This window comes from Helianthus annuus, chromosome 7, assembly GCF_002127325.2.
Source record: "Helianthus annuus cultivar XRQ/B chromosome 7, HanXRQr2.0-SUNRISE, whole genome shotgun sequence".
NCBI lineage: Eukaryota > Viridiplantae > Streptophyta > Magnoliopsida > Asterales > Asteraceae > Helianthus > Helianthus annuus.
In genome coordinates, this window is record NC_035439.2 from 125,030,955 (window position 1) to 125,166,902 (window position 135,948).

The 135,948-nt window shown below is 38.8% G+C and overlaps 2 protein-coding genes and 2 long non-coding RNA genes across 5 annotated transcripts; 2 read left to right on the forward strand and 2 right to left on the reverse strand.

The window, feature by feature from the left end:
* Window positions 1-9,745: 9,745 nt before the first annotated feature.
* LOC110868456 lies at window positions 9,746-11,446 on the forward strand. Its single transcript, XM_022117617.2, has one exon. The coding sequence runs from the start codon at window positions 10,672-10,674 to the stop codon at window positions 11,134-11,136; it is 465 nt and encodes a 154-aa protein (XP_021973309.1). The 5' UTR covers window positions 9,746-10,671; the 3' UTR covers window positions 11,137-11,446.
* A 31,567-nt stretch (window positions 11,447-43,013) lies between these two features.
* Window positions 43,014-44,462, reverse strand: LOC110867300. The gene is made up of 3 exons (XR_002551500.2): window positions 44,333-44,462; window positions 43,735-43,788; window positions 43,014-43,213 (listed from the first exon to the last, which is right to left on the reverse strand). It is a non-coding gene; the product is annotated as an uncharacterized LOC110867300 (long non-coding RNA).
* Window positions 44,463-52,059: 7,597 nt separating this feature from the next.
* On the forward strand, window positions 52,060-54,652 carry LOC118480412. 2 transcript variants are annotated; one of them, XR_004862608.1, is made up of 6 exons: window positions 52,060-52,231; window positions 52,335-52,419; window positions 52,527-52,563; window positions 53,363-53,455; window positions 54,131-54,251; window positions 54,445-54,652. It is a non-coding gene; the product is annotated as an uncharacterized LOC118480412 (long non-coding RNA). The 2 variants fall into 2 exon arrangements; XR_004862609.1 differs by lacking the exon at window positions 52,335-52,419.
* Window positions 54,653-75,325: 20,673 nt separating this feature from the next.
* On the reverse strand, window positions 75,326-77,772 carry LOC110866860. The gene is made up of 4 exons (XM_022116007.1): window positions 77,647-77,772; window positions 77,388-77,502; window positions 76,933-77,030; window positions 75,326-75,814 (listed from the first exon to the last, which is right to left on the reverse strand). Exons 1-4 carry the CDS (start codon window positions 77,770-77,772, stop codon window positions 75,326-75,328), a joined length of 828 nt encoding a protein of 275 aa, XP_021971699.1.
* Between the last annotated feature and the right edge of the window lie 58,176 nt (window positions 77,773-135,948).

The following is a 135,948-nucleotide window of genomic DNA, read 5'->3' on the forward strand; positions in this document are numbered from 1 at the left end:
TTGTCTCTCACCTTAGACGCTGTCCGCCTGAGGACACTAAGGAACAAGGAGGCTGAGAAGAGAAAACGTGAGGATGATACCTCACGAAGATCAGGGAAGAAGCACCGTGGAAACGGTGAAGGCAAAAGAGGGTCGGAGGCAAAGAAGGATGGGCAAACTGGTGAAAGGCCCAACTGCAAGATCTGCAAGAAACCCCACTCTGGGAAGTGCAGATTTGCATCAAACTCACAGTCGCAATCAAAGACTCCTTCCTGTGGACTATGCAAGTCCAAGGATCATAAAACTGTGGAGTGCAAGAAAATCAAGGATGCAACCTGCTATGGTTGTAATGAAAAGGGGCATATCAAGAGTAACTGCCCAAAGTATGCCAAGAAGGCGGAAGAGACAAAGAAGTCAAATGCGAGAGTTTTTCGCATGGATGCAAAGGAAGCGGTCCAGAACGACAATGTGCTTACAGGTACTTTTCTCGTAAATAATATATTTGCAAGAGTACTATTCGATTCTGGCGCCGATAAATCATTTGTGGACCAGAAATTTTGCCAACTACTAAATATGCCTATCAAAACCCTCGATGCGAAATACGAAGTAGAGTTAGCAGACGGCACGATAGAAACCGTCTCAACTGTTCTAGAAGGATGTGAAATGTCCATTAGGAACCATTCTTTTCCTTTATCTCTACTTCCCTTCAAATTAGCGGGTTTTGACATTGTGCTAGGCATGGACTGGTTATCCCATAACCAGGCCCAAATCATTTGCGGCAAGAGGCAGATAGTTTTAAAGACTCCGAGTGGTGAATCGCTTACCATTCGGGGAGATACGCAGTATGGGTTACCCGAGGACGTATCTATGCTGAAAGCTTCTAGGTGTTTGAACAGGGGCTGTGTAATTTACATGGCTCAGGTGATAATTGAAGAACCGAAGCCGAAGATCGAGGATCTTCCTGTCATTTCTGAATATCCCGAGGTTTTTCCTGAAGAACTACCTGGTTTGCCACCAGATAGACAAGTGGAGTTCAGAATAGACATCATTCCTGGAGCAGCTCCGATAGCAAGAGCACCTTATAGGCTAGCTCCAACGGAAATGAAAGAACTGAGGACCCAGTTGGATGAACTGCTGGCGAAAGGTTTTATCAGACCTAGTTCATCTCCCTGGGGAGCTCCTGTCCTATTTGTAAAGAAGAAGGACGGATCGATGCGGTTGTGCATCGACTACCGAGAGCTGAACAAAGTTACCATAAAGAACAGATATCCTTTGCCAAGGATCGATGATCTGTTCGACCAACTGCAAGGAGGAAGCTACTTCTCAAAGATCGACTTAAGGTCGGGCTATCATCAACTAAGGGTCAGAGATGAAGATGTACACAAGACTGCATTTAGGACTCGCTATGGTCATTACGAGTTCCTAGTGATGCCTTTTGGGCTCACAAATGCACCGGCTGCGTTCATGGATCTCATGAATCGCGTCTGCAAGCCGTATTTGGACAAATTTGTCATAGTCTTCATCGACGATATCCTTATATATTCCAAGAACCAAGCAAACCACGAGAAACATCTTCGTTGCATTCTCGAATTACTACAGCGTGAGAAACTCTACGCCAAATTCTCGAAATGTGAATTCTGGCTACGAGAGGTTCAGTTTTTAGGGCACGTTGTGAGTGAGCGTGGCATCCAAGTGGATCCCGCTAAGGTAGAGGCGGTCATGAACTGGCAAGAGCCAAAGACGCCTACCGAAATCCGTAGTTTCCTGGGGTTAGCAGGATACTACCGGAGGTTTATTGAGAATTTTTCGAGGATTGCTGCGCCCTTGACTTCCTTGACCAAGAAGAAAGAAAAGTACATTTGGGGCCCAAAGCAGCAAGAGTCCTTCGAAATACTGAAGCAAAAGCTAAGCAACGCACCTGTGTTGACATTACCGGAAGGTACAGATGAATTCGTAGTTTACTGCGATGCATCACACACAGGCATGGGGTGTGTGCTTATGCAGAAGGGCAAGGTGATTGCCTATGCTTCAAGGCAATTAAAGGTGCACGAAAAGAATTACACCACCCATGATTTGGAGTTGGGTGCCGTTGTATTTGCACTGAAGTTGTGGAGGCACTACCTTTATGGTATTAAATTTGTGATTTATTCTGATCACAAAAGCCTCCAGCACCTGTTCAACCAGAAGGAGTTGAACATGAGGCAGCCCCGTTGGATGGAGACCCTGAACGACTATGATTGCGAGATCAGGTACCATCCCGGCAAGGCTAATGTAGTCGCTGATGCCTTAAGTAGGAAAGAAAGGGTAAAACCTATACGAATCAATGCCAAGAGCATTGAAGTCAAGAACAATTTGATTGAAAAGATATTAGCTGCACAGCGAGAGGCTGTGTTGGAAGCTAATTATCCTAATGAAAAGCTGGGAGTAACTGAGGAGCAGTTGACTCTTAGCAAGGATGGAATCCTTAGATTGAACGGACGTATATGGGTTCCAATATATGGAGGACTACGAGATGTTATCCTCCAGGAAGCCCATAGCTCCAAATACTTAGTCCATCCTGGTGCTGACAAGATGTATCAAGACTTGAAGGCAAATTATTGGTGGATAGGCTTGAAAAAGTCTGTAGCCGCCCATGTAGCAAAGTGCTTGACTTGTGCTCAAGTCAAAGCCGAGCACCAAAAGCCGTCTGGCTTGCTACAACAGCCTGAACTTCCCGAGTGGAAGTGGGAATGCGTAACTATGGACTTCATAACCAAGTTACCCAAAACCAGGAAAGGAAACGATACAATATGGGTCATAGTCGATAGGCTGACTAAATCAGCTCATTTTCTACCCATCAAGGAGACGTATAGCTCCGATATGCTAGCCCAACTTTATGTTGATAAGATTGTCGCCTTACACGGCATACCTGTGACTATTTTTTTTTCAATTTTTTGTGCTAGATTTTTTTGTACTACATTTTTTTTGCTGAATTTTTTCGTGCTATATTTTTTGTACTACATTTTTTGTGCTATATTTTTTTGTACTAGATTTTTTGTACTAGATTTTTTGTGCTATATTTTTTTGTACTACATTTTTTGTGCTATATTTTTTGTTGTATTTTTAAAAACAAAAGGGGTGTCACATGTTATATTCACTCCTATTTATAAGGACCTGTAACACCTCGAATTTTTGTGTCCAATAATGTGTTAACACGTGTCATTGGTTTACACGTGGCATTGATATTAAATAAAGGACCAGTTTTGACTAACCTTGAAAGTATATCAATTCGAGGGTTATAAATGTCAACAGGGGTAAATATACTGTATAGTAACCCTAAATAACGCTTGAACCTTCACACGAATAAATCATAAATCATACGGAAGCGAAACGCGGAAGAAAGTGAGAGATTACGAACTATAGGGGTTAACTGTGTCAACATGTTTAATATTACCTCTGAGTGACCCTTTAACGTTCCCAAGGCTTCGTAACAGTATTATACGCTCACTAGAATATACTGTATAAATTCCGCAAAGTTCCGTCTTAAAACGAAAGAGTTATACTCAAATTCGTATAAGAAGGGTTAAAAGCGTCAACAGTGAAAGTTAAGGCTTTCCAAATAATTAATAAACTAACCGGGGACTTAATAATGCGGGTAAATAACACGAGGCCCCTATCGGTAAATAACCGAGGGCCAAACCGCAAAGTTACCCCTTCAAACCCGAAAGGTCAGGTAAATCATTACGAAAGATTTCGTTATTAATTACCAGGATTTCGTAATCATTTCAAAAGATTTTAAAAATCTGAAAAACAGGCCCCACGCGACCCGCATTGCATTTGTGGTTAAGTTGAGGCGGGCCGCGAGCCTCCCTTTTTACTCGCCTGATATTTAAATCCCAGGCGGCCCGCATTAGAAACGCATGGAACTCCCATGCGGGCCGCATTAGACGCCCAGATGCAGAATACTTGTAACTACTTGCCTTTTGGAGCATTTGAACGACCAAACATCAATCAATGAGGCATGGGTGCCCCCTACTCGACCCATACACCTTAGGGACACCTACCCATCATCTCTGGACTGTTGTGAGTGTTTGTAATGATCATAGATGCTTGGCATTGGCTATAAATAGCCACATTATACACATAACCTTCACAACACCAAAAACACACATCTCTGGTCATTACAAGAGCTCTCAAGTCCTCTTCTCTGCTCTATAAGCAAGAACACACTTCTGTAAGTCGTTCATAACCATTTTGGTCATACATTTCCATAGTTTTAGCTTAGAAACTCAACCGACGTAACTAACGGTTGTCATTACAATAACTTGCAAATGGTTCAGTCTTATGACGAATCAAAAATGGTTATGAGATGGTATTTATGTGGGTAATAAACCTCTAAAAAGGTTCCCCCGATCACCACTCTAACTATGTCAAATATCGAGTCAAACGTGCGGTTAAAAAGTCAACAGAAAGCTATTTTAGCGATTATTGCATAATCTGTAATGTATATGTTATGGAACCTGTTTTGACAATCATAAAACATGATAATAAGTATATAAACTTATTTGCGCTCGTTTGAATCAACCGTTTGCTATATTGAACCGGTTCGGAGCCGAAAGTCGCAAAAGTTTGACTTTTGCTTTGACTTCAGTTCTGACCCGTTTTAGTGAGGTATAGATATACCTTAGGACTCTCTTAGGACCAGGTTACATGATGGTATAAACCTCTGTGATCGGTTCACGAGTTACCCGAGTCTTTTGCGCAATTCCGTCATTCGCCTAAAAGTTGACCATAACGGCCTTTTGAAATTAAAACGAGTATTTCGGACACGTGAATGGACCAAAACCTTGCTTATTAAATTATAAGCATGTCCTTAAAGTTTCACGTCAATCCGAGGTCTAGAATGAGAGTTATGCTAAATGGCGCATTTAAAGTAAACTTTTGTAATAAACGGCGCAATTAGCATAACACCTATCTAAACCAAGATTTCGTCACCAAAACTTTTACCCACTGTATTAAAATAATATTTTGGGAATTTTAAAGATTTTTAATAATTTTTACCTCGCTCATAACCTGCGGTTATGGCTACGGTTCGGTAAATACCGAATATGCCCTTTTCGGCCAAAACATGAGTTCTACAAGGTCTTTTGACCCGATTCCAGTTGCTACTGATTTTAAATAATAAATAAAGTATTTTAAGCTTTATAAGCTGTTCGGGAAACTCAGATTTCCTGTAGAACTCGAAAAGCCCTTTTAAAGCCTTTAAAATGACCGAAAAGCCCCTACGGGGCATAATATTAACTTAAACTCGTTACGGGCGTCACGGAAGGTATCCTACTGATACCGCAACCCATTTAAGGCATATTGACTTAGGAAATAAGCGTACGACTCTCATGGTTAACCGTTTCGCCTATTGCGCGCACGGTTCGGCTTATGAAACTAGTTTTCATAAATTAGCCGATACGGGTCAAATTATATCATTTGAACCCCAAAATCCAGAGTGTGAACCATTAACCCATATAAAACAAGTCTCTGAACTTGTTGGGTCAGGATCACACTCCATTCTCGGTTTTCGCCTCTTCGCGCGATTAAACCATATCTATATATATCGGAACCAACCGGTCTAGGCTACGGCTAATATAAGGACCCGTTAGGATTCTAAGAGGTTAATTAAAACCTTCGTTCCAGATTAGGAGCCCCAGTAAAAGCTATCGGTGATTTAATCCAATTAAGGAAATATACTTGCAAAGGTAAATACTTTAACTTATTTCCCCTATATGGGCTTGGGTTACGGTATATTAATACCGCTTGATTGAGCATTATATTCTTCCATCGCTTAGGTGGTTAATTAAATAATATGATCGGCTCATTTAAACAGTTTTGTTGCTTATAAGCCTTTGGGGGGTTTAATGACCGTTGTCCCGGATATCCTTGGCATCATTTTACGAAATGGCCACGACCATCGACATCCCGGTGTAGGCGTACACCCGGTATAAAGTGTCGACATTAAATTAAAAGACGTAGCCGTTGGTTTTTATACTACGGTTTTACGCAAACGTGGTGTGTCTATAAATCTTTAACCCGGCACGACCCGGGCTACTGAACGCATAAAAGAACATGTAAAACGTTCACAAGATTTTATTATAATTTTCCCAAGTTATAAAAGAGTTTGTGCCTTGTGCATTCAAATCAATTTTAATAAACATTTTCAAATGTGTCAGTTGAATGTATTTACCAGTGTAAACTGACGTATTTTCCCCAAAAAGATTAAGTGCAGGTGCTAGACGAAATTGGCTGGTATTAGCTGCCTAAGCATCACGAATAGTCTCGCAAACTCGATGCCGTATCTGAATGAACAATATTTATTTATTTTGATCCGCTGTGGATACATTCGACTTCTGTAATACATTTGATATTACAATCAGAGGTTGAAATATATTTATTTATCTTTAAGCTTCCGCTGTGCATTATATAATTGTGTGGTTTGACTATATTGTTGCCAACATCGTCACGGTAATCCCCCACCGGGCCCACCGGTGAGACACGTGGAAATCGGGGTGTGACAGGACCAAAATGTCCTTCATTTCTATTATTAAGAGTGTCACATGTTATCATCACAATCTTTCTTAGACTACTTAGGCAAAATCCACTTTTTAGTGGATCCTTCCTCGTTAGGCCATGTGTAGTCATAACCCCCCTTTGTGGACGTTATGCGACACGTGGCGCGCCACGTGTGCGGGTGGGCGTTATGGGGCGTTATGCATTTAAACCCGTAGTCATAAAGCCCCTACCCATCAATACCTAATTATTAATTTTCATTTTTTTTAATTGATTAAAAAACACAGACTAATTTTTGAGTGGTCAAACAAAAAAAGAGCTCCTCCATCACGCCGCGATATGTATGGCGCTGCCATCTCTTTTTCGTCCCATACCGCCCCCCATCCCGGTGTTCATGACGTCATGCGGCGCTATGTTTGACTTTTGGCTGGATATGGCGCCCCACTACGTTCAGACTTATATTATATTTCTACGTGTCATTGTCTTTGTTTTAAATTCATAATATGTAATCAACTTTATGCTTAACAATTATTGAGGGGTCCTAGTCCCAATTCCTTATCAGCTTCTTTAATAAATGGTTTATTTTTTATTTAGAAAAAGTCAATAATATTTTATTTTCATTATTATATCCGATTTCTTCACTTACCAATTTATTTAGCCATTCTTATATATAATATAATATTAATAATGGATTAAGTCAATAAATGAAAAATGATAAAAATAAAATAACATATTTGTGCTGGTGCCAGATAATATTAAAAATTTTCTTCGCGCGTGGAATTCCAAATTTACAATGCTTATAATTTTTTTTTTTTTTTTTTGAATCAAAAAGAGAACCTTTTATATCATTTCACATGAAAAAGTGCAATTACAAAGCAATGGCAGGTAGTCGGGCAACAAGTTGCGCCGCCACCCCCTTTTGAATAGAAAAACCAATTCTACTAAATACAAAGTTTGAAACCTTTAGCGATATTTTATATTTGTCTCTTTGTTCATAAAACAATTTAATTTTATTTTGATGTACGTTAACTTATACATTTTCTTAATAGATATTTATTTGTAACTGTAACTTTTTTACTTATTAAAACGTTAAATTTTGTTTTGTATTGCAACAACAGAGAGAAAGATGAGAGGAGAAGCATAGGTTGATGTGTAAGAAAGAAAACCACGAAAGTTAATTAAGTGAAACACGACTACTTAAAGAGTTATTTACATAAGTCCTTCACTTGCACAAGTAAAAGAGAGACTTAAGACTAAAGACCTATACGTGCGAAACGTGTTTTTGAGAAGAAAGATCCAACTGCAAAGTACATGTCTAGCAATATCGAAACATAGACGTGTAATCTCATATCGATTATAGCTATGTGAGATTCTTGGTTTATAAAACACCTCTCGCCTTAGATATCACCAACGAGTTTTAGACGCATTGATTGTGGAGGGGATGAAAACTCATTAATTAGTTAAGCATCCTTAAGTGGACATAGTTACATGATAGGTGACCTCCTTAGAAGTCCCCATCGAGGTAACAAAAAATAAATCCATAACTTCCCGAATAAGCAACTCATCAGAGGCAAAGCTGACAATATTAGTGATACATGAGACCCTATGTTGCACTATGTGTTGTGAAAAGTGTGAAACGTTCATTATAGACATTATTGTAAAATACGTAAATCATGGGGTATAAATGGACGAGTGCCTTACGAACCATTTCCGCCACGAACCGAGTCGATACCCGCTAAAACAAATTCCAGATGCATCATGCGGGAATCTCACAAGTATATATTTAAAATATAAATAATAAATAAATAAGAAGAAGAAAAAAAAACTCGTTTTAGCTAAATAAAAAAGGAAGAAAAGAAACACGTTCTAGCATTTGCAAATTGCAATATATAATTGGAAGGTTGTATTGAACTTTGATTATTCATGTCTAGAAGCTGCTAGAAAACGTGTACGTTTGTGATGAATTACATGTCACATCATATCACTCACTAATATTATTGTGAAACATAAGTAACCCACCTTGCCTTCTGAGCTGCAACCAAACATACATCCAATATTATGAGAAAAGAAAGATCATGTAAAGTAAAACAAATTATCGTCAAGTTTTGATCAAATAGTGTTGGTAAATTTCTCTTTAAATCTTCGTTTTACATTAAAGAAGCCTTTAATATGACGGTATTTGGTAAATTTATTTCAAAAATCTTCGTTTTATAGTGAATGTACATAAAGAACAATCAATTGGCGTCATGTGTATCACGGTTAGCAATAAACACGGCCAACCAACTCGTAAAACTTTGAATAGTGAAGTCACATAGGCTAACACGCTATTTAAGGGGAAAATGCGTTGTGTATCAGGTTAAAGTTGTAGTTAAACACATAAATGCATTGTCGACCAGGTTAGAGTTGTAGTTAAACATACACTTAAAAAATTGTAACAATACTACACTCAAAATAAAGTAAAATTAAAAACTAACTTTACGGTATATTTTTTTAAATGTTGACTTTTATCAAAGCCATTTACGTTAAATAACAAATGTAAAGATCAAATACAAGTAGGTATTAACATACAAAATGTCCTTAACGTAAAAGGTGAATGGAACTTTTATTTTTTGAATTTTTTCCCTACTCGCTAATTAAGAATGATATTTAATTGCAAAATATAAAAAAAATCGTGATTTTACAATAGTAATTATAATTACCCTACAGACTTACTTAATTACTCTACTACCGTAAAATCACGATTTTTTTTATATTTTTCAATTAAACATCATTCTTAACAAATAGGGAAAAATTCAAAAAAAAAATTCTCCTTTTCGATTCTTACGGGAATTTTATATCTTAAGACACATGTGTACAATAAGTTAAAAGAACCATAACTTAGATTTGTTTTCATTAATAATAATAATAATGATAATGATGATGATAATGATAATAATAATAATAATAATAATAATAATAATAATAATAATAATAATAATAATAATAATAATAATATTATAAGGAAGAAGATAGGAAATAGGGACAATACAATATCGCTCATGTTTGAATTCTTATTTTTTTAAACTTCAAAATAGAAATAAATCAACATTCATCTCCCTTTCAAATATCGTAACATCACTTTAGATATTTAATCCTTTAATTATTTTCCACCAATAGAATATAATAATCTAAACTTTAATAAATCCCGATTCCGCATCAGTTACGTAACACCAACCATATTTCCTAAAACCCCTCGTTTCACAATTCCACACACACACAAACACCAATCACACACACTATTGTGGGCCCGTCCTACTCACCTCTGACGTCACCCTTCGTCTCTATTATAATACATACTCACACACAATATATTATACAGAACCAGTCTATATACATTTATAAACTCCCAGTGGATCCGAAAATTTTGCAGAAAAATATCATCATATTCCGACTATTTAGGATACCAGATTTGAATCAGATACATCAATCGATCGTTATTTGAATCCAATTCATCGATTCGATCGTCGTAGAAGCAGTTATCCGAACAGGTTGTTGAAATTTGAAGCGTTAGGGTTGTGATTGAAGTGATGAAGAAGTAAGAGATTGTTATTTGAAGCTAATTCATCGATACCGTCGTCGGAGAAGCTGTTAATCGAACAGATTGTTGAAGTTTGAAGCATATTCATCGAATATTCATTGATTCGATCGTTGTTGAAGCTGTTATTCGAACAGGTTGTTGAAATTTGAAGTGTTAGGGTTTTGGTTGAAGCTAATTCATCGATTCTATTGTTCGTAGAAGCTGTTCTTCGAAAATTTTGTTGAAATTTGAAGCAACAGTTCGTTATTTGAGTCAATTCATCGATTCGGTCGTTCGTAGAAGCCGTAAATCGAACAGGTTGTTGAAATCTGAAGCAACAAGTCGTTATTCACTTATTTGAGTCTAATTCATCGATTCATTAGTTATTTGAGAAGCTGTTATTCGAATAATTTGTTGAAATTTGAATCGTTAGGGTTTTGATAGAAGCGAGTAAGCAAGGTCGTTATTTGAATCTAATTCATCGATACGACGTCGTATATAAGCCGTTAAGTCGAATACTCTGTTTGAAATTCGAATCTCTAGGGTTTCGATTAACGGTTATTTGAATCTAATCGTTTGGGTTTTAAACTTTTTAATCAATGACGAGACAACAAATCGTGATCCACCGGTCACCAATGGAGCGGCGGCAGCTTCTACTAAATCCAGAACCTTCATCATCATCATCATCTCGATCTCACCGGTTAGCAGAACTCGCCGGAGGAACAACGGCGGAATGCGCAGCAGTAGTATGTTGCTTCCCGTGCACAGTAGTCAACATTCTAGTACTAGCAGTGTACAAAGTTCCGGCAGGTTTATGCCGGAAAGCGTTGAAGCGGAAGCGCCGGAGGAGACTGTTGAAGAACGGATTGTTGGTTCAGAACAGTGGTGACGTCAGCGATGGGAACAAGTCCGGTCACCGGATTAGTATAGATGCTGCGGAGTTTGTTGAGTTGTTTAAGGTGAAACCGGTCGTTGATGATGAGTTTGTTGAGTTGGAGAATGAGATGTGGGAGAAGTTTTACGGAACGGGGTTTTGGAGGAGCTTGTCTCAGAGGGTTAATTGAGTTGCTGAACGATGGCAAATTTGGATATTTGATGGACCACTGGAGCGTTATCGTACCACCAGATAAATGACGACCACTGGAGTGTTATCGTATCACCAGATGAATGACAACGGTGTTGGATGGGGGTGACGATTTCTGATATGACCTGAAATGTAACATTGTTGAGTGTAAATGTACATATTCACTCCTGTTACACATGTAGTATTATTCTTCTAGTTTGTAGGAGTGAGGGGTGAAATTGTAAAAATGGAAAATCCAGAATTTGGGTTTTTCCGTTCTAATCAGAAAATGAGTTTTTTTTTTGGGATTATTGCTCTTGTTTTTTGGTTAAATGCTGAAATTTACTAATATGTTGATAGAACTAGAATTACGACCCGCCGCAATGCGGCGGGAATTCTTTAGTTATAACTAAGTCGATTTAGGATGCGCACGTTATATTAAACCTGTCAAACGGGAAAAAATAGACGATGTAAAAACGTTCACCCACACACGCACGTTGCGTCGTGTTAACTCGCGTTAGAACGAAATGTAAAAACGTTAAACCAAAGACGCACGTTGCGATGTGTTAAGTCACAAAATTTCGAATGAGCTATAAAGCGAAAAAAATTGAAAAATCCCCAAAGCCAAGGTTATAACAACGGAACAACCATATGAATAACCATTTTTTCTTTGAAAACCCCCCCAAAGCCAAGATTACAACACATAAGTAAAAAAAATCAAAGTGGTTAAATCGCAAAAGATTGAAATTTTTGAATTAGAAGTGAAAAATCAAATTAATTAAAGGGGTTAAATTACCAAAGATTAAACTTTAAACTTAAATTGTCAAAGATTAAAACTCTAGGGTTAAAAAAGAAACAAAGATTAAAACTTTAAGCTTAAATTGTCAATGATTAAAACTTGAAGGTTAAAATGGAAAATTCCATTTTTTTTGAAACTCTCCCAAAGCCAAAGTTACAACCACCTTATGCTTAAAGTAGTTGATTATTTATAGGTTACTAATACTCATGGTTTGGGTGGTTTTTCTAGTTCAATACGAAAATAAAAAACCACTTTTAAGTAAAAAATTGTGAAATTTGTTAGAAAAAGACAGTGAAGTAGATGGTTACGGTTCTTGAAGTTCTATGCTTGAAGTCGAGTATATCGTATGTGTTCTTCGTTAAGATTCAGAAAATAGAGTTGAATTAACTAGTGAAGAATGAATATACGTATGTATCCATCAAAAGTTTAAGCATGCCACCAGGGCATTTCGCGGCCATTTTGAGGGATTTATGTGACATTATATACCGTTTTTAGCTATTAGGGCGTTTTTAGAAGTGGTGTTTTTGGTGGACAGGGTTGGATGACTCTGGTAGGGCTAAGGGGGCAATTTAATATATTTTTGTTTTTTTTTTTAATTATTTATAGTATGGGAAAGAGAGAAAATTTGGTGGGTTGGGTTTTCTTTCTTGTTTTATATCATATTTTTTATTGTAAGATAAGTTATTTTTTGTTTTTTTATTTGTAAACTTTTTTATACTATTTTAAATTTATAGATTATATTAAACAATACAAAATCAAAAAATAGTTTATACTATAACAATTAGTTACTTTTGTTGTTAAAAATATATATTTAAATTGGTGATGATGTGACAAACTTAATGAATGTTTTAAGATTTTACTATTGGAGAAGAAATTGATATATTGTATGAAGAGCGTTTTTATGAAGTCACAAACTGACACATTTTTAGGAGTTTTTAACTCTTTTGTTGTGGATTTTCCTAGAATCATCTTTGTGCATTTTCTAAAATTAACGCTGAGAACATTTCTTAACACGTTTTTTGAAAGAAAATATCATGATAAAAAAGATTTTCTTTTAGTAGACAATTTTGATAGTAGTAAAAGACAGAATAAACTCATAAAGATTGATTCCCTAGATCATATTGTGACGTAAATGTGGTCAAACTACCTTTTCACACTTAAAAGTTCTTTTGTACTTTGCTCGGGGACCCTGTTCTATTCCATTTTTTTTAAGTTTTAATTTTAATACATGATGAAAATCATCGACATGTTTTTATGATTATTTAAGTTAATAAGTTTCTGTGTTTTAATGAATATTATGTTGTTCTAGTATAATTCTATAATATGCACCAACTTTCTGCTAATATTGATATTCTTTTAAGGTATAGCTGGTACCAGGTTTTTCGCGGGATTGGTGGTGGACGACTTGGGTTACTCTCGGAGTACTCCGTTTTTCCATTGGGTACCTCGAGAGTGCTCGGGATTGATTTGTTGACCGTTAAAAAAAAAGTTTTAGGCAACAAGAATCACAACATTTAATACCATATCACCTTTGATTAAGAATTCTGATTCTTTTAGACACGGCACTTTCATGTTGCAATACGTCTCTTGTTATTTATGACCCATATTTTTCATGTTTTAGCATCTCATTATCATTCCATATATTTTTTCTAACAGAATAATGTGACATTAATATGTGTAATGACATTAATATGAAGTTTGTTTGTTTTTTTTCTAATAAATAACGTGACATTTTACTTCTCATGTAGTTAATAAGAGTGTTTGATCATGTGTCACGATAATCATCATTATCATAGTACAAAGAATAAATTCATGACCCATGCTCAAATAAGATGATATCATGATTGTGGTGGGATTAGGTAGCGGTGCACACGAGCCTAGCCGAGCCCGAGCTCGGCTAGGTCTAGCTAGTTTAACTTAAGAAAGTTTGAGTTTGGTTTGGTTTGGTTCGAGCTTTGTTCTTAAAACTTGAGTTCGGCTAGCATGTAGTTTTTCAAGCTTGAGCTTGGCTTGGGATGGTTTATTATTAGAGTAAACTGCCATTTTGGTCCCTGAGGTTTGATTACTTTTGCCACTTTAGTCCAAAACTCAAACCTTTTACATCTGGGTCCCTGTGGTTTCAGTTTTATTGTCATTTTGGTCCAAAAATGAAATCAGGTCATACTTGTCTTATAAAATCCTGCAATTTTGTCATTTTCCTTAGGGGCAAATCAGGTCATATTTGTCTTATAAAATATGGTATTTATTTATAAAAAAGAAATAATCATTTTGCCCCTGCGGAAAATGATAAAATAACAGGATTTTATAAGACAAATATGACCTGATTTCAATTTGGACCAAAATGGCAATAAAACTGAAACCACAGGGACCCAGATGCAAAAAGTTTGAGTTTTGGACTAAAGTGGCAAAATTGACCAAACCACCGGGGCCAAAATGGCAGTTTACTCTTATTATTATTTATTAGTTTATATTAAGAGTCCAATATTAAGAGTTAATAGCCAACATGGTCCCTGAGGTTTGCTCACTTTTGCCACTTTAGTCCAAAATCCAAATTTTTTAAATTTGGGTCCCTGAGGTTTGCATTTTGTTGCCATTTTAGTCCAAATTTCAAAAAAGTCTAATTTTGTCAGGATTTCTTACTGAATTTTGTCTTCTTCCTCATTTCTCCTAAGGGCAAAATTGTCATTATAGATTATTATAAACTAACTAGTTGTTTATCATGCGCGCGCGTTGCGGCGCGCTAAACCAAATCGTTCTATAAGAATGACAAAACATGTCAAATAACAAAAAGTAGCTCGAACTAAAACGTAACGTGTTTTCGGTACCGGTTCGGCACCGGTGTTCACCGATTTTTACCCTCAAATACCGGTGTTGTACCAGTACCAACCGGTACCGAACCGTACCGTACCAGGTATATTCGGTACCGGTACATACTTTTGGGGATTTCGGTAACGGTATTTTCGGTACCGATTGGTACCGTCCTGTAACAACGTAGCAATACAAGTAATTGCACAGTTTAGATTACCTTTTATACACACAGTAAGTAAACTGACTGACATCATTCTTCAAACGATTCGAGATAAACGATGCGTAACCAGTCATATCCGGCATCGTGGAGTGCATTAAAAAGGGAGCAATTGGACGATTGGATGCTGGGCTAGGTGTTTCTTGGAATGCCCACGGATTGTTCGGGTCAAAACCTCGATTATGAGGATTCATTTTTTCGTATTGTGGTTGGATGAGAATTTTTTTTAAAAATAAGATAGAGATCATTATAGAAGAGGTGGAGTAGTTGTGGTAAAAAAATGAATAGAAGTGTGAGTATTTATAGTGAATAGATATTTTTTTTAAACACATAGCCGTTGGCCAACGGCTAGCCCAAACGGCTACTTGTCTTGGCCAATGAGATCCCACCATGTCATCTTGATAGCCCCGCCCAACCCGGGCTGAAACCCCCGCCCAAGAGGCCACGCCGAAACCCAAGCCCACCCGGGGTGGTGATTTGGGCGTTTGTACCCAACCCACGCCACAACCCCCGCCCCATACCCCATATTCTAATATTTCCTAGATCTTTTTTTTAACACATAGCCGTTGGCCAACGGCTAGCCCAAACGGCTACTTGTCTTGGCCAATGAGATCCCGCCATGTCATCTTGATAGCCCCGCCCAACGCCCGGGCTGAAACCCCCGCCCAAGAGGCCACACCGAAACCCAAGCCCACCCGGGGTGGTGATTTGGGTGTTTGTACCCAACCCACGCCACAACCCCCGCCCCATACCCCATATTCTAATATTTCTTAGATCTTTTTTTTAACACATAGCCGTTGGCCAACGGCTAGCCCAAACGGCTACTTGTCTTGGCCAATGAGATCCCGCCATGTCATCTTGATAGCCCCGCCCAACGCCCGAGCTGAAACCCCCGCCCAAGGGGCCACGCCGAAACCCAAGCCCACCCGGGGTGGTGACTTGGGCATTTGTACCCAACCCACGCCACAACCCCCGCCCCATACCCCATATTATAATATTTCCTAGATCTTTTTTTAACACATAGCCGTTGGCCAACGGCTAGCCCAAACGGCTACTTGTCTTGGCCAATGAGATCCCGCCATGTCATCTTGATAGCCCGCCCCATCGCCCTGGCTGAAACCCCTGCCCAAGGGGCCACGCCGAAACCCAAGCCCACCCGGGATGGTGACTTAGGCGTTTGTATTCAACCCACGTCACAACCCCGCCCCATACCCTATATTCTTATATTTTCTAGATCACTATTGATTTAGTTTGTTTTAATTAATTGAAATCACAATTTATTTAATTAATATATATTAAATTTACTGTTCATTCAGTTTCTGTTTTATTAGTATATAATTTACATTAAAAAAATAAAAAAAAAGCCTCAAAGAACTTTAAATAATCCTAATTGATCAAAACCTCTCACATTCCCCCATCATCTTCTTCCTCAGATTAAACGTTGTGCCTTCTCTTCGGATGCACCAGTTCCAGTCTTCGTTGGCATCCATTGTTAGGGTTCGATGTTCAATTAGGGGAAGGGAAGCAGGTCTGAGGAAGAAGATGATGGGGGAAGGTGAGAGCTTTTGATCGATTAGGGTTATTTAAAGTTCTTTGAGGCTTTTTTTATTTTTTTTTAATATAAATTAGTTTATAATAATCTATAATGACAATTTTGCCCTTATGAGAAATAAGGAAGAAGACAAAATTCAGTAAGAAATCTTGACAAAATTAGACTTTTTTGAAATTTGGACTAAAATGACAACAAAATGCAAACCTCAGGGACCCAGATTTAAAAAATTTGGATTTTGGACTAAAGTGGCAAAAGTGAGCAAACCTCAGGGACCATTTTGGCTATTAACTCTAATATTAATTATAAGAGTTAACTTTCGTTTTGCTCCCCGTGGTTTGGTCATTTTAACGGTTTTGCCCCAATTGTTTAAAAAGTGTCATTTTGCTCTAATAATTTAGTATGCTTTTTCCAATCAGCTCCCCGACTCTTAACTCAGTTAAATCACTCAATTAAAAGTAGGGGTACTTCGGTACTTTTATATATAAGGTTTACCGAATAAATCTTGAATTTAGTGAATTAATACCAAATCAATAAACCTTATATATAAAATTAGTGAAATAATCCTACCTTTAATTGATTGATTTAACTGAGTTAAGAGTCGGGGAGCTGATTGGAAAAAATATACTAAACTATTGGAGCAAAATGACATTTTTTAAACCATCGGGGCAAAACCGTTAAAACGACTAAATCACAGGGAGCAAAATGGAAGTTAACTCTAATTATAATTACTCTTTTATATATCATTTAGTAACTTTTTCATAATCTTATATATAGTAATTCTTATTATTTAAATATACATTTAATATATTTATTAAAAATTATATAACTAACAGGCTCGATAAGTGAAGTTTGGTTGTGGCTCATTTACTAAACAAGCTTAACTTTAGGTACGAGCTCGAGCTCATTTAATCTCGGCTCGTTCGAGCTTTTTTAGCTGGGCTCAAGCTCGGTTACTAAACAAGGCTCGGATTTGGGCTTAGTGAATAAAGTGCAAGACAGACGCTGCAAAGCCTTAAGTGTGAGCCAAGCGGAGCCGCTTTCGGTACATATCTTGTTTGCAATAGTTGCGAAAAACACCTGAAAAGTGAATAATTTTATGGCATTATTGGGCAAGGCGTGCTAAGTGGTATCTTATCAAGTCATCAACTCTTGAAGATTGTTAGGTGTGAAGTGACATTCAACGAAGACTTTTGAGTACTGTTAAGGGGATGATAACTATGGTGTATCAAAGATATAACTCGTTCATCGTTTGAAAACAAAGATATTTAGTTTATAATTTCGTATGTGACAAGCAACAGTTTAAGTTAATAAAAATGGCAACAGTATACAAATCAAGACATAATGTTACCAAAATGTATGGATAAAAATCATTTGTGAAACAAACTACATAGGAGTGTTTTTTTTTTTTTTTTTTTTTTTTTTTTCACAATATGGTATTGGTAGAAAAAGTATTTACCAATATATGTTGTTGAAAATATCTACCAAAAAAATGTTTTTGAAAATTTACTTGTTTCTCATTTTTAATCTCATAACTCCAATTTATGAAATAGTCTTTAATTTAATCATCCTATTGGGTCTCTAACTTTAACTTATTATAATTTTTTATATATTGACATTAATTTAATCATGGTATTAGGTCTCTATACATTTTTTAGTGAGCATACTTCCTCACCTTTCTAAGCGAATATCTTAGTCTTCATCTCTAGCCATAAACACCAAAACGTGGTGTTGGTCAAAATCTGAATTGACCATATCCGCAATGATCATTACAAACCGAACTGGTATTATAGTATTCAAGAAAGTAGGGGTGGAAGTATGATGCAGTTTCGCGTGCGATCAAATGGCTCAAACACAATGATTCATTCAAAGACTTGGAACTGAATTGCTCAAAAAAACCTAAAGGTTTTCTTTACAATAATCAACTCAAAAACTAACTAAAACATAAACCCTAGAACCTGATTTATAATGAATAAAAAAGAGATAAACTAGGAAATATAAATCCCTACAAAATAGGCAACTAAATAAAAAGATTAAAATTCAAATTATGAGATAATCTTGCATCATACTCCCCGTCTTCGAAAAAAACTCGTCCTCGAGTTTTGTCTTCGAACCAAAGCCACCTAGATCAAAAGGAAAATCAACCCGATTCTGATTTATTATTATCACAACCCATCCAAATAATTTTTTTCCACGAGTCGTCTCGCCTCACCTAGCACCACCTGGGTCGAATGGAATGGACTGCGTCTCATTCACTATTGACTTCACATGCTCAAATAATTCAGCTCCAACTAGATAGCCATCCAAATGTAAACCATGAACCCTATTGCCTTTTTTCATAGAGTAAATGTTTAGCCTAACCAAATTTTCACCAATGTTTTCCACTTCGTTAGTAAAATTCGATAGACATGAAATAGGCCCACAAACTACTATCAATACGGTTACTAGTTGTGAGCCCATGGGAGAATTGTTTTGTAGCTCCAAATCATAAATAATTCCATTCAAAAGCCCACTAAATATATGAGGATGTTGAAATAATTTCATTGCAGGCTCAACCACCAGATCTACCAACCCACTGTTTAACTTAATTTCTTGGCTCACCATCTTATAGCATTCTTTATTTAAATCTCGTGAATTAGTTGGGTCACTATGTGTGCCATCTTTTCCTTTCGTATCTTTTGCAACCTTAATATTTGCATTAATTAGATTATCTGTTTCCATTTGAAAACCCGATTTTTCTCGGTCAAAGTTCAATCCCATTGAAACTTCCTGGAAGATAGTAGGGGTTTCCAAAGAGTTTGTTTGAGTACCGCAAGCTGCCGCTAGACCATTGTTAGCCTCCGTAGTATCACTACCACCAACATGACAACTTTCGAAACCGATTTGTTGGACAAAACAGGCTTCAGTGTAACTGAAACCTCATGATCAGGCGACTTTAACACCGATTCCATAGCAGATTTGTCACACCCCAATTATTCCACGTATTACCGGTGGGGAGTATCGTGACGTAGTTGATATCATCATTGCCAACACACAGAATAATATAGCACAGCGAAAGGCTGGTAAATAAACTATTACAAACCATACTGTCTGTCGATGTTTGAGTACAAGAATAATACAGACTGGAGTGTAATAAGATCCACAGGGGGATCGTAAAGTACAAAGAAACAAAAACTACAGACTCCGGGTATCTATGGGATTTGCAAGATCCTCTACAACACCCTATAGCTCCAGCCTATTTCGATAAGTACCTGTCAAATTCAATCTTTAGGAAAATACGTCAGTATACACTGGTAAATACAATTTAACTGACTCGTTTTGAAAACATTTAAGGAAATTGATTTGGATGCACATGGCACAAATGTTTTATCACTTGGGACAATCTTTATTAGGATCTTGTATACAGCTTTATATATTTGTCATACAAGTGGGGCCGGTTTAGAAGCCGGATATGATTAACTGACTCACCACTTATAGAACCCACAGAGAAGTTATCCCCAACTTGTGGGTAATTTAATATTTAGCATTTGCATCTGTCAGGTGCATGCCTGCACCCCGTGCATGGGTCGTGGCCATTAATAACTTAATGAGCCGAGGATATCCAGGACACGGTAGTTAACCCCCAATTGTTTATGTTAACAAATAATACAGATTAAAACGGGTTATGCGGATTTATTAAATCACAATCCGACAAAATAATCCCATACCCGACCAAGCGGTATTAATATACCGTATCCCAAGCCCGTATAGGGAAAATAAGTTAAAAGTATTTACCTGATGTAGCAGTAAATCCCTAAAGTTCCTGAAAGGTACTTTTTACCGAAAGCTATAAATCTGTATAGAAGGTTTAATTATCTATTAGAATGCTAACGGGTCTTTACTTAAGTCAAAGACTTAGACCGACTAGCTAGAAAGAAACCTTACGGACCTAACCGGTAGATTAAACGGAGACCGGGATAGAATGTGATTTAGACCCGAAAAGCTTGGATACTTGTATAATATGGGTAAACTAAACACATTCTGGAAAATGAGGTTTTAATGACAAAGTTAAGCCCGTTTCGGCTATTTTACGTAAACTAGTCACGTAAGCCGTTTCGAACGCGTAATTGCGTAACGGGTAACCGGACAAGTTATAAACAGGTCTTAATCATTATTATGCTCAAAATATGTTAATATAGCAGTAGCATATCAACATTTATGCCCAAAAGCAATTTAAACCAAAATAAGTCCCATAAGGGCATTTTGGTAATTTTGATGCTTATAAAAGAGTTTATTCATAAAACTGAGTTCCAGGTCTGATTAGATTAGTAAAAACATGCATTTTATTAAGTTATTCCAGTAAGATACTTAATATATGAAAATACACCTTTTATGACCAATTATGCACCGTAAGGGCATTTTGGTAATTTTACATAGACTTTTAAAAGTTAAAAAATAGGTTTCTGAGTTTAAAACTTTAACTTATTGTAATATTATGTAAATTAACTTAAAATATCAGTAGGTTATGGGTTTTAAATGATAAATATAGTTTTGACCCATACTAGGTGCTAAAAATGCCTAATATGCGATTTAAAGGGCTAATATGGTAAAAATAGGAAATCTGATATTTTGGTCAGTTTATAAGGTTCAAAATAATACATTTATCATTTAGGATCAGTAGCAAAAAGTTTGGTTTCAAAATATTATGTAAAACTCAATTTATGTATGAAAAGGGTAAAACCGGTAATTACCGAAATTAGGCTATAATCTTATGTTAAGCTCAGCTTAAAAATAAATAAAAATCTTCAAAAATCCCAAAATATTATTTAACATCAGTAGGTAAAAAGATTAGTGTCGAAAGCGGGTTTAGATGGGCCTTATGCTAATTACGCTTTTTAATTACTAAGAAGTCCCTTAATTACGCTATTAAGCATAACTCCCATCCTAGACCTCAAACTGATGTCAAACTTTCGGGACATGTCTAAATATCAGTAGCAAGGGTTTTAGTCCATTCAATTTGCTAAAAATCTTGGTTTTATGCAAAAAGGGCGTTTTAGGCATTAATGAGCATAATTACGATCAAGAGCATAAATTACAAACGATTAGGCACCATGCAATATAACTTCAGAGAGTTATACTACAATGTATTATGGTCCTAATGGAAGCTTAAAACATGAAAGAAATAAGCTTGAATGGGTCAGAATTGAAAGTCATAGTAAAAGTCAAGCTTTTACGACTTTCGGTTATAATCTGCCCTTAGACGGTTAATTGTCGGATTAGGACAGATAAAACATGTTTATATAGTCATTACCGAGTCATTAGAATGTTATAATATAATTTAGAACCTCTGATTTATTAATTAGAATCATTTTTGTCATTTCTGTCCAGTTTGAATTTTTGTCAAACTACTTTGACCCGACATTTAATCAGTCAAACGATATAATTAGGAGACACCCTTTCAGGGGTTAATCACCTATGCTAATGTGGTTTCATAACCACTTTCAATTTGATCAGTGGTTAAGCCACATGTAATGAATACGAAAGTCAAACTAATTAAGCACTAAGTTTGACTTTTAAGTAATTAAACTAATTAAACAACTTAAAGGAGTAATTAGAAGCTTACTAATGGTCCAAGCAACCTTTTCTACACTTCAAGTCCACTTGTTACTGCTGAGAGCTCCAGATCAAGTCCTTAGTGAAGCTTGTTGCAAATGATGTGCCAAGAACACAAGACCATGCTCTTATTTATACTAATTTGGATGCTTTAGGATTACTTCCAGGTGTAATTGAGGGCCATAGGATCACCCCAGGTATCCTACCTATTAATTTGAACCGACTTACAGCCCCTAGGTCGTTAAAAACTAGGCTAAGGCGGTGGAACTGACCAAACCCGCACCTGCAGGTTATTTTCTGCATCTGGCATGCTGAGGCGGGCCGCGTAAGACTTAAGGGGGGTCTTACGCGGGCCGCGTGGACCGGGAAAACTGGTAAAACAAGTTTAAAGCTTGGCAGATTCAGTCCCTGAACGTTTTAAACCCTTTTTAACTTCATTTTTGGCAATCAAGGCCCTTGTAGTTAATTTCTTGGAGCCCAAGGAGGTATAAACAAACTTCGTTATGCTCGGGTTCGTTAGATTCCTTCATAAACGCAAGTTTCATCAAGTTGACGCTTTTAGCCCAAAGTTTAGAAAACATTCTTAACGATCTCGGAATCACGTGAAATTTTTATCACACATTATCGGGAGTATATTTGAATATTACGAAGCCTCGGTTTCATTAAAAGGCCACTCAGAGGTCAGAATTGACATATTGACACTTTTAACCCTTGTAATTTATAATCTTCCGATTATTTTCACAAACGGCTTCGCATATCCAATCAATCACCCAATTAAGAATATTTTCTTCACGTGTGGTCATTCAGAGGCTCAAGTTTGGCATATTGACACTTTTAGTTCTTTCGTTTGCATATTTTCACTAGTTGTCAACTTTAGTTCCTTAAACTCAATCTTTCACATCACCGGAGTTTAGGACACGTGTCTATGTATAATTGGACTCGTTTTTACGTGGTGTTACATCCTCACCCCCTTAAGAGAAATCTCGACCCCGAGATTTACTGGAACAAGTGAGGGTACTTCTGTTTCATAGTGGACTCAACTTCCCACGTATATTCGGGACCTCTACGAGCGTCCCATTTAACCTTTACTATCGGTACATACTTTCTTCGGAGCTTCTTGACTTGCCGATCCTCAATTGCTATAGGCTTCTCAATGAATCTCAAGCTTTTATCAACTTGCACGTCTTTATGAGATATTGCTAGAGATTCATCAGCTAAACATTTCTTGAGATTACAAACGTGGAACACATCATGGATTCCAGTCAGCTCCTCTGGCAATCTTAGCCTATATGCTACACTGCCAACACATTCGAGGATCTCAAATGGTCCGATATATCTAGGGCTTAACTTGCCCTTTTTACCAAAACGCTTCACACCTTTCCAGGGTGATACTTTTAATAACACTTTATCGCCTAGTTCAAACTTTAGAGGTTTTCGCCTCATGTCTGCATAGCTTTTCTGCCTATCCCTGGCAGCTTTTAGGCGATCTCGAATTTGGAAAATTTTATCCGTCGTCTCAAGGACTATATCTGGTCCTGATATCTGAGCTTCTCCTACTTCTGCCCAACAGACAGGCGTTCTGCATTTCCTACCATATAATGCCTCAAAAGGCGCAGCCTGAATGCTAGTATGATAACTATTGTTATAGGAGAACTCAATCAATGGCAAGTGGTCATCCCAACTACCACCCAAATCAATAACACATGCACGAAGCATGACTTCTAAGGTTTGAATAGTACGCTCACTCTGGCCATCAGTCTGAGGATGGTAAGCAGTACTAAAATTCAAACGAGTGCCCAAAGATTGTTGGAAACTTTTCCAAAAGTGAGAGGTGTATCTAGTATCTCTATCAGAGATAATAGCCACCGGTACTCCATGAAGAGCTACAATCTTATCGACATATAACTGGGCTAACTTATCAGAGCTATAAGTCTCCTTGATGGGTAAGAAATGTGCTGACTTCGTCAGTCTATCAACTATAACCCATATAGTGTCATTTTCGTGCCTTGTTTTAGGTAACTTGGTGATGAAATCCATGGTTACCATTTCCCATTTCCAAGTGGGAAGTTCCGGCTGTTGTAGAAGACCTGATGGTTTTTGATGTTCAGCTTTAATCTGAGCGCATGTTAGGCACTTAGCTACATGAGTGGCAATAGATTTCTTTAAACCTATCCACCAATAATTTGCCTTTAGGTCTTGATACATCTTGTCACCTCCCGGGTGAACTGAATACTTGGAATTATGGGCTTCCTGAAGGATCACATCCCGAAGTCCTCCTTGAATAGGAACCCAAATTCTGCCGTTCATTCTAAGAATTCCATCTCTTCCAGGTGTTAACTGTTCAGCAGATACACCTAACTTTTCATTTGGAAGATTATCTTCCAATATGGCATCTTTTTGTGCAGCCAACAGTCTTTCATTCAAATTATTCTTCAACTCAATGCTCTTTGCATTGATCCTAATCGGCTTAACTCTTTCCTTCCGGCTTAGAGCATTTGCGACCACATTCGCCTTACCGGGATGGTAGCGAATCTCGCAATCATAATCATTTAGCGTTTCCATCCAACGACGTTGTCTCATATTGAGTTCTTTTTGATTGAACAAATGTTGAAGACTTTTGTGATCCGAGTAGATTACACATTTTGTTCCATACAAATAGTGTCTCCACAACTTTAGTGCGAATACAACGGCACCCAATTCCAAATCATGGGTGGTGTAATTCTTTTCGTGCACCTTTAGCTGTCGCGATGCGTAAGCAATTACATTGCCTCTCTGCATAAGTACACACCCCATGCCAGTGTGTGAAGCATCGCAGTAAACAACAAAGTCTTCAACTCCTTTTGGTAGTGACAAAACCGGAGCGTTGCTCAATCTTTGCTTTAAAGTCTCGAAGGATTCCTGCTGCTTGGGACCCCAGACAAATTTCACATTCTTACGGGTCAAGGAAGTCAATGGCGCAGCTATTCTTGAGAAGTTCTCAATGAATCTCCTATAATATCCTGCTAAACCCAGAAAGCTGCGAATTTCTGTAGGTGTTTTAGGCGCTTCCCAATTCATTACAGCCTCTACTTTGGCAGGATCTACTTGAATACCGTGTTCACTGACCACATGTCCAAGGAACTGGACTTTGCGAAGCCAAAATTCACACTTAGAGAATTTGGCATATAACTTCTCCTGTCGAAGCAGTTCTAAAATACATCGTAGGTGCTTTTCATGCTCCACTTGGCTACGCGAGTAGATAAGTATGTCGTCTATAAAAACAATGACAAACTTATCTAAATAGGGTTTGCAGACTCTATTCATGAGGTCCATGAATGCTGCAGGCGCATTTATGAGCCCAAAAGGCATCACTAAGAACTCAAAGTGTCCATATCTTGTTCTGAATTCCGTCTTTGGAACATCTTCGGTTCGAACTTTAAGTTGATGATACCCAGATCTCAAATCTATCTTTGAGAAGTAACTCGCTCCTTGGAGTTGATCGAACAAGTCATCGATCCTGGGTAAAGGATAACGATTCTTGATCGTTACCTTATTCAGTTCCCGGTAATCGATGCATAAACGCATTGATCCGTCCTTCTTCTTCACAAACAGAATTGGAGCTCCCCAAGGCGAAGAGCTGGGTTGAATGAAATCCTTTTCCAACAAATCATCCAGTTGAGTTATGAGCTCCTTCATTTCGGTAGGCGCTAGATGATACGGAGCCCGTGCAATAGGTGCAGACCCTGGAAGGATGTCTATCCTGAATTCTACTTGCCTCTCAGGAGGTAATCCAGGTAATTCGTTAGGAAAGACATCTGGATACTCTGAAATGATTGGAATATCTTCAATCTTCGGATTCGGGTCATTAACAGTCACTTGTGCCATGTAAATGACACATCCACCCTTCAAACACTAAGATACTTTAAGAATGGACACATTGCTGGGCAACCCGTACTGTGTGTCTCCTTGGATAGTGACTGATTCACCAGAGGGGGTTTTGATAGTGATAAACTTTTTATCACAGGCAATTTGGGCTTGGTTATACGACAACCAATCCATGCCTAACACTACATCAAAACCAGCCAATTTCATTGGCAGAAGGGATAACGGGATAGAATGGTTCTTAATGGATATGGAACATCCATCAAGAAGAGTGGAAGCTGATTCTAGGGTACCATCAGCGAGTTCTACCTCATACTTTTTGTCTAGAGTCTTAATAGGCAAATTCAACAACTTACAGAACTTATGATCTACAAAGGACTTATCAGCACCGGAATCAAATAAGACTCTAGCATAAGTATTATTGATGAGGAAGGTACCTGTTATGACGTTGTCATCGGTCACCGCTTCCCGTGCCTGCATCTGAAACACTCGGGCATTACCCTTCTTAACCTCTTCCGGCTTCTTCGCATTCTTGGGGCAATTGGTCTTGATATGCCCCTTTTCATTGCAACCATAACAGGTTGCATCTTTGATGTTTCGACACTCAACAGACTTGTGCCCTTTCTTCTTGCAAATCCCGCACGGTTTGGCCTGCGGGTCCCGGTTGCACTTGCCGAAATGCCTCTTATGACAAGTCTTGCACTTGGGCTTGTCACCAGTCTGCCCTTTCTTGGAACCAGAGTTCCCCTTTCCTTTCTTGTTCGACTGAGAGGACTGATCATCCTCTCTCTTCCTCTTCCCCTCTTCAGAATTTTTCTTCGCCCTGCTTCTCACAATATCCAAAGTGAGGGATAGTGACAGATCCACAGCAGATCTATAGGTGGTGGGCTTTGAAGCCTTAACATTCCCCTTAACTTCAGGGGCTAAACCACCAATAAAACGCGCAATGCGCTTGGGCTCAGGTGTGACCAAATATGGTACTAGTCTCGACATGGAATTGAAATTAGTCACATAGGATCTACAATCTAGATCCTTCATCACGAGGGTGAGAAAATCAGTCTCTACAAGCTCTACTTCGTGCTGAGGACAATAAGTGTCCTTCACCAGATCGACAAACTTCTCCCAGGAAAGGTTATACAAACGAACCTTCCCGGTGGACTGTACAAGCGCTTTCCACCATGTAAGGGCATCGCCCTTAAAAGATTGGGAGACAAACATGACTACATCTTCCTTTGCGCAACCGCTAATCTATTACCGTCTCCATCTCATCTAACCACTTCATACAGTCTATCGCCCCTTTTTCTCCTGTAAAATCCCTCGGCTTACAGGAAACAAAATACTTGTAGGTACAACCCTTGATGTACCTAGGGGTCGGCTCAAGATCTACCTGCCTCTTGGGTATACTACCCTGGTTAGATGAATGTACTGACTCACTCTTCTTGTGAGTATGTGACTGAGAATGGGTTTTTGAGTGAGTTTGAGACCGAACAATACTCGGCTCCTTAAACTTAGCATCTACCGCTTGAGAGACTGCCGCGGTGATTAAAGCTTGCAATTCGGCACCAGTAATATTGATTCTGGTGTTGTCCTGTGCTGGATGACTGTTTACTTCGTCTGAGCCAGCCATTTCTGAATGCTATAATATAAACAATAATAATATTTAAATTACATATAGATTCATCGCATTGATGATCCAATGGTCATGGTATTATTAAACCATTTAGACCATTCAAGACATAACTACAAGTTTACATAATGCATTATTCCACACATTATTAGACATGGGAAAGATAGAAATTTCACAACTGCCATTGTCGTGAAAGACATTTTATTTATCATGAAACTCGTCTCGAAGGACATTTGAATAGCTTAGGAAGCTTGTCATAAGGACGTGTTAAGATCTATCTAACCATCTCTAAGATCGGTGATCTTTTAAGGGTTGAACAAGGTTCATCGCCTTTTTGACAAGAAGTTTATAAATTGCTTTTATTGTCATTTTTACACCTTTGCTTAAAAGCATGCATCTCAAATGGATGTCTTGGTGTATACATCATATTGATGTTTACTAGCCATGATTCGCATCGATCATTTTGGCTTTATATGATTTGAAAGGATCCAAGTATCCTTTTGGAAGCTTGTGTGGTTTCTCGTACCACATCGCTAGGAATGTTAACATATATTTAGATGTTAACAGAGATGTACTATCTTAAAAAGGTTGTACCATCATAGCCAATTAGTACTTTGGCTAGGTTATACCTCTAAGAGTTTCTTTGGCAGATCAATTATAAATTGAAAAAGAGATAACATGGTGTAATAAAATACACAATTAAAACCAAAGTTAAAACTTCATTACGAAGGAAACGAATACAACCGCCCTAAACGGGACTTAAGAAAAGACAAACTACCCGCGCAGGGGCATACAGAAAATGAAAATAAGTCCACGCAGGGACTTGATACAGAAATCAAACAAATGTCCACGCAGGGACATTATTACAATAAACAAGAAACAAAACAACCCTCTATTTCTTCTTCCCCTTGATAAGGCTGGCGAGGCTTTTCATGAAGCTAGTATGCCTCTCCTTGTTCTTCTTGGTCTTATGCTCAACCTTATCCAACCTCTCTAAGATTTCCTGAGTTTGTTGCTGCTGCTGTAGTTGCTGGGAAGGAGGTGGCTGATACGGAGGATACTGATAACCCTGAATTGGGTAGTCAGTTGGAGGCATAGGAGGGTAAGTAGAAGGATAAAGGTGGTGATACTGCGCAGCCATAAGATATGGGTCATGAGTTCCATAGCCCAATGGATATCCCGACGGGTCTCCATAAGGATTGTACCCGGAAGAACCTGGGTACGTCGGAATTGGGTTATCAAATCCCACAGGCGGCATAGGTGGTGCATATGAAGCTTGCAGAGGATCAGCCTTCGGTGCCGCATTTGAGGGTCCACCCAACTGGGGGTCCTCTGGAATAGGGGGATAGGAACTCGAACCTCGAGGAGAACTGAAACGGGGTCCTCCTCTTACGGACATGCGTGCATTCCTCCTTCGCCTCGGAGGCTCGGGAGGTGGCTGCGGTGGCTGCTGCGGTGGCTCCTCTACCGGGAGTGGTGGTGGTGAGACAGCTTGAAGTTAAGGATCTTCCAAAGGTGGTTGAGCCGGAGAGCTATGATAAGATGGAGTAAAGAACCAGTCATAGGTAGCCATCTTTTCTTGGAAGGTGTCGGGTCCACGGTAAGGGGATCCTTGAAATGGAGACCCACTAGATATGCTGATAGGGTGGCCCGGGGTTCCTGTTTGCATTTCCGGGTCGGGGTCATCATCCATCTCCATTTCCTGAGAAAAATGGTCCTCAGGACCCAATGGGTTATAGCCAAGGAAGTCATTAACATAGTCAGCTGGGTTAAACTGTCCCGGAGAATAGGGGGAGTCAGAGTGGTGAAATGAATGGGATTGCAACGAGTGGTGTGAATGATAAGATTCATGTGAATGGTGAGATTGATCAAAATGGTGAGAGTGTTCGGGCCCGATTGGAGCAAATGGTCCGAAAGACGGATGAAAAGATGGCGAAGAGCTTAGCGAGACTGAGTGTCTTGCCGGCTCATACGGTTGACCCCACATATCGTGCGAGTTGGAGGAAGATAGAGACGTCGATGGAGTGCGTCTGTGTGATGGTCCAGCTGATGATGGTCCCCCACGCATGGGACCCCTGCCTCGTCCTCGTAGTCTTGGAGGCATAAGGGTTAATTCCTGTTGAAACAAGAAAACAAAATAAAACAAAACATAATAATAACAAAGGAAATATAAAGATGTATCCTAGGTCATTTGCCTAGACTCGAGAGTCTAAGGAATGTGCTTATTGTGTCATTGAGATTAAACACAAAAGGGTTAGTGTTTAATTCACTCAATGTTGGCTCTGATACCAACCTGTCACACCCCAATTATTCCACGTATTACCGGTGGGCCCGGTGGGGAGTATCGTGACGTAGTTGATATCATCATTGTCAACACACACAATAATATAGCACAGCGGAAGGCTGGTAAATAAACTATTACAAACCATACTGTCTGTCGATGTTTGAGTACAAGAATAATACAGACTGGAGTGTAATAAGATCCACAGGCGGATCGTAAAGTACAAAGAAACAAAAACTATAGACTCCGGGTATCTATGGGATTTGCAAGATCCTCTACAACACCCTATAGCTCCAGCCTATTTCGATAAGTACCTGTCAATTCAATCTTTAGGAAAATACGTCAGTATACACTGGTAAATACAATTTAACTGACTCGTTTTGAAAACATTTAAGGAAATTGATTTGGATGCACATGGCACAAATGTTTTATAACTTGGGACAATCTTTATTAGTATCTTGTATACAGCTTTATATATTTGTCATACAAGTGGGGCCGGTTTAGAAGCCGGACATGATTAACTGACTCACCACTTATAGAACCCACAGAGGAGTTATCCCCAACTTGTGGGTAATTTAATATTTAGCATTTGCATCTGTCAGGTGCATGTCTGCACCCCGTGCATGGGTCGTGGCCATTAATAACTTAATGAGCCGAGGATATCCAGGACACGGTAGTTAACCCCCAATTGTTTATGTTATCAAATAATACAGATTAAAATGGGTTATGCGGATTTATTAAATCACAATCCGACAAAATAATCCCATACCCGACCAAGCGGTATTAATATACCGTATCCCAAGCCCGTATAGGGAAAATAAGTTAAAAGTATTTACCTGATGTAGCAGTAAATCCCTAAAGTTCCTGAAAGGTACTTTTTACCGGAAGCTATAAATCTATATAGAAGGTTTAATTATCTATTAGAATGCTAACGGGTCTTTACTTAAGTCAAAGACTTAGACCGACTAGCTAGAAAGAAACCTTACGGACCTAACCGGTAGATTAAACGGAGACCGGGATAGAATGTGATTTAGATCCGACAAGCTTGGATACTTGTATAATATGGGTAAACTAAACACATTCTGGAAAATGAGGTTTTAATGACAAAGTTAAGCCCGTTTCGGCTATTTTACGTAAACTAGTCACGTAAGCCGTTTCGAACGCGTAATTGCGTAACGGGTAACCGGACAAGTTATAAACAGGTCTTAATCATTATTATGCTCAAAATATGTTAATATAGCAGTAGCATATCAACATTTATGCCCAAAAGCAATTTAAACCAAAATAAGTCCCATAAGGGCATTTTGGTAATTTTGATGCTTATAAAAGAGTTTATTCATAAAACTGAGTTCCAGGTCTGATTAGATTAGTAAAAACATGCATTTTATTAAGTTATTCCAGTAAGATACTTAATATATGAAAATACACCTTTTATGACCAATTATGCACCGTAAGGGCATTTTGGTAATTTTACATAGACTTCTAAAAGTTAAAAAATAGGTTTCTGAGTTTAAAACTTTAACTTACTGTAATATTATGTAAATTAACTTAAAATATCAGTAGGTTATGGGTTTTAAATGATAAATATAGTTTTGACCCATACTAGGTGCTAAAAACGCCTAATATGCGATTTAAAGGGCTAATATGGTAAAAATAGGAAATCTGATAATTTTGGTCAGTTTATAAGGTTCAAAATAATACATTTATCATTTAGGATCAGTAGCAAAAAGTTTGGTTTCAAAATATTATGTAAAACTCAATTTATGTATGAAAAGGGTAAAACCGGTAATTACCGAAATTAGGCTATAATCTTATGTTAAGCTCAGCTTAAAAATAAATAAAAATCTTCAAAAATCCCAAAATATTATTTAACATCAGTAGGTAAAAAGATTAGTGTCGAAATCGGGTTTAGATGGGCCTTATGCTAATTACGCTTTTTAATTACTAAGAAGTCCCTTAATTACGCTATTAAGCATAACTCCCATCCTAGACCTCAAACTGATGTCAAACTTTCGGGACATGTCTAAATATCAGTAGCAAGGGTTTTAGTCCATTCAATTTGCTAAAAATCTTGGTTTTATGCAAAAAGGGCGTTTTAGGCATTAATGAGCATAATTACGATCAAGAGCATAAATTACAAACGATTAGGCACCATGCAATATAACTTCAGAGAGTTATACTACAATGTATTATGGTCCTAATGGAAGCTTAAAACATGAAAGAAATAAGCTTGAATGGGTCAGAATTGAAAGTCATAGTAAAAGTCAAGCTTTTACGACTTTCGGTTATAATCTGCCCTTAGACGGTTAATTGTCGGATTAGGACAGATAAAACATGTTTATATAGTCATTACCGAGTCATTAGAATGTTATAATATAATTTAGAACCTCTGATTTATTAATTAGAATCATTTTTGTCATTTCTGTCCAGTTTGACTTTTTGTCAAACTACTTTGACCCGACATTTAATCAGTCAAACGAGATAATTAGGAGACACCCTTTCAGGGGTTAATCACCTATGCTAATGTGGTTTCATAACCACTTTCAATTTGATCAGTAGTTAAGCCACATGTAATGAATACGAAAGTCAAACTAATTAAGCACTAAGTTTGACTTTTAAGTAATTAAACTAATTAAACAACTTAAAGGAGTAATTAGAAGCTTACTAATGGTCCTAGCAACCTTTTCTACACTTCAAGTCCACTTGTTACTGCTGAGAGCTCTAGATCAAGTCCTTAGTGAAGCTTGTTGCAAATGATGTGCCAAGAACACAAGACCATGCTCTTATTTTTACTAATTTGGATGCTTTAGGATTACTTCCAGGTGTAATTGAGGGCCATAGGATCACCCCAGATGTCCTACCTATTAATTTGAACTGACTTACAGCCCCTAGGTCGTTAAAAACTAGGCTAAGGCGGTGGAACTGACCAAACCCGCACCTGCAGGTTATTTTCTGCATCTGGCATGCTGAGGCGGGCCGCGTAAGACTTAAGGGGGTCTTACGCGGGCCGCGTGGATCGGGAAAACTGGTAAAACAAGTTTAAAGCTTGGCAGATTCAGTCCCTGAATGTTTTAAACCCTTTTTAACTTCATTTTTGGCAATCAAGGCCCTTGTATTTAATTTCTTGGAGCCCAAGGAGGTATAAACAAACTTCGTTATGCTCGGGTTCGTTAGATTCCTTCATAAACGCAAGTTTCATCAAGTTGACGCTTTTAGCCCAAAGTTTAGAAAACATGCTTAACGATCTCGGAATCACGTGAAATTTTTATCACACATTCTCGGGAGTATATTTGAATATTACGAAGCCTCAGTTTCATTAAAAGGCCACTCAGAGGTCAGAATTGACATATTGACACTTTTAACCCTTGTAATTTATAATCTTCCGATTATTTTCACAAACGGCTTCGCATATCCAATCAATCACCCAATTAAGAACATTTTCTTCATGTGTGGTCATTCAGAGGCTCAAGTTTGGCATATTGACACTTTTAGTTCTTTCGTTTGCATATTTTCACTAGTTGTCAACTTTAGTTCCTTAAACTCAATCTTTCACATCACCGGAGTTTAGGACACGTGTCTATGTATAATTGGACTCATTTTTACGTGGTGTTACAAGATTGTTGTTGTGGTACTTTCAAGATCGAAGAAACTTCTATTTGATTATCCATAACACACAATCCAAAATTCTTCTCAATAGTAACAAACTTACCTAATTCATCTGTGATCACTTGAACCGAACCAACCTCTTCTTCGTCATCGCCTTTGTCCCAAATGATGTTACTCGACGCAGGTTCGTCATCCTTCAAACTCTTCTGATATATAGGTTCGAAGAACCAGGGTTGAGGATGGCAGAAAGGATGCTCCTCTTCCTCGTTCACATCGTCCCGGACGATAGTTTCCAATTCAGTTTCCTTAAAGCGCATGTCCCGTCGTAACTCAAGATCTCGGACTTGTTGACAAAGCCGTTTGATCTCTTCAAGATCTCGGACTCGTTGTCGAAGCCGTTTGATCTCTTCAAGATCTCGTGGATCGTGATAGACTCCATCGCTGCCTCGATCGGCGAATCTACGAGTAGAGTGTCGATCTTCTCCACAAGCACGTGGATAGAAAACACTCATGTCGTTGCCTCGGTCGGCGACTCTACGAGCAAGAAAGTATTCATTTCCACATCGAGCCATTTGATAAACCATAGCTCTGATACCACCTGATGCAGTTTCGCGTGCGATCAAATGGCTCAAACACAATGATTCATTCAAAGACTTGGAACCGAATTGTTCAAAGAAACCTAAAGGTTTTCTTTACAATAATCAACTCAAAAACTAACTAAAACATAAACCCTAGAACCTAATTTATAATGAATAAAAAAGAGATAAACTTGGAAATATAAATCCCTACAAAATAGGCAACTAAATAAAAAGATTAAAATTCAAATTATGAGATAATCTTGCATCAAAGTAGGTATAGGATATCGGTGTCCGGTCTTTTTTATGTTTCATGTAGAACGTATAGTATAGTAGGAGACTTTTGATCGAGTTTTTAAGTTTGACACCATTCAATTTAACAAAATTGATCCATGGTTTACTGGTTAATCCCTTCACTTTTCAATTAAAGGTCATGGCTTAGAATTTTAATTGCGATGTTTTTTTTTTCATTTTCAAGCATAATTTTAGGTATATTAAACAAAAAATACAACCTTTCAGATTCTCATTCAAACACTTCAATTAATTGCACATTTTAATTCTAGGTTGTTTCATTCTTTAAGTGGGAATGGGAATGCCCGCGTGTTGCACATGTGGCAACGTTTTTTCTCAACGAAGCCCACAATCAAGCTCCCATAACACATAGTATTAGTAGTAGTTGAAGAATATAAGGTGGGTGGCAGCTGTGCTAAAGGAATTTAGGGTTGGTTGTGATGAAGATGAGAAAATGTAAACACAAATTTCTTTTGAATTTTGACACTAATTATATGTAATTGTGATTAATATAATTGTTAATTTATGGGTTTGGGTACTATTATGTGAGTGCTTCACAACGAATCAGCTCGTGCTCAAACTGGCGCTAAAACAAATGAGAATCAAGGTTCAAGGTTTTGTGTTTAAAAATGTTGAAAATGTGAAACATAGAAAAAGAAAGTGGGGAACATGTCCTAAGTAGGCATGATGACAAACCTTTTTGTAACAACCCGCATTTTTGTGCGTTGTTACTACTCGCTATACTCGTTACGCCAAGCACCGGAGATTCAGATCATAATGTATCAATATCTATTATAATGCTATATCTCAGTATTTTCAATATCAAATCACATCAAACATACCAACGCTCGCGATGACATCAAGAGAGGACCGATACTACCCTCCTTGATGGCCGTGATGCGTCGCAATATTCGAAAGCGCACTCAAGGTCACGCGCAACCCGATTATCGCAAGGTGAATCGAAATATGGATAATTACGTATGGACCTATATATATATCTATAATGATAATAAATAATGATAATAGCTGTGGTGTTGGTGAAGTTAATCGAATCGAATCAAATCAATTCAAATCGAAATCGAAAAGTGTTAACGTGTACTGATGTATAATAATACTGATGATAATAAATAAATACAAGTTTATGTACGGACAAAACTATCGCAACGCCGAAACGAAACGACGAAGGACCAGTCGATAGGCTGGGCCGGCCGAACGGCTGGGCCAGCCGATCGAACGGCCTTCCTTTCCCTCCCTTTCTTCCTCCTTGCCTATAAATAGCCATTCACTTCACTTGAACAGTGAAGTGACAGCTCTCGACCGGCCAGGACGTTTTTGCCTCTCTTTCTCTCGATTCCTCGCGATTCTTGTAAGTTTTCAACCCAAATCTTGTACTTTCTTGATCAAAACGCAATCCTACATCTTTCTATCTTTCAAATTCTAATTTTTAACCGTGAAATCAACGGATTTGAGGTGTTCTAAGATGATGTCATCATGGTGTTCTTATGAACTTCATGTTTTGGCCTCATTTCACCAAGAATAAGTTAGATCTGGAGGATTTCCACAAGATTTAACAATGTTTTTTGTACAAATCTGCATTCAATCATGTGTGAAAGGACTGAAAGATGGATTTCCAACCTTCCTTTAACTCTTTTACACTCAATGCACTTAAAAACCGAAGGAATCGGAGTTGTACCGACTTTTCTACTCATTCTTAGTGTTGAGTTGGGTCAAGATCTGATTTCTAATCAAGAACGGGTGATTTTCGGGATTTACAAGGGAAAACCGTCAAAAGCCGGCCAAAACCTGATGAACGAATAGGCTAACTGGTCGAACAGGCTAGCCGATCGAACAGGCTAGTCGATCGGTCATGCAAGCCGATCGGACAGCCCATTCGATCGGATAGGCTAGCCGATCGGACATGCTAGCCGATCGGACAGCCCATCCGATCGAACAGCAGCCTTTCCGACCAGATTGCTGTCCAACTTCTTAACACGCTATCCAACGCTTACGCTATCGAACCGTAATCAGGGTAATTTCGGACGTGCACCCCTCAATCCAACCAAGTTGTGTTTACTAGTTAAACACCGACTGTGAGTATACTCGAATCCCTTTTTAATCATATTTTGGGTGTAACATACGTTTACAATGAATCAAGCAATTCGAATATGTTTAATCAATCAAGCAAAACGAATGTGTTCAATCAATCAATCAATCTATCACTTGCGAATGACTTATGCATAGTTACACGTGATGCTAGTATGTATGCGCTAGGACTTTTACTCGCGGAGTCCCGCCTTAACTAGTATGGATCTGTAGCACCCGACGGGGTCTAGTTTAGGTGTTCGAGCAATCGAGAATCTAAGCCGTAGAGACAAAGCTGGAGCATTAGTCTTGTAGTGCGTATGTTGTGTGTATCTCGTTATGTATATAGGAATTCGCAACACTTATTTTTATCTATTATGCTACTATCAAAACTTGTATACTCGCCAGTACCCTTCGTACTGACGTTATTTTCAACGTATGTTGCAGGTATATAAGTCGAAGTCTACATCAAATCAAGCTAGGAAGTCTAGAAACCCACATAAAATCTAGGTTGTCGGATTTGTATTGTTCGAGAGGGCAAGAAATCTGTGATAACTTATGTGATTGTAATGTTGTTAGTATGGGATAACAAATGTAATAATTATTATCGCAATATAGTTGTTATGGATTCTCTTGAGCAATCTGATTCACCTAGTGCCGCACCCCGATGATTCCGCCATCGGTTGGGGTGTGACAGATTGGTATCAGAGCCATAACTATAGGGAATTAGGTGAAGTTTTGTGACTCGACCTAGTCCGGGTCGATGTCTTGGGATTGACCTAGTCTATAGTCTAAGTACCAACAGGCCAACTCTTACGAACTCGTTAGGGTTTGTTTGGGCCAACTTGATACTCTCGATCGAATTTGTTAAAAGTTACAACTTTGTGTGAACACCGCATACTACAGTATCACACGAAGAGCCTTTTCTAAGGCTGGAATGTTACTTAGCCTTTCCTAAGGCATACACAATACACATGTTTTCAAAAATACTCGCCTAACAAAACCGAGTGATCCAGTCGAGACCAGGTGTGAAAACCAAGAACTCTCGATAAGATCACTCACTCAACGTATCTTTCTAGCACGAGAACTCTTCGTTGAGCCAGGAGTGACATCCGCATCTCGACGAAAGGTCTCCATTTCAAAAATCTAGTGGAACTCTCGGATTTATTCGAAGAGCACAACCACAATTAGGAACGAAGTTGTTAAGTCAGGGGTGAAACCCATACCTTGATCAACTGTTCCACTCTATAAAATGGTTTATAAAAGCTCTCACCAAGGACTCGACCATAACGACGACTCGAGCTACGTGACGACTAGGAGGACGAATGCCATGAGCTGCATCCCAGTGGAAGCATAAGTCTTCTAGGTCAACGCGTGTGCACGAACTTGTTGGGTATAGTTGGGTTACTTGGGTAGTCGACGCCTAAACACCCAAGGCATTCTACCTATTTTGCGCCTACGATATCAATTATGCTTATGTGTTTACGAATTTAAACTTTGCGAATTGCCGATTTCTCGATTTAACAGTTTTCGCTCCTTGTTTTACGAAACGCACAACTCGCACAACCATCGCAATCTAAAACAACGACCGAATAATCACAACAAAACTGATGTCTAATTACTCGAATTCGCTCTCGCTATTTCTCTCTCCATCGCGTCCTCGCGAATTCTGCATCGATATCTATGTGTAAAGGTATAATCTACAGTTATATATATATATATATATATATATATACAAAACGAATCAATTGTGTGAGAACTTAGGAATATTGTGCCTCCTATGTGGCTCCTATGTGTTTATATAATACTATATCAAGTTTTGATCGAATCGAATCGCATCAAGAACTCAAAAATTATTATGATCGAATCTCACTCCAAATCCTTCTGTCTAGATGCCTTCCAACAACTCTACCTCGAGAAGGACAACTAGGAGACGCGCCAAACGAAGTGACAATAAGAGGATTGCTTCCCTTATAGCCAAGGAAGTGGCTAAGGTTATCCCTCAAATTGTCGCACGAGTGCACTCTCTCAGCAACTCTCGAACCCCGGAAGACGTTAAGACGGAACCTGCATTCCTCTACAAACACTTCACGGCCTGTGATCCAATGCCTTTCACGGGTGAAGGAGGTGTTTCTCAACTACTCCAGTGGTTTGATGCCATCGAGGTTACCCTTCGTCAGATTGGGTGCCCCGAGGATTTCCAAACTACTTGCGCTACCGGAGTATTTCAATCACGAGCACTCGATTGGTGGACCGCCGAACGTAGCAAACGTGGGATCGTCGCAGCTTATGCTCTCTACTGGGATGAGTTGAAGAACTCATGAAGGAAGAGTACTGCCATCCTCACGAATTTCAGAAGCTCGAAGACGAATTTTGGAAAATCAAGCAAGACAAAGGTGACAATGCTGGCTACACTGCAAAGTTCAAACAACTTAGTGTAATCTGCCCAAGTCAAGTTGACACTCCGATAAAAGCCATCGCGAAGTATATTCGCGGTTTGCCGGAGTGTGTGGGTGATTTCGTCGAAGCTGCAAGACCTGCTACCATCGAAGAAGCCTATTAACTGGCCGCAGAGATTAACGACAAACGAGTCTTGAGTGGATTCTTCTCCCAGAATCCAGTCAAACAGGCTCATCAAGCAATTGTCATTGATTCCTCTGGCGAATCTACCAACGGTTCATCTGACAACTCCCATGAGAACTCTTCTAAAGATCCTTCCGACGATTCCTCTGAGAACTCTTCGAAGGATTCTTCCGACGACGCCTCAAGTGAATCATCAGACGAAGCCTCCGACGACACTGCATCATCTCAAGAAGTTCAGCCCAACCGCAAGCGAAAGGAACCCAGTGTGGAAGAGATTCCGAAACCTGAGTCGTTACGATCTGCTCCAGTTCTTGCGGAATGCGCATACACTGGAAGCCATCCCCAGTGCCTCCGGTGTACGTATCATCATCCACCTGGAACAGGCTGCCAGTACTGCGTAACTTGCAACAAGTATGGTCATCATACCTGGAACTGTCACTCAGGGCCGCAGCATTGAAGAACTTTAGCAGCAACCGCAGGAGTTTTCCACAACAACGTTACTTCGTTTCTAATGTTGTTGTAATCGTACGTCTTATCGCCGTCACATTTGTGTGGAACCTTATGCATCAAATCGACGCAATATGGATTCTATTTCTTTCTCGTATTCGCGCACGAATCTATATGCTAGCACTATGTACTATATAATGCATTTCAACCCTACTATGTGTTCTTGAGATAAGGTACGATATACGTGCAAGAATCAACTAATCACGGGTGCACACGGTATTATCTTGGTTAGGACACGGAGATCGTAGTAAATTTCAATGATGCCTTTACGTTCAGGGCATGGTTAAGCGTGGTGGATACGCCGCTGGTACTTCCTATATATAAGCGTCTTGACCATGTCTGACAAAGTGTGACACCTATTCACGGGACGGAGGCGTGTGGTGGAAACATGACGGTGTTTCGCCATACTAACCGAAGTCTTGTGAAGAAAGTGCCATGTGGAATTGGAACGTAGCCCTATTATACTACTTTTGTTATTATTATACTAATAATTATTATTATGTGGATTATTTTGACACACTACAAATCGATCGCAAGGCGTAACAAAACTAAATCGCATCGCTGCGAGACTTTCGTAAGTCGGCGAACGCAACACAATTGCCACATCGATGAACTTGAATAAGTTCACCCCGAAGAGCAATTGAAGCAACACAAGACTAGTCGTAAGTCCATATCGAAACCCAATCGCAGTTCTGCCTGAATCTATCAAGCATCGCACACATAACTCTTTGTGCTTATCTCTGAATCTATCTCGCAAATCGATATCAATTATATTGTGTGAATCGTGATCTCTACTGTGTGAATCATCCTATCGCTCATCAGTCATTGCTATCACTCCTAGTCTTTTGGTGTTATCAAGTTAAGTAGCACACACGACCCCGCTTCACGAGGCGAAACTTATATGTTTAAAACGGCAACGCTTTAACCGTATCAATGGACCTTCATGGAAAAAGGCCGTGTGGGGCTCAATGTTAGTCAGAATTCTATGATGTTGAGGAATCGAATCAACCTTTGTCTAATCGCTATTAGCCTATCGCTTATCGCTTGCTGCGAATCGTTTATCGCGGATCGCTAGACAAGTGTCGCAAACCGCTCGTCGCTCTCTGCTTAAACGTTTTTCGCGCAAAGCTCATCGAAACGATACTCCTATCGCTCATCATTATTCGTGTTATCAGTGTTAGGTTAACTCGTGTGACCTCGCTTCACGAAACAAAACTAATAAGGCTAGAACATGGTGATGTTTCAACCCTACTAGCAGAATTTCGTGGAAAAGGGCCACGTGGGGTTAATGTTTGTGGTATTCAATCTAATCAAATCGCATGTCTCCATCGTTCGCAATGCATCAACTGTCGTTTATCGCCCTTGCTTATATTGCCAAGCTAAGTTCGAAAGACGAGTTCATCATTCAGTCTACCCAATACATCTACCGAGACTTGAGTCGACCCATGCTTGTTTGGGTCGAGTCATCGCAATTATGCTATGTCGACACGCATGACACTGACCCGTGAAACGGAAACCATATGGATAGAACATGATGGATGCACCGCTGGTGTCTCCTATATACAAGTGTTTTACCCATATTGTCGAACTTTCGTAGAAAGGTGCCATGCAGGGCCGACCTTAGGATTTAATGTTTTAACAACTATTAAAAAAAAAACCTTGTGAAAACGAGGACTTTTCTTATAAAATTTTCTGGAAATTTTTAACCAAAACGAGATTTCTGGTAATGCTGGTGTAACAATCGACTCAAGTTAACACCAGGTGACGAGAAAATTTCGTAAAATGAGTTTTTCGCCCCAAGATCTTTTTAAAGTAACGATATAGTCAACACCGCGCCATGAGAAGATTTTCATAAACAAACAATACCAATTAGTTAGCTTTTCAACATTCGTAAGTGTGTACATATGTGCCAAACTACTACCCAATCAGTAGTTGTGTTAGCTCAAGATCCGTATTCTACCTACGAGGTTCACCGATTTCGGGTAAACCAGAAACACCGTCCGAACCGTTCACTGGTCGGATTTGGGTGATTCCTGTTCGATCAGGAGAACCAAGTAAGGACCGAGTTTCCATGGTTTAACTCCTCATCAAAATACCTCGATAAAGCTACAAAACAATCGAAACAACCAAGTGTGAGACGAATAGGCCGACCTGGTCAAGGTGCCGACCGATCGAATAGTTAGCCGATCGGGCATCCAGTCGAATGACCGGTCAGCCAAACGGCTAGCACTTGGGTCCCACTCAGCCAACCTACCTGAAGCTTAAGTATTGAAAGAAGGGCTAACCGATCGGACTACCAGCCGATCAGATTACTCTTCGTATCATGGGATACTTGAACTTCAAAGCTTAATCGATTTTCAACATGTTCGACACGTTAGGAATGTCATCCGATCGAACTGTAGTCCGAACGCGTGACATCCTGCTGGGAACTTGTCTTGCTGAAGTACCAATCAGTCGGGTTGTTAGCCGATCGAACGATTGACCGATCGACCGACCTGGAGGGGTAAGGATACTTCAATGTTTTCAAATGCTGCAACTAAAACTTCAAAAGTCAAGTCATCATGCGTCCTCAAGAAAGAAACCATCCACTCGGACGACCAAGCCGACCAAGCGGATTGTATGTCAACTCAAAAAAAAAATCGAACGCTCGCTCTCTTGTCACTATTACCGAGACTTCCATTGGCATTCAATCACCATCGACCGTACTGGTGGATTAATTTCGGGACGAAATTTCCTAAAGTAGGGGAGACTGTAACAACCCGCACTTTTGTGCGTTGTTACTACTCGCTATACTCGTTACGCCAAGCACCGGAGATTCAGATCATAATGTATCAATATCTATTATAATGCTATATCTCGGTATTTTCAATATCAAATCACATCAAACATACCAACGCTCGCGGTGACATCAAGAGAGGACCGATACTACCCTCCTTGATGGCCGTGATGCGTCGCAATATTCGAAAGCGCACTCGAGGTCACGCGCAACCCGATTATCGCAAGGTGAATCAAAATATGGATAATTACGTATGGACCTATATATATATCTATAATCATAATAAGTAATGATAATAGCTGTGGTGTTGGTGAAGTTAATCGAATCGAATCAAATCAATTAAAATCGAAATCGAAAAGTGTTAACGTGTACTGATGTATAATAATAATGATGATAATAAATAAATACAAGTTTATGTACGGACAAAACTATCGCAACGCCGAAACGAAACGACGAAGGACCAGTCGATAGGCTGGGCCGGCCGAACGGCCAGGCCAGCCAATCGGTTGGGCCAGCCGATCGGACAGGCCAGCCGAACGGTTCGGCCAGCCGATCGAACGGCCTTCCTTTCTGAAATGCCCTAACTTATCATTCTCAAAAGATCTTAACATGGTTAATAGATGTTAGAAATTTTGGCATGACCCGTACGTAAATAGACTACTAACACCTGCTTTATACGGTAAACCATTTCAACATAAAACATACTTGACAAAAACCCAAAACAGAACGTTTAAGTTGTTTACGACAATACTTGCACTAATAAGTTTTAACCAAACCATTAAGACATCAACATTCTACACAACTTAAAGTACATAAGACCAAAAGTTTAGACCACGTTATATTAACTTATGACGGAAGTGTGTAGTGGGCGTAGATCAAGTGTGCTCATTCCATATCGTCCAACCGCCTAGATTGAGGATTTACCTACATTCAACATAAACACATAAGTTAGTATTTCATCACTAACACAATCAATTAATGAACCGATTCATCTCTTTCACGATTTTACATCATTCGATTACTTTACTAACCGTTAAACGGTTCATTACATACTTGCCTCAAAGCTGAGATTAAGCATACTTTTTTTAACATACCCGCTAATGGTGGGTACTAGTATCATTAACATAACTTCCATTTCGATTCGTTCATAACGAACAAACATATTCTTTACATTCTTACCTCATACTCCGACCCGAGAAAGACGGATCGAGTAAACTTTCATTCGTTCATACTTAACTTCCCATACCCGGTTCGACTAGAACGAACCAGTTATGATGCGTTATCCTTCATAACTTATTCATTTCTCACGATCCGTATATGACAGATCTTACTTTTTACTTCCAAATAACCAAAAATTTAAATACCATAATTCTAACATATAACACAATACAATTGAAATTGCATACATATGACAACATAAGAGAATATGGTGTACACGAACGTACCTCGATCTTGAGAGTCTCCCGTTCTCTTAGTGTTTGAGCCTTCTTCTTTCACGCCTACATTAACGCATTCATTCATTTAGCCCAACACTTTCATTCATTACTTACAAGATTATCTCTTTCACATATCCATTACATTCCTTAACATATTTCATTAAGTAATTAAGACCTCATATTTCACCCAATAATCACAATACTTATCATTCAAGCATTTAGTCGAACATGTGGTGTGCGTACAACACATTTAGCATTATGTACAATGATTTTATGCATAACTTACTAGTTTTACATTCCATTGATCAATTTAACTTCATGTCACATAGCTTCACAATCAACATTCAAATTTAACTAATAACACTCTAGTGTTTATGAAATCATACTTCAATTTCTCATAATTTCCCACTATCCTATAATCATTTGTTTCATCTTACTTCTAACATAAAAATGGGTTTTACTCAAATCATTCAATCTTTTCAATTTCATGCAAGATTCTCTTCCTACAAGATGGTACTAATTCATCTTCAATCTAATTTCATACTACTTCACAATTTGCTCATCACCCACTAAGAAAAATAATAATCAAAACATGAAATCAACTTACCCTTCTTGTTGAATGGACTTAGATTAAGGAGTTTTTGGGTTCATGCAACTGATTCTTGATTTACAACACTTCAATTTTTGAGATTTCTTGAAGTAGGGTTTGAAGAAGATGGGTTTTCCTTCCCCCTGCTCTTCACGCAACCCACACACCCAATATACTGGGTTTTGTTTTGTTTTTTTTATGTTAGTTTTATTAGGAGTTTTACACATTCAGCCCTCCTTTTATTCCTTTGTTGACATTTTACATATCTTTACTCTTTTCAAACCTTTTCCTTATTTTTACTAAACTTAACTAATTAAGTTAATCAATAAATTATTAATTTTTCATTTTTTGGGTGTTACAAGTCTACCCCCGTTAAAGGAGGTTTCGTCCCCGAAACCTTTCTCATTCCAACTAGACCACTTCTACTCTTACTTTTTCATCTATTCATTCACGATGCTTAATACAACATAGATGCATTCGGGATCTTGGCAAGAGTTTCATTCATGCATAAATGTATTTGTACGCATTGTCCCTCCGTTCTTAAATCAAGTAAATTACTTTCATAATCACATATAAGTCAGAATCTGATCCGGAGCTCTTATTAGTGTCGTTTTCACTTTATAATGCTAGTTCCTAGCATACATCATCACTAGCGGTTCGTTCATTGAAATTTATTCCAAATGTATACTATTGGTCGTACAAGCTTATGCTTACGGCTTGTTTCTATCTTTCTAAATAAGCGTAACATATTCATACATTTACTAATATAAATAAATCAATTTATTTCATTCCGCACACGAATCATGCACGATATAATACATTATTGTAATCAGTTTCATACTTAATACGAGTATAAGGCATCATTTTACGGTTACTACCGTCACTGGAACTAATTACAAGTTTGAGTTTAGCCTCAAATTTAATCCTTCACACATCTTATTATTAGCTTCTTGCATGAACTACTTATGATAACAACTAGGTATGTTGTGTACGAGCACCATACGAGCGTTTAACCAATTCAGCTCAAACTTTCATTTAAGGCCTTTAGGTCTCCCTCTTAATGACATTCATACCTTCTCACACTGACCATTACAGGTCGTTCATTGTATACCATACCATGATTATTCTACCATTCATTTTGTTCACACTTACAAATAAATCTACGGATTCTTAATCATTAATCAAGAATTAAACATTTTACTAACCTCGCCTTCAATGCATAAGTCAGTTATCCGTGTGCCGGATCGATCCGCTTCTTTATATGTACCTTCCGTACCAGAATTGGGCTCATTCATTCATGAAATATGCTCCCACTCGTGAGCATCCTTCCACTAGCTTCATTACTATCATCTCACTAAGAATTCCATCATATTTATCTATAAATAAATAGTTAGCACATAACCTTTTATAATTGCGTCCTACAGGGTGTTTGTTCGCCTATTGCCTCTTTCACAATTTTCTTACGTACAAGCTAAAACATATCATACATTCCATTTCTTACATACTATCCTTTCATTTTATTGGCTATTTCGTCAACTTTCGCAGTTTGAACTTTCAAGGTCAGACTAACACCCCCCTTACTTATCGTGGTCGTAATGAGGCACACGTTCGTACCTTGTGCTTGCATAATTGCAAGAACTTAATTTACTTCGTTTGACTTTTCGGAAGTTTAATTGTAAATACATTCTTACGTATGGGTATCAGTTATCCTATTCTAACACATCATTCTCTAGTCGAGCCCTAGGCTTCTATATATAATATATATATATATATATATATATATATATATATATAATCTTTTTATACGTACTTGGCGCGGGTCAAATCCCTTGACTCGTTATTCATACTTTGCGACGGTTAATACTTTCCAAACTGTGACAACGCATGCCCATACATTATGCTCACCTATAAGTAATAAACTTGACAAATCGAACATTAAATACCGGGTTCAAATGGCGATCACCACTTGACCCATATGACTTATTTGAGTTTGGTACTTAGTTTTTATTCTTACTTGTTTAATCCGTCTTCACTTACGGATTCGAGCTTTTAATTTATTACCTTCCATTCGTTTATATACTTTCATTTCTCTTACGCATTCGATTACCCAATTAAATGGGTATGGCATATACTCTCATAATGAGATTCAAGCATACCACTTACGACCCGATAACATCGGGTTAATTGCTTTCAACATAAATCTTTCGTTCTATCCGTATAACGGATTGAACTTCATACATTCGTAATCGCATTCATGACCACCCATTCTAAACGGATGACATCTTATTCTTACTCGACTTGTTCAACTCGAACCGGTCGATTTGCATAACTTGTTATAACCTTCGTTAACATAACCAAATCCGCAAGGGATTTGCCATCTACTTACTAAACACCATAATCATTATAACAAGGGTTGTATTTCGTGATTATTAACAAAAATTTAAGTAAAGTTTTGTATGCAACGGAACATACTTACAAAACGTCTTTAGCTAACCTCTGAACTAATATCCTTTCCATACCTTTCATTAACATTACCAAGTTCTCATTTATTTATACGTTCCACTTAATTTCAAATATTCAAACACGTATACATCTTCATGTAAATAAATTAGAAGTGATTGCGAATTCACCTTCCTTTAGCGTCCATGTTCATGCTTACCTTATTACTTCCTCTTAACCCGTTTTGCCATCCCTGCTCAAGTCAATTGACAAGATTTCCATCCTTACATATCATTACGTTCGTAATATTATTAGCTTATGTGAGCATACATACGGTTGTTCACTTTCTTTCTATTCATACGTTAATCGACTTTCGTTAGTAGAATTTCATATAAATGAGACATTCATTAATAGTTATCTCATTTCAATTCCATACAACTAAACTATCATCAAGCATAACACATAATTCATCTAGTACATAACACAACAACTCTTTACTTCAACTATTGTGTCTAATGGCCATCCCATGATATCCCTATATTGTTGACTTTCAGAAAGTCAACTGTCTCGTTTACACACTTTAAACTTTTAAACATGTATTCACCTAAATATGGTAGGTCATAATAATAATATCCTATGCATTTCATACTCGTATTGTATGACATGTGCAATTTACGTGATCCTCTAAACAATACACATATATATTCACATACACGTACTTTCATATGCTAATGCTCCATGATTCTACAAATAGCAAATTTCATTCGAAGCAACTATATAACATAATTTCAACATATCCTTTACTAATAAGCTCGTATGATTCACATTTAGCACATATTCGCCTCTTAATCATACTAAAGCAAACCATTATATACACATAAGTATCACACCATTCCAAACACAGGGTACTAGCCTGTAATGCATAATTCTGATCAAAGCATACATTTATCCGAATTCTCATACGAATTCCATCTAACTCACATTCTTCAAATTATTTTCACCACTAATCTCATCATTTTCATTTCATTTTTTTATTCATTTATTAACAATTCAGGTTCCTTCACATATTCAAGTACTTTAGTCTACATTACTTCCTTCATTATTCATTATCATACGTTTCCAACTCCACTTTATTCATTCGTCATTCATTTCATGCCATTCCATACTTTACATTCGACTTTTATAAATTTTACTTTATCGCTAACGATCTACATAACTTTACATAACTTATTATATCTTCTAATAACTTGACAAGAACATAAAACGGGCATTTCTGAGAAGTACGAGAACTTAAATTATAATTCACAAGCTTTCAATACATCGTAGTTCATTAGTCCGTATTTACTTCATTCGCATTCTTACAATTTAAACTTTACTCGCTTTTAAACTTTCATCATTCATTCGTGTCATTCGACACATTACTTTACTCTTTTCAAACCTTTTCCTTATTTTTACTAAACTTAACTAATTAAGTTAATCAATAAATTATTTATTTTTCATTTTTGGGGTGTTACACTTTCCCTCCCTTTCTTCCTCCTTGCCTATAAATAACCATTCACTTCACTTGAACAGTGAAGTGACAGCTATCGACCGGCCAGGACGTTTTTGCCTCTTTTTCTCTCGATTCCTCGCGATTCTTGTAAGTTTTCAACCCAAATCTTGTACTTTCTTGATCAAAACGCAATCCTACATCTTTCTATCTTTCAAATTCTAATTTTTAACCGTGAAATCAGCGGATTTGAGGTGTTCTAAGATGATGTCATCATGGTGTTCATATGAACTTTATGTTTTGGCCTCATTTCACCAAGAACAACTTAGATCTGGAGGATTTTCACAAGATTTAACAATGTTTTTTGTACAAATCTGCATTCAATCATGTGTGAAAGGACTGAAAGATGGATTTCCAACCTTCCTTCAACTCTTTTACACTCAATGCACTTAAAAACCGAAGGAATCGGAGTTGTACCGACTTTTCTACTCATTCTTAGTGTTGAGTTGGTTCAAGATCTGATTTCTAATCAAGAATGGGTGATTTTCAGGATTTACAAGGGAAAACCGTCAAAAACCGGCCAAAACCTGATGGAACGGGGTGATTCCCGGCTATCAGAACAAGTCGGAAATGTTGGAATTTCAGTTGTTTAGCACGAAAGCACACCGTCTCAGTCAAAACCACCGAAAAACCTTCGAAACTTAGTTAAAAACCTGCTGAACGAACAGGCTAACTGGTCGAACAGGCTAGCCGATCGAACAGGCTAGTCGATCGGTCATGCAAGCCGATCGGACAGCCCATTCGATCGGACAGGCTAGCCGATCGGACATGCTAGCCGATCGGACATGCTAGCCGATCGGACAGCCCATCCGATCGAACAGCAGCCTTTCCGACCAGATTGCTGCCCAACTTCTTAACACGCTATCCAACGCTTACGCTATCGAACTGTAATCAGGGTAATTTCAGACGTGCACCCCTCAATCCAACCAAGTTGTGTTTACTAGTTAAACACCGACTGTGAGTATACTCGAATCCCTTTTTAATCATATTTTGGGTGTAACATACGTTTACAATGAATCAAGCAATTCGAATGTGTTCAATCAATCAAGCAAAACGAATGTGTTCAATCAATCAATCAATCTATCACTTGCGAATGACTTATGCATAGTTACACGTGATGCTAGTATGTATGAGCTAGGACTTTTACTCGCGGAGTCCCGCCTTAACTAGTATGGATCTGTAGCACCCGACGGGGTCTAGTTTAGGTGTTCGAGCAATCGAGAATCTAAGCCGTAGAGACAAAGCTGGAGCATTAGTCTTGTAGTGCGTATGTTGTGTGTATCTCGTTATGTATATAGGAATTCGCAGCACTTATTTTTATCTATTATGTTACTATCAAAACTTGTATACTCGCCAGTACCCTTCGTACTGACGTTATTTTCAACATATGTTGCAGGTATATAAGTCGAAGTCTACATCAAATCAAGCTAGGAAGTCTAGAAACCCACATAAAATCTAGGTTGTCGGATTTGTATTGTTCGAGAGGACAAGAAATCTGTGATAACTTATGTGATTGTAATGTTGTTAGTATGGGATAACAAATGTAATAATTATTATCGCAATATAGTTGTTATGGATTCTCTTGAGCAATCTGATTCGCCTAGTGCCGCGCCCCGATGATTCCGCCATCGGTTGGGGTGTGACACTTTTGAGTGGTTTATAGAATGAGCACTCCTTGTTTATTGTTTTTCTAGAAGGCTGCATAAGAGGGGATCCTAAAGGGTGAAAGCGCCCTAAGTCTCACACACAAGCGCGTTCGTGGAATGGGCGATGGCGGAATGTGGCGCTTTGATAACACATTGCACTTTGCAATGTGTGAATGTTTACGCCTATATGACGTGCAACTGTGTAGCAGTTGTGTCTGCTGCTCAATTCCCACAACTGGTGCGCCAGTTAGTGCTAATCATTTCTTGCTGCATATAGGAGTTGAAATAGAAACTAACCAAATAAGCTATTGAGATGTTTATTACCTCCGTTGAAACTAAAACATTAAACGAATAAACTTGTACTTAATACGTTTAATTGGACATACCTCATGAGTTTAATAGTGAGGAGTTACTTGTAATTTTCAAGCATAAAACCAAGTGTCAAACACGGGCCTTAACCTTTTATTTTCACCGATTTCTTCTCATTCTCCTTACACCAATGATAATCATATTATAAGTTCTTACATATTGTAACTTGTTTAAGTTCCTGTGTGTTACACGGGTGACCTCACAATAAAATGTATTATTTAACATTGTTGACATAATTTTTTAATGGAAGAAATGTTCAATTACTAACGTAAATATTAAATCATAGTGAATTGAAAGAAATGACTCCATCTCTGGTTTTTACTCTTGATAAAGCGACGTACAATGATCCTGTGCTGGTCATCAACTATTCGCTCGCGGGATTAACTAAGAAGATAGCAAAACCGTGAGTATACTCGAACTCCCTTTTTCTGTGCAACGCTTCGCATATTTGTACTTACCCGATTTTGCAAGCATTGTTGTACTTTCCATTTTTAGACACTTATACTCTTGTTGTATTCTATTTCGTTTCAACTTGTAATCCGAGACGATTGATCATAATGAAAACACAAGCTTTTTAACCATATTCATGTTAGACTTATGTGCAAACTTGTATTCATAATTCACATTTTGAACGCTATATTATACGTAATTCTTGATTCTTTGTTACACATTAATGCTTGATACTCGAAAGACCGATTAAAACACGTAAAACGATCAAACTTGAAACTCGAAACTTTGAAAAAAGTAGGTTCGCACGAACCTGCAGATCCGTTCCAAACGTCGGTTCGTACGAACCCACTCGAAAACTTCGGAAACCCTAATTTTCACCCTAATCTATAAATAGACACACTATTCCTTCACTTTAACTCGCCATTTTTCTTGCAAACACTCTCTTGTGTGATCAGAAAGCTTTGTAAGAACTAATCGGTCTAAGTTTACAACTTAAATAAGACCCGTTAGTAATCTAATAGGTTAATAAAACCTTCGTTCCAGATTAGGAGCCCAGGTAAAAGCTACTTGCACTAGTTTGATTAGATTGTATGGCTGAGTAGATAAATCTCGCATTTTAAAGCTCAGGTAAATACTTTTAACTTATTTTCCCTTATACGGGCTTGGGATACGGTAAAATATTACCGCTTGATCGGGTATGGAATCATTTAATAGGATTGTGATTAATAAATTACATAACCCGTTTTAATCCGTTTTGTTTGATAACATAAACAACGGGGTGTAGGCATATACCTGACAGTTGCGTATGTAAAAAGATATACCCACATTATTGGGGATAACTCCTTGTGGGTTTATATTAGTGGTGTGTTGGTTAATCATGTCTCGGCTTCTATACCGGGCTCTACATGTATGACAAACATGTAAATCTGTATACAAGATTATTTTATCACTACTACAATAAGAAGCATTAGACGGTGTTCAAGATCTTTTTAGACGGTGTTATAATAATAACCCCGTCTTAAAATCAATTCCTCACATGGCCGTTGTGCCAATCCAATTAAAATATTCATCAAAATTTCATATAACCCCGTCTTATGCTTAAACCCCGTCTTAAAATCAATTCCTTACCTTTTAGACGGTGTTCTGCTTAAACCCCGTCTTAAAATCAATTCTTTCTCACCTTTTAGACAGTGTTCCCTTTAAACACCGTCTTATGCTAATATATGCGCTCTTTATAGACGGTGTTTTGAACACCGTCTTAAATACTCATTCTATCTTAGAAAACAGAAAAACCTAGCCTCCATTCCCCTTCTACTCGCTGCCCCTCCAGCCGCACCACTCGGGCCTCCGCCGTCTCCTCCACCATAAACCCGCCACCGTCTGCGCGTCTCTGTCATCTCCTCCGCCACAAACCCCCACCCTCCGCCGGTATCTTCGTCAGCGACGACATCTTTTCCGGTGAAGGTATCATCATAACTCTTGTAGAATCTCAGTTCATGTCAAATTTGTTTTTGCTTTTATAAGTTTCAAGGTTTAAGCACATTGATATGATATGATAATTTAATAGTTTAGGGTTGATCGTTAAGCAGTTTGTAACAATAATAATGGACTCAGCTGCTTTGCTCTTTGGTGTTCTGCCTAGGCTTTGGAAGGTGGTTCGTTTAATCAGTTATCTAATCTCTATAATTCTTTATGCTTCAATAGATTTGTAGTTTCTTAACAATTTTAATCATATCTTTTAATTGGGCTCTGAAATTAGGTGATATTGTGGAATCCACTGGCCTTTCATTCAGCATGTAAGTTTCTTATGTACTTTATTATTTATGTGATAAAATTTCGTTTATGGAAAAGTCATAGTATTATTTATTTGATAAAATTTGGTTTATGGAAAAGTCATAGGAGCTAACAAATAACGCACTAGTAACAACACTGGGTCAAAACATTTTTTTTGTATTTGGTTAATTTGTTTTTTATATGTTTCTGCTACAAACTTGTCATTGTATCGGTGTATGTTGTTGCATAAACTTCAGATCCATCTATACTTTCTGCTAATCTGCTTCAAATACTTTGTCATAAACTTGGTTTATCAAAGCGTGAAGCGCACAAAAGCGACAAGGTCTAAAATCAAAGCGCTAAGCGCAAATAGCAAAAGCGGTGGGCTTTTCGTACGTGAGGCGCAAAGTGCTTATATATGTATATTTTATATATATATATATATATATATATATATATATATATATATATATATATATCCTATAGGCTTTTAGCATCCCTTACCCAAAATATAGTGATAAATAAGGTTTATATATGATTTAATGTATAAAACATATAATGTACAACCAGTTTAGCTGCATGTATAACACTTTAAGTCACAAAAACACCTTCTGTACAAAAAAGCACACGCCTCAGTGGGATTTTTTCTCCAAAAAAGCTCGCTTTTTGTGCGCTTTCTGTACATAGCTCGCTTTATGTCACACAAGGCGCAGCTCTTTGCGCCTAGGGTCGCTTTGCGCTTAAGCGCGCTTAAGGCGCGCTTTTTTAAACCAAGGTCATAAATTCGTTATTTTTTTTGTTAACATGATATGATATATGCAGTGCACAAATGAGGAGGAAATTGTTGCTGTGATTGCTCATGAACCCGGTCATTGGAAACTGAATCACACAATATACTCCTCTGTTGGTGTTCAGGTGCGATCCAATCTTTTAATCCTTTTGGGTATACATATTTTATAATATATTATACATCTTTTATGTAATCTTTACACATGCTGGTAGAGTCCAAATGGGTTTTGTTTCATCTCACTAGAAGTTAGATCTTATGGTTAACTTTGAGGAAATATGCTTTTGTGACCACTTTCGTACTTTGTAGATACTTATACTTAGATGTTTGGAGGTTAGAGCCTGTGTAGTGGGGCGCTATGTGCCCCTATAAAGCCCCAATGGGGCCCACAACACCATGACGAAGGGCGTTATGAGGCCAAAAAATGGGGGGAACACTATATATATGGCGCCGTGATGGGGGGATGATTTAAAAAATGGACCAATAAAAAAAACAAGTGTTTTTTTAATTAATTAATAAAATTGAAAATTAATAATTAGGTAATGATAGGCAGGGGTTTTATGACTACGGGCTCTAGCGATATAACGCCCCATAAAGCCCCTGTGTGACGTGGCACGACACGTGTCGCATAACGCCCCACAAGGGGCTTTATGACTACGGATGGCCTTATACACTTGTAAAGAACTCAAATGATCCGAGTTAGGATCCGAGTTCAACTACACAATGGTTGATGTATATGTGTTTGCTATTTCTAAATTGTTTGAATTTCGTTACTTTTAAATAATAATGTTAATTTATTACAGTGTAAGCAACAAAAAGGGTGGATGGGAATGCGGCTACATGGTTCTCCAACATATGTTTATCAATTTATTACATCCCTTACATGACTTTGTCAATTTGTATCAAAGCCAATTTTCCGATGAAGTAAGTAAAATATACTTGTTTATCAATTTATTACTTAACTGTTTATTTTTTTTTAAACTTAGAAGGTTTAGATGTATATAACATGTAAATATATACATAGCTTTATTGCCGATGTTGTTATCGATTTTTCTCTTTGCCTTTAGATTTATTCTATAATATTTATAATAACTCTTTCTATCTACTTTTATTTTAGATGTGGCACGACACAAGAGAGACTACAGATAATGAAATAATGTTTTGTTGATGACGTTGATGCCGAAGTTTTTTAGCGAGTTAGGTATTTCGTTAGTTTAGCTTATGTGTAGTTTGTTTTGTATTCACAAATGATTGTAATTTGACGGGTTTATTTCCGAATTGGATGTCTACGGGTTTATTGTGGATTTGAATGTGTATTGTTTTGGTTTGATTTGAAAATGTTCCATTGGTGTATATAAGGTTGATGTATTTTTTTTTCCAGCAAATGTATTTTTGAAAAATACGGATTCAGTAAATGTATTTTTTTCAGCACATTATAAGACGGTGTTAAAATGGTATTAAAAGACGGGGTTCACCTATAAATGTTTTGATATTAAAAGACGGGGTTCACAAAGTTTAAGCCGGTGTTCTATAGAACACCGAACACCGTCTAATAAGAGTTGATTTTAAGCCGGTGTTCAAATAGAACACCGTCTAATAAGAGTTGATTTTAAGCCGGTGTTCAAATAGAACACCGTCTAATAAGAGTTGATTTTAAACCAGTGTGGTTTAAGACGGTGTTGAAAACACCGTCTTAAAACTTATTTCACCCCGTCTAAAGCTCAGTTTTGTAGTAGTGTATATAATTGTCCCAAGTTACAAAAGAATATTTGTACCTTTTGCATCTAAACCAATTTTTCATAAATGTTTTCAAAAGAGTCGGTTAATTGTATTTACCAGTGTAAACTGACGTATTTTCAAAAGACTAAGTGACAGGAACTACACGTACTAGGCTGGGAGCTTCTGAGCGTTAAATAGAGGATCTTGCAAGTCCGTAATGCCTTATGTCTGTTGAACATGTTTTGTATTTGATTTAGATCCGCCTGTGGATCCTTTCTTACAACCGTCTGTATATTCTTTTATACACGCCTTGTAATACTAGATTAGGACGTTGTGTTTGATGTATCATTTTGAAACAATGTTGTATTTTGATTATTGTCTTGATGTTGTATTTTGAAACAATGTTGTAATTTGAAATTCTGTGTACTGTATCGTAACAATGTTGCTATGAAATGAAATCCGTTTTGTTATAATTATTGTCGCAATTAGTGTTATGAAGTCTCGAGCAATCTCATTCGTCTCACTCCGATATTTCCGCCATCGGTTGGGGTGTGACAAAACATATAGCTAATGGAAATTGCCTCATTTGAAATGTGAAAGGAATTTTTTAATCCGAATGTATCAAATGAATTCTAGGTATAAGTAATTACATGCTAACCAACATACTGACTTCATAGACGATTTCGAAACAAATTGTTTGTATAATTAATTTTGCGTAAATGACATTTCCTTTTATATCTTGTGAAGCCATGTGGATAATAACCAATTTATCTATTAAACACAGACTAAAAAGGTATTCAAACAAGCAAAATACCAAACTCTTAAGGAACACCATATTTATTGAAAAAGCAGTACACTTATTTAGCCACAAATGAACAATCAATCATAGAAATGTCAATATAAATTTTAGTCAAACCTAATTCCTTAATGGTGCGTTAATTATAAAGTTGTAGTGTACGTCTATCGGAAAGTTGTAGTATACAATCTATCAGAAAGGCATGTATGAACAAACATCATTTTATTTATTAGGAAGCAATATATAGCATTCAGCCCGCCAAGCGATTTCAAATGAATTGTCAAGTCCAACATGTCCAAATTGTACTGAAGCAATATCGATTGATCAATTAAAGTGTCACGGCCCCCGACCCGGTTTGACCCGTTTCAGGAGCCGTGGGACAGAAATCCCGTGATATTTATTTATGTGATTTTAGCAGCGGAATTCTTTAACATCAGGATCGTTATAAAGCTAAAAAATTTTCCCGATTATTTTTATTTCACAATTCGGGCTAAAACCCCGATAATTTACAATAATAAGATTTTTCTAACAAATCTTTATTTCAAAACATATTTCTTTATTTTATACTGAGCCACTATCTTAAGCTTGAAATGCTCCCCGACACTTTTCCTGAATTACAGTAGATCACCTGAAACATGTTTGAAAAAGGTTTTGCCAGCGGGGAAATACTGAGTGAATCATTCAGTTTACTGAAAACGACACATTTGTTATAATTCACAGTGTTAAGATCTTTTACATATGTTTCTGATATCAACCAACTACCCACAGTATTTGTCACTCGTTCGGATCTGTAACAGTGGTCATATCACCATTGGCTGCCCCAATGAATGACGTATCACTTAATTTTAGGTTCGCCCACCTAATTGTGATAAAAACAGTAGTACTGTGCACAATACCCCACATACTGGCTGTAATTTGGTGATTACATCAACTTAATCACTGTAATTATAATTCTGAAAATAATTTGGAGTATTGTAAAACAGTTGATAAAAAGAGAATGACTCACATTGCAGATTTAATACGGATAGAATATGATTTAGCCTGGTCAACCTAATTTCAATAATAATGCACACAAAACTGGGTTAGTGATCAATACAGCAGTCACGATAACTCACGAAATCAAATTCTCACAATGAACGACAAAGTGCAATACTTAAACATTCATCGATTTAACGACGAACGACAAAGTATAACCCAATGTGGGCGGCACTTAAACATTCTTTGGATATATTGATCTCGGAAAATGAATCGTAATAGCGATCGAGTAATTTACCCTGTTTTGCGGCAGCGATTCGAGTGCAGTGTGTGTTTAATTGTAGTATAACTGATCTATCTCGACGTACACAGAGCGTATTAACATCGTTTCAACTTCTAAAGGCTACTGCCAATGTCTGCTATTTATAGTGAAATTTGGGACTCCCTTACGGACCGTATGGCTTTTCCCTTTACGGTCCGTAAAGGGTGCAGTCTATATACCTAGGCTAGTTGGTTTCGGGACTAGCTTGCATGAATCACCAAAAATTTGAATTTCAATCTGTACAACGCGATTTTAAGATAATTATCAACTAGGGTTTACCCCCCCTGAGTTTTAGGGGCCCTGATCCTGATTCTGATTGTTCCGAAAATTTTAGGGTTAGTGCAGAATTACTTGGGTGTCTCAATTAGGGTTTCTTTATTGACTAATTATCATTCTAATTATTAATTTTAATAAGAGTTGTTATATCCTCCCCACCTTAAGAAAATCTCGTCCTCGAGATTTATTGAAATAGATGAGGGTATTTCCGCTTCATTTCTGACTCCAGTTCCCAAGTATATTCTGGTCCTCTCTTTGAATTCCATTTGACTTTCACCAGTACTAGTCGCTTGTGTTTGAGAAACTTGATTTTCTTATCTTCTATTTGTAAAGGTTTCTCTAGGAATTTCAGCTTTTCATTTACCTCTACGTCTTGAAGAGGTACTACCAGGGATTCGTCTGATAGACATTTCTTAAGATTGGATACATGAAATACATCATGTACTCCAGCTAGTTCTTCTGGTAGTTGTAAGCGATAAGCAACTGGTCCGATTCGTTGAATCACTGGGAATGGTCCAACATATCTTGGACTCAGTTTTCCTTTCTTATCAAATCGTACTACTCCTTTCCAATGAGATACTTTCAAAAGTACTTTGTCTCCTATATGGAATTCGAGTGGCTTGCGGCGATTGTCTGCATAGCTCTTCTGGCGATCTCGAGCCGTCTTTAGTCTTTCCTTGATTTGTGTTATCTTGTCAGTGGTTTCTTGCACGATTTCTGGACCTGATAATTGACTTTCTCCTATTTCTGCCCAACATACTGGAGTTCTACACTTGCGTCCATACAGTGCTTCGAATGGAGCGGCTTCAATGCTTGAGTGATAACTATTATTATAGGAGAATTCGATTAATGGTAAATGGTTATCCCAATTACCACCAAAGTCAATTACACATGCTCGGAGCATGTCTTCTAGAGTTTGGATCGTCCTTTCACTTTGTCCGTCTGTTTGTGGATGATATGCAGTACTTAAATTGAGTCGGGTTCCCATTGATTCTTGGAAACTTGTCCAGAAACGGGAAGTGAAACGACTATCTCTATCCGATACAATGGAGAGTGGAACTCCATGTAAGGATACTATTTCATCTACGTACAACTTGGCTAACCTTTCCATGTTAAAGGTTTCCTTTATTGGTAGAAAATGAGCGGATTTGGTTAATCGGTCTACGATCACCCAAATGGCATCATTACCTTTTCTGGTTTTGGGTAACTTAGTAACAAAGTCCATTGTTATGAGTTCCCATTTCCATACAGGCATTTCTAACTGTTGTAGTAGACCTGAAGGTTTCTGATGTTCGGCTTTAACTTGTGAACAAGTTAGACACTTAGATACGTATTCGGCTATATCCTTCTTCATTCCTATCCACCAGAAATTCTTTCTTAAATCTTGGTACATCTTATTGGTACATCTTTTAGGTAACCTTTCATTCCTTCAGCATCGTTCTTGATTGCCGTTTCCTGAATTTCCTTTAATTGTTCCATTAAATCTACTTGTAGATTTATTCTAAGAGCACGGACTCGCCTTTGCTTTTCATGATACTTACGACTTAAGGCATCTGCGACTACGTTTGCCTTTCCTTCGTGATATTGAATATCACAGTCGTAATCACTCAGGATTTCCATCCATCTTCTTTGCCTCATGTTTAACTCTTTTTGCCCAAATATATACCTTAAACTCTTATGATCTGTATAAACAGTAAACTTACTTCCATACAGATAATGTCTCCATATCTTAAGGGCAAAAACTATAGCTCCTAATTCTAAATCATGAGTCGTATAGTTTTCTTCGTGCTTCTTCAATTGTCTGGAAGCATACGCAATTACCTTCTTGCGTTGCATCAACACACATCCGTATCCTAATTTTGAAGCATCACAATATACCTCAAAATCTTCTGTTCCTTCTGGTAAGGCTAAGATTGGAGCATTGGTTAATTTCTGCTTTAAGATTCTGAAGGCCTCTTCTTGTTTAGGTCCCCACTCAAACTTAGTGGCTTTACAGGTTAGCTTAGTTAATGGTATAGCTATCTTGGAAAAATCCTTAATAAATCGTCTATAATACCCAGCTAAACCTATAAAACTTCTAATTTCCATTGCAGTTTGCGGAACCTTCCAATTGGTAATTGCTTCTATCTTAGCAGGATCTACGTGAATACCTTCGTGATTCACCATGTGTCCTAAGAATTGCACTTCTTGTAGCCAAAATTCACACTTTGAGAATTTAGCGTACAACTTTTCTTTTCTTAACAAAGTTAAGAGTGCATGCAAGTGCTGACAATGTTCAACCTGACTTTTTGAATAAATAAGTATATCGTCTATGAAAACAATTACAAATTTATCCAAATATGGTTTACAGATCCTGTTCATCATGTCCATAAATGTTGCAGGTGCATTAGTTAATCCAAATGGCATGACTGTAAACTCATAATGTCCATACCTAGTTCGAAAAGCAGTTTTAGGTATGTCTTCTTCTTGAACCTTTAATTGATGATATCCGGAGCGCAAGTCTATCTTAGAAAAATATTTAGCGCCTTGTAATTGATCGAAAAGATCATCAATCCTAGGTAATGGGTATCGATTCTTAATTGTAACCTTATTCAACTCTCTATAATCGATACACATTCTCATCGACCCATCTTTCTTTTTCACAAACAACACTGGTGCACCCCAAGGGGATGAACTAGGTTGTATAAATCCTTTGCTTAGTAATTCATCTAATTGCTTTTTCAATTCTAACATTTCGGTAGGAGCTAATCGATAGGGTGCCTTGACTATTGGTGTAGTTCCTGGAATTAGATGAATCCTAAATTCTACCTCCCTATCTGGTGGTAACCCAGGTAAATCTTCCGGAAATACATCTGGGTATTCTGAGACTACAGGAATTTCCTTAAGTTCTTTTCCTTTAGTACAAATGATTACTGAAATCATATATACTATTCCTTGTTTCCGTTCATAATTAGCAACTTTCATTACTGATATGAACTTCAGCGGCTTTCGAGGTTTATCTCCTGTAATCATGATTATTTTCCCAGTAGGTGATTGAATTTCTATAGAGTTTCTATCACAAATGATTTGAGCATGGTTGGCTATTAACCAATCCATTCCTAACACAACATCAAATTCAGCTAATTTCATAGGCAATAGGGTTGCAACAAATTTATGACCTGAGAGTTCTATTTCTACTTTTTGCAAAACCTGATTGATTTTTACTGAATTCCCATCTGCAGTTTCGACTGTAAAAATCTGCCTAACGGTAGTTAAGGGTAACTTAAGAGCCTGACAGAATGAAGTATTTATAAAACTTTGGTTTGCACCAGAGTCAAATAATACTTTTGCATAAACGTTGTGAACTAGAAACGTACCGGCGATGACATCCGGAATGAGCTCTGCTTCTTGAGTGGTTAGCTGGAATGCTCTGGCATTCTTCTTAGTAGCTCCTTCGGTCGCTTTGGGTTTGTTGTCTACTGTGTTGGCTAACTTAGGACATTCTGTCTTGAAATGTCCGGCTTCTCCACAATTGTAACAAATTATGGATTTCTTCCTGCAGTTTTCTTCACGATGTCCTATCGTTTTGCAAAAATTGCAAAGTTTGTTACATTTTCCAAAATGATTCTTTTTGCAAATTTTGCAGAATGGCAAAGTTGAGGATTGCCCTGTTCCTCTTTTCTTGAAATTCCTACTATTACCCACTCTAAATCCTTGGGTAATTTTCTGAGCTAGTTCCTTCTTCCTATCTTCATCTCTTGTACGTATCAGTTCATCAGTTAAGGTGTTAGCTAATTCTACTGCATCGTCAATTGTGCAAGGTCTCGCAGCCTTAACGATATTGCGAATTTCGCTAATTAATCCCCAAATATAGCGAGAAATGAGTACTGGTTCTGGCGAAGCCAGGTTAGGTACCACTCTAGCATATTCGAAGAATGTCGAAGTATAACCACGACAATCCACACCTAACATCCGATGAGTTAGGAACTTATTTGCCATTTGTTCCTTTTCATATTCAGGACAAAATTTTCTTTCTACGAGATTCTTAAATTCTTCCCAAGTCATAGCATAAGCCCTATCTCTTCCTTTAGCTTGTAACACAGTGTTCCACCATTCGAGTGCTCCTTCTTTAAACAGATTTGATGCGTACATGACTTGATCATCTTTGGCACACTTACTTATTGCAATTACTGCTTCGGTTTTCTCTAACCAACGCAGTGATGCAGTTGCCCCTTCATTGCCTGCAAATTCAGTGGGTTTAAAAGCAAGGAATTCTTTGAAAGTGCAACCAGGTGTTGCAGCCTTCCGTTTCTTAGGGAGCGGCGTGTGCTGGGATTCATTATCATGATTAACATGATTATGGCCACCGTTTATACTATTACTGAAGTTATCTTCAGTAGTACGTTTACTAGGAATGATATGTTGCGGTTCGATTGGACTTTTTACAGCAGCAACAAATGCTGGAATAGCATTGGCTATCCCTTGAGCAACAATATTTTCAATATCTTGTCTAGTCATATATTGATCTCCTGGATGTTGCTCCGACTGATTAACCTCATTTACTGGTTCATTACCACTATTTGCCATCTGATAATATATAATAATTTTTATTAGTATTTAATAAATAGTAATCATACATAAACAATCAGACAATTTATAATACACGTATAGTCAAAATTATCGATTTCTCGATTCTATTTCATATCCGTTATAGTATGCATCACTACACACAGATATTTTACAAAGTTTTATTCGGAGTTATGTTACAGACTGATTTCACTATTTACTATACTATTACACAACTATAGTTTTACCATCCTCCTATCCCTCACCATTTGTTGTTCTAAAAATGCATTTCCCTTTCATCATATTTCCAGACAATCTGTCCCCCTATCTCCCTGATTCTATTCCCTGCATCCATCAACTCTTCACCGAAATGGCGAAGTTCAGCCATATTCTCAGTGCTCATTGGTGGATTAGGTAGGGGTTCTGGATCAAATTGCGGAAGGAAGGAATAAGGGTCGTTGACAATATTTTGAAATTGCCAATCATTCGTCCACCATTCTTCCATTTCTATAGGTTGAGCGTGGACTATTGGTTCTGGGATTGCTGGTGCAAAATTCATAGGGATTGGATTTTCACTAGGATAGGTAAAAACATTCGTATTGACATGCTGAAAAGTTTCACAGTCTGCCAATAGAAAATCTATCTCATCCTGAAAAGTTATTTCCTGGTTTTGGTTTTGATTGGAGCTCTCTCCGATTTCTATCTGAGTTGGTCTAGAACCTTGTCCTACTTCCATTTCTATATCTTTAGAATATTCCTCAAACTGTATCTCCATTTGCCTAGAATCTTTCTTATCTTCAATTTCCATCTCCGGCTGTTTACCAGTTTCTTTTGCTATTTCTAAAGGATTGTTTATTTTAGGAAGTTTCGGGACTGGCTTTTTCCTACGGATACGATGTCCCCACACGTAATTCTTCTTTTTCTTTCGTTTTGGCTTTGTCAAAGGTAGAGCATGGAATTCTACAGGTTGGTCCACATCAGCAAAGTATCCAGTAAACTCTTGGGAAACTTCTATATTCACCAGGTAAAGATTGAGGTTCTGAAAAGCTTCAGATATCTCGCTCATGCTGTGTAGCATATATGCAAAATGCACAGAAATGCTAAGTTAAAACTTTGGAACAAAGTTTAACAAATAAACATCGGAGTTTTATTGCACACTATTTGTACAAAATAACAGGAAAGAACACACTCAGATTTATTTATTTATTTACTGAGAAGTGTTATTACTAGACTTAGGGTATTTAAAGATTTGCATGTTCTGCTACAGTAGCTAGCATATACAAATTTGCCCATTTCTCATCTAGCTTATCTTCCCAAGGTGATTTATTGATTAACTCCTGGGTTTCCTTTTTAATCCTCTTTTCTCGGATTTGCTCTTTACTTTTCTTAATAATCATACTCCTTTTTCTAGGAGAAAGCGGTTTCTCATATTGTGCTTTTCGCACAAATATTCCTTCTTCAGGGATTGTAGGGAGTTTTGAAAATTTAGTTTTGGATGAACTTCCCTCTTCGTAGACTGACCTATCTAATTTAAGATAGATATCTTGCAACTTTTGCTTACCCATACTGTAACTAACAAATAGTCAGTTTAATAAAACACATAATCACATAATAGTAATCAGGAAAAATTAAGTATCTGTTAAATACTTAATTAGCTTAACTCAGTGGCTCTGATACCACCTTATTTCTGTCACGGCCCCCGACCCGGTTTGACCCGTTTCAGGAGCCGCGGGACAGAAATCCCGTGATATTTATTTATGTGATTTTAGTAGCGGAATTCTTTAACATCAGGATCGTTATAAAGCTAAAAATTTTTCCCGATTATTTTTATTTCACAATTCGGGCTAAAACCCCGATAATTTACAATAATAAGATTTTTCTGACAAATCTTTATTTCAAAACATATTTCTTTATTTTATACTGAGCCACTATCTTAAGCTTGAAATGCTCCCCAGCACTTTTCCTGAATTACAGTAGATCACCTGAAACATGTTTGAAAAAGGTTTTGTCAGCGGGGAAATACTGAGTGAATCATTCAGTTTACTGAAAACGACACATTTGTTATAATTCACAGTGTTAAGATCTTTTACATATGTTTCTGATATCAACCAACTACCCACAGTATTTGTCACTCGACCGGATCTGTGACAGTGGTCATATCACCATTGGCTGCCCCAATGAATGACGTATCACTTAATTTTAGGTTCGCCCACCTAATTGTGATAAAAACAGTAGTACTGTGCACAATACCCCACATACTGGCTGTAATTTGGTGATTACATCAACTTAATCACTGTAATTATAATTCTGAAAATAATTTGGAGTATTGTAAAACAGTTGATAAAAAGAGAATGACTCACATTGCAGATTTAATACGGATAGAATATGATTTAGCCTGGTCAACCTAATTTCAATAATAATGCACACAAAACTGGGTTAGTGATCAATACAGCAGTCACGATAACTCACGAAATCAAATTCTCACAATGAACGACAAAGTGCAATACTTAAACATTCATCGATTTAACGACGAACGACAAAGTATAACCCAATGTGGGCGGCACTTAAACATTCTTTGGATATATTGATCTCGGAAAATGAATCGTAATAGCGATCGAGTAATTTACCCTGTTTTGCGGCAGCGATTCGAGTGCAGTGTGTGTTTAATTGTAGTATAACTGATCTATCTCGACGTACACAGAGCGTATTAACGTCGTTTCAACTTCTAAAGGCTACTGCCAATGTCTGCTATTTATAGTGAAATTTGGGACTCCCTTACGGACCGTATGGCTTTTCCCTTTACGGTCCGTAAAGGGTGCAGTCTATATACCTAGGCTAGTTGGTTTCGGGACTAGCTTGCATGAATCACCAAAAATTTGAATTTCAATCTGTACAACGCGATTTTAAGATAATTATCAACTAGGGTTTACCCCCCCCCCCCCCCTGAGTTTTAGGGGCCCTGATCCTGATTCTGATTGTTCCGAAAATTTTAGGGTTAGTGCAGAATTACTTGGGTGTCTCAATTAGGGTTTCCTTATTGACTAATTATCATTCTAATTATTAATTTTAATAAGAGTTGTTACATAAAGCAACCAATAATACAATTTAAGTGTGACCCCGGGAGGAGCAGATGTCTAGTATGCTTCAAATGATGGCTAGACCCTTTCCTACAATGACAGGAACCACTCAATTTCGATCAAGGAACAACTTATGTCCGTCGTCGCACCTCAATACCCACGATGATCACTGTTTTGGTTCCATTATCAGTAAAACTACATTGATCATTCCACCAAAACTCCATTTTGTTGCTAAAACAAAAATCATCCGGAACTGCCAATATTCTGATCAGGTACTTTAATTAGTTTTTCATTCATTTATATGACTTTTTTACAATATAGAGTTTAGTCTGTTTTGGACTTAGGAGCAACGTTTGTAAAATAATATAAAAAAGATTTTCACTCGAGTTACAGGAGCATGGCGGTCGAGATCACCTTTTTCAAGAGTCGGGTTTATCAAAATTTATAGGATCTGTAGAACATCGGTTGAAATTTGTAGCCTCCAATCTTCTACCATCATGTAATGTACTAATGTTATTTGCTTATGTGACAATTATAATATTTATTTAGAGTAATCTGCCATTTTGGTCCCTGTGTTTTGGCCAGTTTTGCCATTTTAGTCCAAATCTCAAACTTTTTACATCTGGGTCCCTGTGGTTTGCATTTTGTTGCCATTTTAGTCCAAAAGTGATATTTGACCAGAATCCCCAAATTAAAACCTTCTATTTTGTCCTTATGCTCAGGGGTATTTTGGTCATTTAAAATTATTGGATGGTGTTGATGCGGTTGTTTCTATAGTCACCTTTCACATTTACCATTCAGAGCTTCCCTTTCCATCCTACTGCATCAATGGCTTCTCTACATAGCTTTGACTGCTTCAAAGATTGCATTTTTTCCCATTTCCCATATGGGTTTTCATCTAAAGATTCACTTTTTTGCTTCAAATTGTTCAAAGATTGAATCTTTTCACAATTCCCATATGGGGTTTCATCTAAAGATTTACTTTTTAGCTTTGAATGGTTCAAAGACTGAATCTTTTCACAAAACCCATCTGTTTTTCCATCTAAAGATTGAATCTTTTCACAATACCCATCTGGGTTTTGATGAAAAGATTCATTTTTTAGCTTCAAATGGTTCAAAGATTGAATCTTTTCATCAAAAGATTCATTTTCTATCTTCAAATGTGTTAAAGATTGAATCTTTTCATCAAAAGATTCACTTTTTCGGACCACCCATTGCTCAACGGAGCGAGCCACCATCTATGTGTAGTGAGAACCAATTCCGCTAGCAACAACCACCATCGTGGGACGGAGAGTGGAGAAAAGTTTGACCGCTTGACCGCCATCAACGGCGGCGGTGGTGGGTAGAGAGAGAGTGTGTAAAGTGACCGGAAAGGTGGGAAGGTGACGATGTAGATGAGGCGGCGCCATGACCGGCAAACGGAGTACAGTGCGGAGGGAGAGATGAGAGAGAGACAAAGTTGGGCTATGTGATCCGGCAGCCCTGGTAGTAGAGAGTGGTGGTCGTCGGAGAGTTTACGGATGGTGTTGATGCGGATGGTGTTGATTGAAAAGTGGGATGGGAGTGAGAAATGGATAAAGATGATGATGAACAGGTGAGTTCGTTGAAAAGGGGGAAAGAAGAAAAGGAGAGGGGGTGGGGTGAGGGTGGGGGTGGGAGTGGAGTGGGTAGGTTGGCAAGTGGGCAAAATGACCAAAATGCCCTTTAGAAAAGGACAAAAAATCAGGCTTTTTTTTAAATCTGAGCTGACTTTGCTTTTGGACTAAAATGGCAACAAAATGCAAACCACAGGGACCCAGATGTAAAAAGTTTGAGATTTTGACTAAAATGACAAAAGTGCTCAAACCACAGGGACCAAAATGGCAGTTTACTCATTTATTTATGATAATTGACATATTAAAAAAATATGTATATGTGATTAAATTTTCTTTGTCACCTTAGAAGCCATCTTACGATGATACTAAAGCAACAATCACTGCAATAATCAATAAAAGTCTATATGTCAAATCGTGATCCGAAAATAATGTGCTTGTTTACTAAACTATAGAGTAGAATATCAACAAATCAAATCTTTTCATAAGGGAATAATTAATAAGTATATTCAACTCCAATTATAAGTATTTCCATTAATATCGTATTTCGCAGATATCTTTTAAATAGTATACTAATCTAAAGACACGGTAAATAAGGTAAGTAAATAAGGAAGGTCATTAAGATGAAGAAAAGAATTAAAACAAAATAGTTTTCCCCTTTAAACCAAAAAGAGGTGGAGTAAAAGATTACCACATGATAATAATAATAATAAACTTAAATTTATGCCATGTGACATAAGATTGTTTTGTCTTAATATAGTTAATAGATTGATTTCTATTTATAAATATAATTATATTTCTTTCCAAGATTGTGAATGATCCTTACCTATTGACTATCTTTATCACTTCAAAAACTTCAACCCATATATGAAATGCAACTCATTGGCCTCCTTCCTTCTTCACCCCACCTCATCGTGAAAGAAAGTCCAAGTTGTAACTATTTATGTCATACGGGGAAAATAGTGAAAATGAGTTTTTGTTAACTTTGACGCATATACTTATAGGGTTGAGTTATAGTACAAAGAGGTTTAAAAATAAGAAGTGTAAAAAGACACTATAGAGTAACAAATATTAAAGGATAAATCAAGTGAGAAAGGTAATTTTGTCCACAAGAGAAAAAACAATATGCACATGCAAGTCACATGCTATTTTCCCCTATTTTAAGCTTTCGTAACTTTCATATACGTCATTTGTTTCTAAAAAACTATACTATAAAATCGAGCGTCTTTTTATGTTTAATATATGTACCATATTGTAATACTTAAAAAAATCGAAAACCTAGTTTTTTTTTTGGGTAAAGGGTTACCCCGGTGAATTTTATAAATCAATAAGCACAATTGTGCAACTGAACTGTTACACACAAAACCTTGGCATACCAAGGCAAGAAAAAAAACGGCCAAAAACAAAAACAGCCCAAACAAAACAACCATCTAAACAACCCAGCTCACAAAGAGCAACAAAACTAAAATCAAGACACTACTTTTCAGCCTGGATCAATCTCCAAGTTTCCACTAGGAATCTGCCATTTCTCTAGGAGTCGACGAAGGCCAGGTCTCCACTTGAACTGGAATGACAACATACGCAATCGAACCGTCCGAACGACCTAAATCGAAAACCTAGTTGCGTATTACACAATGGACATAACGTAAAACACAATGGAAAGTAGACAAAAAACACAATCCCAACCCTTCAAATCTAAGATTAATGGACTATAATTACCATTCTTATTTATTTTACCATCTGTATTTGATCCTAATCCTATACTTATATAACTGAGATTGGTATAGTTGTTATTTACTTGGTTTGTGTTCTACAATGTGAGAGCTTAGCAACGAAGCAAATTGTGTACATAATTTTCGAAGTTGTGTTTTTGAAATGCTCAAAGTTGTGAAATAAGAAGAAATTGAGTAGGAACTTGCCTTAGTATGAGGATGGAGGCCCGGTATATAAATATGAGCCTTCCTTAGAAACCGTCCTCGCACGTGGCTAGTGAGTCCTTTTACAAAACCGTCAACATGATGTCCTCAAAGGATTGAAAAAAAAAACATTGATTGAGAATTCTTGAACCAAAGTCTAACAATCACAGGCGGAACATTTTGGCCCCCGCCGGTTTTTTTGCTCGAAGTGTTAAATTTTAGCGAAAATTTCCGAAAAAAAATATTTTGTAGTGTAAAATATTGGATTTTTAAGAGCTCGCCCCCCGCCAATTTGGATTTTAAGAGTCCAGCCCCCGCCGAGTTTTCCGTTCAAGCTCCGCCACTGCTAACAATGGGAGAAACTTAGGCACAAAACATCATAAACCTTAGAACACGGTATTTCTTAAATCTGGTGATATCATATCGATCATATCCATCATTCGTGTTGGGATTTATATACTCATTTTGGATTGAATGAATGTTTGGTCTGCTTTACAAAAGATTTAGTGTATGTTACTAAATATGTTGAAAATGATAATTTTGCAAAAGGGTCACCACTTCGTAGTTCGATTAGGGCCTCTGAAAACGTAGGAACGTCACTGACCTAATAACGACATAGTCGAACAAAAGTTTACTTGCATGATAATGTATGGGCCATGTAAGATAATCATTAATCAGGTAAGATGGCCTAATTTGAGATTCTTATACTGGGTCGATTACTCGATTTGGCCTTTTAACATGTTAATGGGCTTGTATGGGCCTGGTGCTTTGATATATTTTTTAAAAGATTTGTTGGCTTAGCGTTTTATAGGCCCAACTACGAAGTAACTAAACCTTATGACACTATTTTCATATAGTCTTCTAGTTGCCTAGTTGGGCTTGGGCATTTGTTTAAAACACCGGCCTTTTACAAGATCACTAAATTTTATGCGACACATCTTTTTAGTACCAATGGTGCTTATAAATCACAGAAACCGGTCAGCTCAAACGGAAGCGAGTTAGACGGTATACCCAGTTGTTTGAAACGTCGAACCATCCTTGTAACTGAATTAACCGTTTAACCAAATTTATTACTTTTTGGGAATTGCAGTATCTATATGTATTATATTCACGAGCCATTTTTATCATTTCAAAGTGTTAATATAAATTAATAGTTTTTTAAAATAGTTGAAAAGGCCAAACCGCTATAACCGCTGCCAGCAAACCAGCCAATTTGGTTTGCCGTTTCTTGAAACTGCAGTTCACGGTTCGCTCCTACTTTATGTCGAAACCAAACCGTTAACACCCTAATTACCACGTTTCATGTTCGGATTCGTGAAAATATGGACTTGATACGATTTCAACGAGACAGGAGTTGTTAGAATCTTCGATGATGATGGTGCAAATGCTGCTTGAAAATAATATTTTCATACCGATTTGACTTTTAATCAATCAGATCTTTTAAAGCAGTTGACTTTGATGGTGAGTAATGTTTTCTTTGATTTTATAATATTCCAGCTTATAAGTGAAAACTTTGATTTAGCAAGCATTAGAAATTTAGAAATTAAGTACCTACTTTAATCATGGAAAATATATATATATATATATATATATATATATATATATATATATATATATATATATATATATATATATATATATATATATATAGGGTAGGGATATGGTAAAAAGTGTTTAAAATATGAGAAGGGTAAGAAGTGTTTTAAACCATTGGATATTTGATCTAATGGTTGAGATCAATAGGATATAAAAATATAAATTGTGTTTTAATTAGAGGGACCTTATGTAAAATTGAAGGGCAATAGTGTCTTTTTCAATGTTTGAAATATGGTAACCGTAACCTACACAACCAAAAACACCCACATTCACTCTTTTTTCCTTAAATATCAGAATTAATGATTCACCTTAATTGTAGGGAGGTCTTTGGTTGCATATTCTTCATACGTTATCATAAAGAGATCTATAATCAGATTCATGGCGTGGTGTTCTAAAACAACATGATAAATTGACTATGATTCAAGTCATGGTGTTTTATCTGGAGACATTGTTCATGGCGTGGTGTTTTAAACATCTATGATTCAAGTCATGGTGTTTTATCTGGAGACATTGTTCATGGCGTGGTGTTTTATCAATACAAAACATTCCCAGATTTTAAAACACCATGACTATGATTCAAGTCATGGTGTTTTATCTGAAGACATTGTTCATGGTGTGGTGTTTTAAACATCTATGATTCAAGTCATGGTGTTTTATATGGAGACATTGTATAATCAGATTCATGGCGTGGTGTTTTAAAACAACTGGATAAATTGACTATGATTCAAGTCATGGTGTTTTATCTAGAGACATTGTTCATGGCGTGGTGTTTTAAAAATCTGGAGACATTGACAATGATTCAAGTCATGGTGTTTTATCTGGAATCCAGAAAATATTGTATTGTGATTACATCCATGGTGTTTTAACATCTGGACAATCAATACGAAACATTCCCAGATTTTAAAACACCATGACTATGATTCAAGTCATGGTGTTTTATCTGGAATCCAAAAAACATTGTATTGTGATTACATCCATGGTGTTTTAACATCTGGACAATCAATACGAAACATTCCCAGATTTTAAAACACCATGACTATGATTCAAGTCATGGTGTTTTATCTGAAATCCAAAAAACATTAAAACACCAATTCAAGATCGAAGCTGTATGTATATAACCCTTTAAAACACCAGAATCGAAGAAGGGCGCAAAAGTTAAACAACTGTATTGTCTTTAGCGATTTCATAAGACTTCTTGTATTTATAGTTGATGAAGAATGATACGTAGATAACAATCGTATTGGATCTTGCAAAAAAAATACAAAATTCGAATCAATCCCTAAACATTCTCATCGCCAGTTTTTTTTTTTTCAGTTATATTGGAAATCAATTAATTGACAAGAATGTACAATTACTAATATACCCTTTTGAATTAATTAAGACGAGGGACACTTGTCATTCCCAAATTATTTCTTACACTTCTTACAAAAGATGGACTTTGTACAGGATCCCCTACCTACATATATATCGGTCCCTAATTATGTTCCATCATGGTATTTACAAGTTTTGTTCCTTTTCCACACTCGGTTATACATTCTATACTCGGGTTAGCCGTTGAGAATAAGAGTACCAAAGCATTGCAATGTTGTCATGATAATCTGCTCGTTTCCTTGAGCCAGTGGGTGATAACGATGATTAAGGCGGTCCAAGCACTCAGTCGGTTGCTCAGAACTGCATTGATTGAATGACGCGAAGAATGCTTTTATACCGAGCTTTAATTCACAATCTAGATCAATTAATTATTTTGTTTCCCATGTATATAACAACAAATTATGCATTAACATCTTGTATTCTTGACTAGAGGTAGTTGAGACATCAGAGGAAAATGTGGCAAGTAGGAAATCTTCGACTTTTATTTTCGTCGGTCTAAGAATTAAAGTCGTGTATTCTTATGTATCCGCTTAGGTGAACTTGAACATCATGTGCCACTTAAACCATTACATTAAATAAAAATTATAATGCGTTAATATAGTAACCCCATAATTATATGATTATGGTTTTCTTATAATTTCAACTAATAATTAATTATTAATACTAGAATCTTAAATAATAATAAAAAATATATAAATTTCTTCTACAGTATTAAAGAAACAAAATATATTAGATTTGTTTTAGCCGTGCAATTTATTGTTTTCAAAGGCATACCCCATGTGTAACAAATTTGATGGTACTACATTGGCCGAAACTAGGTGAATAGTATTTTTCACATTTAAGATCTCTTAAAATTGTGATGTTGATAATTGATCTCCCAAGTTGGTGAGATGTCCCTCATTTCTTGATTTACATCTCTTCCGTTATTTACCCAAAAGTCACCCCAAACTATCACCTATTTAGAAATACATCCCAAAATCTTCATAATTACTTATTTATTTTATTTTTCCACTCAGCCACATTTGCTTCAAAATATTGCTAATTTAATGATAATCGTTGCAAGAGTGAGGTTGTTATAGTGATGAATATGGTGGTAGATTGAATGTTAGTGACGATCTTAGGCCAAAATCCCTGTTAGTTATTTTACGGGCAGGGCGGTCCGTTAGACTTTCCACCCTAGGCACTAGCCTAGGGCCACTAAAAATCAAAGGCTTATTTTTAGTAGGTTTTATGTATCGTATATGTATTAGGTTAAAATAAAAGCAAAACTAAACTAGTTGTTTTCTTGAAGGAGTTGTCTAGATATAAATTATTTAGGAAAAAAAAAACCCACGTTCAAGACCCAGTTTTGAATTAACCTACAGGCTTGCAGCAACCATGGATGCATAGACCATTCGGCGAGCGCATCCAAATTTAGTGAATCAGTTATCAATGCCTAAAATTCGTAAATAGAGCCGCAATCATCGTTCCCACTTCCCAATCGGAACCTGCTCTGTGGATAATCATTCATGACATCGAGATTAGAGGAGAATTTATGGGCAACATTAGGGCTAATTACTCAAGGTATGTTAACTTTAACGGCTAATATGTTGAAGGTATTGTTACTTAATATATTGAAAAAGATAATTTGGCAAAAGGGCCTTCACTTTGTAGTTCGTTTAGGTCTTCAAAAACGTTGAAACGACCCTGGTCACAAGGATGTCTCGTGACTTAGCTCACGTGAGCGTAACATATGCAACAGTAAAGTATATTATGAAGAGTGATAAAGTTATGAGTAGAAATCTTAACAAAAAAAAAAAGTTATGACTAGAAATGAGAGTAAGAGTGGGTGATGAGACATAAGTAACAAATTCATCGTTTTAAAAATGCGTAAAAAGGTTTTCGGCACAAACGAAATAAATCAAAACAAATTTAGCCGCCAACAAATTTGTGTGATGGAGCCATAGAAAAGGTGCAATAGCTTGACGTAAAATCAAAATAAAATAAAAACTTTTAAAAAACACAAAAATACAAAAATAAATAAATAAATACAACGACAACGACACATTGTCTTCCAGCTAAGCGTTGGCTCTCTAGTCGGCTTATATATCCGGCTAAACGCCATAAATTGTTAATTATAGTTTTAGATTAACCACACGTGCTTTTTGTCAAATAGTAGTGTTACGTTGAATCAAATTTATTATATAAAATGCTCAAAAGTTTTTACCTGTTTTTTTTATAGCAATTTAATTCTACTGCATCTCAGAATTCATAACGTTTTTTCGCTAATTTACATATACTGCTAGACTTTTTCTTGGTTAAAAATTACAATTGATAATATTGTTGATATAAACTTTTGTTTGACATGTGTTCGTGAACAATTCACTAACATCTGCATTCTTTAATGAACAAACACGAACATGGTCTCGTTCATTTGTTAAGGACTTTTAGTTGTTCGCGAACACTGCTCACGAACACAAACACAAATGAACATAAACCAAGATTAAACTTGAAATTAAAGAAAACGCCATTAACCTTAAACATCTGATACTGTAGTCAAGTACAACCATTAAATGATAAATTAAAAACTTTAATAAACATAAACAAATGAACACGAACTAATGTAAATGAACGATGATGAACTAACGTAAACGAACATATTACCGAACGTTCATGAATGCATTCGAAAAAATGAGACATTTGTTTGTGTTCGTTCATTTAGTTAATCGAACGGAATAACTTGTTCGTGTTCGTTTATTAACTAAAAATGAACGAACATAAACAAATTTCCCGCCGAACGGTTCACAAACTGTTCACTGAACGTTCGTTTCGTTTACAATCCTAATTGATAGGATATTTTTTTTCTTTCAATTTTAATAAACAAAGTTTGTTAGTGCTGTAAGCCTGTAATATTATTCGAACTCGTGTGAGAGATTATTTGTAGATACAGGAAAAGTTTTAAGTTAAAAAATTAACCATAATAAATAATAATTAAAGAAAGTGAAGGATGGATTGCTTTGCCTAAAGGAAAAGAACTAAAGAATAAGGCATCACAATATTATTGAAGCCATCAAAGCAATTAAAGGATAGTGATTGCTAAACTTTCACAATATCTTCTTTTACCTGCTTACAAGCTGGGTGTTGTATATTTGTTTAGTATTTTATTGGTTTATAGATATGCAAATATTCATTTATAATAACTTGATTTGATATTGCCATCATGGTTTTGAAAGTATTTTATTTATTAATCAATAAATTAACGCTACATTTATAATTGAATTTTAGTGATTGTTTAGGATATTGAATGATTGAGTTACAAATCTCCTTTCGCTATGATCCATGTCCAAACGTAAAACGAAAACAAGAACAACTATACCCAGTAAATCTCTCAAATAGTAAGTTGATAGTAGGGTCTGGGGATGGTTGGATATAGGCTAACCTTACCTCTATCCCTAGAGACAAGAAGACCGCTTCCAGATAAACCCCCAAATAAAAGACCTAAGGTTGTGGATGGGTAAAATAGTAAGGTAGAAACATATAGAGAAGTCATAATGCGCTCATAGCTGCAGACAGATAATAACATGCAAATAGGAACTCTACCAAATCCTGCCTAATGCGCTCATCCCAAGTAATTTTGGGCCTACCTCTACTCCTTCTCCCCTCCAAAGTCAAGGATTCCACTACTCTAACTGGCATTGTCAACTGTCTCCTCTTGACATGTCCAAACCATCTCAATCCCCGCCTGTATCTTATCTGATATACTAGCCACTTCTAGTCTTTCCCTAAGAACTTCATTTCTTATCCGATCCAACATTGTATACCCACTCATCCATCTTAACATATCTCAGCCACTTCCATCTTACGCGTCTGTCTCTTCTTGATGGCCCAGTCTGTTCCATATAACATAGCATGTCTAACTACAACCCTATAGAATTTCCCCTTTAATTTAGTTGGAAACCTCTTGTCGCACAATACCCCAGTAGCTACTCTCCACCTACACCATCCAACTTGGATGCGATGAATTACATCACTATATATCTCCCCATCACTTTGTACAAACGATCCTAGATATTTGAACTTAGTTGTCTGCAGAACCATTTGACCGTCAATGGTAATTTGAGTATCGTCTATGTCACCTGCTTCACTAAAATCACAGTAAAGATACTCAGTCTTAGAGCTACTAATCCTCAAACCCTTGCCTTCCAAAGCTGCTCGCCACTCCTCTAATCTCTCATTCAAGCACTGTTTCGTCTCCGCCACTAATACAATATCATCTGCGAAAAGCATGCACCATGGTACTGTCTCCTGAATCGATCTAGAGTTCTAGACAACTCATCCAACACTACTGTAAAAAGAAACAGACTCAACGCAGATCCTTGGTGGAGTCCTACCTCCACAGGGAAAAAACTGCTATCCCCTACTGGTGTACGAACATTAGTTTTAGTCATAAATACATATCCTTGATTATGTCTATATACTTCCTAGGAACCCCCTACCCTCCAAACTATCCGAAATTAGTTCATGTGCTACACTGTCATGTGCCTTTTTAATGTCAATGAACACCATATGCACATCCCGCTTTTTTCCCGATACTTTTCCAATAGTATTCTTAGGATGTATATCGCTTCTACAGTTGACCGTCCTGGCATTGATTTACCGTAACCTGAGTTTCTCTTCTAATTGCAGTCTCGATTACTCTCTCCCATAATTTCATAGTATGACATATTTCCAGACTTAAAAATAGGCTAAATTGCACTTTTCGTCCTTTATGTTTCAATGTTTCGACAAGCGCTGTCCTTTAACTTTAAAAATTACACTCTATGTCCTTTATGTTTGCAATCATTAACGGACGGTGTCCTTTCAGCTAAACCCAGTTAACTTTTTATGTTAAAACCCCTCTTCGTAAAACTCTATAACAACAGGGACCATATGTGTAATACTCAAATTAAAAGGGTTGTTATGATTAAAAAAAACCCTCTCTCTCAACTCAAATTATTGAACAAAACAACCATACAAAACCCTATCCCAAATTTCTGGCAACCAAAACTTCCCAGTCACCGACAACAACTACTTCAAGTTCTGATCGTTTAACCATGTTTCTTGTACAAAAAGCAAACCTATCATCACCTTTCCGATCAACCACAAAAAAAAAAAAAAAAAAAAAATCACATATCCCCAAACCCTACCAACTCGCCGCTCAACTATTCGACGAAAAAATCATTCTCCATCTCAAAACCCTAGATCTACCACCAGACTCATCACATATCACTTTATCCTGGCTATCGGTAGGCGTTTCGTTTATCTCAACCGTTCATTCCGAAGCAGAGCTTAAGATCTCGAATCTGAAACCTGAAGCGGATGATTTTCACGATTTCTATATGGATTACAGTCTGGAGGTATTAGATCTGTGTAATTTGATCTCATCTGCGGTTAAGCGATACACGACTTTTGCTCAATTTCAGCCTCCATTTGTTGAAATTCTCTGATGATTTTCCGCCGGTTGAGAAATTGGACAAAGCAAAAGATGCAATTACTAGATCTGTTAACAACATCAACAATATTAACAATAATATTAACGATACTTATGAATCTGTGAAGGAGAGAGGTATTCGAGTGAAGAAGTTGATAAACGAATTGGCTGTGGTCCCTGTTGAGTATAACAACCCTTTTAATTTAAGTATTGCATATATGGTCCCTGTTGTTATAGAGTTTTACAAAGAGGGGTTTTAACATAAAAAGTTAACTGGGTTTAGTTGAAAGGACACCGCCCGTTAATGATTGCAAAGATAAAGGACATAGAGTGTATTTTTTAAAGTTAAAGGACAGCGCCTGTCGAAACATTGAAACATAAAGGACGAAAAGTGCATTTTAGCCTTAAAAATAAGGTTGAACAAACCAGTCAGCCATTGAACTCCTTCCTTTCCCAAAGACTTCCACGCCTCTATCGGTATGTTGTCTGGACCAACTGCCTTAGCCCTTCCCATCTTCCTAACTGCCACCCTCACTTCTCCCTGTGTGATACCCCGACAATAGCAGTTATTCCTCTGTTGGCTTTGGGCAACCGTGTTTCCGCTTTCTTACAAGTTAGCACTTTGGTCATTGAAAAGATTGTGAAAGTAGGTTTGCTATCTCAACTTAATGGCATGTTCTTTAACCAAAACACGTCCATCTTCTCCCTTTATAAACTTCACTACTTCTGTATCTTTTCTTCTACGCTCCCTAACTTTAGCAATCTTGAATATATCATGTTCCCCCTCCTTTGTTTCCAAGCGTTCATACATCCTCTTATAGGCTATATTCTTTGCTCCTGTTACTGCCTTCTTCGCCTCCCTCCTTGCCTCTTTGTATCCCCCCCTCAACCTCACTCTCTCATTCTCGTTTACGCACCACACAAGATCCCTAAGACTCTATTGCTTATACCTTATCTTGGTCTTCACACCCTCACTCCTCCACCATGCCTCCTTATGCCCACTTATCTTTCCTGTTGTAACCCCTAAAGTCTCCTCCACCACTAGAGTAACAGTAGTTGCCATAGCCTCCCATAGTTGGTTTGTGTCCCCAACCAGTGGGGTTGGTGACGCCGAGATTACCTTATCCCTAAAGATAGTAATCTTGTCATCCTTCAAATTTCCCTACCGGATCCTATGACGAATTTCCCTCTCCCACCCAATCAACTTTTCATCAGGACTATATCTGCTACTAACAATTGGTGCTGAGCTACTGCTGTTTCCCCCCAGTATCACCTTGCAGTCTCTCCACCGTCGTCTATCCTCTCGCCTCATCAATAGATAGTCGATATTCCTCTAATTATGATTTTTTAACTGTAAATTTGGATCATTGACGAACCACTTGAGTATCATCGTGCCACCAGCGGAACCACCCGATCATATCCATCTCCACTAGGTAATAATGCTTATACACTAATTCAGGAGGAAACCCAATAAATTTGGGAAAAACCTTTGTAAGAATCGAACCCATGACCTAATGCTCTCTAAACCTTTTCTCACCCCTAAGATGTCACTGGGCTATAATGCCATGGGCCTCTAATTATGAATTAATTATGAAGTTTCAACTTTTAACACAATAACACATAAAACTTGTACTAATATTTTAAGGAAGTGCCAATAAGGTGGTGGTGGAGTGGTAAGGGAGAGACTTGGTGTTCTAAGGGACCAAGGTTCGATTCCTGCCTTCTCTATTATTTTCTGCGGCACCTGGTGGTGATGGCAGACCAGGCGAATAGGTGGAGATCGCTAATTCGATCCTTGAACTTAGCGGGTTTTATCTCACCGCACTGTCGTGCCTTCGGGCGAGTGTTCACGGGCTTCGGGCCCAGGTGAGGGTTTTCCTTGGTTTAGAAGCAAGTGTATCCCGTTGTGATGAATTTCACCAGTAGCCATTTGAAGGATTCCTTGAACGTTAAAAAAAAATACATTTTAAGGAAGTATAATTGCGAGAAGATAAGGATAAATTTGTTGAAAATCCACTTTCTTATCGGACTATGATGGGTGTTTGTAATCCCAGTTACACTCACTCTATTGTAAATTTGCGTCTCATATTCGTCGTATGCCAAATAAACCATTACACACTACTCATGGAGTAAACATGTACCTATTAATTATCTTATCCGGTTACAAGTTATCTATTGGGATTCCCATTACCTGAAAGTTGATCCTAAACTCACTTTAATAGCCGATTTGAATTATTAGATACTCAATTGCAGTTTTAACAAACCTGTATTTGTTATAATCTCAAAATATATTTTTATTATAATTATAAATATAATGTAGTATATTAATTAATCTGTTTGATTACAATGTGTGTAATCGGGCATGTGATCGCTTTTAAGCGAACGGGTAGTTAGATTGATATCACATGTATCACATGATACCATACTCGTCTTAAACCATGAAAAATATATAGTTTAAATTTTATTACCATATCCACCAAAAATACATGTTTCGAATGTTTTAATTTTGTTTGTCATGTTCGATTTTTTCATTTATCCCTAAACGAGAAGAAAGATTAAATAATTTCTTAAATGTGTTATCAAAATGTGATAAACATGTGTTTAGTTGACACTTTAATAAGTCTCTTTTCTTTTTCTTTAGATAAAATAAAAATGAAAAAATGAGTAAGACCCTTGTTTTATTTCCACATTAAGATGAAGAAATAAAGAGGGAGATGGACTTTAGGCCTTTGTTCCCTCATCACTTTTTTTATCATAAGATTTTGGCCGTATAAAATGGACCCGTGCTTTATAGAGAATCAATTTCTAGCGTGATGCTAAACATGATACACATGCGATATAATGGGTGGGGTTCTAGAGTGAACATTATTATATTTGTGAACTGAATGAACAAATCCTAGTCATTGATTTACATCATCAAATCGTAAAATACATTAGTGTATTTTCATCATCAAATTTTTTTTTTGAACGGCAAATTTGGATCACTGACGGACCACTGGAGTATCATCGTGCCACCAGTAGAACCACCCGATCATATCCATCTCCACTAGGCAATAATGCCTATACACCAATTCAGGAGGAAACCCAATAAATCTGGGAAAAAACCCCTTTGTGGGAATCGAACCCATGACCTAATGGTCTTAAGCCTTATCCCACCACCAAGATACCACTAGGCTATAATGCCATGGGTTTTTCATCATCAAATCTTGTCCATTGATTTACACTTGTGTATTGATAATCAAGGGCTAAGATTAGTTCACTAGTGTTCACAATCAAGGGGGTTGTTCACAAATGAACCTAACCTTATAATTTGATTTTTGGTTGTCGATATAACTCGTTCTATAAATCAATAAACTCAAACACGGCTCACTTAATAAACGGGTTAACCCAAATACAACAAGTTGAATATATTGGTTAACCTTTAACCCATTTAAGTATGGGGGTTTTTATAAAATGTTTTTGTTCACATTTTACACAGGCTATTATAGGGAAAGTGAATATAGGACAGTTAAGCATTTGCCGTAGATGTAAAGGTCATCAAAACAACATAGTTTTTATCATTTCCAACTAAATAGTAAGCTTATACTTATTATTCCCCTTTCCTCTCCAAATTCAAAACATGTTATAAGTATGCAACTAAGTCCTTAATTCCTTAAGCCAAAACAAAATCCAACTTCCATAACATTGCCAACTTTTGTAAATTACTAAACCTAATTTTCGAGCTGTATATACACCATATTTTCGAGCTGTATATACACCAGCTTGTATGTATTTCTTCATTTCTTGAATAATTTGGCAAACCATTTTATCTCATAGTAATAGAAGTATTATAATTAATTAAGTTACGATAAAAAAAACCCCACTTTTCTAATAAGATGAGTTGACTACAGAAAACTAGGTTGGTTTTTGTCTAGGTTTAACAAATTAAGGACTTAATTACATATTACTTTTTTTTAACGGTAAGGAACGACGTGTCAACCATCATGGTACCGGGCGTTGTGATCAAGGTCGACTACTAGACCGCTGCCAACCCCTTTGCTCTCCCAGATGGCGGAAACCTGACCTCCACATGTCCGAAGGCACGACAGTGGAATAATCGGTAAAACCTTGCCTCCCATCCAAGACGAACCGGCGCCACCCGGATTCGCCATTCACCTGGATGCCGCAGAAAATAATAGGGAGAGTGGGAGTCGAACTTGGTTCACAAGGAACACCAAGTCTTTCCCAAACCACTCTACCACTACCTTATTGGCAATTACAAATTTACTACAGGTTTTGAATTAAGAAAGGGGAATAAAAGGAATAAACATATCATTTACTTAGAACTAATCAAAACCCTTTTAGTAAGGTTTATATCTAAATTAGATGTATAAGAGCTAATTATTTCATCAGGGGCTGTTTGGTAGCCTCTTAATGACCATTCAGATGCTACCTCTTAATGGTTTACAACCTCTGAATGAATAAGAGGTAACCTCAAGTCTGAATGGTTAAGAGGTAACCTCTGAATGGTAATTCATCACATGTCATATTCTTCTATCTTCTCATTGGTCGACTACCAAACAACCCCTCAGTTTTATTCCTTCATCTAAACTACATATTCTCATTTCCTGAATTTCCATTCTTTTTTCCAGATGATTCATTATAAAATTTTAATAACTTGTTTAAAAAAATAGAACAAAAGAGACTGAATATAATAGTTTAATTACTAATTACATTACAATAACTTTATATATTTAAAAAAGTTCTCTCTATAAATTAACGGCTTTGATCGAAAATCTCAACAATATGTTTTATTTTTTCTTGTAAAAACATTTTATTTTCCTTTGAATATTTGATTAAATATTTATATGTCAATATTTGTGAATAATTTATCTTATCTTAATTAAGTGATATTGTGAAAATTTGGTCATATTCGTTACTCGATGTATTGATTATATTAAAATATACTAGACCAATTAATACGTGAGATCTCAATTACAAAGAAAGTCAACATTTGGATCGAACGTTATAAAGATATTAATCGTATAAGTAATGGTGTGATCATCCTTTAATAATAATATTTGTGTAATTGAAGAAACAGTGGATCAGAATTAACCGAAATCAATCAGATCTGGGGTATGGTTTCTATATAAAATGGTTAATCTTTTCGTCGATTGCTGGAAGGGGCTACTTTACCGTAGAACACTGCAAAACAGAGAGCCGTTAGACTCGTCACGGGGAGAATGGGGGTTCTCTCCGTGACTACCCTCCGGCGTGAGAATAAGTACACTGATCTCAAAGAAAAAGATGAAGTAGTGAAGGTGAAAGTATGTGAAAGTAGCTTGTGAGATCATACCTGAATTCCCATATTTATAACCATAGTTTTGGCGCCAAAAAGTGTAACGCACTTTTCCGTTGACGGTTATCTCTCTTTCCGTTAATAATTAGCTACACATCCACGCGCACAATTTTTTTTTAGATTGTAGGACTAAAATACGTACTTAATATGATAGGAAAAAGAATTAAAAAAATCCTCATTCACTTCTCACATTAAGCTAATTTGTATGTTAAAACTTATTTATACCATAACTTTACTCATAATAATTAAAGAAGAAAAAGAATAATGTTATGAATAATTATTATTAGTAATAAAAAAAGCAATATAATAATGTAAATCATACCAAATTTAAGCTAAACATAAAGCATGAGAACAGATTTCTATGCATGCATGTTGAATATCTGTTGCCACTAAAAAACATATAAATATCGCCGACAGTAGGCACCGTCTGATATCCCGGCCCGTGGTGGAAGTGGTTATCAACGACAACGAGTAAGCTACGGGTACGATTTTAGGTTGATAATTTGATCAATTAATATATATATATTTTTATTTACCTTAATCCTTAGGTAATAGAATAAATAACTAATTTACTAATTTTTAATTTCTATGTTTTTAATATATTTGTGTAGTAAAGTTACAAGAAAATTAACTAATTAGAAATGTATTTAAAAATCAAAGTAGATAACTTTCAACAACCTAACGAGGTATATCCAATACCCGACGATCAGTTAGTCGACAAAATACTCGGTGAATATTAGACCGAATATAAGACACGAATTCACAACCAATATAAAACTATAATTACCAATAGCCATCATAACTTCATGTTATTGATACCCTATTAATAATGCCTTTTTTTATTGAACGACCAACAAAATTAATCCCAGGTATTTCTCGGGCACTCATTGGACTAAGCGGAGTACTCTGAGAGTAACCCGAGTCCATCACCAATTCCCGGGAAAACCCGATAACCCACCTGTCTCTAGGCGCGGCGGTAGAATTACCGGTAAAACTCGTTTGACTCAAGGATCGAACCCAGGTTTCCCTGAGTCTCCTATCATTGCTCACTAGTGTCTCACTCTGCACCACATAGAAGTCAAACCTGCATCTCCCAATAGAAATTCAAGCCTCCCACCACTCGATTGAGATCACTGACTTAAAAAACTAGAGAATACAGATTGAGATCACTGACTTAAAAAACTAGAGAATACAGAATAGTGTAAGTACATACTCGTGTCTTAGGCCAGGGGGTGTGGTATACCGCCCCTAGCCAAATAATCAAAATTAGCGCCCTATAGCGTCCCTTAGCCATCCCTGGGCGCCCGGGGGGGGGGGGGGGGATTGAGTCTCCGCCGACACATTAATGCTCGCTATTAAGTATTCATGTGGGACCCATTTCTTTTCCATCAATCAGATTTCCTTCTTTTTTGATTTCTTTTTTTTATATTGTTTAAAAGAGTCTTTAAACCATTGAAAGGATGTTAAAGGAAGGAGCTTTAAAACCCCCCATATGAGGCAATTTCTACGTGGCGCTATGTACCGTGATAAAGCTCTTATAGGCTTTATACCACACCCTACAGCCTTAGTATTACATGACAATATAGAATAGTTTATTTATTTATTTGTTTATACTTGTAATCAATGTTTTTCCACGAACATAAAAGGGAGAAAACTGTTGGTAATTAAATGAAAAACAATAAATTCCATTAAAAGCCATTTCTTGAATTATTTGGTGATATATTATTAACAGGGTTGGTGAAGAATTAATTGTCAAGTCACCAAATTATTTTGCTACTCTTATTCTACTCCATTACTCCCTACTACTCAACCCCTCCTTTTATATTGTATAAATATCGATCAATTTATTTTTAGTCTTTTTTGAGATCTTTAGGCAACCATACCTAACTCGTATTCAACATCCTTTAATTTCTAAAATATCTTTAGTAATCTTTAGGGGGGCGGGGACTATGGGAGTTGGCTTGTTCGGGTTTGAACCAGCGTCAGAACACCGCCGCCACCCTCGCGGATAAGGCAGACGGGTTCCGGAAGCTAGGACCACAACCCGCGTGAGATTTGTGTTTTCGATGTACGTTTTAACCGTTGCACCCAAAAAAAAATGACCGTTTAATCTTTCTTCTAAAAAAGTTAAATTCAAATAATCAATTACCTTTCTTCATTTAACCAACTCATTTCATTATTTAATCTATCACATTCACATAAACTCTCTTAATTTTATTTTAATGTAATGTTTAGGTTTTATGTTATGTAATGTTTTAAGTTTAATGTTTTATTTTAATGTAAGGTTTTAAGTTTTATGTTTTATTTTTATGTAATGTTTGAAGTTTGAAGTTTTATTTTAATGTAATGTTTTAGTTTTATGCTATATTTGACTTTATATTTTTATATAGTTTATGGCATAAGTATACGTTGCGAGTGTTTATTGTAAGACCCGTCTTTAAACAAAGTAAAATAAGTTTGCTATTCGAAAACAAAGATCACATAATTACTAAAGAACCAAAGTTAACATTTCAAAATTAGACATTTCATACTTGTTTTTGGCGACCATAAAAAAATTACATACAAAATAACAAGAGTTTCGTCTAGTTATAAAGTTAAACATTTACACACTAAATACGACCATGAAGTTTTTCTACAAAAATATTTGACCCGTTTAGTCGAGTATCATCACGGAAGCACTTGTGATGGTGTGTTCGTTCCAAGCTTGCCATCTACGTAAGAAGAAAATTTACCTATCACTAAAACATTTCCATTAGTTACATAATTATGCAAGGATGTTAGAAGTTAAAATATGATCATTATGTATCATAGACATTCTTACAATTTAACTTCCGTAATTCCCATACTTACGAATGTCACACTTTAATTCTTTCAAGTTCACAATGGAAGCTCACCCATCTAAATCACATTTAGTTATAACTATTTAACCCAATCATTCTTTCGATGTTCTTTCCCAATTGGCCCATTTAGTGGGCCATATACTATAAGAGTCAAGTTCGTCGAATTATACATAGTCCGTCATATTACGATATGAAAAGCACATCATCATAATGAACTACATATAGTTGAGGGAAAGAACTTACCTGGATCGTTTGCACCTTGTAACCTCTTGTCGCTTGATCCTTCTTTTTTCATACCTACACTTAGCAAATTTCACACTTAGCTTTTCATATTTGAACATTCAAACACAAGCCTTTCATCGAATGAACATCCATTATCTTGTACATTCATTTTAACAAATGATTTTTAGTAATGAACTATCGTAAATACTTGATAATTTATCTTTTAAGCATTTTATCAAAAACTTGGTGTGTGTACCATTAACAAGGCATAATGTACAAGTATTCTATGCATATTTTCACTAGTTCATATCATGGATCATTAATCAACTAAACTCACACAATCATTCATTCTATATCAAAATTCATCTAACAAATGTTCTACTACATACAAATTCAGACATCAACATTACACTAGTTTGCACCTACATGATTATCATACTTCATCGTACTACTATTATAAGTGGGTTTCACTTCAAATCATCAAGATAATCAAAATTCAAGCATAATTCATCTTCTACGTAATGATCCTATTCTATGTTCATACTCAATTTCACGGATTGATCATAACCCACTTATGGAAGATCATCAAATCATAAAATTCAACTTATCTCTTGTTAGACTAGCTTGGATGATCAATTTTATGTGTTCATGTAGTGAATTTGGCCATGATTTCCCTTCAAATTTCCTGATTTTGTGAAAGAAAGGGTTTTCCCTTCTCTTTCTCTTGTTCCAGGTGACACACACACACACACTGTGTGGTGTATTTTTAGTTGTTTTATAAAATTATCTTTCCATCATTCCCAATTTGGTCCCTCAAGTATGAACACTTGTTTTAAATTGCTAGAACCTAATCTTAAGTTAAAGTTTTAGGTTTTTTTAGTTAGTTTTTTTTATATAAAGAAACCTGCGATTTTTAACAAATTTTTTTTTTTGTGTTTTTTAGGCTTTTTTAGTTAGTTTTCGAGTTTTCGAGTTTTCGCGATAAAAGTGGTTTTCATTTGAACCATCCCTGATATATATATATATATATATATATATAACACAAACACATTAAAAACGTACATAATTAAATTGTGGGGTTTTATGTTTATCAACTAATGGGTACTTTGAGCTTAGTTTGACATGATAGGTGAAGGGGTATGGTCCCAAAAAGCCACGCAGACCAATCAGGTCGCGCGCAGGACTATACTCCTTATACATTAATCTGGCTAATCTACAGACCCCGCGCGGACTACTTAGACAAAGCCTAAGCCACGCGCGGGGCCCAAGCAAGAATAAAGCTCAGATTCCACACTTAGCATCCTAAATGAGAGCCCTCAATGCCTAGACCTCGTGCAGGCTAACAGAACACACGCCAAAGACCGCGCGAGGGTAGCAGCACAGGTTCATTCCAGGAGGCACGAAAGGTATGAGTGGCAGAGGAATAAGCCAATAAGCGTCCAACAGGCTGTATTCTATCGTGCTCCACGATTAGCAATCGTGCAGGAGACAAAAAGTACACAGGGACGCCTACGTGGCACCAATCAGGGGGCGGCGACAACTGCCCCATGATCTCCACTCACCTGCTGATGTCAGAGAGACAACAAGGACGACAACCCGAACACATGGCTCCAATCAAGGTGCGCCAGCACCGAAGATCTTCTAGAAGACACTAATGGTTGTTACCGAAGGGACAAGGCGGATATTCCTTGTTGTCGTATTCAGGACCAAGGCCCATCAGCCCATCTCCTTCTACACTACTCTGGTTATAAATAGGGTCCTTCATACACAGGTTAAACCATTCTGCCCTCTACTCTCTCACTCTTAACACACACTTATTTCCTCAAAACAAGTACTTATTCTCACGCTGGAGAGTGGTTAAGAGGGAAACCCCCATATTCCCCTCTTAACGAGCTTAACGGTGTGTTGATTGGTTTGCAGGAAGGATCACAACCAAGCTCAGGAAGGATTAAGAAGATTAACCCTTATGGTTGAAACATAAACCAAACTAATAAACCTCAAAATTAGTTACATGTTTCTTCATTGGCGCCCACCGATTTTTACAATCATCTCATCTTCTTTTTCTGAGCTTTTTTCTATTCTCTAGATCATAGCTGGTCATTGAATACCGGATTTCGGTTTTGGTACACACTCTCAGGTGGGAACAGGGGAGGACAACTCGCACGCCCAACTCCTTCCCACTGACGAGTTAGCCGAGGGCGAAGCAACAAACACTGGGGGACCCCGCGCAAGTATCACTCGCATCACTCAGACGGCTACCCCAACGAGCAATACCGATGGTCCGTCAAACCCAGCTCCTCCAAACATTTCGGCGTTATTAGGTTTACTAGAGGGCGAGACCTTAGCCTCCTGGTACGCCAAACAGATTGCTACTATAAACACTGCTTACTAGTCGTTAAGTGCACAACAAGCAATATTGCAAGCAAAACCATCTCTGTTGACACCCCCTGGGCCAACACAGGGGGCGCGCCAGACGCCTCCTCAGCAAAACGTACAAGGGCATTTCAGCAGACCGCATCCTCAAAGACGACCAAGCGTGCACGAGACACGCGACACGTATGAGGAGATAGGTAGTTACTATGATCATCCGTCTAACGCGCAACACAGGCGTCCGTTGCACAGCCGACTGGGGCCGCGCAACATAAACAATGAATGGGATAACACAGATGAGGATGATCCTACTTGGCAAGAAGACGAAGGTTCTTCAGTTTTCAGCCGCTTGCAAAGAAATCATGAGTCTTACAGACCAAGGCCGCGCGTCGTCTACAATGAAGTAGCAGAGCACGATTTTAGTCTGGTTTACAGACCAGCAGAAGTTGCCGAGCAGTCGAAGTTTATCCGGAGCATCGCTCTAGCCCCGCTAAAAAAAGCAAAGCTGCCACAAACCGTGGGAAAGTTCAACGGTCTTACTGGCCCTGATGATCATGTGCGACTATTCACAAGTGTTGGTGTTTTAGGACCATGGACCATGCCAATGTGGTGCCATCTTTTCATCCAAACTTTCACAGGGGCTGCTCGCGCGTGGTTCGACAGCCTACCATCTGGGAGAATCAAATCGTGGATCGATTTCAGAGATCAATTTGTAACCCATTTCAGCGAGTAAAGTCGCTATCAGCTCGATACATCCGAATAACAGACATCTCGCGCAGGGAGAATGAGGGGTTAGAAGATTTTATCACTCGTTTCAACAAAGAGTGTCTGGAAATTGGAGGTGTTAGTGAAGATTTTATGCGCGCCCACTTCAAAAAGGCCATCCCTTGTGACAGTCTGATCAGGACTATCACAGATAAAGACGACATGCCTAAAGAATGGGACAAACTCATGGCAGCAGCAAAGATCGTTGCGCAGACAGAAGAATCCCTAACCGGATCCAAATCTGGTTACTATGCAAAAGAACATTATTCAACTGATCATTAATCCAGGGATTACTCGCATGATTCTAGTAGACGCGACAAAAGGAAGAGACACTTCGACTGGAATTCAAGTCGATATGAAGACAGAAGCCGGCATAGAGAAGACGCCCGCGTCGCAATTGATAAAGCACGGTACACGAAGACAGACAAAGAGGAGCACCAAGAAAAGCAGTGGACTCAACTAACTAAGACACATCTCGAAGTTCCCAACACAGAGAAATTGGACCTCTAGGATCCACCACCGATGCGCAGTAAGAAAGGCCAAGACCTTAGCCTGTTTTGTGAATTTTACAAAGACACAGGCCACCTGACCAATGATTATATACACCTGCGCATGGAAATCGAGAAAGCCCTGAAGAATGGCATGTTAGACCATCTCCTAAAGAGCGTGCGCAAGGAGACAAAGAAGATCCAGAGGAACAACGGGTGATCGATGGTCCTGCCACATCACCTCTCATGAATAAACACCGGAGAAATCATCGCGCTTGACGGCAGTCAGCGTTTTCAGGTGATTATACCGAGAAGAATCAAAAGTACACCGCACTCGACGGCATTCAGTTTTTTCAGGTGGTATGCACAAGAAATGTCATCCATGACAGTTGAATTTATCTACTTAGGACTTAAGGCAACGGAAAAAAATGTAATGCATCACCACTGTAAGCGAGGGCCGCACCCTTAACAAGTTTACTAATACGAGTGTTCTTTACATACTTTTTTCCTTGTTGGTCCATACAGTAGCTCCAAGTTACAAATGCATGTTAAACTTTTGATTAGCACGAAAACACTCCAGCAAATTACAAGCTCTCGAGTTAAGCCTCCAAGGTTCTCCGCGAACATAGCGCGAGGTCGGGCAACAAAACTCATAACGAGCCACACTTACATTTATTCGCGCTAACTTAACCAAAGTTTCTAACAACAATGAAATAATTGTAACACTTGACAAAATAAAAGGCAAACTCCATTTCATTCACAAAAGCGCGACCGCGCAACGTTTACATGTTCAAAAACAACGAAAATTACAAGGCAAAAGCCCAAACATCCTAAAATCTACTAATCACCGCCATCAGCAACCTCCTCCTCCTCATCTGATAGCTCCACAGTCTCTGGATGCACAAGGATGGACTTCAGCCGTGCCACATAATCATCGTGCTTTAGTGCCTCCGTGACCAATTCCATAACAGGTAAGGATAGACAGTCATAAGCTTCTTCTACGCGTGAAAGCACCTCATCGGCTTAATCAGTCACGGAGCAATGGCGAGTCCCAAGCTGCTGCCCAAGCGCCTCCTCAACATGTTGGGCACATTCGAGATAGCCACCGCGATGCCCGACAGCACGCGAGGCATCTGTAAGCACCGCAACTGCTTGATCTAGCTCAGTGGCATTTAGTATGGAATTAGCGACCTATGCAAAAGAAACAAAATCATGAAAACAAGTTAAACAAGCTATGATAATTAAGGAAAAAAGAGAAACACTTACAGCAGCTACGCCAAGATTGCGCATCCATTCAGACTTGGAGACAAGTGTATCCACAATGGATTGAGCCTCAGCATAATTGTTCTGAGCCACGTTCAAGGCTGAAGTGCTGATGTTGCGCGCCTCTTCGGCCGCTTTACGTGCCTCTTCGGCAGTATCAGCCTTCACCTTTTCAGCGGCCAGATCTATCTCTAACGATTCACTCTTCTCATGAGCCTCAAACAATCGGCGCTTCAACTCCGCAATCTCAACATCTTTAGCAGCCAGATCCTTGTCCTTATTCACGATCCGCGCACTCAATTCAACCTACAAGTTTTAAAAGAGAAAGTTAGAAATATTTTAGCAAGCAAGGAAATATAAGAGGAAAGGGAGCTAGCTTGTTAAACCTCAACATGCTCTCTATCAACTTGAGCTTCCTCAACCTTCGTCTTCAAAGTGGCAACTTCAGCCTTGCTTGTTATCATTATCACAAGCCTTCTTAAATTATGCGCGCTCCTTCGCCAGCAGCTCTTCAGCAGCGTGGAGTTTATTCTTCAACCCATCACGCCCCCACTCCTCAGACTTCTTCTCCTTCTCGAAGGAGGCCTTCTCTTCCAAAAATTTGTTCTTCATTTGTTCAAACTCCCAGACCTCCGTTAGCAGACGCTCTCGGTACTTCTCCCAACTCGCCCGCTCCTTATACATCGTACGCCACTCGTGCACGATCTGATGGATGGCAGCACGGGTGTTGGCCTCCCCAACAATGTAGGTGCGATACAAACCCTCATGGTTACGCGCCCTTTGGCGATTCACCTCCTGTGGAGGAAAAGTAACTAGGAACCAGTCTCGACATGTTCCAAAATCAACGAAGGTATCTTTTGCTTCAAACTCTAAACGGGTATATGTTTATCTTCGCCACGTTGTTTCTCAATATAAGTCTTATAGTAGATATCCCCCAATGTGTCCTCCGCACCTATGGGGGATCGTAGCCTCGGAATCTTCTTCCGGTCACCTTTCTGGCTAGTCGCGCCAGAACCACCGACACCCGTACCAGCCGCAGCGGCAGAGGTATCTTGATGCACCACTTGCGCCTGTACGTTGGCAGTAGACCCCCCCAGCAACAGATGTCACTTGTGCAGTTTGGGTGGGGCGTCGTGCTGCACGGCTACAGTAGGAGTAACAACTTCTAGTCCTTTACTTTTCAAAGGCTGGTCAAGCCCGGTGACATGAACAACAGTTCTCAAATGTACCCCTATATTGATCTTGCCTCCGGACCCTGCACTTTATCATGAATGGTAGTAGCAGCGGTCTCGGTCTCTTGCAGTACTTCATTCTCAGGAATAACATCGCACGCAGGCTCTTCAACCCTCTTATCAGCCTCCTTCTCAGCGGTTGTCTTTGGGTGGATAATAACAAACTTGGTCTTCTCGGGCTCTGGCTCATTAGCCTTTTTCAGCTTAGGACATTTAACCTTCTCCGCAACCTTCTTTAGTGCCTCTGCATAAGGGAAAAGTGTTAGAAATTTTACTAAGGCAGAGAACATAAAACAAAAAAGGATAAAAACACCAACCTGGTGAAAATTTGTAAAGGCTCCGTAAGCTACCCTATTTCCCTATCACTTGGGTCGTAGCAGCCTTTTGTGCTGGTGGAGTGTCACCAGCAGTGGTCTCCTCGCGCGACCTCTTCCTGGTCACCAGCCTAACACCTTCTTCTTCAACCTCTCTTCTTCCTCTTCCTCATGAAGGGAGGACGGAGTCGCGCCGGACTCAGGAGCCCTGAACCCTACACTCCCAAAGCTCTTTGATGCAGCCACGCTGCTTTTCTTCTTCTCACCTATACGTGACAAACCCTCTAATGAGTCACTGGTAACAACATAGTCTTCAAGGTTACTCTGTCGAAATCGAAGAGTACCTTTTTCAGGGATCGTGCGGCTACCTCCCGCTTTCATGCTCGTCGCGCCAGTGTCAACAGTCACCTTCTTCTTTGAAGTTGTCTTCTTCTTCGCTGGGGCCTTCTTGGGTTTCTCCTCCGGATCTATCCCTAGGTCGCGCAACACACCTGCAAATATGTTAGACCATGAACTCAACTCTTCATGCGACGAGCCTATGGACTCCTCGCTGGAAAGATACAAAATATCTTTTCCAGCAGAAGTTACGCCTCGCAAAGGTCTTGGTTTGGGAAGTTACGCACCTTCGGTTGCAGTAGGAGGATTAGCAAAGGCTCCCGCTGGTGGATATAAGAAATTGGCTTTGATTTGCTCATACCAGTACACTTCACCAGCTTCCAATGGGCGTACGCCCATCGCCCCACCAAAAGTAGGGAATGCAGCCTGATAGAGTTGAGAAACTACATCAATGGACAAAAATCAGACGCAAGTGCTGCTAAAAGAAAAGAGAACGAAAGTGTTAAGGCATACCTTCACCGTTGAACATCAAAACAGGGACTTCTTCACTATGCTCTGGCCACTTATCACTCATGCCCGCGATAACCAACACCTGTTCACCAAAAATCCTGTTTGGTGTCACGAATAAGTGCATGTACCAGTCTGCCGTCTTTGGAATTGGAAGTTCTTCCTTTTCAGTCTTATCCGACTTCAGAAAGATCATCGCGATCCGAATAACTTCTTCTCTAATGAAGAAGAACTTCATTTTCCAGACATGGAAACTCTTGGGGGGGGGGGGTTATCAAGATCTTCTTCGCAGCACGAAGACCAAACGAGTAAAAACCCATATTCCTGATTAACTGGTAAAACGCTCTGAACTTCTCAACGTAGGGCTCCAGTCCCTGAGATCTACAAAGAAACTCGAAGTGTCTGACCCTAACAATTCCCATCGGACTCATCTGTGATATATGAAACTCATAAAAATGCAATATTAACGCCATGAAAGTGGTGGCCGGCAACCGGAAATTACCATCGAGGAAAAATCAGCAAACAACGTGATATAGCCTGGTGGTGCGTCAGCGGCTGTCAGGCCTTGCGGTTGATAGCGTGCATCCCATTCAGCCGGGAACTGAAATCCCTTACTAGCTGCTCGAATAATCCTTGGTCCCATTTGAGAACGGGGACCAGTCCAACACCTTCCTCAACCGGAACTGCTTCCTCTTCAGCCATATACATCAGATATGCGAGTGAATAGAAAAAGGGATGAAGATCTACCCAGATTTCTGGAAAAACTTGATGTAACACCCCGTGTTTCAAAAGTCAAAGTCAAAGTCAAGATTGAATTCAAAGGAAGAAAAGATTGCTAATTGCAATCTGTCTCTCCTTGCTCAATTCCTGTTTTGACTTCTTTGACTTGTAGTTAGTCTATTTTATGATTTACGTTAGTTTTATTATGTGGAGTAATTAATTAGAATCGCAGTAATCGATGTATATTTATCGCTATGAATCGCTTTACGCCTGTGAACAATAGGAAGTAACAATGCGATAATGTCAACTAAACGCTAATCGAACTAATCTAATCAACATCGCGCTCGCAACTCGAATCTCGCATTTTGGTTATTGTTATACATGTGTGTGTACCTTATGTGTTACTTGTGCATGTTTAACTTATGTTATGTGTGGAAATCAATCGAAACGCAATCGAACTCAATCGCAATCGAATCGCAAACGCTAAACGAATACGAAATAAGGATGATTGTATGTTGCTATAGTATGATAATTAGTGGAGAAGAGATAGCGCGAGATATGAGTAGTTGGGATTAAAAGTAATTTGACTTGGAACTCCATCGCATCGCAATGTTCGTAATCGAAATCGAAACGGCAAAACTCGTCGCACCGAACGCCCAAATCAAGCGACTGATCGATCAGGCAACCAGCCGATCGACCAGCCGTTCGATCGGACTGCCGTCCGATCGGACAGGCTGTCCGATCGAGCTGCCTGGCCGATCGACCAGCCCTTTTCCTCTTTTGGAACTCTATAAATACCTCCTGTCACTTTCATTCTTTCTACTTTTGGCAACTCTCTGTCCGAACAGCACGCTCTCCTCGCTTTTTCTCAGATTTCTCTCAAATCTGGTAAGATCTCGTCCTAAATCTTGTACTTCTTCAATCTACACGCACTCCTACACCTTTCTATCTTTTAGATCTTAACTTTTAACCGTGCAATCACCAAGATTCAAGGTGTTCTAGGATGACGTCATCATGTGTTCTTGAAGAACTTCATGTTTTGGCCTCAATCCACCAAGAACAACTTAGATCTAACCGATTTCCACATAAACTAACAAAGATCTTTCATAGATCTAAACATATTCACAAAGAAAAGGATTGAAAGATGGTTTTTCTAACTTTCTTTCAACTCTTTTACACTCAATGCCTTCAAAACCGATAGAAACGGAGCTTGTGCCGACCTACTACTCATTCTAGTGGTTGTGTGGCTCGAGATCCGGACTCTATGCATGAGGTTTACCGATTTCGGGTTAAACGTGAACCACCGTCTCGAACAGTCCACTAGTCGGATTTAGGTTATTCCTGTCCGATCAGGAGGACCAAGTATTGACAAAGTTCCTATTGCTTGACTCGCTATCAAAATGCCTCGATAAAACGACAAACCACCAAAACAACCATGTGTAGGACAAATAGGTCGACCAGGACGGAGTGCCGTCCGATCGGACTGCTGTCTGATCGGACTGCTGTCCGATCGAACAGCCAACCCGATCGACTGGCCAGACCAAACGATTTGCACTTGGGTCCCACACTTAAACTATTTACCAACAATTGAAGTCTGATTGTTGAACGAGTTGTTGACCGATCGAACTACCATCCGATCGGGTCGACCGCTCGAACGTGTGACCATTAGGCTTCAACACTTAAACAATTTTCAACATGTTCAATGCACTAGGAATGCCACCCGATCAAACTGTTGTCTGATCGAGTGACGTCCTGCTGTGAACTTGTTCTCACTGAAGTGCCCACCCGAACGTGTTGCCGGCCGATCGAACGACCGTCCGATCAACCGACCTGAAAGGTAGAGACACTTCAATGTTTTCAAATGCTACAACAAAAACTTCAAAAGTCAAACCATCATACACAAACACATCTTTCCTAAAGAAAGAGACAATCCACTCGAACGACCATCCGACCGGACAGTCGTCCGAACGGATTGTCACTCTCACGAGCAGTTGTCCGATCGGACTACCATCCGATCGACCAGCTGTTCGACCCACCAACACTTGTTTTCGTTTTACGCGTCACTTATCGTTATGCTATCGAACTATTCAGGCTAACCTTACTCCCAAGCGCTCCCTTCAATCCATCAACCGCTGTGAGTATACTCGAACCCTTTTTGCTTTCGCACTTTTGGGTGTTACATACGTTACTTATTCTAAATCACAATCGAACACACTATGCAATACTTTTAACGCTAACCAATACCGCATGTTATACGTGACTTAATGAATGTTTGTTTGTTATGTTTACACGTGGAATGCTGTCTACCTGCCTTAGCAACGATAGTACTATTTGGACTCAGCACCCCTTCACACAGGGGTTGTTAAGGACAATTATTTGCATGGATTACAGTGGTGATCATGTATTACGAACTGCCTTGGGCAGTCAACCCGCAGTCATTGGTATCGATAGGTTCATGTCAATAACTAACATGCTTTGTTTTACTCAGTGTACGTGCTGGTTATGCGTAAACTATCTCGAACTTTATATGCTACTATCAAACTTGTATACTCGCCTTTACACTATGTGTATTGACTTTTATTTTAACGTATGTGACAGGTGCTTAAGGTGTCTATTTGCTTGGAAATCAAGGCTAGGAAAGAGTCTTAGAAACCAACAAATAGTTGTTTGTACTAATGAAACCTGAGTTGTCGAAACAGAATAATTTGCCTAGATTTTGTCTGTAATAATTTGTTTGCCTTTTGAGACATGGTATGGGACATGTTATTTTAAATTGATTGGTAATGATAATTGTTATGGAAACTTGTGGACAATCTGTTTCGCTCAGTGCCACGCCTCGATGTTTCCGCCATCGGTTGGGGGTGTGACACTTGAAGATTGTCTCAAGAAATCTTTGAAGATTTGAAGAAAATATGAAGATAAGAGAGAGAAAAGGGAGAATTCGAAGGAATGGATGTGAAGTTCTCTCTCGATCTTCGAATATATATACCCATCGCATTTAATGCGATGGGTAAACGTGCCGAATACACCGCGCGCGTAACCAACCTGATAATGCCACGTAAGGCGGGATTTTCGGAGTGACGGTTACCACGCACGCGTGGGCCTCACTCACCCGACAAAAGACGAACCGTCAATGATAGCATGATGATCATCGTGTCAGCAGTCAACTCAAGGGTCGCCATCAACGACATTTGCACCAACCTGTCAGAATTCAGAATTTGAGGAATCTCCTGCCTAAACTTACAACGAAACTTCATGCTGAAGTTAGCAAGGGTTGCGCCGCATACATCATCAGTCAATGATCATGCGCGCCAACCCTCAAAAGAAACAACTATCAATAAGCAAGCCTGGTAGCCGCGCCGTAGTAATTCACAACCACTTACACGCGTGCCGGCCACTAAGACTCAGTAAATGCTCCAAAAGCAATCCACTTCTTTTTTCTAAGTCCAGAGATCCAACCATTTACTTTGCGCATGGAAGCAGCACTGGACTGGGGGGACTTGAAGGGGTATGGTCCCAAAAAGCCGCGTAGACCAATCAGATCACGCGCAGGACCATACTCCTTATACATTAATCTGGCTAATCTACAGACCCCGCGCGCACTACTTAGACAAAGCCTAAGCCGCGCGCGGGGCCCAAGCAAGGATAAAGCTCAGATTCCACACTTAGCATCCTAAATGAGAGTCCTCAATGCCTAGACCTCGCGTAGGCTAACAGAACACATGCCAAAGACCGCGCGAGGGTAGCAACGCAAGTTCATTCCAGGAGTCACGAAAGGTACGAGTGGCAGATGAATAAGCCAATAAGCATCCAACAGACTGTATTCTATCGTGCTCCACGATTAGCAATCGTGTAGGAGACAAAAAGTACACAAGGATGCCTACGTGGCACCAATCAGGGGGCAGCGACAATTGCCCCATGATCTCCGCTCACCTGCTAATGTCAGAGAGACAACAAGGACGACAACCCGGACACGTGGCTCCAATCAAGGTGCGCCAGCACCGAAGATCTTCTAGAAGACACTAACGGTTGTCATCGAAGGGACAAGGCAGATATTCCTTGTTGTCGACTTCAGACCCAAGGCCCATCAGCCCATTTTCTTCTACACTACTCCGGCTATAAATAAGGTCCTTCATACACATGTTAAACCATTCTACCCTCTACTCTCTCACTTTTAAGTCTTAACACACACTTATTTCCTCAAAACAAGTACTTATTCTCACGTCGGATAATGGTTAAGAGGGAAACCCCCATATTCCCCTCTTAACGAGCTTAACGGGGTGTTGATTGTTTTGCAGGAAGGATCACAGCCAAGCTCAGGAAGGATTAAGAAGATTGACCCTTATGGTTGAAATATAAACCAAACTAATAAACCTAAAATTAGTTACGTGTTTCTTCAATAGGCAATAGTTGGTTGGGGCTAGGGTTCAAACTCTTGAGTGCCCCCGCCTTCCTTAGAAATAATCAACAATCGTTATTAAAACATTTATTGACAAATTTCATATGTTTTTTCAAATAGTAAGGGGGTAGGGGTAGTCATCACTCATCACTCACTCACAACTTCCAATCAAGTTCCGCCATGTCATCAATCATTATTCCATCACTAGTGATGGATTTTAGTGGGAATGCTCAGCACTTGTGATGGAATTCCATCACTCACAACTTTTTTTTAAATTACAAATTAACAATAAAAACACTAAAATTATAAATTATAAATTTCATTTAAATAAAACCAAAATTACATACTAAAATAAAAACAACTAAACATTGCAAATAAAAAAAACCTAAAAAATCTAAGGCATCTCCCACCCCCATTTTTCACATATCTCGCATTTTTGTTGAATTACGATCGACTTAAATGGTTCGTCGAGATTGGTGTGTGGCTCTAACAAGATTTTTAAATCAATATGTTTTTCTTTTGCGTTCAAGTGTGGAATATACGCCTCCTCGTGTTTAAGTATTGCCGTCACAAGTTTTTCTCTTCTATCAGTGGCTTTGGTTATTTCCACCAATTTAGCCTCTTTGATTTCGGAGATCGACTCCGCCACCGATTCCTTTCCTTTACTTTACGAATCACCACTTTCTTGCGGCGCGACTTTGCCGGTGTATCCTCTTGAATGGGTTCGTCAACGGGTTGATTGGGTTCGTCAATGGGGTCGTCGTTCAAATTCATTTGGTGCAAGTTATCCGACGCGGAAGTCGTATAGTTCCCCGAGTCGGAGGTCTTTGGTCTTTTGGGACCTCCTCTTTTTTTTTTTGGAGCCGTCGGCCCACCCATGTCGACCAAATCAACCGGTACCCACTTCGGGTGATGTCTCGCAACCTCCCATGCCGCTACGTGTGGAAAACTCCTCTTTTTGTACAGTCGGCAATAGTCGTCGTTGGCGGTTTGCATGATAGTCGACTCGCTCGCTCCACTTTGTAAATTTCGGTTCTACAAAAAAATAAAAAAGTTATTTAAAACTGTTTTTCTGTTTTTTAGAAACAGTTTTCTGTTTAAAAAAAACTATTTTTTCTGGTTTAAAAAAACTGTTTTTCTGTTTTGTTATCAAACAAGTTTTCTTCTGTTTAAAAAAAATAACAAACTGTTTTTTTTATAAAATCCAGATTTCTGTTTTTTTTATAAAAACAGTTTTCTGTTTTTAAAATTAAAAGAAAAACAGTTTTATGTTATAAAAATTAAAAAAAAAACAGTTTTAAATTTATAGAAAAAATGTACCACTTGAATGAAACAACCGTTGAATTTACTCATTTTCCGGTTCAAAACGCCCCACTTCGACGTCATTTGATCCATGTTTCGTTCCGTTGAACCGGGAAGTTGGCTAAAATGAGCCATGACTCGTCTCCAAAACATGTCTTTTCTTTGCTCGTTGGAATATTTCTTGTTTTTCGGAGGTGTGCAAGTACGCCTTGACCAAGGCGACCTCCGAAATCGCTCCTCAATGGTCTCCGAACGGATGTCGGGACAACATCAACTTCTTGAACGTCTTCGTCTTCTTCTTCTTCTTGAACGTCATCCTCATCTTCATCGTCATCGAGATTTTGTTATGGTTCACGGTACGCACGTGCAAAATGATGGATGAGGGTGTCATCATCTAGTGGGTCGACATGGTGGGATTGAGTTTGAAAGTGTGGAAACGGTTGGGGTTGAAATTGGTGAGGTTGAAATGGTGGAACGAACAGTTGGTTTTGATATGGTTGTGGTTGAAAGGGTAGAAATTGTTGGGTTTGAAAGGGTGGAAATTGTTGGGTTTGAAAATGTGGGATTTGGTCGGGTTCGTCTTGCAACCTAAAGCGCGCTGGCTTGCCAAGATTCGCCCGAACCTTGGGTCGTACGAGATTTTTCTTCGAACCCGAACCTCTTTTGCTTGAACCTGAACCTCTCTTGCTTGAACCTTCCATCTTTGTATTGAATTTTTTTGAAGTTAAAGTTTGTATTTGGAAGAATGTTTGGATTTGAAGGAAGAATGTTTGGATTGAGTTGGAAAATTATTTGGATTTTAAATTGTGTGTTATATATATAAAAACATTTAAACAGTCAAATGAGCAACAGTCAAATGATGAACGGTCATTTTTTTCAATCTTCACGCGTGATATTAATCACACGTTATAACCTTAACGCTTTGAAAAGGTTTGGTGGCGGCGGTGTGTTGTTATGTTTAACGCGTGATGGAGGGTGATACGTACCGCCCCGGGTGGCCTAAAAGTACACGTGATAAACATGACTCACAGACTCAGTTTATAATAGTTAGGTTAATTCAAGCAATATTAGTATGCTAAACTTGTTTATTTAAATACATTTTTTTAAAAGTTAAAACCAATTATATTTTAAACCATTATAATTTCATTCCAATCATCAGGGCAAATTACATAAGGATAGCGGGTAGACGAGCAACAAACTGCGCCGCCATCCCTTTCTGAATAGAAAACCCTAATGTACTAAAAACAAAGCCTCACCCCTGAGGGGTCGAAAAGTTGCTGTGGACCACACGCTGAACTCTGGACAAGAACCGAACTGCCTCCGGCGCCAAGGAGCCGAACGTGTCGAACGCCAGGGGGGCAAAGGCATGCTGATTATCCTCACAAGCTTTCGCGTGCCTTTCCACCTTCTTTGACTCTGCTTTCAGTACCGCTTGCCCCGCCACAAACCCATTTTCCCGGAACCCGGCTAGTGGGGATACACCTGTGAGATCGACACAAGCATGTTTCCCGCCCTCCCGACCAAAACTAGCACGTCAGCTGGGCGTAGGGTGGATCTCCCATCTGACGGGTCTGTAAGAAAATTAACCGGTGCCTCTTTCTTTGCCGAGATCCCTGCTCGTCTGAGAATATCCATTAACGCGTCTCACACAAAGTCATGGCGATACTTAAACCCCGGCAACTCTCTACAGTGTAACGCATGCTCCCCGTATTTATCCAGACACGCTTTACGGCAGACTGGACAAGTTTCATCATTTGGGAACATGGGGATCATCAAACGGTACTTAAGGATTGACCGGTACTCCACCGCTGACATACGTTGACCCAAACCTTCAATAGGAATAACAGTTAAGAAATCCTGAGCGTGAGGCCTCTGTAGGCATTCAATGACTGCTTTCTGGCGGGGTGACAAATGGAAATCTTCTGCCAAACTTTGTGCGATTCGACAACAAAGGACATTCGCCAAAGTTTTCTGTGGCTTTTTGGGGGCGGGGTCCTTGTTAGAGAAACCGCCGAGATCAAAGTCAGGTAGAGATTCATGCAAGCGTTCCAAGGCGCTGGCATAATCTGGATCAGTGTTAGCAACCCCACTGTTACGTAAGATGTGGTCCTGCAACTCCCAAGATTGAGACCTGGAAGCCACAAAGGCATAGGCAGCCACATCCCGGGCCGAGAGAAGGCCCAACCCACCAAGCTTTATTGGCAAGGTTACGATTCGACACTGTAGATTACCAAAAAAAGGACCCCCACATACGACAATGTCTTCTATTGCCTCACGAAGACCTTTATCAAAACATGAAACAACACCATCCACAAAGGGGGGCTGGCAAGTTCGAAAAACCAAATAGCAACTTTGCAACTCCCATACAAGATCTAAGCAAGAGGAGTTCGTGTAACACCTCGAAAATTCCTGTCCAGTAAAATAAAGACACGTGTCATGTGGGACAAACGTGTCAGGAACCCGGGTCAAATAAAGATGTATGGTAGGATTTAAAAGGGGCGACTGTAACACCTCGAAATTTTGTGTCCAATAAAGTACTGACACGTGTCTTGAGTTTACACGTGGCATTTAATATTAAATAAAGGACTAAAGTTGACAAACCTTGAAAGTATGTAAATTCGAGGGTTATAAATGTCAAACAAGGGTAAGTATACTGTATAGTAACCCTAAACGATGCTCGTACCTTCAAACGAATAAATCATGGATCGTACGGAAGCGAAACGCGGGAGAAAGTGAGAGATTACAAGCTGCAGGGGTTAACTGTGTCAACATGTTTAATTATACCTCTGAGTGACCCTTTGACGAACCCGAGGCTTTGTAACAGTAAAATACGCTCACTAGAAAGTACTGTATAAATTCCGCGAAGTTCCGTTTTAAAACGAGAAATTATGATCAAGTTCGTACGAGAAGGGCTAAAAGCGTCAACAATGAAAGTTAAGGCTTTCCGGATAACTAACAAAATAACCGGGGACTTAACAATGCGGGTAAATAACACGAGGCCCTTAGTTGTAAATAATCGAGGGCCAAATCGCAAAGTTACCCCTTCAAACCCGAAAGGTCAGGTTATTAATTACCGAAGATTTCGTTATTAATTACAAAGATTTAGGCAATGATTATAAAAGATTCAAAAATCTTGAAAAAATAGACCTGACGTGGGCCGCGTAAAGGTTAAGGGTTAATTAACGCGGGCCGCGAGCCACCTGTTAATCCGGTTTCTAACTTATGGGTTCAGGCGGCCCGCGACCAAGATGCATGAACCTTTAACGCGGGCCGCGTGGGACACACAGTAACAGAAAACATGGGCAGCTTCAATGATTTGGCTTGTAGACGAACTTGTGAGCAATCAATGAAGCATGGGCGCCCTCTACCTGACCCCTAGCACCTCAGGACACTTGTTGATCATCCATGAGCAATGTAGGATGTGTTGTGATGATCTTGTGCACCAAACTTTGCTATAAAAGGGCATACTTGGTTCACAAATGAAACACACCTCAAAACGCATCTTCTGATCATTCCTGGAGCTCACAAGCTTTCTTCTAACATTCCTAAGTCGTGCACAAGCTTCTGTAAGTATACCAAACCTTCTATGGCTTTGTTTTTGCTTAGTTTAGCCTAAAAGTCAATCCGTCGTAACTAACGATTGACTTTGCGATAAATCACGAATGGTCCAGTGAATTGTCGAATCAAAAGTAGTTATGTGTTGGTATTTATGTGGGTAATAAACCCCTAAAAGGGTTCCCCCTGATCACCACTCTAACTAGTTCAAATGTCGAGTCAAACGTATACTTAAAAAGTCAACAGAAAGCCATTTTTGCGATTCTTGCATAATCTGTAATATAGATGATATGAAACCTGTTTGAACACTCATATAACATGATAATAAGTATACTAACTTGTCTAAGCTCGTTTGATTCGGCCATTTGCTATATTGACCCGGTTCGGAGCCGAATGTCGCAAAAGTTTGACTTTTGCTTTGACTTCAGTTCTGACCCGTTTTAGTGCAACGTAAATATGCTTTAGGACTCTCTTAGGACCAGGTCACGTGATGGTATCACCCTCTGTGACCGGTTCATTGTTTGTCCGAGTCTTTTACGCATTTCCGTTAATTGCTTAAAAGTTGACCGTAACGCCCTTTTCAAAATAAAACGAGTATTTCGGATTTTCGCCTTTCACGCGATTCCATTCTCGATTTTCGCCTTTCACGCGATTAAACCGTATCTATCCCTTGAAACTGACCGGTCTAGGCTACGGCTAATATAAAGACCCGTTAGGATGCTAATAGGTTATTTTAAAACCTTCGTTCCAGAATAGGAGCCCCAGTAAAAGATATCTGTGATTTAATCAATTAAGGACAATACTTGCAAAGGTAAATACTTTTAACTTATTTTCCGTATTACGGGCTTGGGTTACGGTATATATAAAATACCGCTTGATCGAGCATCAAATCTTCCATCGTTTGGTGGTTAATTGAATAATTTGATCGGCTCGTTTAAACAGTCTTGTTACTTAAAAGCATTTGGGGGGGTTAATGACCATGTCCCGGATATCCTAGGCATCATTTTACGAAATGGCCACGACCTCGACATCCGGGTGTAGGCGTACACCCGGCATTATGTCTATATTAATAAAAGACGTAACCGTTGGTTTACCCACCTCGGTTTTACGCAATGTGGTGTGTCTATTGATCTTTAACCCGGACTAGATCCGGGCTACTGAACGCAAAAGGAACATGTAATTCGTTCACAAGATTATAATATTAAATAATTCTCCCAAGTTATAAAAGAGTTTGTGCCTTGGGCATTCAAATCAATTTTTAATAAACATTTTACAAAAGTGTCGGTTGAATGTATTTACCAGTGTAAACTGACGTATTTTCCCAAAAAGATTAAGTGCAGGTACTACACGTAATCGGCTGGCTATAGCTCCTTAGCATCTTAAGAAGTCTCGCAAGCTTTGATGCCTTGTCTGTTGAACAACACTTTTTATTATTTTGATCCCCCTGTGGATACCATTCGACTATTTGTGATACATTCGATATTACAATCAAAGGTTGAATTATATTTATCTTTATGCTTCCGCTGTGCATTCATATAATTGTGTGGTTTGACTATATTGTTGCCAACTACGTCACGGTAACCCCCCACCGGGCCCACCGGTGATACACGTGGAAATCGGGGTGTGACAGGTTGGTATCAGAGCCAACATTGAGTAAATTAAACACTATCCTAATGTGTTTAATCTCAGTGACACAATTGCACATACTTGAGTCTAGACAAGAACATAGGACAAATTCGAATTGTTATTCCAAGTTTGACTTTTTCTTTTATTATTGTTATTTAAAGTTTTATAAACAGGAAATATGGCACCTGTAATTTTCCGAGGAAGAGGAAGGGGAAGAAGAGGCAGAGGAGAGATCGTTACTCACCACGATCACGAAGCTGGACCTTCAAATACGCGAGCTCCTTCGACCACAAGGAGTGAAGAACCGCAAAGACGGAGAAACCTTTTCGAACCTGCGAGGCGTTCCACCTCGCACAGCTCGACGCCATCGTATCGTCACTCGTTTGGGCCAGATTCCGAGAATGATCCCAATAACCCTCAACCCTCCTACATGCCTCTACAGCGTTCGGTATCGCACCGTGCTTTTGACGATCCCACTCCTTACTTCAGGGGCCAGTTTAACCCAGCAGATTACATTCAGGAACCTGCAGGCTTTGTTCCGTTAGGACCACAGGATCACTTCTCAGAAGACCATATGGATGAGGACACTGATCCAATCGAACCTGCTCGTGGTACGCCCACACATCCTATCGAGATCTCAGATGGATCTTGTTTTCATGGCACACCTTACCAAGGGCCAGATAGCTTTCAAGCGCTGTTCAACCAACATGAGTGGTACTTCACACCCTCCCATCAGACATCGCAACACGAGCAGCAACAACAACAAGATCCCTCCGAGGATCCACATTTCGTGGCAGTTACGCCACCACCTCCGCCACCGGTTCAACCAGTAATGCCTGATCCGCCGAGGCGTAGGAGATCGGGTGCTCGTATGTCCACCCGAGGAGGGGAATTCCACTTCAGCACCCCTCGACACTCTAGTAGTAGCCACTACCCGCCACTACAAGAAGAAGGACCTTCAAGTCCAGTACAGGAGGCGAACTCCGCACCAGTTGCACCATCTTCGCCACCATTTGGGTATGACCACCCAATACCTGCATACACGGGTCTGACGGCATACAACCCGTTTGAACCATCATCGCACGCACATTACAATTACAACTATGAGCGCGACCTATATATGGTAGCGGCTAGGTATAATGCCCGCTATCCCGACGGAGCTTTTGGAAACAGGGGAATACCGGACTACTCAGCTCATAGGTATCCAGCACCTCCTAGACCTCCAGTTCCGCAACCGGCGCCACAACCACGTTTTTCTCCGCCCGAACAAGAAGAAATCCTCCACCGCTTAACTCGTGTGGAACGGGATTTCGAGGAAGAACGAAAGAACAACAGGGGATTTCTTAAGGGTCTAGCGAACCTGTTGAAAGGCAAGAAGAAGAAACGTGACCATTAGTCCTTATATATGTTCTAATGTAATGTCTATTTTAAATAAAGTCCCTGCGTGGACATTTATCGTATTTCAGTCCCTACGTGGACTTATCTTTTAGTCCCTGCGCGGACATCTATCTTGTATTAGTCCCTGCGTGGACTTGTCTCTTTATTAACCTCTATGTAGGTATGTACTTGTTTAAAAGTCCCGTTTAGGGCAGCGTGTAATCGTATTGAAGTTTTGGAATGTTATGTTATGAATTTCATTTTGTTATTACTATATATGAAATAAATCAAAATCATTCCTTTTAATTTGATCTGCCTAAATAAAGAATCTTAAGAGTGAAACCTAGCCAGGTGTCTTTTAAGAACCGGCCAAGATGGTAAGACCTAATTAAAAGATTCAGATTCCCTGTTAACCTCTGTAAGCATGTTAACAATCATGGCAGATGTGATTCGTTAAAATCGCACACGTCATTCTTATACAAGAATCCTTTAAAGGATTCCAAAGCCCAAATCAATGATATAATAAATCATGGGTTAAATCACCAATAAAGGTGATCACTTGTTAAACATCCATTAGTGATGTAGTGCCTACAGGCCAACCCTATTAAACATCCATTAGCGATGTAGTGCCTACGGGCCAACCTTATCAAACATCCATTAGTGATGTAGTGCCTACGGGCCATAATTGTTGCCATAATGAGACAAAAGACAGTGGTGGTCTATGACTCCCTGTCAGAAGGGGGTAAAAGAACTACGGTTCAAACCTCATACCTTGATTCTCTGTAATCTCGGCTAATATTATAATAACGTCCTCGTGACTAGGCTTTTATGCCACTAGCAATGTTAATTGTAATTAGGATAAGTATGTTCAAATCCTAAATAAAAGTGAGTAACAAATTAACCGGATATGGTATTCGTTACCATGGTTAATGAATTGCCATAAAAGACAATCCAATAATAAACTCCTAAATAGAATTTTCATTATCTTCTGCAGCAGATACAAGCTACTATGGCGAATCCTAATGAAGAAAATAGTCATACGAGTGAAGATGAAAATGATAATGCCCAAGTACATTTAACGGGCGCTCAACTAAAGGCTCTTGTCGACAACGCTGTTCAAGCAGCTCTAGATCGACAATATACCGAATCTCGAAGCAGAACCGTTTCCAAACCACCATCAAATCCGAAGACACACTCAAAATCCCACAGCAAACCATTATCCAAACCACTCTCCAAACCCAAAAAGGACGACGACAATCACTCGTCAAATGAAAACAGTGTTCGTCGTGAAAGGGAGTATACTGATGCATCCCGGGCCAGGGGCTGCACCTACAAGTACTTTGTGTCTTGTAAACCCCGAGACTTCACGGGGGAGAAAGGTGCCGTCGATTATATGACGTGGCTGGATGAGATGGACACTGTGGTAGACATCAGTGGCTGTGCGGAAAGGGATGTGGTAAAGTTTGTGTCGCAATCGTTTAAGGGCGAGGCCCTGGCTTGGCGGAGGGCGTTGGTTCAGGCCTCGGGAAAGACTGTGCTTTACAGCATGACGTGGGAGGAATTCGTTTCTCTCATCAAAGAAAATTACTGCCCTCAACATGAGGTGGAAAAGATAGAGTCCGATTTTGTATCATTGGTGATGACAAACCTGGACTGCCAAGCCTACTTAACGAGCTTCAACACGATGTCTCGATTGGTTCAATATCTGGTAACCCCGAAGCCAAGGAGAATCGCTCATTTTATCGGGGGGTTAGAACCCGCGATAAAGGCAAGTGTGAAGGCCTCTCGGCCAACGACCTTCAGGTCTGTAACTGACCTCTCTTTGTCCCTCACAATGGACGCGGTCCGACTGAGAACGCTGAGGAATAAAGAGGCCGAGAAGAGGAAGCGTGAGGATGATACCTCACGAAGGTCGGGAAAGAAGCACCGTGGGAACGGTGATGGCAAGAGAGGGACAGAGTCGAGGAAAGATGGGCAACAATCCGGAGAGAAGCCCAAGTGCAAAAACTGCCAGAAATTCCACTTTGGGAAATGTAGGCTTGGGTCGAACTCACAGTCCCAGTCGAGGTCGCATACTTGTGGACTGTGTAAGTCCAAGGACCACAAGACTGTGGACTGTAAGAAGATTAAAGATGCGACCTGCTATAACTGCAGTGAGAAGGGGCACATTAAAAGCAACTGCCCCAAGCTCGCCAAGAAGACTGAAGAAACCAAGAAGAACAATGCTAGACTTCAAGATGGATGTGAAGGAAGCTTTGCAAGACGACAACGTAATCACAGGTACTTTTCTCGTGAATAATATCTTTGCAAGAGTACTTTTCGATTCAGGCGCTGATAAATCCTTCGTAGACCAAAAATTTTGCAAATTGCTGAATATGCCTGTCAAAACCCTAAATATTAAATACGAGGTAGAGCTAGCAGACGGAACGGTAGAAACCGTCTCCACTATATGTAACACCCCAAAACCCGAATTATTAAATTGCTAGTATGTTACCATGATCGATAGAATGAAATATAATAACTACGTTATTAAACCTAGTTAAATAACTAGGTAAAACAAGTAGGGAAGTAATTTGGGTGACAATTGTGATCAAGTAACAAACTTTAAGGGCCAAGATTGTCAAAAAGGAGAACTTGAGTTATTAAAACAAAAACTCCACACACACACTAGGTGTGTGTGCGTATGAACGATCAGGAGAAAGGGAGAGAAGGGGTGCAAGCCCTAATTCATGAAAAATCTTCAAATTGAAGGGAAATTAAGCTCAAATCCGATACATGAACTCGTTTTCTTGATGCTCTAACCCTAGCAAACATGTGGTAAGTTGTAATTTATGATTTGATGATCTTGCTATAAAGTGGGTTATGATCAATCCATGAATTGTATGAAATTGATCATGTAGATGTGTTAGAATCACAATATAGACCATGAACTATGCGAGATTCTAAGTAATTTGATGATTTTGGATGAAACCCACTTGTAGTAGTGAAAATGATGATATGGGTAATCATGCACGTTCAATAAAATTGATGTATGATGTTGTATGTAATAAGTAATTGTTAGTTAATTTGGGTATAGTATGAAAATTACATGATTCTAATGGAATTTGATGATCTTGATATGAACTAGTAATATTATGCATAAAATACTTGTACTATGTGCATAGGAAATAGTATGCACTCCAAGTGTATGATGAAATGCCTAAGTGAAGTTAGGATGTGAGATTTTAGGAAGTGGTTTGACATATATGAATGGCGTATGATAATGATGTAACTAGTAGTATACTAACTTAAAGAATGTGCTTTGGGTGGAACTAGTACAAGAATTCGGGTTGAATGTATGTGATGGTCAAGATTATGCATTAGAGACTTTTACATTGTGCTTGAACGGGCGATGCTCGCCATATGTTTGTATTAATCACTTAATTGCGATCAAGAAGTGAATATGTATTAAACGTATAACATATGACCAAATTAGTAAAGGATGATGTTATGAATTACATTAAAGTTGTCTAACTTAGCAATGTTGTTGTCAAAGTGTAGAACCATGAAAGCACAAGTATGCGTAAATTGATTATGTGTAGATTATGTATGCGACTATGTGATCGTGTAGTTGTATGTGTCATACAACATTATGTATGAAATGAATGTGATGTTATTAATATGGTCTACTATATCAACATGAATGCTTGTTCAAAGGTTAGAAGTTATATGCTAGAAGGTTGACTTTCTGAAAGTCAACCGAGGAATTATAGTATGATTAGGCATTTTGACACAAGCATAAGAATCAAGAGATCATGGATTGTGTGTTAGACCAATTATGTGTTATGTGTGATAACGGAATTGGATTTCAAAGATATTGAATAATGTGGTTGACGAATCATGTCATATGCATGTTAGTGAAAGCCAATGTTGATAAGAGTTGGTAAATGTATGTTAATTTGAATAGGCATGAATACTAACATTATTATGGCATGACAACATGAAAGAATTGGAACCACACAAGCATGGACCAAGCATGGAAGGATAACGGGTCAAGATGAGGCAAGGAAGCGATTACGAGCACGGATGCACAAGGTAAGTGACTTCCGACTCACTTCTTAGTATGCATATAGATTTCATGTTCATGAGTGCGGGAAATTATGTAAGATTATGCAATGATGAAAGTTTCAAGATAAGTATTGATCTAGTTTAGACGAGGAAAGTTATCTAAGTCGAAGGATTTTTGATGAGGTTAAACGGGTCAAAATAAGCTTTAAGCGAAAGTGTGTTAAGAGGATGCAAGACATCTAAGAATTTGATCCTTTATGATAAACAACGTTGAAATTATAAGGTTCATGAGGAATCGAGGTCAAATAATCAGATTATGTTGATAAAAGCATGAACGGGTCAAAACTTGGTAAAAAGGTAATAAGTCGATAGCTTAAAAGATTAGAATTTTGTTAATCCGGATGTCGAATGTTAACTCCATGAGATGGGGAATTTAATTACGGTCGCGTAGGAAAAAGAATCGAGTGAAACGGGTGCAAAACGAGCAAGTTATGCGAGTTTTAGCATTTTTGAATGATAGCTGATCTGGGTGCTACCGTAACTTACGGTAGCTACCGTAAGTTACGGTAGGCTCTGAAGCCATTTTTCTACCGTAAAGCAGTAGGTTGTCATCGTAAGGAATTGGTGGCGCACGGTCGTGCGCTTGGCCACACGGTCGTGCATATCCGAGTAAATCAATGCACGGGCTTGTGCACTACCAGTGCCCCCGACGTCGTAGGTACCGCACGGTCATGCGGTTGGACGCACGGCCATGCGTCAGCTGCAAGTTCATTAAAATGTGCAGAATTCGTCCAAATCAGTCCCATAGCCCATAGGGTGTCCCAAAATGTAATCTAACTTATTGTAAAGTGTTCATGAGCTGCAATGAGCGTGTGCGCATGCATGAAATGGAGCAAGATAAGTATAGAGGCATATGTAAGTTTATGGAGGTACGTATGTGATTAGGCATGTATGAATTAGGTATGCTACTAGCAGGAATGTATATTTGTATATATGTATAATGTCGGAAGTGTACGCAATGATGGAGGTATGGGTGTATGTAGATACGCATGAAGTGACATGGATGTGTTTATATAAGGGTACGAACGTATGTATGTAATTGGTTATGTGTGATTATATAATTATGTACAAGTATGTAAGAAAATAGCTACGCATGTACCCAATGAAATTAGTGCTAACGATATTAATAGTATGCCTGGTGAATGAAGTGGAACGCAGGATTAGCAAGGAAGTCTCACCGGGGATCATATGATCAAATGGAAAGCTGGAGCGTAAAGAGTTAATGGAACAAAGAGTAAACGTGAATAAATCTTGTGTGTTTATGATGCGTGCTAATGTTATGACTTTATGTGGTGAGCGCAGGTAGTACGAAACACGAGGATCATCAAGGGATAGAGATTAAGGACCGAGTCACATGAAGGATTGTACGGGGTGTAAAAGAATGTAATTTGTTATATATAAGTTATGTTTTATTCTATAATTGAGTTAGTTTGATGTATTCAATATAGAGGAGTTATTTTAAAAGTGAACTTTCATGTGAGACATAAGGTTTATAATGAAAGAAATTTTATGGTACAAATTTCCGCTGCGTCTTTTCAGTAAAAGCGTGTTAGGGCGTTACAAGTTGGTATCAGAGCCCTGGTTTGAGAGAAATCAAGTAGAAGGAGGTATATACTTGAACTCAAACCTGTGTGCTCTTGTGACAAGGAACCCGTACAATCCAAGACTCGATCAAGGCCTAAAGTTGAAAGCGAATGTAAGTATGTATTAATTTATGTTTTTAAAGGAAACTAATAGTATGTTATGTGAAGGGTAAGCACAAATGCTTGGAAAGGATGATTCGTGGATGTGGTCTAGGACCGACACCAAGGCACATAGTATGATAATTTGGTTTTAGGTACGCATATTTAATATATGTAAGCACACGTAATGGTAAAACCTATTAGTGAAAGGAAAATTTTAAATGAAAGATAAGAATGGAAAAGTAATGAAGTTTTGAAAAGGTTACGCGTACTGAAAACTAATTCTTCGGACATAAGGTGACGGTTACACGAAGACACGAAACTAGTATGTGGAGTGTGTACCTGGCCAGTACACAAGAAACATACGACGTTCGTGAGACCGTGATAGTTGTTACAGATATGTCCGTTACAATTAGGGAGTAAGTGGACGTGAGGGTGAATGGAAGATGTAAGACTCTCAAGAAATTGAAAGTATTGATACGAAAGAGAAAGTATGAATGATATGATTGAATCCGCAGAACGGATTCAAAACAAAGAAGTAATGGAAAAATGTGAATGATATGTTCGAATCCGCGAGACGGATTCGAAACATAGAAGGAATGAAGAATGTGAATGATACGTTCGAAACCGCGAAACGGGTTCGAAACATAAAGGAAGGAACGGTATGAATGCTATGTTAGAAACCACGAGACGGAATCGAAGCATAGAAGGGAATGAATTATAGAATGAAAGGTTTAAATCCGTAAGTAATTACGGACCAAACAAGTAAATACTTGTTAAAGGCGGATAATTACCCAAGTTATGTTTTAAACTATTATCTATATAAATATTTATGTGAATACGTTGTATGCAAGGTGGTTGAAAGGACGAATGGGTTATGCGGGTGTAACGGGGATTGCCATTTGAACCCGGTATGGAATGTTTTGAATGGTCAAGGCATATATTTATAGGTAAACATAATGTATGATCATGTAATGTCACAAACTGGAATGAAACAGTCAACGCAAGGCATGGATTTGGCTCGAGCCAGGTGTGTATAAAGGTTATGCTATAATAGGAGCCTATAGCCCAACTAGAGGAGGGTGTGTTAGTATTGGGTAATTGGTGAATATAGATCGAAATGTGATTACGATGTTTGCTTTCGAAAGGTCAAACTGGATAGGCTGACGAAATAAGTAACCAGAATAAAGAATTGTTTGTATGGGACGAAATGTGGGATGTGTTATAACCTGTATGTCGGAGGATATAAAAGAATTATAGGTGGGTAATCACCTAATATAATGAATGTTTGAATGAAATATGCTAACCGCCGATTTTGTAGATGTAAATGGTAGAACTCTCAAAGTGATGAAACCAATAGAATTGGTGAACGAATGTGCACGAGTGGAAGTTCATTACAAGAATGAACGAAAGCTGGCATGGTACGGTTAGTACTCGTGAAGGAGCGAATCAACCCGAATTACGACTCGCTGAAGTATGAAGTAAAATCGAGGTAAGTAAAACGTTCCGACTCATGCCAGATAGATATAAATTAATAAAGTGAAAACAACCTACAAGATGAATATATGAATAAGTATGGTATGGAATGGAATGTTTGACTTTTGAATAGTCAACGTAAGAAGAAAACTATGTCATTAAGAACTAAATCTTAAATGTTTTGAGTAAAAAAAAAATTAGGGTATTGGTTAGACTCTCGTCCAATGAACTTGCATGACACGTTTGCTTATGCAAATTAAGTAATGTATGAAATAAGAGGAATGGTAATGTAGAATGAATGGGGTGAGTTGAAGGTAACGTAAGGCTACGTATAGTACAAATAACTATAGGAAACATAGGATGACGATAACTTTGGAATTTAGCGTGTACATGTGACTATGAAATAGTAGTTTTGTTGTGATAACAAAACAAGGACTGAATGTTATATGATGTATATGAATAGAATGTAAATCTTAAAAGATGAGATGGAGATATTAAGTCTTTTATAATCGGGTCAATGAAATGAGGATGGTAAGTGAAAGTATGGTATGAAAAGTATGGATTTGTTAGAAAGAAGTCGGTAATGTGAATAATATATAAGTAAAGAATGGATAGTTACCTATTAATGATGATGTACCTATCAAATTAAGCATAGAGATGTATGTGTAAAAGACGAATTTAGATCGCATAGTCAACAAGATAATATGAAATTTGAAATAAACAGGAAGGAATGTTATTATTAGGATGTTGGAATTGTTTCAAGCGAACAAAATAATATATGGCACATGATATACGAGTATTAGAATGACGAATGAACCATTAGTTAAGAAGCATGTTAGAAGCTAGCATTATTAGTGAAAGCGACACTAATAAGAGCTCTGGGGCGGGTTCTTGAAGATAAAAGATTGTCAATGAGATGGGCTGGTGGTCGTGTCGATGAACTGGAAGACAAGGTGTTTAGTATCAAACGAAAGTGAGCAAGGTTTCGGGGACGAAACCTCATTTAAGGGGGATAGACTTGTAACACCCCAAAACCCGAATTATTAAATTGCTAGTATGTTACCATGATCGATAGAATGAAATATAATAACTACGTTATTAAACCTAGTTAAATAACTAGGTAAAACAAGTAGGGAAGTAATTTGGGTGACAATTTGTCACACCCCGATTTCCACGTGTCTCACCGGTGGGCCCGGTGGGGGATTATCGTGACGATGTTGGCAACAATATAGTCAAACCACACAATTATATAATGCACAGCGGAAGCATAAGATAAATATATAAATTTCAACCTCTGATTGTAATATCAAAATGTATTACAGGGGTTGGATATATCCACAGTGGATCGTAAATAAACATAAAGTATTGTTCCATCAGATACTGCAATCAAGCTTGCGAGACTTATCCCGACGCTAGGGAGCTAATACCAGCCAATTACGTTTAGGTACCTGCACTTAATCTTTTTGGGGAAAATACGTCAGTTTACACTGGTAAATACATTCAACTGACACATTTGAAAATGTTTGTTAAAATTGATTTGAATGCACAAGGCACAAACTCTTTTATAACTTGGGAAAATTCATAATGATCTTGTGAACGTTTTACATGTTCTTTTATGCGTTCAGTAGCCCGGGTCGTGCCGGGTTAAAGATTTATAGACACACCACGTTTGCGTAAAACCGTAGTATAAAAACCAACGGCTACGTCTTTTAAATTTTAATGTCGACACTTTATACCGGGTGTACGCCTACACCGGGATGTCGATGGTCGTGGCCATTTCGTAAAATGATGCCAAGGATATCCGGGACAACGGTCATTAAACCCCCCAAAGGCTTATAAGCAACAAAACTGTTTAAATGAGCCGATCATATTTAATCAATTAACCACCTAAGCGATGGAATTATATAATGCTCAATCAAGCGGTATTAATATACCGTAACCCAAGCCCATATAGGGGAAATAAGTTAAAGTATTTACCTTTGCAAGTATAAATCCTTAATTTAGATCAAGTCACCGATAGCTTCTACTGGGGCTCCTAATCTGGAACGAAGGTTTTAATTAACCTCTTAGAATCCTAACGGTCCTTATATTAGCCGTAGCTTAAACCGGTTGATTCCGATACATAGATATGGTTAATTCGCACGAAAAGGCGAAAACTGAGAATGGAGTATGATTTGGACCCAACAAGTTCAGTGACTTGTTTTATATGGGTTTATAGTTCATACTCTGGATTTTGGGGTTCAAATAATATAATTTGACCCATATCGGCTATTGCACGAAAACTAGTTCCATGAGCCGTACCGTGTGCGCAAATAGGCGAAACGGTTAACCATAAGTGTCGTACGCTTATTTCCTAAGTCAATATGCCTTAAATGGGTTGTGGTATCAGTAGGATACCTTCCGTGACGCCCGTAACGAGTTTAAGTTAATATTATGCCCCGTAGGGGCTTTTCGGTCATTTTAAAGACTTTAAAAAGGCTTTTCGAGTTCTACAGGAAATCTGAGTTTCCCGAACAGCTTATAAAGCTTAAAATACTTTATTTATTATTTAAAATCAGTGGCAACTGGAATCGGGTCAAAAGACCTTGTAGAACTCCCGTTTTGGCCAAAAAGGGTATATTCGGTATTTACCGAACCGTAGCCATAACCGCAGGTTATGAGCAAGGTAAAAATTATTAAAAATCTTTAAAATTCCCAAAATATTATTTTACCACAGTGGGTAAAAGTTTTGGTGACGAAAACTTGGGTTAGATGGGCGTTATGCTAATTGCGCCGTTAATTACAAACTTTCTTAAAAGTGCGCCTTTTAGCATAACTCTCATTCTAGACCTCGGATTGACGTGAAACTTTAAGGACATGCTTATAATTAAATAAGCAAGGCTTTGGTCCGTTCACGTGTCTGAAATACTCGTTTTAATTTTAAAAAGGCCGTTACGGTCAACTTTTAGGCGAATGACGGAAATACGTAAAAGACTCGGATAACTCATGAACCGACCACAGAGGTTTATACCAACATGTGACCTGGTCCTAAGAGAGTCCTAAGGTATATTTATACCTCACTAAAACGGGTCAGAACTGAAGTCAAAGCAAAAGTCAAACTGATGCGACTTTCGGCTCCGAACCGGTTCAATATAGTAAATGATCGATTCAAACGAGCGCAAACAGGTTTATATACTTATTATCATGTTTTATGATTGTCAAAACAGGTTCCATAACATATACATTACAGATTATGCATAAATCGCTAAAATAGCTTTCTGTTGACTTTTTAACCGCACGTTTGACTCGACATTTGACATAGTTAGAGTGATGATCAGGGGGAACCATTTTAGAGGTTTATTACCCACGTAAATACCAACTCATAACCACTTTTGATTCGTCATAAGACTGAACCATTACTGATTTATTGTAAAGTCAAACCGTAGTTACGACGGTTTGGTTTTTAGCTAAATACTAAGCAAATGTGGAACCACAAAGGTTGAATTACTTACAAAAGCTTAAGAGAAGACTTAAGAACACAGGGGAATGCTTTAGAGCTCTTGGAATGATCAGATGAGTGAGTTTTGAATGTGATGAATGTTGTGAGCACAATGGTGCTATTTATAGCCAAGAACAAGGCCTAAAATCATTACACAACATGCTACTACTGATCATGATGATGGGTAGGTGTCCCCTGAGTGATATGGGTAAATTGTAGGGTGCCCATGCCTCATTGATTGAGGTTTGATCGTTCAAATGTTCCAAAGGCCAAGTAGTTACAACAATTCTGCATCTGGGCACTTTACGCGACCCGCATGGGAGTTCCCATGCACTTTAACGCGGGTCGCCTAAAGTTCAAATATCAGGCGTGTTATTTAGGAGGCTCGCGGCCCGCCTACACTTAAGCCTAACCTTCACACGGGTCGCGAGAGGTCTGTTTTTCAGATTTTTAAAATCTTTTGTCATGATTATCAGAATCCGGTAATTAATAACGAAATCTTTCGTAATGATTTACCTGACCTTTCGGGTTTGAAGGGGTAACTTTGCGGTTTGGCCCTCGGTTATTTACCGATAGGGGCCTCGTGTTAATTACCCGCATTATAAAGTCCCCGGTTTATTTATTAATTATATTGGAAAGCCTTAACTTTCACTGTTGACGCTTTTAACCCTTCTTATACGAATTTGAGTATAACTCTTTCGTTTTAAGACGGAACTTCGCGGAATTTATACGGTATATTCTAGTGAGCGTATATTACTGTTACGAAGCCTTGGGAACGTTAAAGGGTCACTCAGAGGTAATATTAAACATGCTGACACAGTTAACCCCTGTAGTTTGTAATCTCTCACTTTCTTTCGCGTTTTGTTTTTGTACGATCTATAATTTATTCGTTTGAAGGTTTTAAGCATTATTTAGGGATACTATACAGTATATTTACCCTTGTTGACATTTATAACCCTCGAATTTATATACTTTCAAGGTTTGTCAAAATTAGTCCTTTATTTATTATAGATGCCACGTGTAAACAAATGACACGTGTTAACACATCATTGGACACAAAAATTCGAGGTGTTACATCCTCACCCCCTTAAAATAAATCTCGACCCGAGATTTACTCAAACAAATAGGGGTACTTTTCTTTCATTGTAGCTTCGACTTCCCACGTATATTCAGGACCTCTACGAGCATCCCATTTGACTTTTACAATCGGTACGTGCTTTCTGCGAAGCTTCTTCACCTGTCGATCCTCAATCGACAAAGGTTTTTCTATAAACTTTAAGCTCTCATCTATATGCACATCTGTGTGTGGAATCACCAACGATTCGTCGGCGAAGCACTTTTTGAGATTGCAGATGTGGAACACATTGTGAATTCCATTGAGCTCTTCAGGCAAGTTCAACTTATAGGCGACTGATCCGACCCGTTCAATGACCTCAAAAGGTCCTATGTATCTCGGACTCAGTTTGCCTTTTTTGCCGAAACGCATCACCCCCTTCCAGGGTGATACCTTAAGTAATACCTTTTCACCCACTTCGAAGTGAAAATCCTTACGCTTTGGATCAGCGTAGCTTTTCTGCCTATCGCGGGCAGCCTTGAGACGTTCCCGGATCTGGACAATCTTGTCCGTAGTCTGGAAAACAATCTCTGGTCCCGATAATTGGACCTCTCCTACTTCCGCCCAACAAACAGGCGATCTGCATTTCCTACCATATAATGCCTCAAAAGGCGCAGCCCTTATGCTGGTGTGGTAGCTATTATTGTAGGAGAATTCGATCAGGGGTAGGTTTTTATCCCAGTTACCACCTAAATCGATCGCACATGCACGAAGCATGTCTTCTAGCGTTTGGATAGTACGCTCGCTTTGACCGTCCGTCTGTGGATGGTAAGCCGTACTAAAGTTTAAACGCGTGCCCAAAGATTGCTGGAAACTTTTCCAGAAATGAGATGTGTATCTAGTATCCCTGTCGGAGATAATAGACACAGGTATGCCGTGCAAGGCTACAATCTTATCAACATAAAGTTGGGCTAACATATCGGAGCTATACGTCTCCTTGATGGGTAGAAAATGAGCTGATTTAGTCAGCCTATCGACTATGACCCATATTGTATCGTTTCCTTTCCTGGTTTTGGGTAACTTGGTTATGAAGTCCATAGTTACACATTCCCATTTCCACTCGGGAAGTTCAGGCTGTTGTAGCAAGCCAGACGGCTTTTGGTGCTCGGCCTTGACTTGAGCACAAGTCAAACACTTTGCTACGTGGGCGGCTACAGACTTTTTCAAGCCTATCCACCAATAATTTGCCTTTAAGTCTTGGTACATTTTGTCAGCACCAGGATGGACTGAGTATTTGGAACTATGGGCTTCCTGGAGGATAACATCTCGTAGTCCTCCATAAATCGGAACCCATATACGTCCGTTCAGCCTAAGAATTCCATCCTTGCTAAGAGTCAACTGCTCCTCAGTTACTCCCAGCTTTTCATTAGGATAATTAGCTTCCAACACAGCCTCACGCTGCGCAGCTAATATCCTTTCCATCAAATTATTCTTAACCTCAATGCTCTTGGCATTGATTCGAATGGGTTTTACCCTTTCCTTCCTGCTCAAGGCATCGGCGACTACATTCGCCTTGCCGGGATGGTACCTGATTTCACAGTCATAATCATTCAGGGTTTCCATCCAACGGCGTTGCCTCATGTTCAACTCTTTCTGGTTGAACAGGTGCTGGAGGCTTTTGTGATCAGAATAAATCACAAATTTAATACCATAAAGGTAATGTCTCCACAACTTTAGTACAAATACAACGGCACCCAACTCCAAATCATGGGTGGTGTAATTCTTTTCATGCACCTTTAATTGCCTTGAAGCATAGGCAATCACCTTGCCCTTCTGCATAAGCACACACCCCATGCCTGTGTGTGATGCATCGCAGTAAACTACGAATTCATCTGTACCTTCTGGTAATGTCAGCACATGTGCGTTGCTTAGCTTTTGCTTCAGTATTTCGAAAGACTCTTGCTGCTTTGGGCCCCAAATGTACTTTTCTTTCTTCTTGGTAAAGGAAGTCAAGGGCGCAGCAATCCTCGAAAAATTTTCAATAAATCTCCGGTAGTATCCTGCTAACCCCAGGAAGCTACGGATTTCGGTAGGCGTCTTTGGCTCTTGCCAGTTCATGACTGCCTCTACCTTAGCGGGATCCACTTGGATACCACGCTCACTCACAACGTGTCCTAAAAACTGAACTTCTCGTAGCCAGAATTCACATTTCGAGAATTTGGCGTAGAGTTTCTCACGCTGTAGTAATTCGAGAATGCAACGGAGATGCTTCTCGTGGTCATCTTGGCTTTTAGAATAGATCAGGATATCGTCTATGAAGACTATGACGAATTTATCTAAATACGGCTTGCACACGCGATTCATGAGATCCATGAACGCAGCCGGTGCATTTGTGAGCCCAAAAGGCATCACTTGGAACTCGTAATGACCATAGCGAGTCCTAAATGCAGTCTTGTGTACATCTTCATCTCTGACCCTTAGTTGATGATAACCCGACCTTAAGTCGATCTTTGAGAAGTAGCTTGCTCCTTGCAGCTGATCGAATAGATCATCGATCCTTGGTAAAGGATACCTATTCTTTATGGTAACTTTATTTAGCTCTCGGTAGTCGATGCACAACCGCATCGATCCGTCCTTCTTCTTTACAAATAGGACAGGAGCTCCCCAGGGAGATGAACTAGGTCTGATAAAACCTTTCGCCAGCAGTTCATCCAACTGGGTCCTCAGTTCTTTCATTTCCGTTGGCGCTAGTCTGTAAGGTGCTCTTGCTATTGGAGCTGCTCCAGGAATGATGTCAATTCTGAACTCCACTTGTCTATCTGGTGGCAAACCAGGTAGTTCTTCAGGAAAAACCTCGGGGTATTCAGAAATGACAGGAAGATCCTCGATCTTCGGCTTTGGTTCTTCAATTATCACCTGAGCCATGTAAATTACACAGCCTCTGTTCAAACACCTTGAAGCTTTTAGCATAGATACGTCTTCGGGCAATCCGAAATGCGTATCCCCTCGAATGGTAAGAGATTCACCACTCGGAGTCTTTAAAACTATTTGCCTCTTGCCGCAAATGATTTGGGCCTGGTTATGGGATAACCAGTCCATGCCTAGCACGATATCAAAACCCGCCAATTTGAAGGGAAGTAGAGATAAAGGAAAAGAATGGTTCCTAATGGACATTTCACATCCTTCTAGAACAGTAGAGACGGTTTCTATCGTGCCGTCTGCTAACTCTACTTCGTATTTCACGTCAAGGGTTTTGATTGGCATATTTAGTAGTTGGCAAAATTTCTGGTCTACAAAGGATTTATCAGCGCCAGAATCGAACAGTACTTTTGCAAATATATTATTTACGAGAAAAGTACCTGTAAGCACATTGTCGTCCTTAACCGCTTCCTTTGCATCCAAGCGAAAAACTCTCGCATTCGACTTCTTCGTCTCTTCCGCCTTCTTGGCATACTTCGGGCAATTACTCTTTATGTGCCCCTTTTCGTTACAACCATAGCAGGTTGCATCCTTTATCTTTTTGCACTCCACGGTCTTGTGATCCTTGGACTTGCATAGCCCACAGGATGGAGTCTTTTGTTGCGACTGTGAACCAGACGCAAACCTACACTTCCCGGAGTGAGGTTTCTTGCAGACCTTGCAGTGAGGTCTTCCATCAGCTTGCCCCTCCTTCTTTGCTTCCGACCCTCTCTTGCCCTCACCGTTTCCACGGTGCTTTTTCCCAGACTTTTGTGAGGTATCATCCTCACGTTTTCGCTTTTCAGCCTCCTTGCTCCTTTGTGCCCTCAGACGGACAGCATCAAGTGTAAGAGACAAGGAGAGGTCAGTAACTGACCTGAAGGTCGTCGGCCTAGAGGCCTTTACGCTAGCCTTGATTGCCGGCTCTAAGCCCCCAATGAATCGGGCAATCCTTCGAGGTTCTGGTGTCACAAGATATGGCACCAGGCGTGACATAGTGTTAAAACTTGTCAGATATGCTTGACAATCCAGGTTTGTCATCACCAGTGAGACAAAATCCGCCTCAATCTTCTCAACCTCGTGCTGAGGGCAGTAGTTTTCTTTTATGAGGGCAATAAACTCCCCCCATGACATTTTGTATAAGGCAGACTTACCTGAAGCCTGCACCAGAGCTCTCCACCACGCCAGGGCCTCGCCCTTGAATGACTGGGACACAAACTTAACCACGTCCCTCTCAGCGCACCCGCTGATGTCCACTATCGTGTCCATCTCGTCTAGCCAGGTGATACAGTCAACCGCACCTTTCTCCCCTGTAAATTCACGGGGCTTACATGATACAAAGTATTTGTAGGTGCAACCCTTAGCACTGGACGCATCAGTATATTCTCTATCGCGATGAACGCTGTGCTCAGTAGACGAATGCTTGTCGTCATCTTTCTTGGGTTCAGAGGGTGGTTTGGAGTGTGTCTTTGGTTTAGAGGGTGGTTTTGACACGGTTCTGCCTTGGGACTCAGTATGTTGACGATCAATAGCTGCCTGAACAACATTGTCAATCAGAGCCTTCAGTTGTGCGCCTGTCAAATGCACTAACGCATTGTCATAGTCATCTTCATTTGTGTGGCTGTTCTCTCCATTGGGATCCGCCATTGTAACTTGAATCTGTTACAGAAGATAACAAAATTTTATTCAGGAGATTATTATAATCGTCTTTTATGACAATTTGTCAACCATGGTACAAAGACCATATTTGGTTAACTTATTATTTCATTATATATTAGGATCTGAATATCTCCTATTTCAACTATATAAATAGTATTGGCGGCATAAAGCCTAATCATGATGATGTTTTATAATATTAGCCGAGATTTCAGAGAATCAAAGGCATAGAGAATTGAACCGTAGTTCTTTTATCTCTTTCTGACAGAGAGTCATAGACTACCACTGCCTTTTGTCTTTATAAGACAATTATTATGGCCCAAAGGCACCACACCTCTAATGGATGTTTTAAATATAGTTGGCCCGTAGGCGCTACATCTCTAATGGATGTTTTAATATGGTTGGCCCGTAGGCACTACATCACTAATGGATGTTTTAATAATATTGGCCCGTAGGCACTACATCACTAATGGATGTTTTAATAACATTGGCCCGTAGGCAATGCATCACTAATGGATGTCTTTAATAATATTGGCCCGTAGGCACTACATCACTAATGGATGTTTTAATAAGTTGGCCCGTAGGCAGTGCATCACTAATGGATGTTTTTAATGATATTGGCCCGTAGGCACTACATCACTAATGGATGTTTTAATATGTTGGCCCGTAGGCAGTGCATCACTAATGGATGTCTTTAATGATATTGGCCCGTAGGCACTGCATCACTAATGGATGTCTTTATAATACTGATCACCTTCATTGGTGATTTAACCCACGACTTATAAATCATTTAGTGGGGTTTGAAATCCTTAAAGGATTATTGTATAAGAATGACGTGCGTGATTTTAACGAATCACATCTGCCATGATTGTTAACATGCGTACAGAGGTTAACAGGGAATCAGAATCTTTTCAATTAGGTTGTACCATCTTGACTGGATCTAAAAGACACCAACCTAGGTTTCACCTTTTAAGATTCTTTATTTAGGCATATCAATATAAAAGGAATGGTTTTGATTTATTTTATACATATTAAAACAAAACTTATAACATACATTCCAAAATCTCAAATATAATTACATATTGCCCTAAACGGGTCTTTCAAATAGTACATACCTCCATAGAGGTTTAAAATAAGTGACAAGTCCACGCAGGGACTAATACAAGATAGATGTCCATGCAAGGACTAAAGATAAGTCCACGTAGGGACTGAAATATGATAAGTTGTCCACATAGGGACTTATTTTAAATTAGCAATTACATTCGTACAACTATTAAGGGCTAATGGTCACGTTTCTTCTTTTTGCCCTTTAATAGGTTCGCCAAGCCCTTGAGAAATCCTCGGTGGCTCTTTTTCTCTTCTTCGAACTCTCTCTCCACACGATCTAGTCGATGGAGTATTTCTTCCTGTTCAGGAGGAGAGAATTGTGGTTGTGGCGCTTGATGCGGAACTGGAGGTCTGGGAGGTATTGGATACCCATGAGCTGAGTAGTCCGGTGGTCCCATGTTTCCATGTGCTCCGTCAGGGTAGCGCGCATTATATCTAGCCGACACCACATATGGGTCGCGCTCATAGCCGTAGTTGTATTGTGCTTGTGATGGTTCAAACGGGTTGTAAGCCGTTGGACCCGTATAAGCAGGTATGGGTTGGTCATACCCAAATGGTGGCGAATTTCGTGCAGTAGGTGCGGAGTTCGCCTCCTGTATAGGACTTGAAGGTCCTTCTTCTTGTAGCGGCGGATAGTGGCTACTACTAGAATGTCGAGGAGTGCTGAAGTGGATACCCCCTCCTCCTCGTGTAGACATACGAGCATTTGTCCTCCTACGCCTCGGCGGATCAGGTATTACTGGTTGTGCCGGTGGCGGAGGTGGTGGCGTAACTGCCTCAAAGCGTGAATCCTCACAGGGATCCTGCGGATGTCTCGGTTGTTGTGATGTCTGTTGAGGTGGTGTGTAGTACCACTCATGTCGGTCAAACATCGCTTGGAAACTGTCTGGTCCTTGATAGGGCGTTCCATGGAAGGATGACCCATCGGAAACTTCTATCGGATGCGTGGGCGTACCACGAGCTGGTTCAGTTGGATCCTCATCCTCCTCCATGGGATCTTCAGAGAAATGGTCTTGTGGCCCTAGTGGAACAAAACCTGAAGGTTCCTGTATGTAGTCAGCCGGATTAAACTGACCTATGTAGTATGGAGTAGGGTCGTCGTAATTTCGGTGCGATACCGAACGTTGTAGAGGTATGAAGGAAGGTTGTGGGTTGTTGGGATCATTTTCTGAATCTGGCCCAAAGGAGTGCCGGTAGGATGGCGTCGAGCTGTGCGAAGTGGAATGCCTCGCGGGTTCGTAAAGATCTCTTCGTCGTTGTGGCTCTTCGCTCCGTGTCATCGAAGGATGTCTTGTACCAGATGGTCCAGCTTCTTGATCGTGATGTGTCACGATTTCTCCTCGGCCTCTACGTCCCCTTCCTCTTCCTCGGAATATAACAGGTGGCATTTTCCTGCTCCAAAACTTATTAAAAATCAAATCTAAAATAAAGACAAAAAGGAGTAATAATCCGAATTTGTCCTAAGTTCTTGTCTAGACTCAAGTATGTGCAATTGTGTCATTGAGATTAAACACAATAGGATAGTGTTTAATTCACTCAATGTTGGCTCTGATACCAACCTGTCACACCCCGATTTCCACGTGTCTCACCGGTGGGCCCGGTGGGGGATTATCGTGACGATGTTGGCAACAATATAGTCAAACCACACAATTATATAATGCACAGCGGAAGCATAAGATAAATATATAAATTTCAACCTCTGATTGTAATATCAAAATGTATTATAGGGGTTGGATATATCCACAGTGGATCGTAAATAAACATAAAGTATTGTTCCATCAGATACTGCAATCAAGCTTGCGAGACTTATCCCGACGCTAGGGAGCTAATACCAGCCAATTACGTTTAGGTACCTGCACTTAATCTTTTTGGGGAAAATACGTCAGTTTACACTGGTAAATACATTCAACTGACACATTTGAAAATGTTTGTTAAAATTGATTTGAATGCACAAGGCACAAACTCTTTTATAACTTGGGAAAATTCATAATGATCTTGTGAACGTTTTACATGTTCTTTTATGCGTTCAGTAGCCCGGGTCGTGCCGGGTTAAAGATTTATAGACACACCACGTTTGCGTAAAACCGTAGTATAAAAACCAACGGCTACGTCTTTTAAATTTTAATGTCGACACTTTATACCGGGTGTACGCCTACACCGGGATGTCGATGGTCGTGGCCATTTCGTAAAATGATGCCAAGGATATCCGGGACAACGGTCATTAAACCCCCCAAAGGCTTATAAGCAACAAAACTGTTTAAATGAGCCGATCATATTTAATCAATTAACCACCTAAGCGATGGAATTATATAATGCTCAATCAAGCGGTATTAATATACCGTAACCCAAGCCCATATAGGGGAAATAAGTTAAAGTATTTACCTTTGCAAGTATAAATCCTTAATTTAGATCAAGTCACCGATAGCTTCTACTGGGGCTCCTAATCTGGAACGAAGGTTTTAATTAACCTCTTAGAATCCTAACGGTCCTTATATTAGCCATAGCTTAAACCGGTTGATTCCGATACATAGATATGGTTAATTCGCACGAAAAGGCGAAAACTGAGAATGGAGTATGATTTGGACCCAACAAGTTCAGTGACTTGTTTTATATGGGTTTATAGTTCATACTCTGGATTTTGGGGTTCAAATAATATAATTTGACCCATATCGGCTATTGCACGAAAACTAGTTCCATGAGCCGTACCGTGTGCGCAAATAGGCGAAACGGTTAACCATAAGTGTCGTACGCTTATTTCCTAAGTCAATATGCCTTAAATGGGTTGTGGTATCAGTAGGATACCTTCCGTGACGCCCGTAACGAGTTTAAGTTAATATTATGCCCCGTAGGGGCTTTTCGGTCATTTTAAAGACTTTAAAAAGGCTTTTCGAGTTCTACAGGAAATCTGAGTTTCCCGAACAGCTTATAAAGCTTAAAATACTTTATTTATTATTTAAAATCAGTGGCAACTGGAATCGGGTCAAAAGACCTTGTAGAACTCCCGTTTTGGCCAAAAAGGGTATATTCGGTATTTACCGAACCGTAGCCATAACCGCAGGTTATGAGCAAGGTAAAAATTATTAAAAATCTTTAAAATTCCCAAAATATTATTTTACCACAGTGGGTAAAAGTTTTGGTGACGAAAACTTGGGTTAGATGGGCGTTATGCTAATTGCGCCGTTAATTACAAACTTTCTTAAAAGTGCGCCTTTTAGCATAACTCTCATTCTAGACCTCGGATTGACGTGAAACTTTAAGGACATGCTTATAATTAAATAAGCAAGGTTTTGGTCCGTTCACGTGTCTGAAATACTCGTTTTAATTTTAAAAAGGCCGTTACGGTCAACTTTTAGGCGAATGACGGAAATACGTAAAAGACTCGGATAACTCATGAACCGACCACAGAGGTTTATACCAACATGTGACCTGGTCCTAAGAGAGTCCTAAGGTATATTTATACCTCACTAAAACGGGTCAGAACTGAAGTCAAAGCAAAAGTCAAACTTATGCGACTTTCGGCTCCGAACCGGTTCAATATAGTAAATGATCGATTCAAACGAGCGCAAACAGGTTTATATACTTATTATCATGTTTTATGATTGTCAAAACAGGTTCCATAACATATACATTACAGATTATGCATAAATCGCTAAAATAGCTTTCTGTTGACTTTTTAACCGCACGTTTGACTCGACATTTGACATAGTTAGAGTGGTGATCAGGGGGAACCATTTTAGAGGTTTATTACCCACGTAAATACCAACTCATAACCACTTTTGATTCGTCATAAGACTGAACCATTACTGATTTATTGTAAAGTCAAACCGTAGTTACGACGGTTTGGTTTTTAGCTAAATACTAAGCAAATGTGGAACCACAAAGGTTGAATTACTTACAGAAGCTTAAGAGAAGACTTAAGAACACAGGGGAATGCTTTAGAGCTCTTGGAATGATCAGATGTGTGAGTTTTGAATGTGATGAATGTTGTGAGCACAATGGTGCTATTTATAGCCAAGAACAAGGCCTAAAATCATTACACAACATGCTACTACTGATCATGATGATGGGTAGGTGTCCCCTGAGTGATATGGGTAAATTGTAGGGTGCCCATGCCTCATTGATTGAGGTTTGATCGTTCAAATGGTCCAAAGGCCAAGTAGTTACAACAATTCTGCATCTGGGCACTTTACGCGACCCGCATGGGAGTTCCCATGCACTTTAACGCGGGTCGCCTAAAGTTCAAATATCAGGCGTGTTATTTAGGAGGCTCGCGGCCCGCCTACACTTAAGCCTAACCTTCACGCGGGTCGCGAGAGGTCTGTTTTTCAGATTTTTAAAATCTTTTGTCATGATTATCAGAATCCGGTAATTAATAACGAAATCTTTCGTAATGATTTACCTGACCTTTCGGGTTTGAAGGGGTAACTTTGCGGTTTGGCCCTCGGTTATTTACCGATAGGGGCCTCGTGTTAATTACCCGCATTATAAAGTCCCCGGTTTATTTATTAATTATATTGGAAAGCCTTAACTTTCACTGTTGACGCTTTTAACCCTTCTTATACGAATTTGAGTATAACTCTTTCGTTTTAAGACGGAACTTCGCGGAATTTATACGGTATATTCTAGTGAGCGTATATTACTGTTACGAAGCCTTGGGAACGTTAAAGGGTCACTCAGAGGTAATATTAAACATGTTGACACAGTTAACCCCTGTAGTTTGTAATCTCTCACTTTCTTTCGCGTTTTGTTTTTGTACGATCTATAATTTATTCGTTTGAAGGTTTTAAGCATTATTTAGGGATACTATACAGTATATTTACCCTTGTTGACATTTATAACCCTCGAATTTATATACTTTCAAGGTTTGTCAAAATTAGTCCTTTATTTATTATAGATGCCACGTGTAAACAAATGACACGTGTTAACACATCATTGGACACAAAAATTCGAGGTGTTACACAATTGTGATCAAGTAACAAACTTTAAGGGCCAAGATTGTCAAAAAGGAGAACTTGAGTTATTAAAACAAAAACTCCACACACACACTAGGTGTGTGTGCGTATGAACGATCAGGAGAAAGGGAGAGAAGGGGTGCAAGCCCTAATTCATGAAAAATCTTCAAATTGAAGGGAAATTAAGCTCAAATCCGATGCATGAACTCGTTTTCTTGATGATCTAACCCTAGCAAACATGTGGTAAGTTGTAATTTATGATTTGATGATCTTGCTATAAAGTGGGTTATGATCAATCCATGAATTGTATGAAATTGATCATGTAGATGTGTTAGAATCACAATATAGACCATGAACTATGCGAGATTCTAAGTAATTTGATGATTTTGGATGAAACCCACTTGTAGTAGTGAAAATGATGATATGGGTAATCATGCATGTTCAATAAAATTGATGTATGATGTTGTATGTAATAAGTAATTGTTAGTTAATTTGGGTATAGTATGAAAATTACATGATTCTAATGGAATTTGATGATCTTGATATGAACTAGTAATATTATGCATAAAATACTTGTACTATGTGCATAGGAAGTAGTATGCACTCCAAGTGTATGATGAAATGCCTAAGTGAAGTTAGGATGTGAGATTTTAGGAAGTGGTTTGACATATATGAATGGCGTATGATAATGATGTAACTAGTAGTATACTAACTTAAAGAATGTGCTTTGGGTGGAACTAGTACAAGAATTCGGGTTGAATGTATGTGATGGTCAAGATTATGCATTAGAGACTTTTACATTGTGCTTGAACGGGCGATGCTCGCCATATGTTTGTATTAATCACTTAATTGCGATCAAGAAGTGAATATGTATTAAACGTATAACATATGACCAAATTAGTAAAGGATGATGTTATGAATTACATTAAAGTTGTCTAACTTAGCAATGTTGTTGTCAAAGTGTAGAACCATGAAAGCACAAGTATGCGTAAATTGATTATGTGTAGATTATGTATGCGACTATGTGATCGTGTAGTTGTATGTGTCATACAACATTATGTATGAAATGAATGTGATGTTATTAATATGGTCTACTATATCAACATGAATGCTTGTTCAAAGGTTAGAAGTTATATGCTAGAAGGTTGACTTTCTGAAAGTCAACCGAGGAATTATAGTATGATTAGGCATTTTGACACAAGCATAAGAATCAAGAGATCATGGATTGTGTGTTAGACGAATTATGTGTTATGTGTGATAACGGAATTGGATTTCAAAGATATTGAATAATGTGGTTGACGAATCATGTCATATGCATGTTAGTGAAAGCCAATGTTGATAAGAGTTGGTAAATGTATGTTAATTTGAATAGGCATGAATACTAACATTATTATGGCATGACAACATGAAAGAATTGGAACCACACAAGCATGGACCAAGCATGGACCAAGCATGGAAGGATAACGGGTCAAGATGAGGCAAGGAAGCGGTTACGAGCACGGATCCACAAGGTAAGTGACTTCCGACTCACTTCTTAGTATGCATATAGATTTCATGTTCATGAGTGCGGGAAATTATGTAAGATTATGCAATGATGAAAGTTTCAAGATAAGTATTGATCTAGCTTAGACGAGGAAAGTTATCTAAGTCGAAGGATTTTTGATGAGGTTAAACGGGTCAAAATAAGCTTTAAGCGAAAGTGTGTTAAGAGGATGCAAGACATCTAAGAATTTGATCCTTTATGATAAACAACGTTGAAATTATAAGGTTCATGAGGAATCGAGGTCAAATAATCAGATTATGTTGATAAAAGCATGAACGGGTCAAACTTGGTAAAAAGGTAATAAGTCGATAGCTTAAAAGATTAGAATTTTGTTAATCCGGATGTCGAATGTTAACTCCATGAGATGGGGAATTTAATTACGGTCGCGTAGGAAAAAGAATCGAGTGAAACGGGTGCAAAACGAGCAAGTTATGCGAGTTTTAGCATTTTTGAATGATAACTGATCTGGGTGCTACCGTAACTTACGGTAGCTACCGTAAGTTACGGTAGGCTCTGAAGCCATTTTTCTACCGTAAAGCAGTAGGTTGTCACCGTAAGGAATTGGTGGCGCACGGTCGTGCATATCCGAGTAAATCAATGCACGGGCTTGTGCACTACCAGTGCCCCCGACGTCGTAGGTACCGCACGGTCATGCGGTTGGACGCACGGCCATGCGTCAGCTGCAAGTTCATTAAAATGTGCAGAATTCGTCCAAATCAGTCCCATAGCCCATAGGGTGTCCCAAAATGTAATCTAACTTATTGTAAAGTGTTCATGAGCTGCAATGAGCGTGTGCGCAGGCATGAAATGGAGCAAGATAAGTATAGAGGCATATGTAAGTTTATGGAGGTACGTATGTGATTAGGCATGTATGAGTTCGGTATGCTACTAGCAGGAATGTATATTTGTATATATGTATAATGTCGGAAGTGTACGCAATGATGGAGGTATGGGTGTATGTAGATACGCATGAAGTGACATGGATGTGTTTATATAAGGGTACGAACGTATGTATGTAATTGGTTATGTGTGATTATATAATTATGTACAAGTATGTAAGAAAATAGCTACGCATGTACCCAATGAAATTAGTGCTAACGATATTAATAGTATGCCTGGTGAATGAAGTGGAACGCAGGATTAGCAAGGAAGTCTCACCGGGGATCATATGATCAAATGGAAAGCTGGAGCGTAAAGAGTTAATGGAACAAAGAGTAAACGTGAATAAATCTTGTGTGTTTATGATGCGTGCTAATGTTATGACTTTATGTGGTGAGCGCAGGTAGTACGAAACACGAGGATCATCAAGGGATAGAGATCAAGGACTGAGTCACATGAAGGATTGTACGGGGTGTAAAAGAATGTAATTTGTTATATATAAGTTATGTTTTATTCTATAATTGAGTTAGTTTGATGTATTCAATATAGAGGAGTTATTTTAAAAGTGAACTTTCATGTGAGACATAAGGTTTATAATGAAAGAAATTTTATGGTACAAATTTCCGCTGCGTCTTTTCAGTAAAAGCGTGTTAGGGCGTTACACTATATTAGATGGATGTATGATATCCATTAAGAACCATTCTTTTCCTCTATCTCTACTTCCCTTCAAACTGGCTGGTTTTGACATCGTTCTGGGTATGGACTGGTTATCCCACAACCAGGCCCAGATCGTCTGCAACAGAAAACAAATAGTGCTAAAGATTCCGACTGGTGAACCGCTCACCATTCGAGGAGATACGCAGTATGGATTGCCTGAGAATGTAACTATGCTCAAGGCTTCTAGATGTTTAAAAAGAGGCTGTGTCATCTACATGGCACAGGTGATAATTGAAGAGCCCAAACCAAAGATAAAAGATATTCCTGTCATTTCGGAGTATCCAGAAGTTTTCCCCGAAGATCTGCCTGGTTTGCCACCAGATAGGCAAGTGGAATTCAGAATAGATATCATTCCTGGAGCAGCTCCTATTGCTAGAGCACCCTACAGGCTAGCACCAACTGAAATGAAGGAATTAAGGACCCAGTTGGATGAACTGCTGGCTAAAGGTTTCATTAAACCGAGTTCATCCCCTTGGGGAGCACCTGTCCTATTTGTTAAGAAGAAGGACGGATCGATGCGTCTGTGCATCGATTATCGTGAACTTAATAAGGTCACGATAAAGAATAGATACCCATTACCAAGGATCGACGATTTGTTTGATCAGTTGCAAGGGGCTAGTTATTTCTCAAAGATCGACTTGAGGTCGGGCTACCATCAGCTGAAGGTCAGAGATGAGGACGTACATAAAACAGCATTTAGGACTCGTTACGGTCACTACGAGTTCCTAGTGATGCCTTTTGGGCTCACAAATGCACCGGCTGCGTTCATGGATCTCATGAATCGCGTCTGCAAGCCGTACTTAGACAAATTCGTCATCGTATTCATCGACGACATTCTTATCTATTCAAAGAACAAAGCTGACCATGAGAAACACCTACGATGTATTCTCAAATTGCTGCATCGCGAGAAACTCTATGCCAAATTCTCTAAATGCGAATTCTGGCTACGAGAGGTCCAATTTCTTGGACATGTCGTAAGCGAGCGTGGTATCCAGGTGGATCCCGCTAAGGTAGAGGCGGTCATGAATTGGCAAGAGCCAAAGACGCCTACCGAAATTCGTAGTTTCCTGGGGTTGGCAGGATACTACAGGAGATTCATTGAAAATTTTTCAAGGATTGCTGCGCCCTTAACCTCCTTGACCAAGAAGAAGGAAAAGTTTGTTTGGGGCCCTAAGCAGCAAGAGTCCTTTGATATTTTAAAGCAAAAGCTAAGCAACGCCCCGGTGTTGACGCTACCGGAAGGTACCGAAGAGTTCGTAGTTTACTGTGACGCGTCACACACTGGCATGGGGTGTGTGCTCATGCAGAAAGGCAAGGTGATTGCCTATGCGTCGAGACAGTTGAAGGTGCACAAAAAGAATTACACCACCCATGACTTGGAGTTGGGTGCCGTTGTGTTCGCACTAAAACTGTGGAGGCATTATCTGTACGGAATCAAGTTTGTGATCTATTCAGATCACAAGAGCCTTCAACATCTGTTCAATCAGAAGGAACTAAACATGAGGCAACGCCGTTGGATGGAGACCTTAAACGATTATGATTGTGAGATCAGATACCATCCCGGCAAGGCGAATGTAGTCGCTGATGCCCTGAGCCGGAAAGAAAGGATGAAACCCATCCGAATCAATGCTAAGAGCATTGAAGTCAAGAATAACTTGATTGAAAGGATATTAGCTGCACAGCGAGAGGCTGTGTTAGAAGCTAATTATCCTAAGGAAAAGCTGGGAGTAACTGAGGAGCAGTTAACTCTTAGCAAGGATGGAATTTTGCGATTGTATGGACGAATATGGGTTCCTATTTATGGAGGACTACGAGATGTTATCCTCCAGGAAGCCCATAGTTCCAAATATTCTGTCCATCCTGGAGCAGATAAAATGTATCAGGATTTAAAGGCAAATTATTGGTGGATAGGCTTGAAAAAGTCTGTAGCCGCTTACGTAGCCAAATGCTTAACTTGTGCGCAAGTCAAGGCTGAGCATCAAAAGCCATCTGGCTTGCTACAACAGCCTGAAATTCCTGAATGGAAATGGGAGTGTGTAACTATGGATTTTATCACCAAGTTACCAAAGACGAGCAAGGGAAATGACACGATATGGGTTATAGTCGATAGACTGACTAAGTCAGCTCATTTCTTACCCATCAAGGAGACTTATAGCTCCGACACTTTAGCCCAGTTATATGTTGACAAGATTGTAGCCTTACATGGCATACCTGTGTCTATTATCTCCGATCGAGATACTAGGTACACGTCGCATTTCTGGAAAAGCTTCCAGCAATCTTTGGGCACACGTTTGAACTTTAGTACGGCTTACCATCCTCAGACAGACGGTCAGAGTGAGCGTACTATTCAGACGTTAGAAGACATGTTGGGGGCATGTGCAATAGATTTGGGTGGTAGTTGGGATAAGAACCTACCCCTAATCGAATTCTCCTACAACAATAGCTACCATACCAGCATAAAGGCTGCGCCCTTCGAGGCATTATACGGTAGGAAGTGTAGATCGCCTGTTTGTTGGGCAGAAGTGGGAGAGGTCCAATTATTAGGACCAGAGATAGTTTTCGAGACAACGGACAAGATTGTCCAGATTCGAGAACGTCTCAAAGCTGCCCGAGATAGGCAGAAAAGTTACGCTGATCCAAAGCGTAAGGATTTTCACTTCGAGGTAGGTGAAAAAGTGCTACTAAAAGTATCACCCTGGAAGGGGGTGATGCGCTTCGGTAAGAAGGGCAAACTGAGCCCGAGATACATAGGACCTTTCGAGGTTATCGAACGTGTCGGGTCAGTTGCCTATAAGTTGAACTTACCAGAAGAGCTCAATGGAATTCACAACGTGTTCCACATCTGCAATCTAAAGAAGTGCTTCGCTGATGAATCATTGGTGATCCCACACACAGCTGTGCATATAGATGAGAGCTTGAAGTTTGTGGAGAAGCCTTTGTCGATTGAAGACCGACAAGTAAAGAAGCTTCGAAGGAAACATGTACCGATAGTTAAGGTTAAATGGGATGCCAGGAGAGGTCCCGAATTCACGTGGGAAGTTGAATCCACGATGAAAGAGAAATACCCTTATTTGTTTGAGTAAATCTCGGGTCGAGATTTATTTTAAGGGGGTGAGGATGTAACACCTCGAAATTTTGTGTCCAATAAAGTATTGACACGTGTCTTGAGTTTACACGTGGCATTTAATATTAAATAAAGGACTAAAGTTGACAAACCTTGAAAGTATGTAAATTCGAGGGTTATAAATGTCAAACAAGGGTAAGTATACTGTATAGTAACCCTAAACGATGCTCGTACCTTCAAACGAATAAATCATGGATCGTACGGAAGCGAAACGCGGGAGAAAGTGAGAGATTACAAGCTGCAGGGGTTAACTGTGTCAACATGTTTAATTATACCTCTGAGTGACCCTTTGACGAACCCGAGGCTTTGTAACAGTAAAATACGCTCACTAGAAAGTACTGTATAAATTCCGCGAAGTTCCGTTTTAAAACGAGAAATTATGATCAAATTCGTACGAGAAGGGCTAAAAGCGTCAACAATGAAAGTTAAGGCTTTCCGGATAACTAACAAAATAACCGGGGACTTAACAATGCGGGTAAATAACACGAGGCCCTTAGTTGTAAATAATCGAGGGCCAAATCGCAAAGTTACCCCTTCAAACCCGAAAGGTCAGGTTATTAATTACCGAAGATTTCGTTATTAATTACAAAGATTTAGGCAATGATTATAAAAGATTCAAAAATCTTGAAAAAATAGACCTGACGCGGGCCGCGTAAAGGTTAAGGGTTAATTAACGCGGGCCGCGAGCCACCTGTTAATCCGGTTTCTAACTTATGGGTTCAGGCGGCCCGCGACCAAGATGCATGAACCTTTAACGCGGGCCGCGTGGGACACACAGTAACAGAAAACATGGGCAGCTTCAATGATTTGGCTTGTAGACGAACTTGTGAGCAATCAATGAAGCATGGGCGCCCTCTACCTGACCCCTAGCACCTCAGGACACTTGTTGATCATCCATGAGCAATGTAGGATGTGTTGTGATGATCTTGTGCACCAAACTTTGCTATAAAAGGGCATACTTGGTTCACAAATGAAACACACCTCAAAACACATCTTCTGATCATTCCTGGAGCTCACAAGCTTTCTTCTAACATTCCTAAGTCGTGCACAAGCTTCTGTAAGTATGCCAAACCTTCTATGGCTTTGTTTTTGCTTAGTTTAGCCTAAAAGTCAATCCGTCGTAACTAACGATTGACTTTGCGATAAATCACGAATGGTCCAGTGAATTGTCGAATCAAAAGTAGTTATGTGTTGGTATTTATGTGGGTAATAAACCCCTAAAAGGGTTCCCCCTGATCACCACTCTAACTAGTTCAAATGTCGAGTCAAACGTATACTTAAAAAGTCAACAGAAAGCCATTTTTGCGATTCTTGCATAATCTGTAATATAGATGATATGAAACCTGTTTGAACACTCATAAAACATGATAATAAGTATACTAACTTGTCTAAGCTCGTTTGATTCGGCCATTTGCTATATTGACCCGGTTCGGAGCCGAATGTCGCAAAAGTTTGACTTTTGCTTTGACTTCAGTTCTGACCCGTTTTAGTGCAACGTAAATATGCTTTAGGACTCTCTTAGGACCAGGTCACGTGATGGTATCACCCTCTGTGACCGGTTCGTTGTTTGTCCGAGTCTTTTACGCATTTCCGTTAATTG

Coding starts and splice junctions, on each gene's coding strand:
- LOC110868456 (XM_022117617.2), top strand. CDS start 10,672: ATGACGAGACAACAAATCGTGATCCACCGGTCACCAATGGAGCGGCGG.
- LOC110866860 (XM_022116007.1), bottom strand. CDS start 77,772: ATGTATGAACGCTTGGAAACAAAGGAGGGGGAACATGATATATTCAAG. Junction 77,503..77,646: donor GAGAAGATGGACGTGTTTTG/GTTAAAGAACAT, acceptor GGTATCACACAG/GGAGAAGTGAGGGTGGCAGT. Junction 75,815..76,932: donor TGAAATTGAGCAAAAGTCGT/GTATCGCTTAAC, acceptor TGAGTTGTCTAG/AACTCTAGATCGATTCAGGA.